A 107891-nucleotide genomic window follows, 5' to 3' on the forward strand; every position below is an offset into this window, starting at 1 on the left:
AATATTTGATATATTGCATTGGACCTCATGGGCTGATTATATAGGGTACATAGGACTAACACCTTATGTGGGTACACAATATGGTACTATTTCTATTTACTCTAACATCCTCCCGCAGTCATCACGGGAGCGCTGCAGACGGTAAGACTGGAGAAGAAGTTGATAAGTAACATCCCCCGTAGTCATAACAGTCGATGCGCCGCATAAGCTGTGACTGGAGAAGAAGCCGATGAGTCCTCATGAAAGGCGGTAGCCCTTTGTGCCGATGTCGAGGTAGCCGAGCATAAGGGCACAATAGCCGTGGTCGAAGAAGTCGTGCTGAAGATTGCCGAGGTCGACTTAGTTGTGGTGGGGTTGCGTGTCGATGGAGCTGCAGGCACACAAGGGGCGCCATGGTAATGACGGAGACGCGTCGAGGCAGTCGTCGTGGGAGGGGGCGATGCCGAAGTCGACGCAGTCAGGACCGTCGTAGAAGAAAGGCGACGACACAATCAAGGCAGACGGGGAGGAACGGGAGGGTCGATGCCGAAGTCGATGCAGTCAAGCCGCCTGAGCGCCGAGGCGCAGCTGGATTTGCCAGATCCAACAACGCGTCGAGGACGAAAGCACGCATCGGTGTTGCCAATACCAAGCATACAAGGGAAAGAGCCCCAATCGTGTGGTTGTGTTGGACGAAGAAGCAATGCAGGAGAAGACGCATTGGCGAGCAGGTCTCAGCGACGATGCGGGTAGTGGCAGCTAGATGACGAAGACCCAATCAGCAGGACGAAGACCTTGTGCAGACGGATGGCGCAACAAGGATTGCGCAACACAATTATCGATGCACATATGACGGCGATGGAGATGCAACGGCGAAGCGTACACACGGAGAGCGGTGCTGCGGCCCGATGAGGCAACATAACAGCAGCCCTGTTGCTCGGAGAAGATGTGCGTAGTACTCAGAGATGGTGTCGATGAAGTCGATGCCGATGTCGGAGTAGAACGCACAAGGTCGACGGGCGGTAGGCGACTCAATCTCGATCAGTGATCAGGCAAACCAAAAAGATACAGCAGCAGGAGATCGGGTGTACCCAGCAAGGCGACATGATGGCGGCGGTGCGTCCCGATCGGGCGGCGCAAGGCGCACGGCGGGGTCGAAGGCGCCAATGCGGATTGACGAGGTGGAGATGGGCAGATCCTCCCGGCAACAGCAACACGCCAGATCTAGCTGCCTCCATGGCAGCGCAGGGTTGAGGTGTGTGGCCGGCCCTGGCCGCCACCACGACGGCACGAGACAGGGCGAGATCCATCTGCCTCCATGCAATGAAGATCAAGTGTTGATGGCGACAGCCGGCAGCGAGCCCGGGACGAGGCGGCGGCGGCAACCTGGCGATGACGTAGGGGAGATCCCGATCTACTGTGCGACGACGACGATGGTAGCCGGATCAATAGGATCGGGCGCCTAAAGAGGGGCGCTGCCCCCGGCGGAGATCGACCTCTCCCCGGGGGCGCACAGTCGGGAAGCGGCGGCGGCTAGGGTTAGAATCTAAACCTAGGCGAATGATACCATGAAGGAGAATATAATGGGTGGAATATTTGATATATTGCATCGGGCCTCATGGGCTGATTATATAGGGTACATAAGACTAACACCTTATGTGGGTACACAATATGGTACTATTCCTATTTACTCTAACACTTCCATCTCCCTCCGAGAATCTCTTACTGTTTCTTAAAATATGGGCAAGGTGTGTTCATGTTTTGTTGCATTTATATGATTATTACTGAAATAGAAATTAACCATATGAATATGATCTAGGCATGTTTGAAATATTGACAGGAGAAAAGAAGATACTATCATGGAAGTATATGATTACTGAACCAAAACAATGAACATACATGGAAAACTCCATGGCAGAACAAAAGTTCCAGGTCAATGTTGTATGACATGGCATAAGGGGCACTTCAATAGGGATAGACAAATAGAAAAAGGTTCATGAATCCATTTCTACAGCTTTGCAGCCTGACTTGACTTCTGCACACGCCTCTATCAATTTACTGGCTTGATAGGAAGCAAAAACTGGCTAATAAAACAAGTCACTCCTCTCTTTCACCCTCCAAGAATCTCTCTTAGACTCTTACTACTTATAAAAGTTAAAAATATGACCAGGACATGTTCATACTTTGCTTTAGCGTTGGTAATCTGAAATCTGAACTAATATTGAAGTAGAGTAGGAAAGATATACAGGAAATCAAAATGATTAAGAAAAGATAATTCAATTAGCAAACAGAAAGTTGAATAAATTTGAGCACTAGTATTTACAATAGTATCGTATTTTCTTTTTGCTGTGTATATGAAAACGCTAGGTACACCGTACACCAAGCACAAGAAAAAACTAGTTTTTGTTTACATCATTAATAATGTCCTAAACTAGCATAAATATTCACTAGCCACCTCAGAGTAGGCCTTGCCATCCTTTCTCCTCAATTCTTGAAGAACTTTTTTTATGATTGGTGGTGCAGAGCTAGCTAGACTGTGAGTGGCCCCACCGAATAAGGTTTAAATTCCCTAATCATTTTAGGTGCATGGACTCTCTGGAAACACAGGAATGACTAGTTTTTAATGAAGTTACACCAAGGCTCTCCAGAGCACTATACCTTGCTGGTGAGGAGTACCAGCTCTGGAGTATGGTAGGCGCTATGGGGCTGTTTTATCACAGCCCTAGCCTAGATAACTAGGTTCTACGTCTGATCGCCCCTTTTTCAATTTTTAGAGGCATGTATGTAATCCCTTTATTTCCCTCTTAGTGAAATATGGTCGTGAAAAAATATGTAATCCTTTTATCTGAGGGTCTGTGTGTTGTAACTCTGTTCTTCTAGTAATACAATGATGCACAGCCTCTCCTGGGTGTTCAAGAAAAAAAAGCACCTTACAAGCTGATATTGATCATACAAAAAATTGGAGGACACACTTCGATTCGACATATAGATCACCTGCTAACTTACTACAGAAGGTCTGTACCCATAATTAAGAAAATCATAGTGCCTAGTGCCATTTTGTGAAGGACAACAAATGGGCTAAGATTACCTTGTTGTAGACTCATATAAATGACTCTTGACTCATCAAGCATGGATCTGTAGACTCATAAGGCATGGGATCCAACGAACACCCACGGTTTCTTTTTTGGAAAAAGTTTGATATCCAGCAGGGGCGGACCCAGTAAGGCTGCGTTTGATTACCTCGATTGGAACCAGGAACTATTCCAGCTTTCCAAAACTATACAGATCAGTGAACAAATTCCAACTGGAATCATTCCAGTGACTCAATCCAGAGCAACCGAACAAGCCTTACAGGACATGGGTGTACACATAACACATGTACCCCCAATAATTTTGCAAAGAAACTGAAGCTAGTAGGCATAACACATGAATACACTTGGAATTAGATCAGATCCAAATAGGTTTCGGGAACCCTGTTTCGCACAGAAGGAAGGGAACGAGGGAAGAGAAGGGGCGCGCATACTTAGTGGTTGCTCGTCGCCGGCGAAGGGCTGTTGAAGGGACCGACGAAAGCCTGGGCACCTGGCCTAGGGCGGCGGCGACGGTCGCCAAGTTGTCCCCACGAGAGAGAGGACGCGCTGGCGGGGTGTTGAACGGGAGAAGAGAAAGCAGGGGTCAAGGCTGGAGCAAAGTTGGGATTTTTCAAACCGAATTTTCCTGTCCAGACAGATCTCTGTTTTGAAGCACGCCTGAGTCTTGACAGTTTTTTAGTTATACTCCTCAGTTCCCTCCATTCCAAAATTGTGAGTTGTTGCGAAGGGGCCTGAGTTTTTTTTCTAGATTTATTTATTTATAGGCTTTATATTATGTATATATCTATATATAGTCCATGCTTGGTTAAACATGCTCCACAAAGGAATTGGAGAGAACAATGTGGATTTTGACTTGCAAGTGATTTATTCCACTTGGTGTTTGTTCGGTTTTGTGAGGATTGCAGGGGATTTAAAGGGATTGATGGTTAATCCTTTACAAGATAAAATCCTCCATATCACCTCCAATACCCTTGAAGAGAAGATTAACCGTACAAACCCCCAAACACTTCCATTACTTCTCCAATCATCACCAAACCAAATAAGCTCTAAGTGTCAAACCAGCCAATTTTGAGTTCATGACATGACATCTTATGCCAAGCTTTTATTTTGCCCATCGCATTCACTTGGTCACACCGAGTCAATCCAACGACAACTAGAGCTGGATATAGAGCCAACTTGACTCATTACGACTCATTAGCATAATAAGTCGGCACGGCTTGCCTTGTTAAGCTCGCAAGACAACTCTTAAGAACTATAACCAATGCATAAATTTGTAGCTAATAATTAGTTCTATACAACCATCGAGCCAAAAGAAATTAATACAGGCACCAACATTGTACAGATTATTGCAGTAAAATCAACATGTAGATCCCACATACTTTGTACTACCAGATCCACCCATTTGTACAAATAAATGATTAATTGAGTTAAAGGCTTACCCATGGATAATTCACTCCCATACCCTCCTCCTCATTTCTATTGGATAAAAAGAAAAATTACCCATACCCTACCCAAATGAGGTGTGAATACCCACCAACAGGTATAATTACCACCATAATTCAAAAAAAGGCATAATTACCACCATTATCTGAAATGCTTATATTTCTAAAATGGGAAACAAGGTTGTACGATTGATCTCACGGTAGCAGTTTAATTCACAAACTGTGAGGTTTCAAAAGATAGCTTACACAACGTGACATTATGACTTATGAGCATACAACATACAAGTATACAACCAAAAACACCTTTGCACGTGAAGACTGAGTTTCTGTAATGCTGTTCAAGTATATGGATCTATTTTAATGACTGCAGTGACCATATACTTCACTTCCTCTAATGTTTAAACCACTCAGGAAAAGTTGGCCCATTGCGTCAGAAAACTTTTTCATGATCGGCCATGTAAAAACAAGGCAGCAACCCAGCAGTTGACAATCCATTTTATTCGTTCACATTGGACATGAGGAAATTCTGCACACCTGATTTCAAATAAGAGAAGATACACGTGAATTGAATGCTGAATACATTTGAACACCGGATTCCAAATCAATTCAATATCTTAAACAGCAGTAAAAATCCATGAGATGTTTAAACTGAGGAGTAATCTCATGAAATGGTTTGCATAATTTTGTTTCTCATTAGAAGTTAGAACATAAAAGGGACTGAAAACTTTCCTGCCAAAGTTTGAGAACCACCAAATTGGTCGTGCAACAAGGCAACTAGAGAAGGTGCAATGTAATAAATTATCTCAAATATCAATCTTGTCGTGTCCGTGAACAACCTATTACATAGTAATTGTAGTAAAAATGTACACATGTTGATTAGAGGATACCTCAGCCACCTATATGTATCATGGGTCTATTTGCTGTCTTGGCAATATCAAACATCCCAGCATGTTTAGCTTTCTTCCTTTTAACCTGAACACAGGGAGGTCAAGCCATTAAACACGATATATATTTGGTTAGTACCCACATAGTAACAGTGACCTCCAATCATTAGTCAAGCTCGTATGAAGTGTCCCAGGAATGGTAAAACATACTGCCAAAAAGACAATTTCAACATCCAATACAAGACAAATACTGTAACTTTAAAACAAGTTGATACGCAAGTAAGAAGGGAATAGTACAAATTCAATACTAAAATAATTAAAAAGAACAGCAGTTTTAACATCCAATACAAGACAAATATTGTAACTTTCAAATAAGTTGGCATCTATGACAATGCACATATTTCTCCTCAAGAAAGCGGGCAGCGCTTTCTAGTCATTCGGAGGGTCCACGATATTAAAAACATTTACATCATTGGATTTCACTTCTACTGCTCCAGTTTATGCCTACAGATCATTCAGAGTTCCTAGCTAGCATTTCGTCCTCCAGTTGGATGGAACCATCGAAATCCTCGTGCAGTGATGAGAAATTCTCTGGGAAAAAATATCTCCATCTCTGAAACCATCCATTCCCTTGGACCCCCTCACCTCCGAGAACGATGCTGTCTCGCCCGCCCGCACATCCACTCCCACTCCCACTCCTCTATCTCGCCATCGCCTGAGTGAGACAGAGAACCTGAGCTTCTTGCTTCAGTTCTATGCACGCTCAGCCATAGTGTCTGGCAACGGTGTCGTCGTCAGCGGGCGCACGTCGATTCCAACTGGAACCGATATCTACGCTGATGGATAAGTTACTCGCCCCGCCGGATCTGTGCAGGGCGCTGGTAGCAGTGTAGCACGAAATTCTAAAGCGTGCCTGGGCACGTTGGAGGTGGCCAGGCGCAGCGTCCTGATGGAGGCCTGGAGGGGGCAAGCACACGGGCCCAGATAGTGGCTTCCTTGTCCAGGCCAGGAGGGCAAGCACATGGGCCCAGATAGTGGCTTCCTTGTCCAGGCCACTATGGATATTCCATCATCGGCAACCAACTCCACTTGTGACTTGCCATGGGTCCTCAAGTGTTCACCAAAATGCTTCTGTGCTGTTGAACGTGTGGTTGAGTGATTGCTTCTACAATGCAAGTGAGAGAAAGTGGTCCTCGAGATACAAGTTGAGTTCAGTGATTGTTTCTACAATGCAAGTGAGAGGAAATGGTCCTCAAGATACAAGTTGAGTTTATTACGAGAGGTATTAGTGTCTTTTGTTTCCATTATCTACTGTTTGATCAATTTGTTGTTGTCCTCGCATCAGCTGGGATTGTTTGATCATTTTCATTCTTTTTTTTTGTGCAATGGAGCATCAAGAAATCCCCCAAAACTGGATACTTGGTGAGCTTCAAGTTACAGAGAGCAAGGTAAGTTTGATTCAAATTTTATTTTTCACTGATGTTCCTTTTTTGTGTGTGTTTTTGGAGGCTGAACTCCTTTTTTTCATTTCCTCTGTAAATATGTCTGGCAAACGTATGAGTTAGCTTTGCTGTTTTAGTTCCTTAATACTATACATTCATGAATGAAAAAATAGAAGTGAACAGGGAAAATTTTCAAATTCTCAATCAAATTGATATTAGGACCTCAGCCTCAATGCTCACCATTTATGTATGCTGTTCCAAAGGAAAACAGGGTAGAGGACAAATGAGTGTTGTTTGAATCCAAACTACATTTTGAGCACTGGATCAGAACAGTAAAGCACATTTACACTTTCTTCCTTTTACTCCAATGTCTGATTAGGAAAAGGGTGTTCATCAGCCATGCAATTTGGATATCATTTTTTTTCTATAAACTAATAATCCACTACCTCAAATTACAATGTCCTAGAAGCTGAAGCAACAAGAAAATGGTTCAGCTAATGAAAGACACTCACCTTTATGTTACAAGTTTTTTTACATAACTTTTACGAGGCTTTGTATCTATATGACTTTTAATTACAGGCTGTTGATGGATAGGAGTGTAGAACTCTTAACAGAGATGTGGGCATCAACAAATATCACAGGTGCTATATCTTACAAATTTTCGTGGCACAAATTTCTACTTGCTCTTACCACTCCTAAAGTTTGACTGTCCATAACAATCTTATTACTCTTTAACAATTCTGTTTCATCTTAGTAAAGAACCAGACATGCTGAGTTAAGGTATCTTTCAGTATCATGAAATCTGCACCCATAATTGAGCATATCATTTGTATTTGAAACTCGAGTCGTAATTCTTAACTCAGAAATAATTAAAATAGTAATCAGTCTGCATACCTGCCACTCATCCAGTCTTCTATCTTTATTATTAGGTAAATAAGGCTGCATATGCATTTGGATAAGTTTTGGTGGGTCAAGTAGTTCTTCCCACATCGTTGAGATCTATGCGTGAGTCAAATGGATTTTTTCCTTTTCTTAGTGGAGAAGATTTGTATTTAGAAATGGAGCTCATTTATATTTTCAGGTGCTCAACAGATATTTCCAGCTGGGTGGCTGGGTGTGGTCCCTGCAGAGGCTAAGGAATTCAATGTTTTCAAAAATGGCTGGTGGACAAATTTGTTGATGTTCGGAAGAGAATGATTCCGATGTTGAAAGGCTGGGCCTTGTTCTGTCTGACCAATAAGCATTTGGAGGCTTACAATACAACCAGTTGGTCTCAAAAGCTGGAAGACCGGCAAATATGTAGGAGCTGGTGGGAGCTAGCAACAACCGGAAGGAACAACATGTACTGGAAGGAGACTGCTGGGGTGGATGGACATGGGAGACTTTTCTGTGCTCTGAGCTGCACAGTGGTGACATAACACACTGTTCAAGAGATGAGTTGTAGCGATATTTTGTGTGGTGTTGTCTTCATTGAAGCATGTGAGCACCGTTAAATTTGAACCCAGGATTGTAATAACTGTAACCCCAAAGAAAAATTATACAATCGTGCACAAGTCCCTAGTAAGCAATTGAAAAGGGAATAGTGCAAATTCAATAATAAAACAATTAAAAAAAACTCCACCAAGTTACCTTTCTATTCCCTCTGTCCAGAAAGGATGCAATTCTAGAATAGTGCTAAGTCAATCGATATGAAATTTGATCAAGTTAATATAAAAAATGCTAATATTTATCATACTAAATAGGTATCATTAGATTTGTCATGAAATATATTTTCATAGTTTACCTATTTGGAGTTGTATATATTAATATCATTTTTCTATAAACTTAGTCAAAATTATGATAAATTGTCTTTGAGCGGACCTAGAATTGCACCCTTTTTGGGACGGAGGTAGTAATTAAGAAAAAAGAACCAAATTCGCCTCAATGAGGACTTCAGCTTCGGTAGCCCGGGCATATCTGCACCCTTAACCAACTGAGCTAGGTTCAATAATCCTCAAAATGGAAGCAGACAAAAAAAAAGGCAAACAAGTTCAAATCTTCAAAAAAATCAAGCAAAAGCATGTCATACTTCCTACATAGTAACCTAGTAAGTTTGTTTACGTACTGCAGCACCGATTATCTCCTTCAGTCCAGCATCGTCAACACCAGTACGGATGGGTTCTCTCAAACTCACCTGTAAAAATCAGGACAATCGTACTAAGATATTTGTATAGTAAGGAGCATCCATTTCTCCTTCTATGCAATCTTGTCCCGTATAGCCAATGAAATTGAAATAAGCTGGAGAGTGAGATTTATTCTCTTAAAACAAAGAAGATTGACTTCAAACAGGAACTCAAACATCAAGGATGCTACACCTAACAAACTTTTGGTTTACCTCCTTGAAACCTGATTTTGAGACTGAAAAATAAAATAAGTAACAAAGCAGTTGATGCATTTTAGACTTGAACAAATTTAAATCACACAATATTTGTCCACAAAAGAAGTATCATGTTTGGAATTGCTTAAACATAATAAAGTTCTGAAATAAATTATCTAACAAAATACCTCAATTACAGCTAGGTGGCTAGGTAGATCAAACAAAAGCTGCGAAAAGAATTATCATGGCCTAAAATTGCATACTTGTAACACCGTGCCCAATATGTTGTACTGATTCTAACTCCTTAACCAACACTCATAATGACTCAATGAGTACAAAAATAATTTTGATGGAATACGAAGTTGAAAAAGTAACTTCAGCCTTTAATTCAGTAGTTCATTTTCCAAATTACACAAGGACCAGAAACATTACAAAGGTATATTATCATCACATCAGGTGACCATAAACCACTACTGTCATGGGCAGCCAACAGGCTGCCAGGGCCGATGGGCTAAAAGTTCGGCCTAGTTATCTTTATAAGTTTAGTTATCTTTATATTTGCAATTTATATTAGTCCCAGATAGGTTATTTAGCAAAAGAGGTGAAGTAGAAGGGATATAAATATCTATAGACTCTATTGATATAAGCAAGCAATGAATTATGAAGAAACAATTCTAGTCTCCCTCAATCTCTCAAGCTCTTGGCAAAGCATAAGGCCTAGTTATCTATCCAAAATATCCATCACCATAACAACTACTGCCACAGGGAAAACAACATGACCATGAACTAGCCAACCATAGCAAACTCAAACATTGGCTAGATCTGTTTACTGATACTTTTATATTAATGAACCCAGTTAGCACATTAGCAAATTACATGAGGAAGAAAATCAGAAACATGAATCAATGCCATAGCAGTAAAAGCAGTACAGCATACCTCTGAGGGGCCAAATAAGCACACCTTGAAGTTCCCATCAGCCAATAACCGTAATCTATTGCAGCCAGCACAAAAATGTTCTGTCATTGATGTAATAAAAGAAATTGTCCCAACATGTCCATCAATCCTGAAATTCTTTGCAGTGTCTGTGGGGTGATCCTGAAGTCTCTCTACTCCTTTATAACTTTGCCGCTGATCAAAATGGATGCCAATGAAATCAGTTATTATTCCATTAGAAGGTAGGTAGTAGCTTACATGATTAAATATATTAAGAAAAGATTCAGTATATGATGCCATAGTCCATAGATAGACACTGGCAGAAGAATATAGTAGTGCACTTTTCAAAAGTGTACCTTACCACTTTGTCCAGCATCTCTGCATAAGGAACTAGCTTCTTCACATTCCAAACATTACCATCAAATGGCATAAACTCAATAAATCTAACATTGATGGGCTTGTGTCTCGTCAATTCAACAAAATTGCAGATCTCATCATCATTTATACCACGCATGATGACACAGTTGACCTGGGTAAAGAAGAAGTGTAGAAAAATAATTGAGTGAAACTAAATACTATATGTTCATTCTGAGAATATGTTACCATGGTAGAGAAAACACATGACTCGATAGGATTGCACGAATCGTAGCATGCAAAAAGGAAAAAGCTAAATACCTTAACAGGGCTATACCCAAGTTCTACAGCAGCATCTATTGATTCCAAGACCTTTGAGTGTCCTTTACGCCTTGTCATGAACTCAAACTTTGCAGGTACTAGTGTATCTAAACTTATATTTAAAGCATTGAGTCCACATTCTTTCAACTTTGGGAGTTTCTTCGAAAGAACAATTCCATTTGTGGTCATTGCAAGAGTTTTCAGTCCCTTCAAACCAGAAAGATGCAAACAAATATCTTCAATATCTTTTCGTATGGTAGGTTCTCCACCAGTTAATCGGATCTTATTCACACCCGAAGTAACAAAAAGGTCAGCGATTCGAATTATCTCATCATGTGATAGAAGCTCCGACTTTGGTGTTAGTTCAACTCCTTCAGCAGGCATACAGTACTGGCACCTCAGATTACAGCGCTCGGTCAAGGAGATCCTCAAGTAATTGTGGAACCTCCCAAATGAATCAACAAGCATTTCTGATGATGATGATGTTTCTCTCGATAAAACATCTGGATCCGTAGCACAGGAAGTAGCACACGTACTTGAGCACCTTTGGCTGTCGGTGGCTCTTATTGAAGAGGAAACATTGACCAAACATTGGAATCCTGCCTTCATAGTATCAACCTGCAAAATATTGTGAATTATTTAGAAGTGGCCAAGAACAAGAATCGGACAAAATAACATATTGGCAAAATGATTTGCTACAACAAAAAGGTAAATGCAATGCATGTTTGGAGCAAAGAAACAAGGTCTCGAGAAGTCGAGTGTGTTCCAAAGTGCTTAAGAAACAATCTTAGCTCCTTTTCAGTAATAACCAACAAGTTTAACAAGCTTTTGAGCCCTTAACTATCCCAACCTTAATTAAAACGTAAATATGATGGAATAAAAATAATACACTACATTTCGTTACTCCATCCATACATTCAGATAAACTTTATTGCAGCAATAACTACCCCCCCCCCCCCCCACACACACACACACACAACTGAATAGTACTGAAATATACTTAACCAATATGATGCACGAACTGAACCCACAAATCAGTTGGAAAAAGTTGTAGCCTCAAGCAGCCTAACAGAGATATACAGAAGTACAGACTAATCACCAAATTCTTACAGAAGTATGCTGAAAGCATTTCAACCAACAACTAGGAAGTGTGGCAGGAATCCTACTGATTTTCCCCCAAAAGAATCCAGCGACAGATGAATAGAAGATTGTACTCATTGAACCAGCAAAGAACAGTTTACAAATTTAACGCCAGTAATTAAGTTTTCTGGTACGACTTCATGCCGAAACAATTTCACAAAACTGAGTTCCAAAGGAATAGCTTTACTATCACTTCATTCAATTAGGATCTGGCTGATTTACCTAAAGCAGGGGAAGGAAGCAGAACTTGAACTACTATCTTATCTATAGCACCAATCGAGCCAAAGGAAACACACGGTAATAATGTGTAAGAAGCTTAAAAGGACTAGTAGCAACAAGAACAAACCCAGCAGCAGGACCGAATCAAGAAACCCATCCGCCTAAGGAGTAAGGAAACAATACTCACCGTGCGATCCGGCCGGCGGCGGCGGGCCAACTCCGAGACGCAGCGCCGCATCATCTCGTCGCCTCCGAATCCGAAGTCCTGGAAGTCTGGAACGGATAGCCGGACAAGAAGAACAGCCGGCCGCTGATGCCGCCAGAAAAGAAAGAGTCAAACCGTCCCAGAGACGCTCTATCCAGCAGTAGTCTCAGCCGCTCAGGCGAATGACGAACCCGGCTAGGCGGCCACGCGCCTATAATCAGCGGGCAGGGCAAGAGCTCGAAAAAAAAATCACTTTCCTGGCGGCTGATGAAGAGAAGATAGAGAGAATCACTCCCCACGTGCTGCTGCTGCGAGGCGGGCGGAGAATTTGGCGGTTGCAGCGCGGAAAGGGCGAAAGGGAAAAAGGGGAGGAAAAGCCCGACCTTCCCTTCTTGGCCTTATTGTTTTGTTGTGTCCAAAATAACCCTGATGGTGGTGCGCTCTCTATTCCGGTGATAATCCATACAAAACCAAACTTGTAGATACCCAAAACCCAAATGATATTCAAAACCCGCTTTTATGGCAACATAATACTCCTCTGTTTATGAAAGAGTTAATTTTTAGAGTTGCCCTAAGTCAAACTTTTTAAACTTTGACTAAATTTCTAAAAACAAATGATAAGATTGATGGTATCAAATTAGTATCATTAAATTTATCATAGAATATATTTTTATAGGATGCACATTTTATGTCATAGATGTGGTTAGTCTTTTTCTGTAAAGTTAGTCAGACTTAAAAAAATTTGTCTAGCACGGATTCTAGGAATTGATTCTTTTATGGACAGGGAGAGTAATAGTTATTTAGCAATGTTTTTCTCTCATAATAAATCAGTTAGTAATACTTTATACCATGACGTCTTATCTCTGTGCTCCAGCACCCACATCGTGGCCTTGTTTAGTTCCAAAAATTTTTTGGTTTTCGGTACTATAGCACTTTCGTTTTTATTTGATAACTATTGTCTAATCATGGATTAACTAGACTCAATAGATTTATCTCATGATTTACAGGTAAAATGTGTAATTAGTTTTTATTTTCATCTATATTTAGTGTTTTATGCATGTGCCACAAGATTTAATATGATGAAGAATCTTGAAAAAGTTTTTGATTTTTAGATGAAGCCCATGGTAGATTCCTCAAAATCGCTGTTCACACACCATCCAGCGAGGGCAACTCCTGGTTTCTTCTCTCTGTTTTTGGGATCCATCAATTTTTGGATAAAGTCTTTGACAATCGAGGTAACAAACTCTGACTCTCTAACAAACTCTATCCAATCTTATTGACCTCAAACTCTAACAAACTATCCAATGTTCCCGAAACTAAGGAAAGAGTTCCCTGAGCTACCCTCCTGGGTGCGCCTGCGCCTGGTGTTTGCGACGGGGCTTAGCCCCCTTGCCGATTCCGGCACTGATAGCTTTTGCCCACCATAATATAAACACTCATAACACATGCACACTTATTCCTATGAACACACGTGCGCAAATCCTACCCTTACCTCCGAAAGACTAAGACGGCAGATCACAAGATTCACGAAATCACCATAGGCGTCTCACTGTCGACGGTGACGTCGTTTACCACTGAAAACATAATGTGTTAAATCCCGGAATAATCCAGGAAAATACGAGCACACATCAAGTCGAGAACTTGAACCAGATGGATTTATAGATTCACCGTAAAGAATCGAACCAGTTAATCTATAATCAATGCGCTCACTTCGCATATATTATGGTGTGGGTTGAAAACTACTAAGAACCGTGGGCTAAGAAATATTTGAGACCATTCCAAGGCCTTGTTTAGTTCAACCTGAAAACCAAAAAGTTTTCAAGATTCCCCGTCACATCGAATCATGTGGCACATGCATGAAACATTAAATATAGACGAAAACAAAAACTAATTACACAGTTTAGCTGTAAATCACGAGACGAATCTTTTGATCCTAGTTAATCTATGATTGGATAATATTTGTCACAAACAAACAAAAATGCTACAGTACCGAAAACTTTTCACTTTTCCGAACTAAACAAGGCCCAAATGAATCCAAACTATTTCTAAAAAAGATGACTGAAACCAAACCATTCTATTAGGACAACTCATGTCCCCTACCCAAAAGACCTCAAGACGTTGTCCCCCAGCCCACGAGACCTCAAGACAAAACCAATCCAATAAAACCGTGCTTAGAAGTTAGAACATGTATTTTATTTATAAAAATAACTATGTCGCCCACTATCCTGATTGTTGAGATTTCTTCCCATCGACCATAATTGAAGTTCTCAATATGAGTCAATAATTTTACCTACTCTGGAAAATCTCGATAAAAATATTGAATGAAATAATATTTACCTATGTCACACAAGTTAGACAGTAGGAGAATAATATTCACCAATGTTGAATGGAAGGCTCGAAATGATCCATGGTGGCTCGTTAGGTACTTGAGCCAATTGTGTATATATACCTTGACCAGGTAACCAAATTCATCGTAGAGGGTGCAGATTTTAGGAATTGCTTCACCTCCCGTACATGTTGTGGTTGAATATATGGTCATCTAGGTTCATGGGCGTTTGGATGACTTCGATTGAATCGACAATGCTAGGGTGGTGATCCATCTCTTTAATTTTCTCCATGGAATCCTCTATGTGTTGCTAGTTCTGAATCATAGACTTAATCTACCAAGTGCCAGCAAGGTAACAACGTTGGTCAAACCTAATTGATATCCATTGCATGAAATCAGACTCATTTGGTGGACGGTCTTCACTCAGCGCTCTTGCAGTCCTCTAGTCAGGTGCAACATCATTGTTCTTCTCCTAGACGTAGTTGTGGTAATTGGCGTCTGGCAACAGTAGCTTGCATTACTCTAGTTTGGTTCCAGTCTTCCCGGTAATTGGCGTCTATTACTTTTACTCACGGCCAAATTGTGGGTACACGGCGAAGCTTTGCCGTGACTCAATCTTGACACACGGCAAAAAAAAAGTGACAAACGGCAGGGGACGGCTTGACGGCGGGGTTTGCCGTGTGCCAGGGTTGAACATACGGCAAAGTCTCAATGTTTGCCGTGTGCCAGGGTTAGACACACGGCAAACCCCTTTCCTAGGTTTGACACAGATAAAAACAAAAGAAAATCCAAAAAAATCTTAAAAAAAGGGAATTTTTTTCATGAGGCCAGCGCCATCCTCTACCTGTTGGCCAAGTTCTGAATTTTTTGCGTCTTTGCGTCCCATAACCATTACACCACACTATAACAAACTTGTGTTTATATTGTATTTCGGTTCCTCAAATATTATACTAAATTATGTGTAAATTGATTATTTGAGATCCTAAATGATTTCAAATCAAAAAGTTGTCAACTACAAAGTTTTATAAATTTTGGGATCTACAATTTTCATTTAGGGAGTTTCTCCATCCGAGGTTGTTTACAAAATTTGAATTTCAAATTTAAGAAATTCAAATGTAGTTTTTGCATGACAAGGTGATTCACAAAACAAAAAGTTGTCAACTACAAAGTTTCATAACTTTTTGAGATCTACAAAGTTTATTTAGAGCGTTTTTTCAATGCTGAAAATAATTAATAAATAACAAACGATTCCGAAAAATTCTTAAATTTGGACACGACATAACCTATGTGGTGTAGTGCCTATAGAAAAAGTTTTGAAATCAAACTCAAATATGAAAGTTGAATCTACTCCAACTCATACTCCTTCACTCATAACTCTGTGAAACTTCTCCGGAGATTGTTCGGTTTCTACACATCATACGTGACAACTTGTTCGAAATCTTTCCAAGCTTTTTCTATGGCCTCTATGTATGATAACATGACATATGAGTTTCAGGATTTATGAAATAAAATAGCATTTATTAGAAGTTTTGAAAAGTACCGACGCACGTTCGGCGTCGTGTCTTCTAACCACGGCATTCGAAAGTCATTTCCGTTTTGAATGTGTGTTCTCAGACAGGGTTGGGTAACATGAATATCATTTTTCCGATATTTTTTTCCAACTATTTCAATGACTCGTAGTTCAAATTTGACCACACCCGAAAAAATGAAAATAAATGCTGTTAATTGCAAAAATATAGCAAACATGTTTCAAATTTTATGAAATTTGAGTATGGAGTTACAAATGGTGATTGTGTAGAGAAGAAAAAATTTAGAGGGCAAAATCTAAAAAAATAAATTGTTTGTCGTGTGTTACACCCCGGGCACATGGCAAAGTTTGTGTTTGCCGTATGCCAGCCTCAAGCACACGGCAAACCTAGGCTTTGCCGTGTGCCTAACGGCCGCACACGGCAAAAGTGACGACTGGAGGTGGGCGTTAGCGTGGGATTAGCTTTTGCCGTATGTCCTATTTTTACCGTGTGTTGCTCACGATAAAGGTTTGTTCGCTATGTGTCTGGTGTTTGCCGTATGCAACACACGGCAAAGGCCAGATATACCGTGTGCCAGGCGTTTACCGTGTGCGTGGGCTGAGCACATGGCAAACCCGATCTTTGCTGTGTGTTGCTCACGGCAAACAGACGAGCACACAGCAAAGGCCGGCTCTCCGGTAGTGTGTGATATTGTGCCTTCGGCATAAACTTGTGCTACTCCTTTAGCTGGAACTACATAATTTTAGGCATGAATTAGGGTAGGCAGGTTAGATGGCTCCATAACCACATTTCACACTAATCTTGCTTGTAGCTCTTAAATCTATAGTGTTCTGAGGACTTTATCGGTTCGAGTGTTGATAGCTTCAAGAAGCATCCCCATAATGAAATAATAGAGGTGCTTTGTTGCGTCTCTCTGTAATGCAAGGTAGAAGGTTTTGATGATCACTTCAAGGGGCATTGCCCAAATTGGATCTTGATCAAATAAATTCTAGAACCTCTTCTATGCATCAATGAGGTTTTTTGTCGTCCTTTTTCGTAAAGTTAGTTGTCTCGCTATGAAGCCTTTGGATTCTAGGTAGGAGAAAGAACCTTGTGTAGAATTTCTTCACTAGCCCGTCCCTTCTTCCTCCTACGCTTCGCCTTAGCTGATTCAATGAGATGCCATTTACACGGTCGGCGCAAACTAAAATCACTATGTCTTTCTCTCTCCTCTCTGCCTATAGACTCTTGAGATAATAGTATTAGTGTTAGATCTACTCCCTTTGTCCTAGATGTCTGTTATTTTAGTTTTATTTGGTGTTAAATTTCTCTAGCTAATCTTATACTCCTATAAAGCTAAATTTTACTATCTGTTTCTCTTAACATGCAAACTAACCATCTAAGCAATCCACTATCACACAGAATTAAAAATCTACTAGCCTATACAATTATAGTGTCTACGTCAGCAAGTCACTATATTTCTCTCAAACAGGCAAGCTATCCAACTAAGAAATGCACTATCACACATAACTAAATTTTACTAGCCATACAATTGTAATGACCACATCAACAAGACACATAAATATTTTTTGTCTACATCATCATCTCATGTGATTCACCGTATTTCAACAGCAACGCGCTATATATTCACCTAGTTTTATAATAACTAAACTTATATACAAGCTCATCGCCACCAACGATATATAATATCAATGTAGTTTTAGATCTACAAAACATATCATTGTATATTTATTTGATAGTGCGTACTCCCTCTATCCATTTTTAATTGTTATCGTTGGTGTACGTGCTATAAGTTTAACTCGATTTATATAAAATACGTGTAACATTTGTATCTCCAAATAAATTTATTAAAAACTAGATTTAAAGATCTTTCTAATGATACTAATTATGTATTATAAATATTAATATTTTTTAATATATAATTATCGGCAATTATTTTTCGGGAAGTGCAAGCGTCAATTAAAAAGGGACGGAGGAAGTAGATGCTAGTAATACATTTTTCTGACCTAGATGAAGTCAATATGCATGTTTAACTAAGAGTAAAAGTAAAATACGATCTATGATTGTAGCTGTGGCAGAACCACCCTAATTATATGGCCCACATGTACTTGACATTGTCCTTAAGACCTTTGACTACTGTACATGAGAGTCATATAACTTGGATAGTCTGTCGGGTGCCCTCGGAGGACCCCGAATCATCCACATTTTAACTCATACAGGATCAACATGGAGTTACCACAACATTACAACATTTGTTACAAAAATAACTTACATCAGAGTGCGGAAGATTTATAACTTAATTTACAACATATGATGAAGTAGAAACTTAACTAAATTTTTAAAAGGTGTGTAGAGTAGCGGAAGCATCCTAGGTGAAGCTTCTAAGGTAGAAGAGGTGGATAAATCATGTCGCGCCCACCGACATGACCTCCATTAGCAGTCTAAGTCAGCACCTGCAACAGGGGTTATAAAACCCTGAGTACAAAAGTACTCAACAAGACTTAACCGACTAGAAAAGAGGTGAAGCCTCAGGTATGCAGGCTATAGGGATTCAAGGTAAAGCTTTAGCAAGATCAAAGCATTTCTTTTGCATAAAAGCTTACTAAGAGTAAAACCTACTTTCAAGTTTTAACTCAAGGTTATCATTTATGACTAACCAATTATTATCAAGCTTCCAAACCATATCTTTCTTATACCAAAGATTCACTTATTACTACGATGATGGTACGAGGATTGAGGCTCCATATCCGAGGAAACACGGCGATTCGAATCGATTAAACCCAGCTGGGGATTCAGTACCACACGACATATGTAGAACTTAATCTTGCATATGTCAACCTTTTCTATAGATCCTCCCATACAAGAATGGGTCCGCGTCACCCGAGAGTACAGTACACCACCATCCTACAGCCAATCTAGATGTTTCCCGGTCATCTCAGATCCGTAAGGTGGGTACACGCTACTCTCGCCATCTCTCCACTCCCACTACGCGGTTAGCCGTTCTCAAGTATCGGAATAGCTATAGGTAAGGCTTACCACCGCATGTGGGCTGTACTCAAAGTTCTCAATCACAACAGGCCAATCAACGGTACGGTCCTTAATCGACACAGTTGGAGACACTACTTTAAGACTCTATTCTTAAAGCAAGTCCACCGACCGGTCTCAAGTTGAAACATTATTGACCATAAAAGTATGCCACAACAACCCTTCAAACTTTCTCATTTGAAAACCTATCTAATAAGCAGGGCTAAGCATACTAAGCATTTTCATAAAGCAAGTACCAAGGTTAATATTGAAATCATCAAGGTAGATAATGCAGCAAATAGGATTCACTCAACTCCTATTCACCTAATGCATCATATTAACTCAAGTGATATAAATAACTTTATGAAAATACAAGGATAGGGTTTAATGTCCGGGGCTTGCCTTGGCTGGAAGGGAAGTCCGACAACTCAGCAAAACCAGATGGATCCACAAACTCGGAAGCAACCCACTGAGGATTAGATTCCTCCAGAGCGTAGTCTACACGTAGAGTTGCATATGCATGATCAATGAGATGTTCATGACATGATAAAGACAGGTTACAAGTTCTTGGATGATAACAACAATCATAACTACCTCGAGTACAACTTACCTTCACGGTATAGAAACAAACTAACTTAGCTATCAAAACATAAATTACTACTAAGCAAATTTTATCATCTTCATTAAGCAAGGTTGTGAAGCTATCATACAACAAAGATCATTTATATGAAATAAACCATAGCATATCATGCCAAGTAACCACTGGTTGTCAATCAATCCCAAAGATCAATCAAAACCTAAAATGATTAGGTTTTCTATTTATCTTAATCAATTCTTAATTAAATATTAATGACAGTAATTAAGTATTAACATCAAACAACAATTAAATGCCAAAGGTCATTAAGGTTAATGACCTCAGGTCATCACACAATCCCAAAAGCACTCAAATTCTAATTTGGAAATTAAGTTACTCATTATTTAAGTAAAGGCTAGCTAAAAACAATAAACTCTATTTGCACACATAACCAGGACAGCAGCACATACACAACTTCGTTCAACCATAATTAGAGATCCAAACATCCAATAAAGGTGATATTAGACTTTCTGGAAAGCTTAGATAATTTTCTACAACTTTGTTATTATCTTCGAGAACTGATTTAAAAGATAAAATAGCCAAACAGCATGAATAAACAATTCTGTCCAGACTTTGGACAGAATCAGACATTAAGCTTTATACCTCTATGACCAGAGTTCTAGATCACCAAACGTCATGATCCATAACATTTTAGAAAGCTTATAAAAATTACTACAATTCATCTTTTATCATAAAAGCATGATTCATAAGTTTAGTAGGTTGAAATTGCACAACTACAGAAACTGATCCAGGATTTGACAGAAAGAAACCATTTCTGAAACTTAAATTTAAACAGACATCACTCAGAAACTATAGGGCCAAATGCCACCAAAATTTAACACCAGCTAGATACATGAATTCTATACAACTTTGTTATAGACAAGTTTCATATCCAACATTATTTACCTAGAGAAATTCATAATACTCCAGAAACTGTCGAGAAACCACTAATATTTGAATTATAAAGAAATAACATTTTGTTTATGTTCCAAACTTGAACCTGGGCAAAACCCAGCTCACCAAAAGTTGAAATACATCAAAGAGATACTAGAAAACATCATGATCATCCCTAAATAAATTCCTTTCATGCCTTTATTAATTTATTTAGGTAAATAGACAAAGTAATAACCATATATCAAAAGTGCACAGTAAAATCTGAGAAAACTACAGAAGCACATATATGCTCTCCAAAGTCTACTGTATAAATTTCATACCATTTGTATAAGTATAGCAATTTCCATGAAAAAGATAAATTTCCATCACAAGAAAGCATGTAGCAACAAGATAAATAAGAAACTCGACATTTTCTACAAACACATAGCTAAATTATGTATCTGTATGATATAAAGACCTCATATAAAGGCAGAGGAACCATATTTTACATTTATTTATTTTTAGTTTAATTTGAAACTATTTAATAAGCACTAAACAAGATAAATTAATAACTTAACCATATATCATCTACTGAACATGAAATTTTTACTGTAACACTCACATAACATCACGAGAACACCATAAAAATTTCAGGGCAATAGGATCTACACAGAATAAGATATGAATTTCTCCTTTTTAAACATAATTAAAAGGCATAAATCATAACCAATTATTTTACTACAAAACATGGTCAGTTTCATATTTTTAATAAAAACTAGACATCTCAAGGAGCACAACAAAATTTGGTTCACCAAAATTGGAGTTACCAAACTCCAGATATGAATTTTCAAAGATTCAACAAAACATCTACAAACAAGTCCTTATAGCACTATTCACCTGAGTCACAGCCTGTGCAATTAGACCCCTGGAGAACTTCCAATTGTTGCGCGTGGTCCCTGGTCGCGATTCCAGAGCAGAGGATGTCGGAGAAAACCTGATTTCCGGCCCGTGGACGCTTGTTGGAAGCGAGGGAAAGCATTGGGGAGCATCCTGTGGCTCGCGCGCTCGCGCTGGTGTCAGCGGCTTGGCCGGAGAAGGTCTGTGGCCTCCTGGCCACGTGTGCAGGCGGCCATGGCGGAGCTCTGTGAGCGGAAACTGGCTCACGGTTGATCCCGACGAGGGGAGAGAGCACTAGCTGGCCTACCCGATGCGCAAGGATGCTGCGGAGCTGAAGAAGAGATCAACTAGGCTTAGGTGTGAGGAGCGAGATAAATTCCGTCGGTGACCCAAGGTCACGGCGGCGGACAGAAAGAGGAGGAGCGAGGGTAAAGCTCTGGCTCCCTTTGGATGAGGATGCCTTCGACTCGTCCATCTCATGGTGACAGCAACCACGCAAGCAGCTGCGTGCCAGCCATGCCCATGGCAACGTGGGGAAGCAGGGGTGCCGGACAGAGTCGCGGTGCTCTGTTCCCAAAGGAGAAGTACTGTAGCATGTCCTTATCTCCCTCTTCCTTATTTACCAAATTACTTTTTATTTTGTGTAAAAACTCAGAAATCTACCAAAACAAGAAATGTGCAGCACAAAATTTACTACAACATTCCTTTAAGGCTCAAATTCAGATTTTGAAAGGAAGGTGATGAATTTAATCAAAACAGTTTGAATTTCACATTCCAATTTGGGGAAAAATTCCAATTTGAATTGGGGCAGAATAGAAATTCCAAAATTACTTTTGATTTTTCTCAATAACTTGAAAAATTCCCAACATAAAAGTTGTTTAACTTTTTGAGATCTACAACTTTTATGTTGGCCACTTTTCAAGATTCCAAATAGATTTTGAATTGGGGATTCAAATTGGAAAAGGGGACAATTTCTGGAAATCTGTATTTTCAAAATTACTTTGAATTTTGTACTGAAATTTCAAAAACTCAAAACACCAAAGTTGTACATCTTGACAAGATCTACAACTTTGCTTTTGAACTCAACCTCAAATTTTACTTAGTTTTCAAATTGCACCAAAGGGGGCAAAAACTGGGGTTGAAATTAGGGGTTTTTCTTAGCTATTCCCTTACCACCTCCTTAGCTAGGGATTAAACAACCATCACAAGCATCACTTCACAAGATAAACACACTTTAATTCCCTAAGCACAATCAACCAAAATAAACTTATTTTAAGTTGATGCATAATGATGTGCTTAACAAATATGCTTTGCAATGCTTATGATGACATGATCCAGTTTTAGTGTTCGTAACATCAAGGATGTTACAGTAACGGAGGAAGTAACATTTAGGTCCGAAATCCAAACTTGTCGCAAACGACGCGAGTGCTAAATGCCGCCCTAAAATCTAAATTTGCGGATATTCTGTTTTCATTTCTTGAAACTTTAGGCCTTGTTTAGTTCATGATTTTTTAGGTTTAACTACTGTAGTACTTTTATTTATATTTGATAATTACTATTTAACCATAGACTAACTAGACTCAAAAGATTTGTCTCGTAAATTACAATTAAATTATATACTTCGTCTCAAAAGATTTATGTATAACTCTAAAGATTTAATACGATGAAGAATCTTGAAATTTTTTAAAAATTAAACAAGGCCTTAGATTCGGGACCGCCTGAATTAGGATGAAAAGATTTAGGCCTTGTTTACTTTCTAAAAATTTACAAATTTTTTCAAGATTCCCTGTCATACTAAATCTTGCAGCACATACATAGAACATTAAATATAGATGAAAATAACTAATTACACAATTTACCTATAATTTATAGGACAAATCTTTTAAACCTAATTAGTCCATGATTGGATAATATTTATCAAATACAAACGAAAATACTATCATATCTACTTTACAATTTTTTTTACAATAAACAAGACGTTAAGGGAGCGAGCTCCCATCCACAAAAAGGGCGCGCAAAAAAACCTAGAAAGAAGATTTCCTCCAGGGTCTGATTTAGATCTAAAAAGTTTTTAGATTTTATTTGTATGTAATTATTATCTAACCATAGACTAACTGGGCTTAAAAATTTGTCTCAAAAATTATAAACAAACTGTGTAAGAGAACTGCTCCGGTACTCCTCTTTTTTATAATTTGCACGAATCTCAAAGCACATGATTAAAATATTTAATTATTTTATTATTTTGCATCTGGGTCCTGCCTGGGCTCAGCCCGTCCAAGCCAAAGCCCCGGTCCAGCCCGTCCAAGCCCATCCGGATCACAGGGCAAACACAGGGACGGCCACTAACGGGAGATGCAAGCGTGCACTGCAGAGCCGCCGCCGAACTCGTTTTTGACGCCATGCCAGGCGCCGGCCCTCAACGCGTTGTGCCACCGGTGGCAGGAGGCGGCCGGCCGCGGCCTGCTGCGACACCGGCGACTGGAGGACGTTCGCCGTGCCCCGCCACGACAACAGCCGGGGGAGGCGCCGCCCCTCACCCCGTCGCGCCCCGTCGTGACTCCTGCGGCAGGACGCGTCGGTCCTCAGCCCGCCGCGTCATTGGCCAGGGGAGGCGCTGTCCCTGACCCCATCGTGCCATCGGCGGCAGGACGCGGGCGTCCGCGCCCCGCAGCGATGCCGGCCCCGGGAGGCGCCTGTCCGCGCTCCGCCGCGCCACCGATGAACGGCGCCATGCCGCTGGACGGAGGAGGCGTCGGCCCTCGCCCCGTCGCGCCAGCATCTGCACCGCACGACGTGCCACAGGCTAAGGGAGTTGCCCGCTCGCGCTCGGCCGGGCCACCGGACGGGATACGCCTATCCACGACCCGCTCGCGCCAACGAGCCGCTGGTGTCGCTGTGATCTGGGAGCCTCCAGGTTTGACGGCTGATCCCCATTCTCCCCCAATGCCAATTCGTTGTGGCGGCAACGGCATGGAAGTTCGTCGCCAACTATTGTCTGATTTTGAGGAATGCGAGGATGGTCAGCGCGACGGGTGTGCCATGGACGGTGCTGCTAGCCCCTTTGATGAGGCCGAGGCCATCCACGGCGGTCGAGAGGGCATGGAAAACAGGTGTGCATCATGCTTTATGTCCAATTTGTTGTGGTAGCATACATGGTTTTAAATTGTAAGGCCGAAGCTGAAATAACCTCTTATTAGGGATATTGGTGATACTGGATGTGAGGAGAATTTATTCTTTGATCTTGGGGCCGGTGATGATAGTAAATCTGAGGATGGTGATGATAGTAGGTTAGATGATGCGGACACCTCTATGAATACAAGTTGTCCATTGAAAGGCAACCATTCTGGTGGTGGCGAGGCCAACTATGGAAAGGTATAATTAATAACAATATCAGTTTTGTGCAACTGATTTTAATTTAGTAATGTATGATGTCAAGTATTGAGCAAAATATTTGACATTTTCATTTGCAGCAAGGTGACACGTACAAGAAAATGGATGAGTTCTGGAGCATAGCAAATTAGACTTTTTCAAGTGAAGATGAGGCATTCATATTATATAATAATTATGCAAGGGACAAGGGTTTCAGTGTTAGAAAGGAGAAAGTGAGACGTAGCGAGAAGTCAGGGGCAATTGTGTTCAGGCGGTTTGTGTGTTGTAGAGAAGGCGAGCGAGATGAAAAATGGCTGGACAAGAAGGAGTACAGCCGTAGACCACGAGCCCTAACTCGAATACTCGATGTGATTGCAGAGCATTACTTGATATTAGACTACACAGATCTCATGGAGTATGGTACGTGAATAATTTTGTGGATGAGCATAACCATCACCTAGCTATGCTTGATCTGTGTCCATGTAGGGAGCACTTCTGCATTGATTCACCCTGTTATATCCTCTGATCAGTGGTTTTGTCAACCCTGGAAGAAGAACGTGAAACGTTAGTCCACGTTTAGAATACCCAATCAGAAACTATGAGATGAGAACACAAACCTTGAAGATACCCAATCAGTCAATGCTCACATTCAGGGGTGCACGAATACAAACCACGGAGATCTCTATCGAAACCAATCTTAGCGGTTGATAGCAGGTGAACTGAAGACATGCTATAGGCTTTGGTCAGGCATTGGTGCTCAGTTCATACTAAATCCATATCTGTTTCCAGAAAAAAGTCTGAACCCATACTATTCGTCTAAAGTATAGATATTAAACAGGACTGCTACAGCTAGTCTAAAAGTAGTTTATTCTTCAGTTTAGCCAGTGCAAATGAAGGACCAAAACAATGTAACTGTTATGCAAAATATATTGACTAGGAAAATGAAGATTCATTATAATCACCGCATCATCAGGTATAAGAACAAGACACGAGATACTGCAGAAAGACAATACTATGTGCATATTAGAACTTCTACAAATCAAATCTTCATAATTCAAAGATAACATGCAGAGAACATTTGGAATGTTATTTTAGCATGTAGGTTAAAAATGTACTACTTCAAACCACTGACTCGGTATCAGCAGAATAGACAGCTAAGCTGACTAAGAAGTGCCCAGCACTTCAGCAGTACACATGGTGCGTGGAGGATGCTGTGGTCGAGAACCGGCGGGGTCAACAGTGCGAGGCCGCGCGCCGTCTAGCCCCACCAGTTGACGAACACCATGGCGCCGAAGCGGATGCCGAAGTAGCCCCGCCGGAGCTCCCCCTGACGAATACCGACCTGCGGGTCTCGCGCGTGGAGGATGCTGCGTCGAGGCACGGCCGGGGCCGCCTCCTGCCGCCGGTGGCGCCGGGGGTGCGCGGACAGGCGCCTCCCCCGGCCGGTGTCGCAGCGGGGTGCGGCGGACCTCCAGCCGCGGGTGTCGCGGCGGCTCACGGCCAGCCGCCTCCTGTCGCCGGGGGTGCGCGCAGGGTGAGGGTCGGCACCTCCCACGGCCGAGGCGGGGCGCAGACCTCCTCCAACCGCCGGTGTCGCCGCCGGCCGCCTCCTGTCGCCGGTGCCGCGGCGGGGTGAGGTCGGACGGCGTGGGAGAAGAGATGGATGGCGTGGGAGGAGGGATGCACGGGACTACGGGAGGTCGGGAGAAGTAGAGACTCCTTTTTTCCTAGCAACGCCGTCTCAAACGCTCCAGCCAAGCGGATGGGCTGGACCCGGGTCTATGCTTGGACGGGCTGAGCCCATACGAGACCCAGATGCAAAATAATAAAATAATTAATTTACTTAACCAGCTGCTTTGCGATTCGTGCAGAATTTGAAAAAGGGGAGTACCAGAGCAGTTGCCACTGTGTAATTGGTTATTTTTATCTATATTTAATGCTTTATGCATGTGTCACGAGATTCGATGTTACGGAAAATCTTGAAAAGTTTTTGTATTTTGGGTTTCGGCCTTGTTTAGTTAACCTCAACACCAAAAAAAAACTTTTCAAGATTTCCCGTCACATCGAATTTTGTGGCATATACATGGAACATTAAATATAGATAAAAAATAACTAATTCTACAGTTTGCCTGTAATTTACGAGACGAATCTTTTGTGGCTAGTTAGTCCATGGTTGGACAATAATTATTAAACAAAAACAAAACTTTTCACCCAGGTTTAGTTCTATTTTTTTTTGCAAAATGGACACTGTAGCACTTTCTCTTATATTTGATAAATATTATTCAATCGTAGACTGACTAGGCTCAAAAGATTCGTCTCTAAATTACAGACAAACTATAAAATTAGTTATTTTAATATATATTTAATGCTCCATGCATGTGCCGTAAGATTTAGGAGGTGTTCGGTTGAGGTGATAAAATTTAACAAGTACTGTAGCATTTTCGTTTTATTTGATAAGTAGTATCCAATTATAAAGTAATTAGGCTCAACAAATTCGTCTAATTATCCTCTAGTTGGTGTTTTAGTTTTACAAATAATATATATTTAGTACTTCATTTATGTGTTCAAATATTCGATGTGATAGGTGATAAAAAAATAACATAGAAAAAAGTTTTGCAATTTTTTTAAGAACTAAGACCTTGTTTAAATGTAAAATCTTTTTGAATTTTGACACTATAGCACTTTCATTTGTATTTGACAACATTATCCAATCATTGACTAACTAGACTTAAAAGATTTTTTATCTATATTTAATACTCCATGCATGTATCGCAAGATTCGATATGATGAAGAATCTTATAAACTTTTAGATTTTTTGAGTGCATCTAAACAGGCCCTAAGAGTAACTCCAACAGTTTTGCAAAATTTATTTGGCAAATGTTGTTATTTGTCAACTCCCAAAATAATATGGGAAGGGAACAAAAAGAACGTCTCCAAGTGTTTGGCAATTTTGACTTGGCAAAAACAAAATTTTATTGGTTCTGAAGATCAACGAAAAAGCATTAGGTTGTCAGGTTGTCTGCTTGCTATAAAAACGTGCGCATGCAGAATGCCAAGCCTATTCTAGGTGTACATAAATGCCAAGAAAGGAGGAGAATTTATCAACTTGCTATAAATGCCAAGCCCAATTGCCAAACTATTGGATAAGAGATTTTGAGACTTTTGGTAAAAAACAAGAATGCCAAACCTATTTGCAAAACTGTTGGAGTTGCTCCTGTTTGGTTTCTCTTGCTAAATTTTAGCTAGCTAAAATTATTTTAGCTACTCTTAGATGACTAAGGCCTTGTTTAGTTCCAAAAAATTTTATAAAATCGACACTGTAGCACTTTCGTTTGTATTTGACAAAAAACTAGGCTCAAAAGATTCGTCTCGTCAATTTCGACCAAACTGTGCAATTAGTTTTTATTTTCATCTATATTTAGTACTTCATGCATGCGTCTAAAGATTCTATGTGATGGGAAATCTGAAAAATTTTGCAAAATTTTTTGGAACTAAACAAGGCCTAATGAAACTAAACTATTTTAGCTTCTTTTAGTCAATGTGTACTAAAATGACTAAAATTTAGCTAGCTAAAATTTAACAAGAATAATAGGACCTAAACAAGGCCTAAACAAAGCCTAAACAAGGCCTAAAAGCGAAACGAAGAGAGTGCTACACGAATCGCGAGGCAGTGGATTGGCATTTGGCCGCAGCAGCCTCCCTTATCCGATCCCGAGATTCCAGTGACCGCCGCGCAAAAATTCGACGAGCACGCAGCAGCAGACGGGAAAACAACGGAACCCCCAGAATTCGCTACCCACACCCCAGCAAAAATCCCAACGCAGAGATCACTCTCTCTCTCTCTCTCTCTCTCCTCTCCGCCTCTAGACTCCCAAGTCCCCATCCATCCGCACCCACGCCCAGGCCACCACCATGTCGGGCCTCCTCCGGTGGCGTCGCCTCGCCGGCGCCGCCACGCGCGCCGCCTCCACCCTCACCGCCGCCGAGTGCTCCCCGGCCGCCCCGCTGCCGCCGCCGCCGCCGCACCGGCGGCTCCAGGAGCGGCGCAAGTGGGAGTCCTCCTCCTCGGGCTCCGGCTCCGGGGGCAGCTCCTCCTCCTCCTCCACCGACGAGCCCGAGCCGCGCCGCATCCGCGCGGAGGCCCACTGCCCGCGCTGCTCCAAGCACATGGACATCCTCTTCTCCCACCGGGGCCCGCCTCCGACGACCGCGGGCGCCGGCGCCGCCGGCGGATACCAGGCGCTCAACCTCTGCCCCAACTGCCGCAGCGCCTACTTCTTCCGCCCCCACGTCCTCGCGCCGCTCCAGGGCACCTTCGTCGAGATCGGCCGCGTCCGGGCCGACCTCCTCGACCACCCCGCCGCCAGGGCCAGGGACCCCATCTTCTGGGAGGCTATCAGGGCCAGCTCCTCGTCGCGCGACGACGGGGATGGCGGCGGGGTCGCCGTGCACGTCCCGCCTGGCCCGCCGTTCCACCCCAACCTTAACGTCGTCCGCGTCGCTGGCAGCGGCGGCGGCGGCGGCGGGGGAGGTGGCGCTGGCGAGGAAGGTGCGGGGAAGGAGGGCTGGGGTGGTTCCAATCTCGGCAGGGATTTGCCCACGCCTAAGGAGATTTGCAAGGGGCTCGACAAGTATGTCATTGGGCAGGACAGAGCCAAGAAGGTGAAACAAATACTCTATTCGTGTTGGGGCATCCTGACGCGGTCAGCTCATGCAAAATGTGCTTAAACCTCTGATGACTCCAATTCTTCACTGGAGGGGCTTTTACAGTTTTTTTTAAAAGAAAACTAGGTCTCCCCGCCTCACTTCTTCACTTGATCGAGGGACTTTAACACAGCTGAGTTTGATTGTTTACTGTTTCAACAAAATGAGAGTTTTCTTCAACTCAATTCTTGTTTAGAGTTGGGATTATAGACTATTTAAAGGCTAGTGGATATAATTGCAATGAAAAATGTTTTCTAAACTAGAGAAAAAAAGAAATATATATAGAATGCTGGTTTTAGTTGAAATGGTTATTTGGGAACGACCATGCTATAAAGTTTGTAACAGAATCAAAGAAATGCACTTGCCCCACTGTGGTTCCACTTTGTTAGGCCCTTCAACTCTGACTGCTGTGATATGGTTTCTATTACTCGTTCTGTTTATTGTAAAAATGTGAGCCCCTTGACACTGAAACAATGATGAATAATCTGATTTTCTGTCTGGTCTGAATTGTCATCTGATCGAGATCCTAAGTAGAGGACTTTTCTACTTTAGTGTGTGTTGGTGTATGTTCTGTCCGTGTGTGTTTTGTGCCTGATCTTTGCCTCTGAGTTCAGTGTGAGACTGTTTTTATCCGCCCCCCCCCCCCCCCCCCCCCTATCCCTAATACAATGACGCACAACTCATCTATGTGTTCAAGTAACAGAATAAGTTTCTTCGTAACTGTTAATTGGGATATATTAGCCATGAATTGTGAAAGTTTTACCATAGATATTTTTTATTCCAGTTCTCATGATACTCTATGCTGCTTTGTCTCAGTACTGATGTATCCTTGTAAACCTGCAGGTGCTATCTGTTGCAGTTTACAACCACTATAAACGGATATACCATCAATCTTTACAAAAGGGGTCAGTTTCACTTTGCTGTGTCAATTGTCTTTTCTGCAAATAATGAATGATATTCATTCGTGCACCCATAGAAACTAGAATTCATAAATATCTTTCAGTGACTAATTATGTGGTATATAAGCTAAACAAGTAGGTCTGGAGCAGATTTGGGTGGTTTTGATGGGGAAGCTGATGATGACGACAATGTGGAACTAGAGAAAAGCAATGTGCTGTTAATGGGACCTACTGGCTCTGGTAAGGCATTTGCAACCATTTAAAGTTGGATTTATGTCAGCTCTGACTACTATATTGGATCAACTAAAAGGTCTGTAAAAAGGAAGGGCACTCAGCAGTATTTTATTTTGATGGTTCATTTCTTTCACAGGTAAAACTTTACTTGCAAAGACATTAGCTCGTTTTGTGAATGTACCATTTGTAATTGCTGATGCAACGACATTGACCCAGGCAAGTATTTACTAACATTGCCCTGTAGAGATAAGTGCATATTGGTTAAGCACACAACAAGCATCGTTCTATAGAGAGTATTGCAGGCATTCATCAATGATACCATCTAAACTATGTTAGCAAGAAGTATGCATTAACGAAATCTGCATAAATGTAGGTACTGATTTTGCAGTACCTATCACATTATTGATTATTCTATATCAACGTTGGGTGTTTGCATTCATAGTCCTAGTTCGGACATCTAGTAGTTCTTACCAAGCCATTTAATTAAATAATAAAAAAAGGATCATATCTTGTGTTTTGCTGTTGCACATATGGTCTCTGTTAGATTCCTTTCCCCAATTCTATCCATTTGGTTTCAGCACTAAGGATTAAATTTTCCACTTATTGCAGGCAGGGTATGTAGGAGAGGATGTAGAATCTATATTATACAAGTTACTCACGGTATGCCTTTTGACTTGTACACATGCAGTGAAACAAGTTGAACTGTGAACTGTTGTAATATCTTGCCTTTGAGAGTGAGCTTTGGCTGTTCTATGTTGTCATTAACTAGGTGGCAGATTTTAATGTGCAAGCAGCACAGCAAGGGATGGTGTACATAGATGAAGTTGATAAGATCACAAAAAAGGTATGACATATCAATCTTTGGCTTGGATTTTCCCTCCTGGTGTCGGCATTCATTAGTTTGTGATCTGGCATGCAGGCTGAAAGTCTTAACATCAGCCGAGACGTATCTGGTGAAGGTGTTCAGCAGGCATTGCTGAAAATGCTGGAAGGCACGGTAAGGCACAGTATTGACCTCCCAATGCCTGGTTCGCTCATGTTTCTTTTGGCTGTTGACATATTGAGTTGCAATCAAATCGAATTTAGATGTCTGTGTAATTCGAGATTATTGTATTTATGTATAGTAGTATGCAATTCGATTGCTTGTTATAGAGTTTTGCACAGTGATTACGAAAATGAATCAAATGACCTTGTTACCCTTCATTTATGCTACATTGGAAATAGATGTATAATGTATTTGTGAGCATGATAGCATTTAGTTATCAAGGGTAAGAAAGGAAGTAACGAGCAAAAAGTACCTAGAATTTTTAGGATGACATGTATTTTGTTTTTAATGAAATTAAGGGGGGGGGGGGGGGGGGGCTAAAACAACTATTTCGAATCAGAGGGTGTAGATTACTTCCTTGGTCAAATGAAACATAGAGCGACAAATAGTATCTGCATTTGAATTGAAATTGGTAGTAGTAGTTGAATTGCTGTTACCTAGTGCTAGTATGTCCTGTGCTATATATTGCCAAAAAATTCTGCAGTTTCTCTTGTTATATCAACTTTTATGGGTTGGCAACATGTCTGATGTGATGTACCAGGTATAATGTAGTTACAATGTTACATTGGGTATGCAGTTACATACGAAAGGAACTCAGTTCACTTTGTATTCAATTGGTTGACCTTTGCATATCTTTGATTCATGATGCGGTGCAATTGTTAATTATAATCATGATGCAAGATCAAATCCTGGAAAAACCTCAAATAAGCCTGCCTGTAATGTAGTTTCTAGTTTGTGTGATCCTTACTGTGATTTAGCCAAAAAGATATGGGTGACTCAATATCTTGGTTATCTACCAGTTTGTCTTCATTGGGGCATAACAAAAATTATAACTTGTTCCATATCTCTATATAAATGTATTATTTATCTTTCCTTTTGAAATTCTGGCATGCTTAGATAGTCAACGTTCCTGAGAAAGGAGCAAGGAAGCATCCTCGTGGTGATAATATACAGGTAAAGTTTGCAAGCTTATTTATGATGTTCTACATTTCTACTCCACAAGAAATCTTAAATGGAAAAGGTGATCAAAAATAGATTTTGTCCAGTGATTTCTCTTCCATCGCACTGTCAATTGCTAGAAAATCAACATAATCTTTGCTGTAGTATGACAATTAACCTGTTGAAGTGTTGATGCAACTGACATGCATATAATTTAATTAATTGTTTGTCAAAACTTGTCAAGTTTGACTTTCCAGAACAAAATATGACTTGCATTGATCGACATTGGGAGTATATATTGGTGCATCTTTTGTTTGTACACTAATAAATACACATAATTTGACTAGTTGTTTTTCAAAACTTACAAAATTTTGACTTTCCCTGCCAAAGTTTGCCTTACATTGATGGGCACAGGAGTATGTTAACTCCGTCATCCCACTGAGAAGATCAAGAATTTAGTTAATCAAATAAATCTTGGAACCTCCGTGTTAATGCTGCACTAAATTGTAAAAGTTGCCAACTAGTTGTAGTACACCACTTGACAGGGGCATGCACGATCCAATCCCATTGATCAGGTTCTTTAGGATTTTTTTTGACACAATACTTTTCTTAGATTTGATGCTTCATATGTCTGCATATGTGTGGACATAGACTTTTATAAGGAACAGCGGGAGTAGTCATTTTTTGTTGTTGTAAAAGCATAAAAAACTAAATATGTTTTTAGTCAGTAAGCTGCTTATTCAGAAACATGCCAAACAGCTCTGTGGTGCAAATGCCAGCCCTAACGTATGCTCCCTGTCCCCCCCCCCCCCCCCCAACCCCCCCAATGCACACACACACACACACCCAAAAAAAGGAAGAGAATTTTCCACGCTGCCTATTAAGTACTGGCCTGTGTTTTGGCCTTCTGTCACAAACATTGGTTAGTTAACTAATTCCAATGGTATAATGGCATTTATGCACATGCAGATAGATACCAAAGATATTCTGTTTATATGTGGTGGTGCTTTCGTGGATTTGGAGAAAACTATATCAGAGAGGTACTGTTCATTAACTCACTCATTATAATCTGCTGTCTGGTGTCTCCTCTCAGTCTTCATCTAATGTTTTTTGGCTTTTCTTTTATACAAAAAATAGACGGCAGGATTCTTCTATTGGTTTTGGCGCGCCAGTTCGTGCAAACATGAGGGCCGGTGGCATTTCAAGTGCTCAAGTGACATCATCCTTGTTGGAATCGGTCAGTAGTATTCTACTATTGATTAGATAACTTTCTGTACTAGAGGTGTTACAATGTCCCTCCTTTTTCAGGTTGAGAGTGGTGATCTAATAGCTTATGGACTTATCCCAGAATTTATTGGGCGCTTCCCTATCCTTGTGAGCCTGGCCGCTCTAAATGAGGACCAGCTTGTTCAGGTATCACATGTATCTACTGTATTTTGTCCTTCCTAACATCCTGGTCTGTCTAGTAATGCATGCTTATGCTGCTATCGTGTTTAGAGAAGCATGCACTTATATTTCAATCGATTATTACTTATTAGAGAACTTCTCACACAGTACTGATACAATTTTGTTCTGCTAGGTTCTCACTGAGCCAAAGAATGCCCTGGGTAAACAATTCAAGAAATTGTTTAGCATGAATAATGTGAGTATGCTTACCATGAAAACATGCAGAAATTAGTATCTCCCTAGTGTCTCAACTTGGCTCAACATTGGGTTTCAGGTTAAGCTTCACTTTACAGATGGTGCACTTAGAATAATTGCCAAAAAGGCAATGTCAAAAAATACTGGTGCACGGGGTTTAAGAACTATCCTTGAGACTATTCTCATGGATTCTATGTATGAGGTTTGTTGCATGATGATTTTGTATTCTCTTTCTATTCACCTAACCTGTAAAGTCTATGGAGTTGGCATACGAATTGTTGTTACAGCTTACAATTGATTTGCTTCCTTACAGATTCCAGATGCAAGATCTGGGGAGAAGAGAATTGATGCAGTGGTTGTAGATGAAGATGCAGTAGGATCAGTGGACCAACCTGGCTGCGGAGCTAAGATTCTTTATGGTGATGGTGCTTTGGATCAATATCTATCCCAGATAAAGGTAAGGCTTACTAAATCCTGCAACTTGTTTGCTAGTTGGATCCCATTATCTTTAGATCTATACCATTTGCTGCCAAAACAACAGTAATATGATAATTGTGACAGGTGTCGGGAGATGGAGTGGCAAGCGAAATGGATGGAGAAACTGAGCGAGCCATTGGCATGTGATTCCTGATTCTGACCGCACTAGTGTAACCTGTAAAATCTAATCCCACTTGTATCCATGTAAGTAGTAGCCTTGTAAATGAAACAATATGTGCAGCGTCCATTGTTCTTTTGATCCCTGGCACACGTTGCCCTGCCGCGCTCACACCTTGCATGATTTGCAGCAAGATTTGGAAGAGTGTAGTCGAGCAGGTTCGTGTAGATACCATGACTTATAAAAGATGTAATGCCATGGATTGTAATAGCTGCTGGATCTATGTTAAAACTTGAAACAATGAAACGGAAGAGATGGAGGGCATGGAGTTGCAAAATTGTGGTCTGAAATCTGTTGAACAGAGGATTTCGGTTACTTAAAGATATCTAAATGTAGATTTTTTTTTTAAAAAAAAATATATTAACTTTGCACTGTTGTCTTAAAAGAAACTACTATTTGCACTGAGGGTTTAGAAATGAATTGTTAGTAATGAAAATATATGTAAACTGAACAAAGGATTGAAAGAACTAAACTTCCTCATTGATCTCTTGTCTTGGACAGGCAGCTATTCGCAAGACACCCTCTCCGAATAGGTGGCAACCGTTGACAACTGCATGCTCAAAGGGCATGCCATTTCGTGACAAATATTCGTCTAATCCTAATCACAATCTTTGAATCAATGGATCTCAAGCAAAATCATGTGGTATAAAACTCATTTGAATCTTATAGGAAAATAAAAAGAAACTAATCATGACATATAAAAGGTGTGATATCAAAATCACTTTGGACCTCTGCAAGATGTAGTATGATCGGGTGGACTAACAATTCCCTGAAAAGGTTTTATCATCTACTATGGGTGCATCCTTCATTTCCCCCATCTGCGTTCTACTGCACTCTCCAACAAGTTGACAGATAATGATGGACCGATTTCCGTCCATCAAAAAGGGCTTTGGAAAAAGAATGGAAGAATACACCTACAGTACCTACTGACGTCTAGCAACCACCTTGAATCCAGGAATTAACAAATCAGACCAAATCAAATAATAAATATCACAATAACTTGCAAGTAACAAAGACACCATATGATTTTAAACTGAGTTCCAACAATCCATTCAGATGCATGCACATGTACATATTTTTTCCTCGAATACGCAAAAGATTTGACGCACATATACATATGAACATTAAGAAATAGTACAAAACTGAGATCCATTAACGATCCATTGCCTTCATTACATACTGCAAAAAGATCACAACACTCCTACAGTAGCTGATAGTGCTACCCAGCCAGCAGGGTCTAGCCGATCGAATAACGTTTGTACCATCTATTAGCAGCAGCAGCAGCGTGTTTGTACATGTCAGTCACTGCATGGCAATCAGCCAATCAGCATGGCCAGGGGAGGCAAGAAATAGCGGAACTGAGCAGTGATCTCCCAGTGTTGCATCATCTGGGCGCACCCTGGCCAAACCTCCAGGTTCTCATGCATGTCGTATATCGCCTGTATGCATCCGCTGAGCTCCTCGAGCGTATAGCCTGCCACCACCGGCGTCGCCGTCCTCCAGTAGCACAGGACCATCCTCGCCAGCAAGATCGCCGACGCGGCCACGGCGGACGGCAGGAACGCCACGCACCTGTAGTCCAGCAGCGCCATGTCGGCCAGGTGGTGCGCTAGGGCCCTGACCGCCGCCGCGCCTTCCTCCTCCTCGCTGTGCCTCATGAAGTGATCGACGAACGTGTAGGCCGTGGGTCCGCTCAGGCGGTAGCCGAGCACGGCGACGAGCTCGCGCTCCTGGCCGACGGCCTCGCCTCTGGTGCACCCGGCGTACATGGCGACGTGGTCGGAGCTGATATTCAGCACGGTCTTCCTGTCCTCGTACTTGGCCGCCGCGAAGACGGCTGCGGCGCCGAGGAGGCACATGTCGCGCTCGTCGCCGCCGCTGATCTTCTTGGCCGACAGGAACCGGTCGACGAAGGAGACTGCGCGGTGGAACGCTCCCGGGGCCAGGTCGTAGTATCTAGAGAAGCGATGCATCTTCTCGACGAGGTCGGCGCGGTCCACCATCATCATCTCCCCTTGCTGTCGATCGCTGAGGTAGTTCGGCGAGGGCCGCTCCATGGCCTCTGTCTCCATGGTCCGGAACGTGGCGTCGATGTCGGCGTCGTAGTCGTACTGCGGCGGATGCTGCTTCGTCTTGGGCGACGTCTTGATGGTGACCGCGTCGTCGTTGCGCTCGCCGGCATCGTCGCCGTAGCTGAGCGGCGCTGGAAGCACCACGGCTGCTGGTGGCGTCCTTGGGCTGGCGTCAGAAGCGTCCACGGGGTTTGGCACCGAAGCAAAGCCGCCGCCGGCCGGGATGCGAACGCTCGGAATACCGCGGAGGACGGCCTCGAGCTCGAAGTCGCTGTCGTAGTAGTCATAGCGATAATTGTGTCGTCGTCGAGACCGCGCAAGAAACTCCGGGGGCGGCATCGGCAGGTCTGCGGCGGCGGCGGGGGTGCGTGGGCGCACGACGGCGTGTATGTCCCGAAGCAACGCGTCGATGTCGTTGGCGTCATCGTCCACGCGATAGTCGCACCAGCACAGCGCGGCAGGAGGAGCAGGAGCGACCTCCGCGTGCGGCGTGGCCACTGTCGTACTCTCCATCATCGTGTCTGCGCCGGCGAGGTTGGGACGAAGGACGAAAGGAGCTACGGTGCACATGGTGGGGAGATCGCCGCCCAGGCCAGCACAGGAAGCTAGCAAAGCTCGCTGCTCTTGGCAGAGAACCGGGGAACTAAAAACCCTAGAGATGGAGATCAGAGATGTGGAGAACAAGAGCAAGACGAGGCCGACGACGGGAGCTAAGCTAGGGAAGGTCGGTGGCCTGCCCCCACTATTTATCGTATCGAGATGCAGATCATGGCTCGGGGGCTACTTTCATCCCAATATCCCATGCATGCAATGTCCGAACTCGGAATGGTAACAGCAACCATACGTACGTACGTACGATGCACGCGAATTTGCGGTGTGGGTCGTTAACGATACGACTCTAGCTAACCGAGATGGTTACCGACCTCCGATGCAGATTCCGAGTAGGCCGCGTTCTTTGTTTCTGATGACGATGATTCAGTTGAACTAGAAGCACGGACGCCGCGGGGCAGAGGGAAAGGAGCTAGGGGGGCGTTCCCGTCTGGTCTGGAGCAGCGGCGCGGCGAGGAAGGGGCCGGAACGCCGACGGCCGGCACCCCGACGTCCGAAGCAAGGGAGAGGACAGCCTCTCGATAAGGCAACAGACGAAATGGTGGAGGTGTGTAAGAGCATAGATAAATACTCCACCATTGATGCGAGGAGAGATCTAGCTCCGGCCGTCGACGATCGCTGGATTTCGGTCTTTTCATCCACGTCCACCCAAAAGTAGGAGAGATTGCTCGCGTCGCGCTCCCTGCTAGCTGATCGGAGACAAGGCATGTCAAGCGCTGACCGGCGGGCGACAAGAAGGCACAAGCATGCAGCTTTGGGCAACGCAGAGGAAGACGAAGGAGAGGCGAAAAGTCAGTCAGCCGTTGCTACTGTTTTCTGTTCTGATTTGTTACGAGAAAAAATACTATATAATGGCTGATAGCCATGCTGATAAGTTCAAATGAACAGAACACTGCACGGACGAGGAGGACGACGAGTTTTGGAACATTTGGAGCGAGAGTTGCAGACTTGCAGTGCGCCAGTGCCTCGACGGCCCGACCAAATAAATGGGATCACCACGGGAAGCCTGCCCAAAGACTGACTCAATGGGATCTAGAACAGATGAAGAAGCAATAAGCTGAAGAGTTAAGGAGAACAAACTCTATTCAGTTTTGCGAAGCCTGAAGTGGTTCAGGATCATGAGCTTGAAGAGGCAGCCATGGCGTTGGACGAAGTCTTGAGAGCCGTATCCCGAGAGAGGTGGAATTGGGGAAGAAGATGGTGCCCCACGGCACAGGGTGTGGCAACAGAAATGGAGCAGCCCAGCCAGCGTAGAGACCGGACCTGAACTTTGGGACAGATATCCATGAACTCTTCAACCATTTCATTTTGTTTCTGATTCCCCGTGCAAAACCATTTCCTGTCCCCGTGCACATTTTGCTAACTAAAACCACTAGTACACGCTGACCCCGGACGATCTAACGCCTATAAAATATTGGCAAATTAACATTTGCAGCAAGATTTTGAGGAGGTATAGTATAGCCGAGCAGGTTCAGAATCTATTATGCATGTGTTTGCTGTTCATAGACTATGTGTAGTCAGTATTAAACATAGGGATGAATGTGTTTGTTGGATTGCGCAAATCCAATGTAGAAGTCAGAATGAACGACAGATGACTCCTCTTCTTTTTCACGTGTGTGGGGCTCATGATCTCTCTGTTTCTATGGTCATAAACTTTTTGTTCCGAGACTTTGATTTTTTTTTTGTTTTGAACCTCCATTATATTAGTCACCGATGCTCATACATCATTGTAAACATTTTCAGGTGTCCAGAAATTCTATGTTTTATTTGTTCAAAACGCATTGTACTTTATCCAAGTAGTAATAATCGGTATTTTTTCCAAATAGGTTTTTTTCCATATTTCCAATCTATCCCAACTTTGTCCCATATCTCCAACTTGCTAGCCTTTAACAAAGGATAATTTAACCAACGAAATTGGAAGGGTAGCCAAAAGTGTTGTTTATGTAATTTCAACGAAACAAGTAAGCTGTATTTGTTTTTTGATTGTCAACATGCTAAGACAATCTGGAACATAGTTCATATAGCTACCGGTTATACCCACCTAGATCCATATCTCATATGCTAGGGAATTGGCTAATGGGCATAGCAAGGGAGGAGAGAAAAATTATTTTCATGGGGGCGCAGCTCTTATTTGGATATTTCGGTGTTCACGTATTCTTTTTTTGTAGGCTGCCTTCAGGGAAACGTATTGGTTGCGGTTTTGGGTGTTGCTGCAACGTGAGGACGCTAGGGAGATGATCAGGTTGGCGAGCAAATCTTTAGAGATGTCCCCTCTGGATATCTACGCTAAAAATGGATGAAAAAGCAATAATGGAGTTTGCTTATAATTTTCATTCTAAAGTGTGATCCTTCTCTTTATTTGTTAATCAGCATTTATGCTGAAAATCTTGTAGTGGCCGGAATTATTCCGTTTTCTACAAAAAATTCCCAAATTAGCCTAGATATTGTTTATATACCTTTTTCTAACTTTATCTCCAACTTAGCTTATCATTCTTTTTTGCCATTGTCATGCATGGACAGATCAAGTAGAACCTTGTGACAAAATATCTTTGTGACGGTAATCTTCCTAAGTATGCCAATCATCCACATCAGGAAGATTCTATTGGGATCTACATAGAATGTGGAGAAGAATTGTTTGATCGTCTCTTCGTGGCAATCCTATCGTTTAGACATTATTGTACGAAGACCAATCTAAAGATATTTTTTCAACATCTTTTAACTCCCATCTGTTGAAGACTTTAATTAATTTCTTTTGACTAAATTATCCTCTGTTAAAGGCTAAGTTGGAGATATGGGGACAAAGTTGGTTCAAAGAAATGTCATTCATACCATCTGCAAAGAATGCCCGGAAGTCCTTGAATGAAAGACCAAATTTCTATGAAAAGACCAGGACTTCAAGAGATGGGCGGTTTTCGTCCGATCAATTTCTTTTGACCAACTTCAAGGCATTAATTAATCCATTTGTTGGCCGCAAAACTAGTCTCTTTATAAACACAGAGGTCCTCTTGCTCCTAGAGCCAAGCTACATATGTACCTGTGGTTGCATATGCCCCCATCTCAATAAATATATAGATCTAGTGATAAACTCTAGAATTTTACTATATATGCACCTTGGGCGAAGTCCATGCAACTCTTTGAGGGCCTCAATTTTAACGTCTTCATCCTCAATTATGTTTTTTTTTTCAAATATGTTTTTTTTTCATATTTCCAAATTAGCCCAACTATGTTGTTTATATACCTTCCTTCTAATGTTATCCTAAATGATGACTGATAAATAATTAGTCACCTGTCGCTTAGCCATTATTTAGGCTAAACAACCACCTAAACATGCAAAATGACCATTTAAGTAGGATAAATGACCGATTAAACATAAATGACTACCACTTTATGTCGTTTAAATAGTGTGTAAATAGGCTGGTTAACAACCACTTTAGACAAATAACTTGTCTTTCCTTTCTTTTTTTTATAGTATCCTACCTATTTTTTCTTCTATAGTAGTTTGCCCTGATTAAATTATGTAAAAATCATGTTGAATAAGTTATTTATTAATATTTTCTAAGGACATTGAACAACAAAAACTTATAGGTATAAGTTGCGCTATTCATAAATTTATTATATAGAAGTTGTGTGAGAAATGCTGAAATTGTTATGAAAAAATTACCCATTGATAATTATGAACAAAAGTTGGATTTCAAATGGCATATAGAAAAGTTGTCATGATAAGTTGTATGTAAACAAATGTCAAAAAAATACATTGAAAAAGTATGGTTAGAAGTTGTGGTATAGTTGTGTCCTACAAAATATTACATACAAAAGTTGTGAGTATAACTTTGTAACTTTTTAAAATAGCAAGTTGCAGAAATATTTTTTCTAGAAAAGAAAGTCATGGGGTTGTTTCATTGTTCGCTGGATTAGAATTCAGTGACCAAAACATAAAAAAAGTGTAATTACCCTAGTCATAAAACATTGTGTATGCAGGTTTTATTGGAAATAGACTGAATCTTCATAAAATTTACTTACTGACTGTACATAATTAAGATTTTTTAATAATATACGGTCCATTCAACTCTGTACAATAGAGTGTGCAGTTGTCAAACAGACAAAATGAAACAAAAGAATTATTGATGCCGCTATGTTGTTCTTTGAAATAGATAACCCCTTCTACATTGAGAAATATAGGGTGACATGTTGTCTTCATTTTTCATCGGTGGCAGGACAGCTCCTAGTTCTATATCATTACAAAAGAGGGAGATATATGATGATGTGAATATTTATTTGTTCAACTATAGAAATGTTTGATAATGCCGTGACAGTGAGTATTTGAGGAGGTATTCCCTTCGTTGCTGGTGGTGAGCTACGTGGTCTCGGTTGCTTAGGTATGCATAGGGTGTGTTACAAATTTACTCCCTCCGTTCCAAAACAACTGTCATTTTAGATTTCGTGTCGCAAATTTATACAAAATACGTATAACATTTCTATCTTCAAATAAATTTGTTAAAAAACTAGATTCAAAGATCTTTTCGATGATACTAATTATATACATATTTTTAATATATATTTAGTTAAAGTTATTTTCTAAAAAAGAAGAACGACAATAACTAATTACATAGTTTATCTGTAATTTGCGAGACGAATCTTTTGAGCCTAGTTAGTCCATAATTGGATAATATTTGTCAAATACAAACGAAAGTGGTACACTGTCCATTTTGCAAAAAAATTTGTAACTAAACAAGGCCCAAAGACTGAATCATGAGGCAAGGTATTCTGCAGATCAAGCATATCATACTACCGGTGTAGTACCATGGAATTTACAGCAATATTCAGCAAACGACAGAAATGTTGTTCTATGCATGCTCACAGGTGGGATGCCAAAGAGAACAGGCAATATCAACACAATCTTAGCATAAAATGCACAGCTCGATTCACAATGATTACAGGAGCCTGTTGTAGGGGTAAGGTCACATCCTCTTCATCTGTCACTAGATTACCAATATCTACTCGCCCCGCAACAAAAAGACATAGGCAGTGATGGTTGATTCTAGAAATCAGTGTCGAAGCACGATGTCATCACCTTTGACACAATTGACCTTGCGAAAGGTATGTAGCTAAGACTGTACCTGCAGGAACCAACAAATTGAAATTTTAGATTTGTCAATCAGTCCCGCACCAACACTTGGACATGTTAGGGCCCTCCGTGACATGAAGGGATGGAAATGCTTGCAAATCGTTGAAAAAGGACTAAATCATTTTCAGTTTCATATTTTCCTCAAAAAAACATGTATTGTCTGAAAATAATACGACATTGGTAATACAGGAAAATAAAAAATGGAATTATATGATTGAAAACAAATCGATATTGGTTGGGAATCAATAATTCTTAGCGAAAACACAAAACCATAGCACAACACAATACATAATGACTAAAGGAATGGATGAATGATTGGTATTCACAAGTCATCGTATATACATATTACAGCAACGAAAGGGAGTACCTGAGGAAGTGAAGGAGATTTCAGTTGAGGGCTTGTTGGGTTCGGCTGGGCTACACCTTTTTACCCTCTTAGACTTGGGGAGGGGAGGGGGGGGGGGGGGGGATGGGATTTACCATTGGTAATTATTGGTGGAATATGGAAAACTCGGAAAAGATTGGAAAGACTAAAAATTGTTTTCTTTTCCATATTTTCGTTAAATACCATTTCCATATTACCATAAGATGCAGAAACCCACAAAAAACCTGGTAAATGGGATATCCCATTTTTTTTTCACTTTTATCCCTACTCCCTACAGACATGTCAAAGAATTCTTTCAAATTTCATTTGCTGAGTATATCATGAATGGGATGGTGTCTGGCTACGGATGTTGGTCAACTATTCTTAAGGTGTCAAGAAAAATTGAATCACCGAGAAAAAATACAGCTGGCAGGGAATATGCTTAAATTCACTCATTCAAGGATAACTAAACTTACCAAACAAGGGCACCAAATTCCAAAATGATGGCCAGTAGAGTCAACAACTTGCTGTGAACCTATTTGGTGCCAAAAAACATTGAATGTACAATTTGTGTTGACATATAATTCATAAAATACACCTTTTGCGCTAGAGATTAGATTATTTTACTTACATAGAGAGCACAGAATAGAGCAACTATGATGCTTGCAATGTATATAGCAGTTGCATATATTCGCACGGAATCAAGCATCATATCAAACTGTCTTTTGGGCCCTATGAGAAATGCTGTACTGCCAAACAAATGATCCCGGTATTAGTTGACATGACAAGCATTTGAGAGATGAATAAATAATAGAGAAAGTTACCCTGCCCCCATCACACAGGATATACACGTGCTTATAAGATAATGTACACTGCTGTACTGTGCTGAAGTTACACAAGCATCTAGCATAGTAGCATGGCAACTTTTTGTTACAAGATAGTTCAAGAAGTTTCAAGTCCACCAGAAAAAAAGATTGGGACCTTCTTGATACAGATATTAAGGATGGATGTACTAATTTAGCATCCAGGTGTAATAGTGAACAGTTCAACATTAGTTCTTCAACTGACATGCTGATATTTCCAGTGCCCAATACAACAAATATGATTTGGTAGAGGAAAACCTAATGATACATGAGCAGGTTCTTTGATATAAAATTGGGTCACTGATAATCCCAAATTTCTTAAGAGTAATTTAGTTTCAAATTTTAGAAATTAAACTAAACTAAGGATTCTCACTAATATCATGAAAGTAATGACTAATCAGTGCAAAAACTAGATTACCTAAATTCGGAGATACCATCCCCTTCTAGTCAGTGTAGACTATAGAGGCTTGATCACAGTCTGTGGAAGTCCCTGGTGGCATGAATCATCCTTCAGACCAACAGGGCGCTCTCCAGATTGGTTTGGAGGTTTTTGAGGAACAGTTATCACCACGATCCCTAATGACAGTGATTATATAGATGGACTGCCCCCTTCATAATGTGGTGCAGCGAAACCTAGCCATTATGTGTTTAACCTCCCAATTGAAGGCACTATTGTCACTAAGATTTAATTTTGATTAGCGGAGCTAAATGCAAAAATGGTTAGACCCCAGGTCTGTTACCTCTATATTGAGTGTTTGCGGGTTGGGTTGCATTTGGGGGTGAGGGGAGGGGGGAGGGGCTCTATGGATCAATTCGCACAATTATTAATCATGGTCAGCTGCTACCCAAAAGAAACTAAATGCTGCATTCATGTCAGGTTCGTGAAGAACATACTGCTCATTCATTTTATGATTTTAGTCCTAACAGTTCGTGCATCTATTCAATTTTATTGCAAAACCAAAATCTAAAGCAGAAAAAAATAGATTCTAACGAAAGGTGAAGATATATAATTATATAAATTAAACAGATCTTTGGCAGCTAGTAAAACAGACCTTCCAAGGGCCATCAAATTGCCAAGGGTGAATGTTACCCCAAATTTCACTGGATTGAAGAAGACAATCATTGACTGCAATAATAAACATGAAAATATCATTAGTGTTTGAAATTGCAAAAATAAAAGGGAATTGCAAAAGATTATGCAGGTATAAATAAAGGGCACAAGTGCAACCTCGGAAAGAACAGAAATTGCATTTTATTTTTCATGTGTTCTTCATACTATGCTAGATTATTACAATGAATATATCCTGTGATAAAGAATGAGGGCTTTCTAGTTGCAGGGTGCTGCCTCAAAATTAAACTACTTCAACAATCGACTTAATGCATCCACAGATTGTTATAAGTTATAACTTATAAAGGCAAAACATTGTCATATGAGAAGACTTGAAAAGTTGTTTTTCTAAAAGAAAAGGCACTTAGGGACAGCAATACTGCTTCAATTCTGGATTTAACATATGCAAAGATTATTTTAATGATCTACTTTTCCAATCCAAAGAAAAAACATCAAGGGGTGGACAGTGGTACCACTTGAATTAGTTGCCTAACCTATTAACAATCCTCAGAATGCTTCTTGTGATGTTAGTTAAGAGTAATCACAGACAATGTTGTTGTCCCAACAGAGACTAGCAGCTGGGCAGGTGAACTCACCAAGAAGGTGCACGTAAGTCCGGCAGCCAAGCATATCGCGAAACCATAGAGCCTCTGCACACAAGAGGACAGCAAGACATGGTTAGACAGCAGGACCGCATTGCTCGAGCCGAGCGATTCTACCGCGACTTGCTCCGAGGTTCCGCGCCGATACCGGAGCAGGAAAAGAGCCGCAAAGCGAGATCCGCCGCCAGATCTGCGCGGAGACACGGGGTTGGGCTGAGGGATCCGTGCTGCTTGCCTGGGTGGTGTTGAGGGTGCAGTGGCGGTTGATGTCGTCGAAGAAGGACTGCTCCTCGGGCGGCGGCAGCGCGGACTCCTCGTCGACCTCCATGCCCACCAGCATCTTGGCCCGCTCCAGCGCGCCCCGCATCGAGTCCATGGCGTTCTGCTCCGTTCGTGTCCCCTTTACCCCTGCTGCAGCGAAGGGAAGAGACCGCGCTGCGCCGGCGAGCGATGAATAGTCGAGGGATCCCGGCGATAGGAGAGGAAAGATCAACAAAAATTCCCTTCCAGCAGCAGCAGGAGCAGCACGACAGCACGACCTCGCTCGAACATTAGTGCCGGGCCCTAATTTATTTTTGTTAGGCTTTATGGGCTTTTCTCTCCTGGCGCTATGGCTTAACCGCTATTTAAATGGTAGTTTCTCCGTGTTCAAGTTATAGGATATTTTATCTTTTCCATATTTAAATGTATTGAAAAAGTTATTGTAGGTAAAAATATAAAAATATCTTATAATTTAGAACGGAGGGAGTAGTTTCAAATGAATTTCATTCTTATTTCATACTATAAAGTACCATCAAATTTGCTCAGGCCGTGTTTAGTTGCTGAAGGGAAAAAATTCGTAACACTGTAGCACTTTCGTTTGTTTGTGGTAATTATTGTCCAACTATGGACTAACTAGGCTCAAAATATTCATCTCGCAAATTTCGACCAAACTGTGTAATTAGTTTTTATTTTTGTCTATATTTAATATTCCATGCATGCGTCTAAAGATTCGATGGGACGGGGAATTTTGAAAATTTTTAGATTTTGAGGTGAAAGTAAACAAGACCTCAGTTGACAAATTCATTATATAAAGAGAGTTTCATAGAGTCTAATTTATATGAAACTAGGTGTCAGACAAAAAAATTGACGTGACAATCTTAGTAATTATGCCGTGAAATTATTCATAGAGGCCTAATGAAAAAAAATCCATCGTACCTCTTTTAACGTTTTCCTTCTCTAACTTTAGAATCAGATCTCCCCAATTATCAAAACCGTTTGAATTATCTTATTTTACAATTTGAAGTGGGTTTTAAAGTGGTTTCATCCTTTGTAGTTGGAAAAACCTAATAAATATGATTAACTAATTAAACTAAACTAAATTAAGTTTAAGCATGATCCTCACCGTCAGAAATAGGATCATTCTTGCTCCACCACTTGGCTGGAGGCTCTCGTCCTCGTCGTCATTGCCTTCCTCCTCATCTTGTTGTTGTCCTCCTCCTCCTCCCCCTTCTCGTTGTTGTCGCCATCATCGTCCTTTGTGGCGTCATAGCCATGTCAAAACCTTTGTGGCGTCATAGCCATGTCAAAAATCGCTCCTCCTCGGAGTCACCGATCAGGCAAGCTATCAGCGCTAGAGCCCTCATTGCTAGAGGGCCACCAATGCTAGACTTTGTCCTCATCAATGGAGGAGTTGTTCTCTTGTAGCTTGAAGTACCATCTGACATGGTTGAAGTTGGAAGAAGGGGGTCAAAGAAAGGACATAGGTGGTCTCAGAGGGCATATGGTGTGAAGAATATATAGAGCAATGTGTAAGCCTCTTCTGCTTCTTTGGGACAGAAGTAATGCCGATGAAAGGGTGTTGGTAGTTGGGACACTAAATAGTCACAAAGACTATTGAAGGTTGATCCACCATGGGTTGTTTAGGTCTCGGCTATATATAACACCTATCACAGCCTCAAGATCACTGCCGGATCCAACAATCACAAAGCAGTGATAACACGTATTAACAATTCAAGAGAACATGGGGACAGTCCATGGGCTCAATTGCTGATATAACTTGCCACACACCCACGTACTATTCCTATAATCTCTTGAATTGTGTGCTGCACCCACAAACTATCCAAAGGAACATAAAGATCCAAAGCCCAAAAATTCCCCTCTTCGGGAATAATTCCCTAGACTGTCCAACGGCACATCCGGACAGTCCACGAGCACACTTTAAATATTTTGTACTACAACCCTTAGACTTACCAAACCAACACCCTACCCCATGTCCAAACATCTATGGGGACAACCCCAATCCAGTTAGTTTATCAACAAAACTCTCCATTTTGGATCATGAGATTTATATCTCTTTATCGCGCAATTTCATCAAGATCCACGAGCAATCTCCATTCCATCTACTCTATCACTCTCTTGCATGTATAATAGGAAGTGAGGTACGCATATGAGTTTCCATGACCTTCCACAATCACCCGGACATCATGACAGGCGGGCACCACTACTACTTTGGATACTCACTATTCAAGTACGTTATATGATTGCACTTCATGCTAATGTTGTTTAATCCACTAACATGACCTCACTGAAGTTAGATCAAGTCACATAAAGTAAAGGATAGCTTAGTCAGTTACATTACTCAATTAAGCTCAGGATGATTAATCATGCTTAAATGCCTAGAACTGGTAGAGGTTGACTGTGAGCAGGAACTCACATTCGTGTGTGTAGCATGGTTCACCGAGATCTAATCAACCTAAAACTTCTAAATGGATATAATTTGCTTTAGTTTATAACTTTCCTAATGTGAACACTTAAGTTGACTTAAACATGAACTTGATGTGAGACTTGGACTCAACGAGGGGTAAGGTCACTATAAATGTAGGATCTTGACTAGCGTAGCTTGTGGAGTACATAAGGACCGTCCTCTAGGATATTAAGTTAGAGTAACCCTCATACAGACCACATGTTGGCATATTGCGTATGGGAGTGACAGGTATAGTACTTAGTGTATGGGAATGACAAGGTAGAGTATTTAGCGCTCAAGGTGTAGCACAGGTCAGCTAAAGAGAAAGTACATTGGCTCATCGTCGTGCCATGGGTTAGACAGACACGCTAAATAAAGGTTGGAACCTCAAGGTAACCTATATCCAAGCACATATACTGAGGTGGATCATTGGTCTCCGTGTGGGTATAGTTGTATGCCTCTGCAGAGATATTTTTGAAAGCATGAACATCCTCAAACAAAAAAAAACAGGTTGTTCTCACTTAGTTTCAAAGTAGTGATAGCAAGGTGTAACTTATACTTGTGTTCACTCAAGTAAAGCTTGAGTGAAGTCAATGGACTAGCAGACGATGACATGGGCGTCCCCACATATGTCGTTACTATAATAGCAAGTGACTTCTCGAGAGAGCAAACTAGAATTTGGGATAACTAGCTTTAGCCAGGTTAATGTAAATGTGAACTTGTATCTTGCTTATTAGTATCCTCTCATTATAAATGTAATGCCTTTTCTAATTAATCATGGTGTATAATTTCTGAGTTATATATTTTTTGATGGTTGGTTCATAGCTTGTCTTACTACGACTTGATCCTGTGGTCTAGTGAAGAACGTGGATGGTGATTCCAGGGATCTCGTTGTGACCCTCGAGTTAGTGCGTGTGGCCTTGTTTAGATCCAAATTTTTTTTTGGATTTTGACATTTGTAGCACTTTCATTTTTATTTGACAAACATTGTCTAATTATGAAGTAACTAGGCTTAAAAGATTCGTCTCGTGATTTAATTTATAAGCAAACTATGCAATTAGTTTTTATTTTCACCTATACTTAATGCTCCGTGTATGTGCCGCAAGATTCGATGTGATGGAGAATAGTTTTTGGTTTTTGGGGTAAACTAAACAACGCCACAGTGGTTGAGTAGAGGACGCATGCATTACTACACAAAACTTCTTCATAGCATCTCCAAAAGCTTTTCTAAATTTAACTCTCTAAATTGTCATTTAAAGAGTCATTTGTATAAAAATCGCTTGCTATATCTTTTCACTCTGCAACAGTGTTCCTATATCTTGTATATACTCTAGAGAATCATTCTCATATTCTATATTTGGCTAGTGAAAAATCCGGAATAGAAGATGACTATATTTGGATAACCATTTAGAAAGGTTGTTGGAGTGTAGTTTTTTTTACCAAAATTTCTATTTCTAGCATTTAGGAAGGATATAGAGAGTCTCTTGGAGTTGCTCTTAGAGGCGGGTAAAATAGGTTTTGAAAGATGGTTAGCACAACCGCTACAGTGCCACCGTCCTGAAGATAAGTGATTTTTAGAAAGGGTTGTCTTAAGTCAACCACTACTAAAAATCGATTTTTAGAGACAGTTGACTCACTAAAAGTAATTCAATTTTTTTTAAAAAAATTTAGAGGCTAATAAAAATTAAAAAATATATTTTTAATGTAGCTGGAATAGATGAGAACCGGCCACAACTTACACGTTTCATTTTTTCACTTGTTTTTGAATAAGTGACGATACTAAGGTTCAAACCCACAATCTCTTTCTCACGTGATCCCTGCCTTACCACCACATCATACAGTCACTTAAGTTTGACTCTACGACACTATCTATTTATACTAATATATATGAATCTTGTAATAAATATTTTAGCTCATAAATAATCTTAAATGAGAAAACTTTTAACTATAAAGTTTTAAATCTTGTCAAACACTGCAATTTTGATATAGAACATTTTTTCATCTAAGGTCATTTAAAAGAGTGAACGCATCTAAAGATATTTTGTGTAGTAGTGGTGGTACTGGCTTAGGAGGGGGTGAAGTCCTCACCGTGGCTACAGCCTCTCCAAGTAGGCAAAATGCGGCAGTTGATGCTCAGCCAAGGTGCAAGGGCGTGGCTAATGGTTGGAAATCTATACAGAAATTTTCAAGATTTCATATCTCATCAAATTTTTTGACACACGCATAGCACATTAAATATAGATACAAAGAATAATTAATTATACAGTTTATATATGATTTGTGAAACAAATCTCTTAAGTTTAGTTACTCTATGATTAGACAATAATTACCAAATAAAAACGAAAAAACTACAATAGTCTAAAAAAAATCACAAACTAAACAAGACCTGAGTTAAACAAGAAACAAAAAAGACAATGGCCCCGTCACAACAAAAACACGGCCACGCGACAGACATAAATGCGGAAGCACAAATAGAAAGGCCAAATATACATATTTTCTCTCTCTTTAATTATAAGATATTTGTTTTTTTATTTTAAATTTGACCACTCGTCTTTATTTAAAATGTTTGTGTAAATATAGTCAAATTTAAGTTCTTCTTGAAGAATTTTTATTAATAAATTAAGCCAGGACAAAAAGAAGTGATATTTACGAATGATCAAACTTAGTATTAAAAAAGTCAAACTTCTTATAATTTAAGATAAATTGAGTATTAAGTAAGTATACAAGTATATAGATATAGAAGCAATAGAGCTATGGATATATTTAGATATAATTATAGATATAGATAGTACATATACATATACATATACATATACATATACATATACATATACATATACATATACATATACATATACATATACATATACATATACATATACATATACATATACATATTTTAATTAAATAAAATCAATGCCTGCTTCTCAAACTTCTCTGGATTAAGACATTTGGTCACTGTAGCATTTTTATTTATATTTAACAATTGTTGTCCAAACATAGATTAACTAGACTCAAAAGATTCGTCTCATAAACTGTTCAATTAGTTATTTTTTATCTATATTTAATATTCTATGCATGTGCCGTAACATTCAATGTAACGAAAAATCTTGAAAAGTTTTTGGTTTTGGGTGGAACTAAACCAGGCCTAATCTCTCTAGTTGTGGCTTAATTGGGAGCTCAAGTTTTGGCGTTAATTCGATGATGGCGTTCAAATGGCACATCGCGCTTCGTGTGAACTGGTCTCCCCTACGATCGCAGACTTCGCGGTCGCGCGCGGGAGTAGCAAACGGCTAGCCCGCACCGGGCGAGCGAGGCGGCACGCATGACGCGCCTTTTGATGCGCCCGACCTGAGCTGCTCCATTCGCCACGAGATCCAGCCCAGTTGTCGTCAGGTGCGCGGCGCACCGCAGTGGCAGCGCCGCGCGGGTGGCGGCGGCGGCTCAACACCCCCGACCAAAAACCCTAGCGCCGTCCTCGCGCCTCCTCCTATATAAACACAGACACTTCCGCGGCCCGGCACCGCGCCGGAGACAGAGCAGAGCACGCCGTCGCGACTCCGGAGACAGAGCAGAGCACGCCGTCGCGACTCCCTCGGCCCCCTCTCACACGCTCCCCTGTGATTCCGAGAGGACAGAGCGACGATGCCGCGCGCCGCCGTCACCACGCTGCTCTCGCTCAGGTGGCCCAGCATTCCTTCCGGCGTCCCCTGTCCGTAGTCGCTTCTCTTTGCTAACTCTCCTTCCTGCTCTGTTGTTTGTCGCAGCCGGAGGAGGGGCTACGCGGCCGCAGCGGAGGTGCGTGTGCGCGCGCCGGCGGCGGCAATGGCGGCGAGAGCCCCGGGCGCGGGCGGTGCCGCTGACGGCGCGTCGTCGTCCAAGGAGGTGTTCTGGATGAGGGACCCCCAGACGGGGTGCTGGGCCCCCGAGGACCGCTTTGCCGACGTCGACGCGGCCGAGCTCCGTGCGCGCCTGCTCGCCAGGAAGGACTAGAGGAGGCTTGGCGTCGCATCTAATCCATTGATGAACACCTTGATTGGACGCAAAAATTCAAACTGACTAGTATCCTACATTCGCTAGAAATCGACGTAGCGAGTCTCAAAACTAAACCAGTTCAAACCAGGGAAATGTCAAGCAAATTACTCTGTTATTAGGAAGAAAAAAGAAAACTGCTTTTGTTACTCTCCGAGGTTCCAGTTTCTCTTCCAGTGAAAAAGATATTGTTGGTCGTCTTCTTCAGTTCGTCTTCTCCCTATAATAAGACGCGTGTGCTGTTCCAACTCCAAACCTGTAGGTGGCGATTAGTTGTGTTGCTTGCGCTCGAGAGGATTCCATTAGGAGGAGAAATAATCATATACGTTCTTGCGATGGAACACATGTAAGCTAGGTCCAGGTTTCATTTCATGGCTACAAGTTGCCAAAGGATCATGCAAAAACAAGGCGCAAGCTGTTAGGAACTTAGGACTTGGGGAATCTAAACTCGAGATGGCTTTGATGCCGGGGACTGCACTGCACCGATGAGCCGCCCCCCAAGGGCTCCATTTCATCTCCCTTGGATCGGGCTTCCCAGGGGCTTCACGGCGCGCAGCATTTCCTTGGCGCCGCCATTTTCCGGCTGGACCGCGGCGGAGGAGGACCCCTTCTGATCCGAGATCGCCGACGCCAGCGCGATGGGCATGAGGCACAGGCCCTTGCTCTGCAGGTACTGCATCGCCGTCGTCATGTTGTTCTCCATCAGCTGCGCCACCTCCTGCTCGAACGCCGCGCCGTCCCGGGCCTCAGACGACGGCAGGCTGCCTCCGCCTGCCCGCTGCCTGCCTGATGAGCCTGACCTCGGGGACAGGAGAAGACCGCCGGAGCTCTGCATCGCCAGCCAGCAGCCCAGTCACAAGAACCTTCAATCAGAATGGACTCTGACTCTCTAAGTTCATTCAGACTCTCGTGATGTGATTTACCTCGGTCTGAGACTCCGTCAGGAGCGGGACGACGGCTTCCGTCGCGCCCAGCCTGCTCATGCTAAGAACCTTCAATCACAGGCAGGCAACATGCATGGATCAGCAGAAATTTTACAGGATGGTAAGCCAGACGGCATGGAACAGAGGAGTGGTGGTGATGGTGAGGGAACCTTGACTTGCAACTGGAGAAATTTGACGTATTCGATGATCTCCTCAAGCATGGATGCCTTGTCAGTCTGCACAGCAAAAATGCCGGTTTCAGAAAATGATGCGCAATCGACAGTTATTTTGACAAGAAATAGTCGAAGAGCATGCAATCGAGTAGTACCCTGTTGGAGTTTGGAACGAGCTCCTGCAAATTCTTCATCCTGTCAGAGATCTTCTCCCTTCGGAGCTGCGAGATACAAGACACAGTAAGTAGTACAAGTTTCTGGATGGATTGGTTGAAATTCAGAGTTTCAGACCAAAAAAAAAAGGCAATGAATGGTCATTTGCTCACCCTCTCTGCAATGCTGTGCGGATCAGTTGCCTGGCCACGGCGAGCTCTGACGCGCGGCTTAGGAGCTCCACTCCCAGCAGCCCCATTGCCATTTGCCACCTCTTGTCGATTCATGAACGGCGGCGCATTCAGTCCAATTTTGCCACTGCTGACTTCGCTAGACTGTACATGTGGAGAAGAAGCAGAGCAGGATCGATTCAAACAAACAAACTTTGGCACCAAAAGTATATGTACTAAACAGCAATCATCAACCGAGACGAGAACGACAGTAGAAAACCTGTTCAGGATTATGCGTCGCTCCTGTTGCATTAAACGACGGGAGCTGCTGCCCAGAGAGGTTCAGGTGATGCAGACCGCTGAATTCCTGCAGGGTCGCCATCAGGTTAGGCGAACAAGCGCGTCATGGTACACTCTCAGACTGTGCCAACATCGTCAGCTTACTGTGCACCTTTATTTGATGCCTCTACCTCTAGATGGTGGCACTACAATTAACCAATGACTAGGAGTACACCATGCTTCTATCTGTCATTACAGATGGAAGATGGTCCAGAAAAAAGACAAACAGAAGAAAGCAGGCATCTCATTCTGACCTTTTGACTGAGCTGCAGATCGCCAAAGTTTGTACTAGCATTCAGTTGCTGTCCAAGACCCGGAGTGAAAGACAGCATCTTCCCAGTGTCGAACTCGACATCATCCTGCAATCATAAGTTCATACAAAATCACGGGCATATCATACGAGAACACGTTGAGGTTTACTGTATGCTTCTGGTAATCTGGTCACTTACATGTAGCTGCAGCGGTGCAGAGGGCAGATCGCCTAGCTGTGGATACTTCTTGGCATCAGCGGCACAGGAGGCCTCACGCAGGAGATGGTTGCTGAAACCGAAGCAGCTCTGCGAGGTTTCTTCCCCAACCAAGGACGAAATCCGCGGGAACGTGGAAGGCGCCCACGCCGGCTGCTGCTCCCCGACCCCGAGGAGGAGGAACGGCGGCAGGCCGGACTGCTCGCTCCCGCTGCTGTCGTTGGAGCTGCAGCACACCACAGGTGCGCTGTCGGCGAGCGATATTGCGCAGGGCGTGCTCAGAACCACCGAGTCCACTTCAAAGTTGAGGCCCTGCGGCGCCACGTCGTCCGCCGGCAGCGGCAGGTGCGCGCTCAGGAACTGCTCGTGCAGCTCCTCCACCGGCGACAGCGACACGATCTCCTTGGCGCTGCCGTTCAAGAGCGCTCCTGTGGAGGAGGAGGAGACGTTCTGGAGGTGAAGCTGATCTGGTGCAGCAGCTCCTGCTCCTCCCAGGTACGTCCCTGCAGGGCCTGCTGCTGGCCAGGATGAGCCGATGAACATGGTGTCCTGTGGCCAAGCAGATTCCGGGACGAAGGGATCCACGAAACCGCCCATCTTGCTTTGCTTGGTTGTGGGATGCCTGGAAAAGAAAAGATTATGGTCGTGGAACAGAGTTTGAAGGTTCAGAAATTCAGATGGAACAGAGTTTAAGATAACAGAGGCCGGCCCTTGTCAGTGAGGAGAGGAAGGCAGAAGGGGCAACCAAGCAGGTAGCAGGCACTTCATCACGACGTGATTCTCTACAACGGATAAAGCAGGACTGACTATGTTTCAACTTGAAACTTGAGAGATCCAGAACATGATGCTATCCCTTAAGAAAAACACACAAATGTTTGAAATGGAAGTGGTACGGAACATGTGGCCTAATATGGTCAACCAGCACATCGGGACTAAAGAAAATCTGAAAACTCTGCCGTTTTTCTCTAGTTGTATTATATATATCCGACTGACAACCGCATTTAGAAAGGGTAATGGATGGTCTCTCTTCCCCTCCCTGAGAAGAATCTCTGAGATCCCCCACTATTAATCTTTGTAAGAACTCAAGCCGTTTGCGTGCTGAACAAACTGCTGTATAAATAAAGAAAATGACGGAATTCAGGAGTCTGTCCACGAGACAAGAAGCCAGACCTAGTGGCACAAGTTCCTTCCTTTCCCCCAAGTCTGCCCCAAATTTGAGTATATTCAGAACAAAACATTGTGATGGCTAGGAATATGGGAGCTATCACTCGGGGAGCACGGCTCCATCTCATCAAAGTGACATCTCATTTTAATTATGAAAAACATGGCAGTATTACGAAAAACAATAACACAATGATGAAGCATTTTCACTAGACTAGAGGGTCTGAACCAAATTAGAACGATGATCCTGCCCAAAAAATACATCATCACGACAGGAAGAGAGGAACGGAATCACTCACCGACTCATTCACTCAATCAGTGCAAAGAGAAACAGAGTCGAGAAAGCAGGGCACCCAGCTGCCCTCGATCCACAGCACAGAACACACACATCGCAATTCGGAAAGAAACCGGCGGCGGCGGCGGCGGCGGCGGCTGACTGCGGGGACGAACGAAGGCCGCAGTCGCTGGAACTGATGGCCGGCCGGAGAGAGAGAGAGAAGAGAGGGGGAGATCGAAGAGAAGGGAGAGGAGATGGAGGAGGAGGAGGAGGAGGGAGGGAGCTCACCAGTTGACGGAGACGAGGGATAACCGCTTCAGCTCCCGGTGCTCCGCTTTTCCGCTGCCTGGGGATCGATCGGAAGAGGAGGGAGGATCAGGCGCGGTTTGGTTTCTTGTGTGCCTGCTGCGTGTGTGTATCTTTGTGTGCGTCAGTACTCAGTACGTGCCTTCACTTTGCGTGACAAGTGTGGGCGTCACAAGCGGGCGGCAGCAGGTGGTGGTGGTTAGATATATATATACTCGGCCCAGGATGTTCATTCCCAGCTTGTTTTTTTTTTCGGAAAATACAGAACCAGATGATGGAGCCATGATGAGCTAGCTAGGCACCAACGGTTATCACATTTAGTTTTATATATATATACTAACAAATTTCGCTCATGCAAGGGTAATGTCCATGGAGTATCTCAACGGGTACCCTGCTCTGATGTAAAAAAAAAAAGGGTGCACTGCTCGTTATCGACGGCCGAGCACCAAGTGCTTACACGCCCGCCTTGAGTCCTAAACGGTGTTGACTGAAGCATAACAAACATTTTGACCAAGTCAAGGCTTGCGTGTGCGCGTGTGTGCGTGGGGAGGGGGGATTAACCCTTTCTCTTATTCTTTTTTTTAGTTAAATCATTAGCTAGCTTTATGTCTAAGGCGTCCCCAGACATTTTAGTTTTGGGTCCACTTCTGTTGCCTCCCTCTCTCCCTCCTTCTGACCACTATACTTTACGGTTCTAGCTCTCAAGGCAACCAAACTATTGTTCTTCCTTCAACATCACATTGCTTTCTCAACACTATTCTATTCCTAATCTCAGCAGCTCATGTTCACCCTTGGTAGCTCAAAACCCTAAATACTACTCCCTCAATCCCAAATTGTAAGTCATTCAAGAATCTTGGAGAGTCAAAGCATTTTCACGTTTGACCAAAATTATAGAGAAAAATACTAAAATTTGTAACGTAAAGTGAGTATTTTTAAAATTAAGAAAAAATCTAATGATACTTAGTTAGTACCATAATAATAATTATTTTATAATATAAATTTGGTCAAACTTAGAAAAGTTTGACTTTCCAAGATTCTTGGAATGACTTACAATTTGGGATGGAGGGAGTAATAACCTCTCTCAACCGTTGCGATTTTCTTCTGTTTGTGCTTAAATTCTTCTAAGATTTTATACATAAAGGACAACAGATGTATATGTATCCTATATACAAAAGTGGACGAGGCTGGCAAAGTGCCAAGTGGCTTTACATCTATACATTTTCTCTTGATATATCAAAAGAACCACCATCTGATACCTTGGTGTGTGTTGGGGGGGTGGTATGATGATGAAAATATGCAAAAAAGTATGTATTTATTTGTAAACTATACAACCTTTTCATGTGAGGTATAAAAATGAATACTCTCTCCATCCACAAATAAAACAAATACACGTCCCGTTTTCTGAGGAGTCAAACTTTTTTAAGTTTGACCAAATATATAAAAAAATATACTAATATTTATCATATGTAATCGTTAAATTGAGCATGAAGTATACTTTTATAATATCCTTATTTGCAGATACAAATATTGATATTACTTGGTTTATTTCTGATCAAAATTTAAAAAATTGAACTCATTATGAAGGACGACGTACATTTATTTGTGAACGGAGAAAGTACCTAATTATGTTTTTACTATTAAACAGTAAATGCAACAGTGTCCGTTGTTAACGATTTTGAGCACGATATTTCCGCCTGGATTTTTTTGTTTGGTACAAATGCTCCTTTTTCCAGCCAATGGGTAACGCACACGTCCCTTTTCCACGAGGCTTTTAGGAGATTTTTTTTTCCCCCTGGAGCACGGCTGTCGCTAAAAGAAGATAAGATTCTATATACGGACGATTTGATAAGCTGGTGATTCTCTCACATCGTGACAGGAAAAAGTACAGAATCATACACAGGACAGGAAGGGAGATAGGAATCGTACCGTGGCTTCACAGTCAGAGAAAGGCACGCATGCAGTGACTCATCCAGTGACGGCAATCAGCGCCACAGTAACATTGGCTGCCTGGAATCAGATTATTATTAGGCGAAAGTTTTTGTCCAGGAGCAATGGAGTTAGCCGCAAAGCTGTTCTTTACTTTTGTTTTCTCGCGCTAGGCAGTAGTAGATTCGAGCTAGAATTAAGGATGCGATGATACGCAATAAATTACTAGTAGTAATAAAGAGGGAATGTGTCGTCAGCAGTAATTTAATTAGGTTTAAAAAAAAGGGGCTTTGCAGCAGGAGCGTGATGCAGGGATGGAAGATGATACTTGTTCGGTGTCAGCGCAGCAGAGCAATCTCTTCTCGGGATCGAAAAAGAAGATATGGGGCAACGGTTTGCGCCATGTTTTCCTTTTTTTTATTTTTTATTTTTACTCCTGGGCGAGGGCGAGTCGTCGTTGTCGCCGGCGGTGGGCTTTTGCGTGGCACACGGGGACCTCACTAGGTAGCCGCGCTGCGCGCCTTTTTTTGTTCCGGTTCCGCTTCCGCAGCTCCACAGCTTTGACCGAGCGAGGACGTGGGGGCAGGCAGGAGACCGGCAGAGTCGGAGACCAAGTTGGCTTCAGCGGACGCCGGGCCGGAACCAAAGGCATCGGTCGGTTTTTTTTACGGCGGGAACTATAGTTTGGTGGGCAGTGTGAGTGGGCACTCGTGGACCGAACACAACGAGGGCAAAAGGTTCGTCTAAATTATAGACTAACTAGTCTCAAAAGATTCATCTCGTCAATTCCGACCAAATTAGTTTTTATTTGTATCTATATTTAATACTACATACATACGTCTAAATATTTGATGTGACGGAGAATCTGAAAAAATTTTGCAAAATTTTTGGAAACTAAACAAGGCCTGTGTATACGTACTACCTGACGTGACGCTGCAAGTTTGGGAAAAGCATTTGGCTCTATTTACAGAGCACCTACTACGTATTCTCAATTCGATCATGGAGAAGACCGCCATTCGTGGCACGCCTACAGCTCCTCTGTTCTCCACAGAGAAGCACATCGCAGAGGAGGTGCCTGCTCAAGTGTAGCCACTCGTTAAATTTCAATGTTACAGACGGTGAGAACGAAATGGGGACGTAGCTCATATGGTAGAGCGCTCGCTTCGCATGCGAGAGGCACGGGGTTCGATTCCCCGCGTCTCCAAAAAAATACACTTATTTTATTACTTTTTTGGCCAACTATGTTCGCCCAATTGTATTTGTAAAATTTGATTTAATGTTATATAAAATACACTTATCATTTTGAGACAAATGAGTGTAGTCTTTTTTTTTTCTTGTTTCATACACGTGATAGTCATCTCAACTCCAATTATGCCAAACTACTATTGTGATTTGATGCGCTCACATGTGCTCTGCTTTTCAATTGCTGGCATTTGCTGCCATTGCAAAAGTAGCAAACACTCAGCCCGCTCGTTTTAGCTCACAACCACTGATATTGAGGATGAGAACTTTTTTTATCAAGGGGTCTACGTGTTGGAATTTTTGATGGGGTCAATCGAAGTTTCCGAGACCTAGGTGTTATTTGAGCTAACCGTGGTTGTGAGTTTATACCATACTAGTTCTGTATGAGCTAGGTCAATCCAACAACTTTTAATAGCTAGTTTTTTAGTGAAGAGGTTTTTATACCCCTAATCAATCTCTTTTGAGGGTCGTTGTGTTATCCATATACTTTCTAGAAACTTAATTGTGAGACACTCTCCCACACAGTTTGCATGATTAGTAAAGATCAAAGTAGTGGGTTGAGTGGAATTCAAAATTGTGAGCAATAGAGAGCAAGCCAACTCTTGAGCACTTGTAGCTCAAAGATCACGCAAAGCATTTGTTATTTTTGGAGATCAAGTATCCTAAATGGCTAGGAGTCCCTGGTGAGCAACCAAGATTATGGTGTACCGTGACAAGTTTGTGAAGGCTCCGATGTCGCCTTCACAAGGGAAGTGATCAAGCTAGTGGATCAAGGAAACTGGTCTAAAGAAACCAGACTCGAGTGCACTGGTCATTCATGACTTCCTCAATGAAGACATAGGACTAAAGTTGGAGCCTGAACTTCAGTGATCAAAAACTTCTCTTCATTGTCTTTTTGAATTGTGATATGTGTATTTGTCTCGCTCTACTGTGTGGTTGTGATCTTTGGTGTGGAGAATCTTCTTATGACATATTATAGAAAGCACCACAGCAAAGGATTAAAACTTGAGCCAAAAAAGAAGAGTTTTAAGTTTTGGTAGTGTTGGCCAGTACATACCGGAATAGTTTAGTTTGACACCCATAGAAATTGAAATTTGTATTATTCTTATGTCTAATCCTCTGTGTTTGCGGATGTTTAGCTCCTAGGCTTATCTAGTAACTATTATATACTTAGTGTATTGTCTCTGGAGGTCTTTATATCTCTGATTTGTGATTGCAAGAAATTGGAAATCTCTATTCTGCTGTGTTCAATATTTTAATTTGTAAATTTTCAGATTCACATATGCACCCCTCTCTAGGTAATATTCTCGATCCTTTCAATGATAACTTTTCTATTTGACCTTAAAAACTCAACTTTGAGTTCACAATTATCAACGAATAAACTTAATAATTTCTCAATGTAGCATTCTAGCATAATTTTGTTATAATAAATCTATGAACAACGTAACTTATATATAAAATGTTTTGTTATTCAATTGTCTTTTGAAATTATTTTTACATAACCTATTCAGCATAACTTTTTACATGATTTGATCTAGGCAAACTCCTGTAGAAGTAGGTTAATATAAAAAAGAAAAAAAGAAAAGGAAAAATAGATTGTTCATCTAAACGGCCTTTTGTCCTATTTACACACTATTTAAATGTCATCTAGTGGTATGCCTTTTTTTAATTGGTTGTTTATCACATTTAAACAACATTTTGCCCATTTAAATTGTCATTCAACCCAAATAATGGCTGTACTGCAGGTGATCAGTTAGTTTTAGGAAAATACTAAAAAGAAGCATATTAACAACACCCAGTCTAAGTTGAGGAGATACTGGACCAAGTTGGTCTAAGTTGGAAATATGAAAAAGAATCATTTGAAAAATATACTAATACTATTAATATACTTGGATAATAAAATATAATGCATCAACAAAATAAAACATAGAATTTCTGGTCACTCGAAAACTTTTACGATGTTGTATTAAAGTAAGAGCCTTTGAAACTTTTGGAATAAAGAATTCAAAAGTCTCCAAACAAAAAGCCTATGACCATAGAAACAGAGAGATCATGAGCCCTGCATTCGTGAAAAAAAAAGATCAGCCATCTCATGTTCGCTCGGAGCGAACAACCACCGTATTGGATTTGCACAATCCACAAAAAATGCAACCCTATGTTTTATAACTACCGACTATATGCATAGTTTGTGGTTGGCAAACATGCACATTACATAATGGATTGCATCTCTCCAAGAGCTTTCAATACCCACTTCCAATCTTAATTTTATGGAGATTGAAAAAAAACACTCTTGAACAACTCTGTATCTTAACTCTTGATCTTTCCACACTGGAAAAGTCCATCCATTCTCGATTTTATAAATGTGCGCAAATAGATCAATCAGCCAATCTAGAGGTGGAAGGACGTGGGAAGAATAAGAGCAATGACAAGATTTCCAATGAAATGTACAAGAGAGAAAGAAAAAAAATATAAAAGTGGCTAGGGTGATTTAGAGAAACTCCAATATTTCTTATGCAAAATGGTCTAGACCTCTTAAAAGCGAGATTTTAGAAATGGTTGGAGGAAGCTAACAATTGTGCTCCCAACTTTTTTAGCCACTTAGGGAACTCATTGATTTACCAAGTGATTTCCTAGAAATTGTTGAAGATGCTCTAAACCTGCTCGCCTATACTCCCCCAAAATCTTGCTGCAAATATATTATTCAAGGCATTAGAGCAATTGCAAGTTACTCTTTATATTCTTCCTAATTTATAGAAATATAATTTTTAGTAAGAAAAAATACCCTCCAACAATCTCTTTAATTGATCTACAATATAAATATCATTTATTCTAGATTTCTCACTAGTTAAGATGAAGAACGAAGATGCAAAAATGCGAACAAGATATACAAAATATGTTGGAAAGAATAAGTATATAGAAAACAATTTTACTCAAATGACTTTTCAAATAATAATTTAGAGAGAAAGATTTTTTAAGATGCTCAGGTCTACGTGTCCTAGAGCTTTTAGGTAGCAATTTGTTCCACGTGGAGTCGTGGACACAGGAAATGAGTTCAGCTGAATCGGACACGAAATGAACAAACCTACTCTGCGTCTGAATTAATCTCGGTTAGAGGCTTATTAATTAGAGCTGTAACGACATCATTGCAAATTAGTCGCGTGCATTGTATACGTTTGGTTGCTGACTCTGTTACGACTTCCATTTCGGAACTGCCACCGCGTGTGCATCTCGTTACACGATAAATAGTGGGAGCACCTTCCCGTCGCCTCATCATCGTCCTGTCCATGTCCTGCCCTTTTCCACCTCTCTGATCTCCATCTTCTAGGGTTTAGGCGCCCAGTGTTCTCTACCAAGACCATTAGACCAAGCTTGCTAGCTTCTTGTGCGGCCATCTCCACCATGTGCACTGCCGTAGCTCCTTTCGTCCTTCCCACTCTCGCCGGCGCAGACATGATGAAGAAGACGACGACGACGATGGCCACGCACGCAGAGGTCGCTCCTGCCGCGCTGCCCTGGTGCGACTATGGCGTGGACGATGACGCCGACATCGACGCGTTGCTTCGTGACATACACGCCGTCGTGCGCCCACGCACCCCCGCCGCCGCCGCAGACCTGCCGATGCCGCCCCCGGAGTTTCTTGCGCGGTCTCGACGACGACACAATTATCGCTATGACTACTACGACAGCGACTTCGAGCTCGAGGCCGTCCTCCGCGGTATTCCGAGCGTTCGCATCCCGGCCGGCGGCGGCTTTGCTTCGGTGCCAAACCCCGTGGACGCTTCTGACGCCAGCCCAAGGACGCCACCAGCAGCCGTGGTGCTTCCAGCGCCGCTCAGCTACGGCGACGATGCCGGCGAGCGCAACGACGACGCGGTCACCATCAAGACGTCGCCCAAGACGAAGCAGCATCCGCCGCAGTACGACTACGACGCCGACATCGACGCCACGTTCCGGACCATGGAGACAGAGGCCATGGAGCGGCCCTCGCCGAACTACCTCAGCGATCGACAGCAAGGGGAGATGATGATGGTGGACCGCGCCGACCTCGTCGAGAAGATGCATCGCTTCTCTAGATACTACGACCTGGCCCCGGGAGCGTTCCACCGCGCAGTCTCCTTCGTCGACCGGTTCCTGTCGGCCAAGAAGATCAGCGGCGGCGACGAGCGCGACATGTGCCTCCTCGGCGCCGCAGCCGTCTTCGCGGCGGCCAAGTACGAGGACAGGAAGACCGTGCTGAATATCAGCTCCGACCACGTCGCCATGTACGCTGGGTGCACCAGAGGCGAGGCCGTCGGCCAGGAGCGCGAGCTCGTCGCCGTGCTCGGCTACCGCCTGAGCGGACCCACGGCCTACACGTTCGTCGATCACTTCATGAGGCACAGCGAGGAGGAGGACGCGGCGGCGGTCAGGGCCCTAGCGCACCACCTGGCCGACATGGCGCTGCTGGACTACAGGTGCGTGGCGTTCCTGCCGTCCGCCGTGGCCGCGTCGGCGATCTTCCTGGCGAGGATGGTCCTGTGCTACTGGAGGACGGCGACGCCGGTGGTGGCAGGCTATAGGCTCGAGGAGCTCAGCGGATGCATACAGGCGATATACGACATGCATGAGAACCTGGAGGTGTGGCCAGGGTGCGCCCAGATGATGCAACACTGGGAGATCACTGCTCAGTTCCGCTATTTCTTGCCTCCCCTGTCAATGCTGATTGGCTGATTGCCATGCAGATGCAGTGACTGACATGTACAAACACGCTGCTGCTGCTAATGATAATAGATGGTACAAACGTTATTCGATCGGCTAGACCCTGCTGGCTGGGTAGCACTATCAGCTACTGTAGGAGTGTTCTGATCTTTTTGCAGTATGTAATGAAGGCAATGGATCGTTAATGGATCTCAGTTTTGTATTATTTCTTAATGTTCATATGTATATGTGCGTCAAATCTTTTGCGTATTCGAGGAAAAAATATGTACATGTGCATGCATCTGAATGGATTGTTGAAACTCAGTTTTAAATCATATGGTGTCTTTGTTACTTGCAAGTTATTGTGATATTTATTGTTTGATTTGGTCTGATTTGTTTAATTCCTGGATTCAAGGTGATTGCTAGACGTCAGTAGGTACTGTAGGTGTATTCTTCCATTCTTTTTCCAAAGCCCTTTTTGATGGACGGAAATCGGTCCATCATTATCTGTCAACTTGTTGGAGAGTGCAGTAGAACGCAGATGGGGGAAATGAAGGGAAAAGAAGGATGCACCCATAGTAGGTGATAAAACCTTTTCAGGGAATTGTTAATCCACCCGATCGTACTACATCTTGCAAAGGTCCAAAATGATTTTGATATCACACCTTTTTATATGTCATGATTAGTTTCTTTTTATTTTCTTATAAGATTCAAATGAGTTTTATACCACATGATTTTGCTAGCTACATTGATCTCATAGAAAAATTGATCAAGGTTACATGTTATGAAACGATGCCTCTCTAATTCATGTCTTTTCCTTGAGATCCATTGATTCAAAGATTGTGATTAGGATTAGACGAATATTTGTCACCAAAGGGCATGCCCTTTGAGCATGCAGTTGTCAACGGTTGCCACCTATTCCTGCATCCCATCGTTATCAGTGGCAATCCTCCTGCTTCTGTAAAATAGACCAGGACCTAGCCCAATAAATTTCCTTGAAGATAACGTGTAAATAAGATGGTAATATGGTCTTGTCAAAAAATATATTATTCCGAGTTAACCAAATTGCCCAGCAAATTCCACCTCCACCCACAATCATCTTAGATTTCATTTTCCTATTAATCCCGTCTAACCATCCTGCAAAAAGATTATGAACGCTAGTTGGCGGTATCAAATTACAGGAAACATGAACTACTCTTCATACAAATTTAGCAAAATGACATTCAAAGAATAGATGTTGAATAGACTCACAGAAACAACATTTTCTATCTCCTTGCCACGTCGCGTTGCTAAATTGTCCTCCGTTAAAATTACTCCTTTATATAAGTATAATTGCATTCTTTCAATTATTTTTCCAAAAGCGTTTCTTGATGGCCATTCGGACTTCGTTATCATAAATGGTAGGTACTGTTACTAGGAGAGAGGACGGCTGACTCAGGATAATTTTGAAATAGAAGAAGTAAGTGACATTGTCGTCAGCCAAGTGCAACTCGGGTTGCTAGTGGCCTTGCTCTTCCGGGATCGCCGACCATGCCACACACTTCGTGGCAGCACTGATGGGGCAATGATCTCTTCGATAGTTGGATGCATGCATGAAAGGAGCTACCAGCGTGTCCGCTCCAGTCCAGGTTGCTGGTGGCGGACTAGCATGGGAGGCTAAGCGAAGGCAGCTGAAATGGCTCGGGGTCAACAGCTGAAATCATCTGTGTTAGTTTCCAAGTAATCGATCCATTTAGACGGTACATAATCAGCTGGTGGAGTAATTCCTGAGCTCAAGTTGTTTCCCACTGCTTTGATTTTCTGAAGCAGATGGAAACATTCATTCTTTGGTTCGGGCTGTTTTTTTTTTAAACACCTATTCTATCGAATGTTTGGACAGACTATTTATAAAACTAAAAACACAGCTAAAAGGTAATTTGCGAAACAACTTTTTTAAGCCCAATTGATCCATGATTGGATAGTAATTATTATAATTGCTAAAAGGACTTCACTTCTGTTTTGGATATAAAAACAGAAATTTTTGGCTCGAGATTGAATCCAGTCACAGCAGAGCCAAGCTGCTTGTTTGCAGCAATTGCTTTCGAGTGCCTAGCAGCAACGCTTTCGTTCATAGCCAACAATTGGTCCCCCACAAAGCAAAAAAATGTCAATACAATTCGTCTCTTGCCGTCAGCAGGGTCTGCGTAAAGTATCAAGTAAATCAACAGTGTTTGATTAGCCACTGGGCCTCTTTTTAAGTCTCAAAAGATGCTGCCGATTTCAACCTCAAAGCCCATATGTACAACAACAATAAACTAGCAGAGCGTATTGCGCTTCATCACCATTGATCTGTCACATGGCCTGATGCACAACAATATTCTGTTTGTCATCACCAGAAAAGGAGTACATCCCATCCTGCCGTTACAGGAATCCCAGACTCCTGCCCTTTTGCTTGATGAATGATCAGTCTGGGAAATCCTCAATCAGATGGCAGAGAAGACTCGGATTCGGACTTATTTTTCCAGACAGGCCTTGTGGTATGGAGAATCATGCCTCACAAATCACAACAATCCATCTTCATGGCAAAGTGAGCACTGAACAGATACCCATACTCATTCCAAGAATTAACACAAATACAGCTCAAGCAAGGCAAAGTGAGCACTGAACAGATACCCATACTCATTCCAAGAATTAACACAAATACAGCTAACAATTTCCACAAAGTTAAGCATGTTACATAGGACAGTATGATGACAAACTCTCTCTATGACAATTCCCTGACAACAGAGCAGCACAATCACGGGCACAAACAGGGCAGGTACAGCAAGTTACACAGTCACCCCCCACACTATTCAGCTACTAGTACTTACCATAATTCAATCAATGCTAATCCTTTGCTTCTCGTTGTTGCTAACACCACCACTACCACCCCACCCCACCTAGTTGATCTCACTCCACAGTCTGGGAGCACCAAATTTCTTCTGCTAGCACAAAACACCGATTACTAACAGAAGATGCAAGTTTCTATTGAGTTACCATTCCATTGCTGGAGAAGAACCGGCGAGAGCAATCAATCATCACTGGCTCTCTTCCTCCTCCTCGTCTTCCGCATCCTCTTCCTGTGCGGCTTCCTTGTTGTCCGAGTCGCTGCCGTTACCATCGCCGTCGCCACCGGTGGGGCTCGTGCTGTTCTGGTAATGTGCCTGCTGCGGCGGGGCAGGGTGGTGGTGCCTGCTGCTGCCGGCCTTGATGCGGTACCGGACGCGGTGATTGCTGCTGGTGGCGACCTCGGCGGTCACGCCAGCTCTCCGCGTGCCATTGCCGTCGGCAGGGATGGGGACGGCCATGGCCATGGGCGCGGTGGTGGCTGCCGCATCGCCGCCGCCCATGGCGGCCTTGGAGAGTTCCATCTGCATCTTGAGGAAGAACTGCACGCGCTGCTCCTCCATCTGCCGCGCGGACTCCAGGCGATCCCGCTCCATCCGGAGCTCCTGCTCCCTCCTGGCGTTCTCCACGCGCTCGTACACCTCCCCTAGCCGCCGGATCGCCTGCGCCAGGTCGCGCAGGCCCTGCGCGCGGCTCACGCTGCTGCTCTCCGCGCCACCGTTGGCCGCCGCCACCGCCAAGGGCTCCTCCACGCGCTGCAGCCTCTTCCCGTTCGCCACCCCGGAAGACGGCGGGAACCCGTCGGAGGAGTCGGACGACGCCGACGGCTGCGGCGGCGGCGACGGCGGCATCCTCCGCTTGCCCCCCGCCGAGGAATGGAGCGGCGTGCGGGTGCGCTGCGGGAAGTTGATGCGCGGCGGCACCATGGGCCCCGCGCTCCGGGCTGCGGCGGCGGCCGCCGCCGCCGCAGCAGCAGCAGCCGAGGAGGAGGAGGAGGAATTGAGCTTGAGCACGGGGGCGAGCAGGTCGTCGAGGCGGTCGAAGTAGCGCCAGTCGGAGTCGTGCTTGGCCTTCTCGATCTTGTACTTCTTCTTGAGCGTGTCGATGCGGTTCTTGCACTGCACGTCCGACTTGGGCGCCTTGGAGTAGCCGTCGCGGGAGGAGACCACCTCGGCGACCTCCTGCCACTGCGGGTGCCGGAGGCTGCCTCGGCCCAGCGCCACGAACCTCTCCCCCCAGGCGTCGATGAGCGTGGAGGTGGCGCCGTCGCTCCACGCGTCCTCACGGCCGCCGCCCGAGGAAGGGGAAGGCTTGCGGAGCGGGATAGCGACGGCGACGTGGCCGGGCGGCGCGGCGGCGACCGTGACGGGGTCGGCGACGGGGAGCGGGGACGGGGAGCGCGATGGCGACCGGGACGGCGAGCGCGACGGCGACCGGGAGGCCGCGCCGTCGTCGTCCATGGCCGGAGATCTGGCGGCCGGCGGCGGGGGAGGAGCGGGGGGCGAGGGTTTCCCTCCCCTTGGGGATATTTCCGGGATCGGATGGGGAACGCGGAATTATTCCGATTATTTCCCGGTTCCGGTGTGTTGTGGCCGTCGCGTCCGGCGGCGAGGGGAGCGTGCCAGTCGTCCGTCGCCTGGACGGAGCGGGACGGCTGCCTCTGGCTGACTGCCGCCTTCCTTGATGGGCCGAAATGGGCCAGGCCGGACAACACAGAGAGAGACGGGCCTCCACCGCCGGAGAAAACGGGACATCGTCTGCTTGCTGGTCCTGTGTCGGCTGGCTGAGCAAGGCTTCAAGACCGGGGAAGCGCACCGCCGGCTCCCTGCCTCCTCCCTTCCCCGCGCCGCCGCGGATGGCCGGAGCCACTACGTCGGCACCTGGCGCCCTCGTCAGGGTCTGCCTGCCTCCACTACTACTCCTCTTCCTCTTCTACGGGTAAGCCGCGCTTGTTTGCTCCTTGAACTTTGGACTGGACTCCTGCGCAGCTGGTCTGTTGGGACTTTGGGGCTCCTTGGTCCTTGGTACTTGCTATTGTTCCAAGTACGGTACAGCCTGCAGAAACTAGGATGCTTCTCGACCTTTCTTTGCCCAAGAAATGTTAGATTTGCTAGACTAGGATGCTTGCTTCGGAACATCTGAGCAAGGTTTCAGGCCTGCCATCCTTAATTTGGGCCCTTTGGTCATAATCAACAACAAACATGCCTACTTGCCCGTGGACCTAACTATGCACAGTGATTCTTCAATCGAGTCGACCTACATATTTCAAAATCAAAGTAGATCTTAGTTTAGGTCCGCGTTTTGGGGTGCGTTGTATGCTGTAGCTGTACAAGCCTACAAGGCTGCTTGTGTAAGCTGAGAGCCTGAGACTCTGATGCATAGGCTTGCGAGTGATGTTGGATTTTGGAATGTTACCAATTCAGGTGCTGCAGATGTGGGGCTGTCGAGGCGGAGAGAACCCTTGCAATGATCAAGCCGGATGGTTTGTCTGGTAAGTATACAGAAAAAATCAAGGCGGCCATCTTGGATTCTGGATTTCATATCGTCAAGGAGACCAAGGTCCAACTTGATGCTGAGAGGGCATCTCTCTTCTATGCGGAGCATTCCCAGAGAAGCTTCTTTGACAGCCTAGTCAAGTATATAACAAGGTATTATTGTTGTTTGAAAGGCTCATGTCTCTTGTGTCTCTTGCATAATGCTTCATTTAGTCTATCCTGCAGCCTCCAGTCGTCTAGAACTTCTTGACACCAAACCTGGAGCTAAAATGGTCTTTGGTAGCTATCGCTTTAAAAACCAATAGCAATTTCTGAGATATGAGCACGTCAAGCTAATTGTTATTCTATTTGTATGTGCCATTATTCCATTAATACTTATGTGGCGAAGATGCAATCTTTAGGTTAACACGGAATTAGGCCTTGTTTAGTTCCGAAAAGTGAAAAGATTTCGGTACTGTAGCACTTTCGTTTGTTTGTGACAAATATTATCTAATTATGGACTAACTAGGATCAAAAGATTCGTCTCGTGATTTACAACTAAACTGTGTAATTAGTTTTTGTTTTCGTTTATATTTAATGTTTCATGCATGTGCCACAAGATTCGATGTGACGGGAAATCTTGAAAACTTTTTGGTTTTCAGGGTGAACTAAACAAGGCCTTACTAAAACTATTGAAGTGAGGTGTTTTAAACCTTGCCACAGTTGACTAGTCAGCATGCTATATCTGAATCTTCATTCAGGGGCGAAGCCAGCTGCCATAGCTACTAGGGTCTTCCCTAGTACACAATGTGGTCAAAGCAGTGGTGAACAGTAATTCTCTAGGTTTTCTAGAAATTTATCGATGTCGCTTGACCCCAATGGCAAAAGCTAGCTCCGCTCCTGTCTTCATTGACCCTTTTATTCCCAGATTGCAAATTCTGTTCAGTTTAACTTGTACATTTGCATTAGGCACTTCGAGGCTAACATTGACACTAACAGTTTGTAACATGACTTTTTATGTTCGTGTTCATCTGTAGTGGTCCAGTTCTCGCTATGGTTCTGGAAAGGCCTGATGCCATTGCGCAATGGAGAGCTTTGATTGGACCAACTGATGCAAGAAAGGCCAAAACCTCTCACCCAAACAGGTTAAAAACTATAGTTTTTTTTTTCTTCAACCAGTTATGGGCTTGAATACATTTTTTTATTGCATTACTGTATTCATTTTTCTTTTTTGTGGTCACCAATAGTATTCTTTGTCATTTCAGCATTAGAGCAATGTGTGGGCTGGACTCAGAGAAAAATTGTGTGCATGGTTCAGATTCACCGGAATCTGCAGCCAGAGAGATCTCATTTTTCTTTGGAGAAGAAGCTGATTCTGGTTGGTTCCTTCACTACTTGTGTTTCATATGGAAGTGTAAAAGATCATGCCATAACATTTTTTGACCTTAATTTTTAATAATGCAGTAACTGTGGAACATGATGAGCTTTAGACGCTACACTGGTATGAGTCAAGTCAGCAAACTGAATTTTGGTTTGTCTTTAAACTCTTAAGAGTCTTGGTTGATGAATACTTTAGGTTCATCAGTTGAGGGCTTGACACCACATGATGACTAGCTAGTGTGGCTTCATACACAGAGTTCTCAGAGACTGATCTGGAGATTGTGATTGCTAAGACTAGGATGGCTGAGGCCTAGCCGCCTAGTGGTCTACCGTTCCTAAGCTTCTACTACTTAAGCGTTATTCTCGAAGTAATTCTGTGTAAGGAAACTTATATTTGATTGCACTGGAACTGCACACAAATAGATCTTTGCAATTGATGCTGGACAGTCTTGTTTACCTGAAACTGTCACTTGGCAGTCCTTCAAGAATGCAAGTTGAGATACAGTAGAATCCATGAAATGGGGAGAAGAGAACTACCAATTTGTCCAAGAGCCGGATGCTTAGGATCAGGAATTTGTTCTGATGTACAGTTTGTGCTTAGGATCAACTTAACTAAAGTTTGTGCGTCATGGACGCCAACGTTGTAATTGTAAACTTCCAATATCCAAGAATGCTTAGCGAGTGCAGGCTGACAAATTTGCTTATCTTTTTTTTTTAAAAAAAATTGCAAGGAGATAAATTTGCTTGTGGTCTGTTTAATTCATCATGCAGTTTCATTTGCTTTGGTGTGCAGTGGCCAGTGGCAATATTGTTTGAGCTTATCTGCTGAATTTGCCAACTATTTAGTAGTGTTTTTCTTTTACAACAAAACAGCCTTTTCAGATAAGTGAACAGGCTCATTGGACAACGTCGAAGAGTATCAACTCTGTTTTCTAGTGTTTGTCAATGCTTCTTTTAATCTTCCTGCGACACGAGGGCACTGCAAATTAAGGAGGAGAGGATATGTCACAACTCACAAGGGAGAAAGTCGTTTTTATTTTCATAAATTATGGCCGGAGTCCAGGTTTCCTCCCTGAGCATCAAAATAGTTTTGAAATGGAAGATGCAAACATGTGATTTTTTTTTTTGGGTTAGAAATGGTATTCGGCACCAAGAAAGGAGTGGAGCTAGATGAAAGAAGTCAGGCTTCTACAACTCCGTTTTTTTTTCTAGCTGTCACCGTTTGGTAGAGCTTCAATAAGAGTAAGAGCCAAATATGCTCTAAGAGCCCTGCCAAACGAGATCTTAGTTGTAGCTTGAGTATACTGTAGCTTTTATGCAGAGCAACCTTGCATATTAGTTCCACCGAACCCTGTGATCTTCCTTTGGGTGCTTCTCTATGAACCTTTTTTTTTGTGTGTGTTAGGAATATGGTAAATGGTAGAGATATATAGACGGGGTTCTTTCCTTGGTCCTTACAAATCCACTTTAAACAGTCGAGGTTCTCAGTATCCATTCCTAGAGCTGGACGGCTAGTTATATGTGTGTACCAGATGTGCTATATGTTAATTCTGAAACTTTTGATTCTCTTGATGTGTGCAATGTGCTGCTGTCTTGCTCTCTTTGAACACCAGATTCCATATGCTGAAACTTTTGCTTCTTCTTCCACTGTTCAGCTGAGAGAGCAGAAAGGGACACAAGAGCTCACGGACTAGCAGCAAGCTTCAGCCAACAAATTCTTGTGCGCTAATTTAATTACCGGGTGTTGTAGCACAGAGCCGCCGGAGCCACGGAGCACGCCGCCAAACATGGCCGATATGTCCCCATTTTGCCGAGCTGAGGTTGCGAGGACGAGTGCTTTCTGCCGCTTTTCTGACTACGAATTGTCGCAGAATCACGCAAGCAGAAGCAAGCCCAATTTATAAATGAGGAATTAGCAAATGCTTGTCACAAAATCACGCAAGCAGCACATGCATATGAATGCGTGCTTTGGTGAAACGGCGCTGTCAGGTGGTGTGGCGGCATTCAGGCATTAAAATGCCACACATGCTGCCTGCAAGACCGAAAGGGAAGGTTCGATAGCGCGGCTTTGCTCCATCCTCCATGATTGGAGTCGGAGCAGGTAGCACCTAGTACGTACTACAGGCTACAGAGAGAGACCCAACAGTCTTCGAGGCAGATGCAGAATCGAGGGAGATGGGACGCCGCCGCGCCGGCGGCCGGAATCGTCACTTTCGAGGCCCCATGTTGCCGCCGCTACCTCCCTGCTGCGTCGTAGAGATGCAGACCAAAGTTGGAACGCAGAATGCTGGGCACAATAATGCAAATAGGCTAGATCAGATGAGCATGATAGACACGTGGAATCGTATACAGGTCAGGCATGCATAGCCATATGAAAGTCAATCTTGCTCTCTGAAAAATCAACTTTTTTTTATTCTTAACCAATTATATATATATATATATATTAATATTCATCTATGCAGGTGCGCTTTGGTCCTTTTGGAAGGCCCGAAGTGGGGTTATGTTCGATAAGGACAAGAAAGTCCTAGCTTTCCAAATGGCCCTCGTCTACAAAACTTTGACGCTGTTCAAGACTTGGCGCTCCTCATGAAGCCGAAGCTGGAACCTCTGGCGAAAGACATGATTAACCTGATTTCAACTAGAGCCGCTATGTCGTTTTAGATCTTGTTTAGATTCAAAAAGTTTTTTATTTTGATACTGTAGCACTTTCGTTTTTATTTGACAAACATTGTCCAATCATAGAGTAACTAGGCTTAAAAGATTTGTTTTGCGATTTACAGGTAAACTGTGTAATTAGTTATTCTTTTTATTTATATTTAATGCTCCATGCATGTGCCACAAGATTCGATGTGATGGAGAATCTTCTAAAGTTTTGGATTTTTGGGTACATCTAAACAAGGCCTTAGTCTGAATAGCTTACACTTGCTTTTGTGCTATTTGCTTTTACATCTATATAACTTTTGTGTCCTGGAGAGGTAGTCTTGGAGTTGTTATGTTGAATTTCTTTGAGATACCGTTGATTGCGATGCCTAAGGCCCCGTTTGGTAGAGCTTCTACTGGCCCCAGCTTCTATCACGTATTCATTATTCATGTACTATTTATAGAAGCTCTTTTTCTCTCTTGAGGAGATAGAGAGAGAAAAAGAGCTCATGTAAACAGTACATGAATAGTAAATACAGTACGTCAGAGAAACTGGAGCCGGTAGAAGCTCTACCAAACGGGGCCTAAATACTTTGGTGTGGCATTATAAGCCGGTAACTCCAGCATCGGATTAGGATGTTCGATACACTTTCTAATAAAGTTGAGTGAATGCATTTGGAAACTAAAACGATTGTTGATTATACTTTTATAATCAACTTATTTGAAGATGTAAGAGCCGTTTATTTGATTAAATCGGAGGGCTATAATTATTTATTAATTTTTAGGAGGTAATAGATGAAATAAATAGAATTTTAGATATAGAGATCTTTTTTAGATCTAATTGATGCATGCATAATCTATTCTATTAGATATGATGAATCTTTTTTTTTTGCAACTTTAGATATAACATAATTCAATTAGAATAAACTAATTATTTTTGATGCACTTGTTACATATAGGAATGCAACATAACGTGAGTATATATATGCTAACTTACATGAATGTATATGATTCACCTACGTATGTGAAACTTTATATAGCACACTTTTTTTTTGAGATTTAGGTTTTGTTTAGTTCCAAAAAAATTTGCAAAAATTTTCAGATTCCCCGTCACATCAAATCTTTAGACACATGCATGGAATATTAAATATAGACGAAAATAAAAACTAATTGCACAATTTAGTCGAAATTGACGAGATGAATCTTTTGAGCCTAGTTAGTTCATGATTAAACAATATTTGTCAAATACAAACGAAAGTGCTACTATTTCTATTTTGCAAAAATTTTTGGAACTAAACAAGGCCTTAGGAAGTATAGAGTTAATAGGTGTTATTGTTTGCTTTTGACGTATATGTGCCTTAATTGTGTTTGAGAGTCTGAGGTGAAGGATGAATGATTTCTTATTACTTTTGACGTCACGATGTCTTTCGATTTGACGCACGTCGCTTCAGGACAGTTTTGCTCGCTCTGGCTGTCCTGTTTCTTGCTTGCTCGCTTCTTACGTTACTGTACGTAGTATTCATCGGCTGATTTGTTTCTCATTTTGACTGATGAACGCGCCATAATTTCAGCAATCAATTTTGTTTGGTTATAAGCTACTGTAGTATTCAAATTCATTCAATCCGTCCCACAGATTATAGATCGAGATTACTACTACTTGTTTGCTTAATTAACAATAAAACAAGAACAAGAACAGGAACAGGAGACGGGAAGAAGAACAAGAAGAAAATGATAGTCCAATTCGATCTATGCATGCATGCATCTGGATTCTGTTTCTGTAGTCATGGGCAGCTTCATGGCTGGGTTTTTGTTGTTGTTGCTGCTGCACCACCAAAGCTTCATGTCTGCTGGTGTCTCCTCTGTAGAACACGGTTACCTTGCCGTGGATGGATGGTCACCTCTCACCTGCTGCAGGCCGGCGCGGCCTGAAAACCATCCACGCGGCGCGCGGCGCCTCACCAGCACGGCCTGGTGCTGATCACGAACGGCGTGGCGAAGCATGGCTCCACGCCGATCCACGGCGGGCAGGTCGACGACGACGACGACGACGCGCCGGTCGGCGGGCCCGCGAGCGCCGCTAGGTAGATCGCCGCCAGCCTGCGGGCCGCGCGCCGCAGCCACCGCGCCGTAAGCCAGCGCATCCGGAGCCTACGCAGGACTCCCCGCCCCCCGCCGCGCCCGGCCCTGTCGCCGCCGAGCCGGGCGACAGGGAGCCTCCGGCGGCTGAGCCCGCGCCAGCGCAACCGGCGGCCCGCCGCCGGCTCGACGTTGCATGGCGCGCCCGGCATCCCCTTCTGGTCTGGCTGCTGTCTCACTCTGCTCGATCGCTTCCCTTCCTCCGCGTCTTCGCCTCGTCAGGCTCGGGCTGTGGCGTTGCGACTTGCCGACTTGGGAGAGAGTGATAATATGGGGCCGCCGGTCGCCTCCGGCCGGCTGGACGGTGGAAACCTCCAAACGCACTTATGCCTGCGGGCTGTGGCGCCATAGCATGGTGACGGGTTTTATGGCAACGATTAATTCCCTTCTTACAAAGGCATTGTATAATTGATATCTATACAAACTCCTCTATCTATCTTTATCTACAGTACTGCAGAAAATTTTTATGGATATCTAATTTTTAATATTAATTAACGGTCAACGTGAGATTAGCATGACATGATTTATTCTAAAAATATTCCTAGTGTATAGCTTTATTTTAAGATGATGGTTTTTCTAATCACAGTACAGACACATGTTGACTGGTACGTCGCCTATATTTATATGTAGATTGTGGATATCTAATGTTTTTTTTTTCTAATGTATAACTTTATCCATAATAGCTTGTATTCATAAGTAGATTCAAGGGGTATTTAAGCATATCTTTTTTTTATAAAAGTAGATTTGGGTAATTTGGATATAAATTAAAGTGATTATTTTATATTATTTTTTATAATGGTAGATGTGGATTTTTTTTTGTTGAGAATTGCATAATACAACATATACGCTCACAACACGCACACACACTCATATCTATGAATACTCGTACGCAAATCCTACTCATATGAGCACCTCCAATGGACTGAATCAGCAGATCTTAAGATCCACGAAGTTGCCACTATGGCTCCTTCTTACACTATATTGAGGAGTCATTTTTTATTTTTCTCTAAAAATAAAAGGAGTAGATGAACCTTAACATTGACGCACCACTAGTAAAGCTGTCGACACTAGCGACTGAAAGCTGAGTTTACCCTACTTAGCATTGGCGCATGCAGTACTGCGTGCATAAAAAGGAACACGTTTTACTCGAACTGAGATGTGAGGCTCACGCACATCCGGATCCGGCTGCCCCCCACCCCGATCGAGTCAACTGATCAGAAAGCAGCCAAAGTTTCTTGCATTGGGTTTTAATGGTGGCAGTGGCTTTCGCGCGTCATGCTCATGCGTGCAGGCAAGCGTTTCGGCTTCTGTTTGCAGTGCCGCGATGACTGATGAATGATGACTGCTGATGAGGAAGGCACCCACCCAGCGGCCAGTACTAGATGAGCACGACTGCACGAGCAATGCCTAGTACGCTGTCAATATCGTCGGACAGTATAGATAGATAGACATTACAGATGGATATCACATAGCAGGCCTCTACGGCGCAGTAGATCGACGCCGTTGCGTGCATCCGAGCAGCTGAACACTGGAATCCACCGGGATCGGAGGTCCAAACAGAGCAGAACATATGAGGATGAGCAGGCATGCACACCAACATACTATGAAATTCAGACACTGCATCGCGGTTGGGCATGAGTGTGCTTGGTTGGTGAAAGATGGACGGAAATGGGGAACAAACCTGCATGCCTCTTGTTGACTTAATCGCTTATTAGTTATTACAAACGCGCAGCAGCTAGAGCAAAGTGGCCCTAGGCCTTGTTTAGTTCACACCAAAAACAAAAAAACTTTTCAAGATTTCTTGTCACATCGATTCTTGTGGCATATGCATGGAGCATTAGATATAGATGAAAATAAAAACTAATCGTACAGTTTATCTGTAATTTGCGAGACGAATCTTATGAGCCTAGTTACTCCATGATTGAACAATGTTTGTCAAATACAAATGAAAATGCTACAATAGCTTTCCCAAAAAATTTTGGCAACTAAATAAGGCCCTAGAGAAAGGAAGGAAGTACTACTGCGGCTTTTTACCCTCTTCAAAGTCCAAATTGTTCATAGTGGGAACAAGTCAGGAATTAGGCCTTGTTTAGTTGGCAAAAAATTTTAAGATTCTCCGTCACATCTAATCTTTGTTCGCATGCATGGAACATAAAATATAGACAAAAATAAAAACTAATTGTACAGTTTATCTGTAATTTATGAGATGAATCTTTTGAGTCTACTTACTCCGTGATTGGACAATGTTTGTCAAATAAAAACGAAAGTACTACCGTAGCCAAAAACCAAAATTTTTACGAACTAAACAATGCCTTAATAAGAGGCAACAAATACTGGAGCGGAGCCGTCAGTGGTAGCAAATATTCGCCAAACGTTGATGCGGACACTAGCAAGTCCTGAATTCTCATTCCATTTCATTTTCAGCGGTCATGCTCATGCCTGCTGCCTGCATCCACAGATAGCTGAAACTAGCAGGCAGCCAATTACAGTCCAACAACATGCGTCCAAACTGCAAAAGAGACGATATGCAAGGGCCGGCCGGGAGCAGGCATCATCCTGGCCGCCGGTTTGTCAACGGAAAGCAGCAACAGCGACACGGCCACGGGCTCGACGCCACCACCCACACCCGCATCAAAGATAGCTCAGGTTTGTTGGTTCATTTGCATTGGTCATTTGGTCCCATACTCCTTTCCATGACACTTGACAGGCATAGCAAGCATGGACGACAGGAGGGCCGGTCACTTCAAGTTTTGTCCATGGCGGCCGCCAATTTTCTCCTCTGATGGTAGTAATAATCTGCCTTTTGCCTGTGTGGTCAGGTTAGGCTGTTTGCATTGGGTCTGCTTTTCTGGTGCTCAAAATTTTCAGGCTAAGGTCTTGTTTAGTTCGCAAAAATTTTTAAGATTCTCTGTCACATCGAATCTTTGGTCGCATGTATGGAGCATTAAATATAGATGAAAATAAAAACTAATTGCACAGTTTAACTGTAATTTGTGAGATGAATCTTTTGAGTCTAGTTACTCCGTGATTGGACAATGTTTGTCAAATAAAAACGAAAGTGCTACAGTAGCCAAAACCTAAAAATTTTGCAAACTAAACAAGACCTAAGCTACTCAGCAGCTTGTTGCGATATTCTCTTTCTAAAGTCGCGTCATCGACCGGTCACTTGTGTGACTGACTCCTTGTTCTGATTATTGGTCCAGTGCAGCACTGCTACGTGCTACCTCAATTTCAGAGATTCTAGCTAGTTTGGATCCCTATTCGGTACTGCCATTCCGAGTGCTGTAGCCATGTCTCTGTCGTTGGGTTAATCTATTTTGTTTCTAGTCTCCAAACAACGATGTTTGTGTACATCTATGTGCAGTTTAACTATCCTTGGTTTTGGTTGTATATGTGCTTCCTGATTTTTGCTGATCAAAGCTACAATCTTCAGTGTAACCGTAGAGATTGAGATCTCCAAAGAGACTTTAATAGGAAAAAGTGAAAGATGAAAGGAATGTAGCCAAATAAATCATGTTGCTTTGATTTCAGTTCAAAGAGGGACTTGATATTCTTTTTACCAACACTGTATGATCTTTATGTTCTTACAGACTCTGCTACTTTAGTTAGATATTCATAGCTTAGATACAGGATCAAAACTTGAGAATATATATAAGTTCTTTTTTTTTCAGGGAATCAGAGTACACAAGTTCAGAGAAAAGGACTTCTGAAAATAGGATATTGTAGTTATCTGCATTGAGGTCGTAGTAAGCTGATATTCAACTCCATACTTTTATATTAGTATTATGATACTTACCTACTATGCTCTTCGGGTGTTCTTTGCAAATAATCAGCATGGGCCGTGCGTACGTGGCCAGCGTTTCAAAAGTTTAGAGAGTCTGGCTAGTATGGATTTTCGTACTTATCCCTGCTATGTAAAGCATTTTTAGAGGCCTGGACGCTTCTACTTATCCATCTCTATAAACCAGGATAGGATAGCAGTCCAACCAAACACACTCATATTAATTTGCTGAGGCAAGGTCTAACCTAGCCAGGCTTCAATTCTAGCCAGGTTTCAGCTAAGCCAGGAAACCAAACACACACTACAAGCAGCCAAACTTATACGTGAGCAGCAACCTCTAACTAACCTCATCCATGCTATCTGAGGTCCTATCTTGTATACTGAAGCTCACAGCAACCAAAAGCTGCCGAAATGCCATGTGAAACTTCCAGCTTGCATTAGAAAACTTGCTTGCACTGCCATAGCCCAATACTATGCATAGCGCGCGGCCCACCATCCTGGTATGTAAGACACTAAGCAAAGCACTTTTCCTGGGCATGTCCTCTCGTGCTAGCCTCAATGCCAATTTCTCGCGCACACCCACAGGAGCATGACCCTGCCAAACCTTCGCCCAACAACCACCACACAAAAATCCATGCCCATCAAAACATTGTGCTTACACCTTCGACCTAACCACGTTCCACCACTGCTAATATACCCACAAATCAACTCCACGGCATGTCCTCGACCTAGCTTGACATAGAACCAAAGAGACTATCGAGATCACCATCGCTCCTTCACCACCACTTTGGCTCCTCTGATGTTTTGCCATGCCATGCTGCGCAGCCAACAGAACAATGTCTCCTCGCATGACCACTAACGCAATACAACACTAGTCCGTTATGGTTCCACGCAGTGTTGCCCCGCAACCCCCCAAGACTACCTGAGTGGTAGTCGGTATTGCCCTATAACCACCAAATATGGATGAAGCGCCACCCCTGGGAGCCATGAGGCCCACTAGGGCCTTGTTTAGATGCGAAAAGATTTTAGATTTCGCTACTGTAGCACTTTCGTTTGTTTGTGTCAAATATATTGTTCAATCATAGACTAACTAGGATCAAAAGATTCGTCTCGCGATTTACAGTTGAACTGTGTAATTAGTTTTTATTTTCGTCTATATTTAATGCTTCATGCATGTGCCGAAAGATTCGAAGTGACAGAAATCTTGAAAACTTTTTGGTTTTTGGTGTGAAGTAAACAAGGCCTAGATAGACTCTTATCGTGCACGGTGGCAAATCAGCCGCCTCTTTCATGGATGGAGTGTTGTTGACGTTGCCATAGCCATCTTCGCCCATCCAGTTATAGAAAAGAGTCGAAGAGCCTTGTCGCTAGGTTCATCGTGATTGCACATGGGCATCCGACGAAGGGTTGTAGCGGCGACGAGGTCAAGGGACACAGGGTTCCATCTTTTTTTCTACCAAAAGAATCTAGAAATAAAGGTTTATGAAGAGGGGGATTTGGGAGATGAGTGCTAGGCTTCAAGCCATGATTATATTTGATCAAGTTCCAAAGATCCCTAATAAAACACTGAAAAATCAAATCAAATACAGATCCAAGAAGTGACTCCAAAAATATAGGAATAGATAAAATTCAGATCATGATGAGAAGGAAGCAACTATATTTGGGTTTGGAATCAAAATTAGTAAATCATGGTGGAGCTTCGTATTGGAAGCCATATATGTTGCGTTCCATTGTATTATCGAGTTGATATCTGATCCAGGTGAAGCTTGACGCGTGAGTTTTGATTTTGTGGCGACCGTGAGTGTGATGGAGACCCTCGACTGGGGACCACGGACGCGTTTGCTGCGGTGGGAGCTGGCCGGCAGGGTGACGGCCCGGCCCCGATAGGTGATGACTAAGCAGCGTCGCCACACAGCAATCATGCGACTATTTGCTTAACTGTGACACTACAGACAATAATGCACTAAACGTACCGTCATCTCTCAGGGCAGCGCAACTCATGGTGTCATTTATTTGAAACCAAATTTGTTTAAAGTTGTTTAGATCGGTCCTATCTCTATCTAAGTCTAAATATTTAACATATCATATCGTATCAGTATCTAAATATTTAAATTGTATATTTATAATTTTGACATTCAATTATATCTTATTTGATTTGATTAATATTATTCATATTAAAATTTAAATCTGATCAAATATATGAAATGAAATATGATATCCGTCCTGGTATCAGTATCACGCAACGCATTGTCGCACAATTGACGGCGTCTCGCCGTCCTGCTGCCAGGGAAAAGTCGACTGAAAGTGAACGGTTCCGTTATTAAAAGCTACTGCAAGGTGGAGCGAGCAGCGAGGCTTGAAAAAAAAAAAGAAATCAATTCACTGCATTAACCTTTTCGTACACCTCAGCACGTAGTAGGGTTGGAAAGAAAAAAAAAAAGGGAATAAAAGCTATTTTTGTATGCAGAATTAGCAGCAGGCGGGACGCTGTACAGTGCCAGGAGCAAGCACAAGTGATCGATGATGTTGCCCCGTCAGCTCACCCAACAACCGAGCTGTCGGTCACGCTGGCGCGGGCCGCGACGCAGCAGCAGCAGCCGCCGCCGGAGCCGCCGCCGCCGCCTCCTCCTCGGCCTCGGCCTCGGCCTTCCCCCGCGCGGCCGCCGCTGGGCGCCGCTGCCGCGCGCGCAGGACCAGCAGGAGCGCGACGAGCGCCGCCTGCATTGCGACGGCCACGCCTGCGAGCGCGACCCCGAACCGCTCGCCGAAGTTGAGCCGGCGCCACCACGGCGACGGCCTCGACGTCGGCGGAGCCAGAGGACGAGGACGGCGCGCGCCCCCGCCTCGCTGATGCCCCGGCGGCTGGGTTTCGTCGTTGTTCCCGGGCGACGACGGGACGTGACGCGGCGGCCTCCTCGGCGTGGGACGGTGGTGCGGCGCCGGCGCGGGAGCCGGGGACGGGGACGGGGAGCCCGCAGCGGCCGCGGCGCTGGGCAGGGGAGGAAGCAGCTGGGAGGAGAGGAGCAGCGGGGCGAGGAGGGCGGTGGCGGTCAGCAGGGCCCGGACGACGCGCGGCGCCATGGTGATTGGGGAGGCATTCGGGCTGGGGTGGAGCTGCAGCTGCAGGCTACTGGACTGGACGGGGGGATGCGGCGGACATGCGCAGTTATGAGCGGAGCGCGACGCGGTTCTGGTTTCCAGCTTGTGGTGCCGATTGCCGTGTGGGGACCGGGACTGGGACCGGGACCGGGATGCGCCGCGCTGTCCGTACTGGTACTGGTACTGCCGCGCTGTGCGGGTCCGCTCCGGGTGTCCTGATAGCGATCTGCGACCTGTCTCGTACCTTCTTCCAACGCCCGGCCTTAGTTTCAAAATTTATTAAGACTAGCAAATATGCGCGTGCGTTGCAACAGGAGAAAAATATTAAATGATCATAGAAAGTGATGACATAATGTTACATATCTATTTATATTTATTCTTTTTATAAAATTTAAAGTCTACTATTTTATTAAATGGTAATAGTGTTCATATGACATAATGCTTACTATTTCTATGGTATTAGATAGTTAATATTTACAATAATATATAGCGCGAAGACATATTTATTTAATAATAAAAATAGAAATTAGTCAAACCTTATCTTACTCTAATATTATCTACAATAATATGTAGCTTGAAGACATATTTATTTAATAATAAAAATAGAAATTAGTAAAACCTTATCTTAGTCTAATATTATCTCTTAATATAGCTTAGTATTATAAAACATGAGAAGTTTGTTGCTAACTTTTTTTTTATTTAGATTAGATTTCTATGAAATATGATATATCAGTTAAATGTATGTAGATTATGAATACATGCGCTTATGAAGTGTTCATATGACATAACAACACATCGTGCAAAGGTAGTGTAAGCATCCTCAAGCATAAATTTAGGTAAATTAGTAAATTAGTGAGATATGTAGAAATAGTGCTAAAACTTTTACCACAAATCAAGCATCACATTAAATAGACTACCATAAAATTTTCAAAATAATTTGAGCAAGATAACTATAATTTCAATTTTACACTAAAAACATAGGCAAGCATCTTCAACAAAAAAAATATATTAAAATTTTTGATATTTTTTGTTTACTGCATTGTTCTACATATGTGGAGCTGAACAAAATTTGTTTTGTAATTTTTAGATTTTTCTATGAATTACTACGCATTTATCAATTTCAGTCGATCAATTTTACACTAAAAAACATAGGCAAGCATCTCCAGCAAAAAAAGATAAAATAAAAATTATGATATTTTTTGTTTACTGCATGGATCTACATATGTAGAGTTGAACAAATTTTATTTTGTAATTTTTAAATTTTTCTATGAATTACTATATATTTATCAATTTTCAGCCGATTGAAATAATAAAAGAAAAGTAAATTAATAGGATAAATATTTTGTATTTAGGCCCCTATAATTTCTTTAATCTTAATGTGTTGTAATATATAAAGGAGATTTCATATTGGGAATCTAAAAAAACTTTTATTCTTTTTTCCTCTCTGCTATCGGAAGCCACGATTCCATCATCCAGACGGACGGAAGCCCAGGCAGGCCGAGTCGGTACCGAGGCAGAAAAAATTTTGGCAAACTAAAATTTTCACAATTTAGTAGTAGGGATAGATTTCTGGTTATATCAATTTTTGGACATATGCACGAAGGATTAAATATAGATAAAAAATAACTAATTGTATAATTTATCTATAATTTACGAGACAAATCTTTTAAATTATAGTAATTGTCAAAATAAATACAAATGAAAGTGCTATAGTAACCAAACCTAAAAATTTTCGTAAACTAAATAAGTCCTAAGCCAACACAAATCGACAACAGACATGTTTATAGTTTAATCCGAATAACAACTGCTGGCATCTTTTAGTCTAGATACTGTTTTGTATATATACAGGCCTTGTTTAGTTTTGATTTTTTTTAGATTTTGGCTACTATAGCATTTTTTGTTTTATTAGACAATTAGTGTCTAATTATGAACTAATTAGACTTAGAAGATTCATCTTACGTTTTATAGGCAAATTATGCAATTAGTTTTTGTTTTCGTCTATATTTAATGCTTCATGTATGTGCTAAAAAATTCGATGTGATGGGTGAAACATTTTTAGGTGGGGAACTAAACAAGGCCATAGAACTAGAGAAAGGGTGAAAGGTCCTTTCTTAAACTTAATTGCTAGGGTTAAAAGAAACAAGTAGTATAAAATCTTGAGTTCATCAATCACTGTTACAAGAGGCCATGCCAACCTTATATACTGGAGGGCGATAGGAGTACATGTTAAGAAGGTTTCCTAGGGTTTTGAGTCATCCTACTTCAGTCTAGCAGTGTCGAGCCCCCTCTTTGTCTTGTAATGGGGGTCCAACGATGCCCCAACTACCTCTGTCACAGCCTAGAGCTGATTTTGTCTTGTCTGTTGTTGTTCTGCCTTCCCTGGATTCACCTTCTTTGTGATGTCCTGCTCTCATGGATTGGGATGCTGCCATGCGGGCTCGGATCCATTTGTGTAGCAGGCGCACGATGGCCTTTGTACGTCGCGTCACACTATAGGCATGACCCTACATTAGGAGTGGTAGACATAACCTCACTAGAGCGAGGAAACAAAGCTCCGATAGGGTCTCATGCTTTAATGCTTTGTGTTGCATGTCACCTTCTAGATACCTAACATATTCTAAGGTATATTCTCAGTGTCAGTCGAGAATGGAAGTCTTGCTTGAGCAAGATAAAGCTCATATTGCAGGGCTTGCTCAAGCAAGACGTCCCCAAGGGCCAAGAGACACTTAAGTGCTCGAGCCCCTAAGAGTGGATGACCTGAACGAGGACTTAGCCTCTTTGGTCATTTTCATGCGCCAAGATTGCATGAAGTGGTGGGCCCATGAAGCTATTCGCTAATGGACCGAAGTGTACATACGAACACAATTGTAGAAATTGTCCCCTAGAGTCCCTGGCTAATTAGGAGAATAAGTTAATGGGTTAATCAAACTGCCATGCTTCTTAATTCAGAGACTTAGGGGATGTTTGGTTGCTAGCCATAATCTACCACAACTAATTTTAGGCAAGTGTGGCAAGCCACAAAAAGTGTGGCTCGCTAGCCACAGTTTGCCACACTTTACCTTAGGCAAGTTTGACCAAGTTGGCAAGTGTTTGGTTGACAACTAAGTTTAGGCATGATTCTTTTGGGCTCGACATGTCATAGAGTTAAAAAGTATGGCAAGATTCCTTTAGGCATGGCAAAGTGTGGCAACCAATTTGCTAGCCACACTTGCCTAAAGTTAGTTGTGGTAGATTATGGCTAGCAACCAAACATCCCCTGGTTGCCACACTTTGTCATGCCTAAAGGAATCTTGCCACACTTTTTAACTCTATGACATGTGGAGCCCAAAAGAATCATGCCTAAACTTAGTTGTCAACCAAACACTTGCCAACTTGGTCAAACTTGCCTAAGGTAAAATGTGGCAAACTGTGACCAGCAACCAAACAGCCCGTTAATCTACCCTTATGCTTTGATATTCAATAGAAATCTTATCCCTCTCAATATATGACATAGCTTCTCGACCTCCACAATAATGTAACTTCTTACCATCATTGAAAATTCACCATTGAATGAAATCTAAGAGCCAAGAAATCCAGTGGTCCCCTTACTCTATAATTGTACTTACCCTACAGTGACCCAAAAAGGATGCAAGCTAAGCTATAGAACATGGTTCAATTTAAGACCTAAGTCAATTAACCTAACTGCATATCGTATTTGTACTTCAACAAATCAGAGGAACAAGAATCCTAACTTGGCAATCCATTCTCAGCACATAATGGTTCCTCCCACGGTCCTCTTATAGGCCGTACTCCTTTCTTTTGACATTTGTGGCCTCTTTCGTTGTGGCGACAATGATGGCAACATAAATGGTGAGTTAGAGTAGCTTGAGTTAGGAATGGGAAGGAGAGGAAGAGATGGTGCATCGAGTGAGGGGGGTTAACACCCTCTGCCTATGTGTTGTTCTAACAAATATACACATGCCACATTGTACAGTTGAGGTGGCCAAGTTTGGACCTAGGGAAGGGAGGGCACGTGTCTATTTCCAATACCATAATGAGCACGACTGCCTTGTTTCCGAGTCTTTTGTTAAGGCTTTGTTTAGTTCTATTTTTCTTTTTGCAAAATGGATACTATACTATTTTTGTTTGTATTTGACAAATATTGTCAGATCATGAACTATCTAGGTTTAAAAGATTCATCTTGTAAATTACAACACAATTAGTTATTTTTTATCTATATTTAATGTTTTATGTATTTTGCAAAAAATTTTGGAAGTAAACAAGACCTGAAACGTTGGACTGTGGCGATAGTTCAGAAAGTTTTTTTTTCCTTTTCTTTTGGGAAACCGATAGTTCAGAAAGTTAAATCGGACTTTTTCCCTTCCTTTTCTCCACTGACCTTATCGTCGCCGCTGCGCTGCGTCGTGGCCCGACATCGATGGCCGCCGCGCCTTCGCCCGCTGCGCCGCCGTCGCACATGTCCGCCGCTCTCATCACCTTCCCCTCCTCTCACCCCTACCCTTCCCTTCCCGCGCCGCCCAAGCCCCCAACACCCAGGCCCCCTCAACTCCACCTCGTCCCCCGCGTCGCCGCATCCGCGGCCACCGCGCGCCGCAGCGCCTCCTCCACCTCCGCCACCGAACGCCTCCACGCTCTCGTACGCCGCGGAGAACTCGATGACGCCCTCCGCCTCGTCGAGTCCCTCGCGGGGCTCAACCCGCCCTCGCCCGCCGCGGCGGGGCCCTGCGCCGCGCTCATCAAGAAGCTCTGCGCGTCGGGCCGCACCGCGGACGCGCGCCGCGTGCTGGGCGCGTGCGGGCGCGACGTCGTGGCCTACAACGCCATGGTGGCGGGCTACTGCGGGGCCGGGCAGCTCGACGCCGCGCGCAGGCTCGTGGCGGACATGCCCGTGGAGCCCGACGCGTATACCTACAACACGCTCATCCGAGGCCTTTGTGGCCGCGGCCGGACCAGCAACGCCCTCGCGGTGCTCGACGATATGCTCCGCCGCGGCTGCTTGCCCGACGTCGTCACCTACACCATTCTGCTCGAGGCCACCTGCAAGAGGAACGGGTACAAGCAGGCCATGAAGCTTCTCGATGAGATGCGGGACAAGGGGTGCGCCCCGGACATCATCACCTATAATGTCGTCCTCAATGGTATCTGCCAGGAAGGCCGGGTTGACGACGCAATGGAGTTCTTGGAGAACTTACCGTCCTATGGGGGCGAGCCGAACACTGTTAGCTACAATATTGTGCTGAAGGGCTTGTTCACTGCAGAACGGTGGGAAGACGCGGAGAAGCTCATGGAAGAGATGGCCCACAAGGGTTGCCCTCCGAATGTGGTAACATTTAATATGCTCATCAGTTTTTTGTGTCGTAGAGGATTGGTTGAGCCCGCAATGGAAGTTCTTGAGCAGATCCCCAAGTATGGATGCACGCCTAATTCATTGAGTTATAACCCACTTCTTCATGCCTTCTGCAAACAAAAGAAGATGGATAAAGCAATGGCATTTGTAGAACTAATGGTGTCCAGGGGTTGTTACCCAGACATCGTTTCATACAACACTCTGCTTACTGCACTCTGCCGCAATGGGGAAGTTGATGTTGCTATTGATTTGCTTCATCAACTCAAGGGCAAAGGCTGTAGCCCGGTCTTGATTAGTTATAACACGGTCATTGATGGCCTTACTAAGGCTGGCAAAACAAAGGAAGCATTAGAACTGTTGGATGAGATGATCAGCAAAGGGCTCCAACCAGATATCATTACTTATACAACAATAGCTTCTGGTCTTTGTAGAGAAGACAAAATTGAGGAGGCGATTAGAACATTTTGTAAAGTGCAAGATATGGGTATAAGGCCCACTGTGGTGCTGTACAATGCTATTCTTCTTGGGCTCTGCAAAAGGCGTGAAACACATAATGCTATCGACCTGTTCTCTTACATGATATCGAATGGCTGCATGCCGAATGAATCGACTTACACTATACTTGTTGAAGGCTTGGCTTATGAAGGCTTGGTAAAGGAGGCAAGAGACTTACTTGGTCAATTGTGCTCTAGAGGAGTTGTAAATAAGAAATTTATGAAGAAAGGAGCCGTTAAGATGCTAGATGGACCTACACAAACTTAGGATGATCAGTTAGTGTATGCTATATGAACTTCTTCGGCAGGGGACTTTCTTGACAGTACGATTGCAATTGCTTAACTGATGCTACTTTCTTATTAACCTGTGGAGTGCCTTTTGTCAAATTTTTAGCATAAAGCCTACTCCATTTTTCAAATGACTAGAAATTTGCTTGCATTATTTTTGTTTATTTCTTGTGCACATAATCATCTTTGGCATGGTAGTACCTGTGCAAAACTAGAAAGTTGGTTTATTCATGTTGAAATGCAAATTGAATGAAAGATGTTTCACAACTAGCTACTGCTTGGAACCGGAGGCCCAAATCTGGATTGCTTTATATTACATAAAAATCTCAATTGAACGGAAATTAGTCATCCAGATTTCCCCATGTCACATGGTGTTACAAAACTACAGAGGATTAGCCAGTAACCAGAAGTGTGATTCAAAACCTCACTTCTCAGTGGCTGATGTTCCTGCTTGGAATGGAAGGCATATTGAAATTGTTAGATCCAGCTTTTCTACTGAAACGTAAATGCACTGTGTATGTGTATCATAGTATCTCAACTGGCATAGAGTAAAATACTCCTTGAGGTCTACTATGTACTGTGATAGTTCCTAGGAGTTAACCTGAACCTTTTAGTTATTTATTGATTTATTGCTAGTATTGAGAGAAGGGCATGATTATGCTCACATCTGCCATTATGATCCAAGTGGTTGGAGACATCTCTTTAGTTTTGGGGTGATCAGTAAAAGATCAAGTAACAAATCACTACCTGAATGCTGTTATGTTTTGCACGATCAATCTTCGCTTAGCATGTTATACTTTAAAATTTTCCTTAACTATTTCTTTAGGGAAAGGCTTCTGTGTGTTTTTATCCTTTTCAGCTTCTGCTGACCTGGTTTTAGCTACCTCTTATTCTATTACAGTGCACAAATGCTAGTGGGAGGCAACTGTCTTGGATTGCCATCAGAAAGTGCTCACACATTGTTCCTCTTACCTTTTTGTTTTGAAGTGTATAAACATGAGCCTTATTCATCAGTCAGGAGGTGTAATCTGGTCACATGTCCAACGCTCTAGTGGTAATAATGCAAATAATTGGTGAAAGTTTCTCATGTTCATTGTATGTAGAATTTTTTTCCCATTTACTTACCAAAGTTTTGGTTTAAGCATAAGCAAGATTTGAAGTTATCAGAGTGTGCTCCTTCGGACTATTTCTACTTTGTAATAGGTCCCAGCAATTACATGGTGAAAAAGAGTCTATGATCTCTTGGTGAAAAAGAGTCAATAATCTCTTGGTGAAAAAGAGCCAATAATCTCTTGATCTGATTCAGTTTCATTCCTGTAGCGCTGGCTGTGACTTTATGTTATTTGGAAAAGCTGGGAACTCGCAGTCATCTCCATGACCACACTTAGAATCAAGGTGTGTGTCATGCAATGCTTGTCAAGCCTTATTTAGGAGGAAAAAACAGCAAACATATCAAGTTGTAAGCGTGACAAAAGGAAATTTGCATATATATATTATTCGCAACACCAATCGTTAGCACATAATTAGCAAGCTTTTGTTCAGCATCACTTTATGTGAATTATTAAAAAGAATTTTGAGGTTATGTCTACCTTTCTAGCTGGAAACAACATGTGTACTTTCTAAAACTGCACATGTTATATCACAAGACAAACAAAAAAGCACACGAATTCAGAGTACTGGATTAACATTTTACAAAATTCCCCTATATGTGTCCTGCAGTACCAGCAGATTAGTGGTTTTTACAAAAGCATAGGCGCTGGATCGATGGAGCAAGGATGCGTGGTTCCTTAACATACTTCTACGATCGTGTTCAGGAGTCAGATATGAGCAGGCTAATTCTGTCATCTGGTTGATCAGGATTGTGGTGCTGCTGCTGGAGCGGCTGGTTTGGGTGCATTTAGAAGAGGCGTGATCGCCTTCACCACGATGGTCATGTTTGGTCGGAAATCGGATTCGTACTGAACGCACAACGCTGCAACTGCTGCCAGCTGAAAATTCAGAAAATGCCAGTAAGTCCCTGTAGCATATCCGGCAAACTGCTGAAAAGTTCCTGGAAACATGCATAGCGCAAGAACTTTTTCTTGCTTTGTTTACCTTTGCAACAGCCTTTGGAGGGTAGTCACTGTTGAGCTTCGGATCAACACACTGCTTCACTTTATCTTCACTCAACCTTGGAGTGGCCTACTCACACGATTGCATACGACATTGTCAGTCAGGAGATTATTGGCATTTGCATATCATGATGAGTTTCAGAAAGGAAACGAAATTGAACAAATCGCATTACCCAAGTAACAAGACTTTGTTGGCCTTTCGGCATGGTGTGATCGACCGGCTTCCTTCCGGTCAGCAACTCTAGAAGGATCACGCCGAAGCTGTAGACATCGCTCTTTTGGTTGATCTGGCCTGTCATAGCGTATCTGAGAAAATGGTTCAGATTACCAACAGTAAGAAGGCTAATGCTACAAAAGCAAAACAATGCAGTAGTTGCACAGTTTGTGATGCCACATTGTTCTTCATGGATCATTCTTACTCTGGGGCATGGTATCCAAAAGTCCCTAGCACACGAGTGGAGTGCAACCGTGCGGCGGTGTCGGTCCCCTGGTTGGTGAGGTTGAAATCAGCGATCTTGGAGCTGAAATCGTCGAATATGAGGACGTTGCTGGACCGGATGTCTCGGTGAACGATCGACGGCTGGACCTTCTCGTGGAGGTACTCTAGCCCTCTTGCTGCTCCGTAAGCTATCTTCACTCGCTGAGCCCAGTTGAGCACGGGGCCTGGCTCCGCACCCTGAACTCCTTTCTTCCCTGCACACAAACAAAGCAATGCCAGAATCAATCGATCGTTCCATGATGCTTGCAATGTCGCCGCCGGCCGGCCGTAGAAGAGATGCATGGATCGTCACCGTGTAGTATGTTATGCAAAGAACCCATTGTGGCAAACTGGTAGGCTAGCATGCGGGTGCCGTCCTCCAAGCAGTACCCCAAGAGCTCCAGGAAATACTCGTTCTTGAGCTTGGAGACCATCGCTATCTGTAGGATGGGAGTCATGGAGATGGGAGACGATCGAGCAGGCAACGTTAAGAAACGAGAGGAAGAGGGAGATGATGATGACGTGAGGAGGCAGGCATGGCAATGGCATGCGTCCGCACCTGCGCGGCGAAGTCGGTGTCGGAGTCTTGCGAGGCGTTGGTGTCGAGCTTCTTGATGACGGCGGCGCGGCCGTCGCTGAGGGTGGCGTTGTAGACGCGGCCGTAGGAGCCCTCGCCGATGAGGGCGCGGTCGCTGAAGTTGTTGGTGATCTTCTTGAGCTCGTCGAAGGGGATGGCGGGCACGTCGATGCTCACGGGCTTGGCGGGGCCGCCGACCCTGGGCGCGCCCGGTCCCCTCGGCCCACCTCGGTTGCCTGCATGCGCCATGCGTGGATTGAGATGACAAGGCACGCAGCACAGCAGTGGTGGTCAGACGACATCGACGGTGATCTGATGATGCCCTGCATGCAGCTGTACCGTACCGGGGGCATTGGCATTGGGTGGCGGAACCGCCTGGTTGGCCGGCGGGCCGTAGCTGTCCTCCTCGGCGCCACCGCAGCAAGACATCTTTAATTGTCGGTTCCTCTCCTCCTCCTCCTTCTCCTCCTCCTCGCCGGACTGGATGGCGGCGACGGTCGATGCGCGGCCGGGGTTGATTTGGGGTCGGTCAGCAGATCATGCCGCACGACCTGGCGATGGTCACATTCTCTTATCAAGCAATTAAAGATCAGCAATGGAATATTCATTGACAGATGGTCCTCGGAGCTAGAGAAGACATTGCATAATGCAAGAAATCGATCGGCGACAAGGCGGCGGATGCAGAAAATATGCTGACACGAATGATGATGTGTGAGAAGAAATTAAGGCTGAGCTCCGTTACCTACCTCCCCAAAAGCAAGCTCCGACGGCACCTACGAGAGAAGAGGGCGAGAACAGCAGCAACGGCGTGGGTGGCCGGCCGCGGGGGAGGGAGGGAGGGAGGAGGACGATAGATTAGCGGTGGGAGCTCCTTTTTCCGCGGGAAAGGAGGCGTCCCACCCGTTTTAACTGCTGGATGGATCGATCGATCGCGCCACCCTGGGCAGGCGCTTGCTTGATTCAACTCGTTTTCTTGTGCGCCCCGCCCCTACCCGCGCGAGTCTATTCTTAGCAAGGGAAGGAGGATGCACGCTTCTTCCCATCCGCCTGCACTTTGCCCTTTGTGATGGAATTTGTCTACCGTACGGCTCTAGTCCCTCTAGAGGAGCCCTATCAAACATTTTTTTAGAGAAACTGTTTTTGTCTGAACCATTTTAGCGAAACCACAATTTGTGGCTTCACCAAAACGGTTCCGGCTCCTCCAGAAGAGCCCCTCGTAAGGCCCAAGTGTTTTGAACTTCTCTTGCACTTGATTTCTTTTCTACCCCAGCCTGACGTGCCGCCGCCACTCACCGCCCATTGCTCCACCATGAGCTCTAATGAGACTCTACTGTGTCCGCAGCAGCCTCCTGCTCCTTCTTTCGTGCCGCTATCATGGACAACGTGATCGTCCCCATCCCAACATAGTCCAACCCCCTCCTCCTCCACTTGTACCAGCAGTGTCACTGTCACCGCCGTCTCTCGCATCCCCACTGCTAGGCCCGCTTGCCTCCCCTGACCACCTTTCTAAGCCTGCCGATGATGGAGAAGAAGAGAGGGAGACAAAAGGAAGAGAAAGAGAAATCTAGTGTTGGAACACTCGAGTGGGGTATAGTTGTTTTGTTGTGATTTACCGCGTCCATCCTTCTTTTTCTCCTTTTGCATGATATATCCATCCAATCATTGATTTTCTACTTTCATTTACATGCCCATAACATGAATTTCGATTCATAATCAATGACTGAGATCGAGCTTATTACTCTCTATCAACTTTTTTTTGTGACAGTTACTCTCTATCAACTTGGACACATCAGCTGTAGAGAGTTTAATAGAACAATCCTCCAACAGTCCATCTACAACACATACTTCTAAAGTTTATGGCTAAACATATAAGAATTTTTTAATCAGCCTCCTCTCCCTATTTCATCCCAAACCTTCTAGGTTCTGCTGCACGAGCGGAGACCGGACACTCCTCCCCACCAAAGCCATTGGAGCTCGACCTCTCCTCCCTGTCCTGACCGCTAGGAGCTGCGGCCCTCGTCCTCCTTCATGCATTGCTGTTGATGGTCGGCGTCCTCTCCTATGCTGGCAATTGCGACATATAATACTCCCCTAGTCCTCTTGCCCCTGCCCCTGTTGGTGGCAGCACTCCGCCCTGCACCGCAACTGCTGCCAGCTATACGATTGGGATGATTTATAATAGAAACTAACGGCAATAAAATTGGAATGATTTTCACTGCTTGTTCAAGATATAAAGCAGTGGTAGAAATTGGGATGATTTCCACTACCTTAGCTAAAGGACGGGGTGCACCATCATTTTCACTACCTGAAGACCCAACTAGTCTCGGTTGGTATGACCAACTAGGACTAAATACGGTATTTTGGTGCTTAATCTCCATTTTTTGGTCTCATTGGTCGCCAAAATGGATCTAAGCCCACATGTTAGCTCCATCTATCCTCTTTCACCTCTCTCATGGCCATGGCTAGCCACGCATCGCCCCTGCCATCGTTCTGCGCGCGCCACTCGATTGTAGTCTCGCACTCAGTGCCGTCACACAAGTTTGGGGTCAAAGCAATTTTAAAATTCATTTTGAATCCTAGCTAGTACTTGCTTAGTTTCAGCTCTCTTTATGCTAATTCAATTTCGTTTGTAGAAATCTTCAAAGTCTTAAATATTTTTCAGTGATTTGTATTTACCCTTGCGTTAGCGCTTGTTATATAGGAGTATATATGTTGTACAGTCCCTCCAAGTAAAAAAGAAAGTCATTTTATTCAAGACTTGAATTAAACATTGAGAATATAAATCATGAATAACTTTTGAGTTATTGAGTGTAGAAATGTAAAAACCATATAAATAGATTTGTCTTAAAAAAAATTCATAAAAAATACATATATCATTTTTTGGTAAGGTACTTTTGTAAATATAAAAAATTAAAATTATACTTTGGAGACTGTATCTCTAAAATGACTTTCTTTTAGAGGGAGTATGTACCCAGCCGGTATATAGATAACTTTGACGAGGAGCGACGTCAGCAGCGACGCCACTGATCACCTCAGCAAGCCACGGATCGGAGCCGCGCGCCGGCTACCGGCTTTTGACCTCCCAAATGAGATGGTGCCCAAATCACCGTGGCTGCTCCGATCCGTCGTGCTCAGCTTTAATTGCAGCTGACTCCTATATAAACGCGCTCTCGGTGTGGATCGATGGAGTCACGAAGCAGCACACTGCACACAGCAAAAACTGAGACGGCGGGGAGGAAGAACGCAGACGACGACGATCGACAAAGCTTGTGCGATCGATCAATGGCGGTGACAAAGATCTACGTCGTGTGCGTGCGTGGGCAACCTCTAGCTAATTGCGATGCTGTACTCAATACGTACACGAGTAGTCATTCATCATGCTCTCGCTGCTGCTGACTTTAATGTGATCAGGTACTACTCGACGTACGGCCACGTGGCGAGGCTGGCGGAGGAGATCAAGAAGGGCGCCGACTCCGTCGACGGCGTCGAGGCAACCATCTGGCAGGTGGCGGAGACGACGCTGCCGGAGGAGTCGTCGTCGCTGGCGAAGATGCGCGCGCCAGTCAAGACCAAGAGCGACAACAAGCACCCAGTGATCTCGGGCAAGCAGCTGGCCGACGCCGACGGCGTCCTGTTCGGCTTCCCGTCGCGGCTCGGCATGATGGCGGCGCAGATGAAGGCGCTGTTCGACTCCACCACGGGCGGGCTCTGGCGGACGCAGGCGCTCGCGGGCAAGCCCGCGGGGTTCCTCTTCTCGCTGCGCACCCAGGGCGGCGGGCAGGAGGAGGCGGCGCTCACGGCCGTGTCGCAGCTCGCGCACCACGCCATGGTGTTCGTGCCCGTCGGGTCCACGTTCGGCGACGGCATGTTCGACATGGACGAGGTCAGGTGCTGCAGCCCCTACGGGGCCGGCACGTTCGCCGGCGCCGACGGCAGGAGCAGGCTGCCCAGCGACGCCGAGCTCCAGATGGCCGTGCACCAGGGCACCTACTTTGCCGCATTCGCCAAGAAGCTCAAGGCCGGAGCGGCCGTCGTCGCCTGAGCCTGCTGGAGTAGCGCGCTCTCTCTCTCTCTCTCTCTGTGTTTTCTGTCCTCTGCCGTGACCATCCGTCGTCGGGGCAACTGGAGTAGTACGTGCTCTACTCTACTATGGCATGCCATGCACTGCTGCTGCTAGCTGCTCCTGTTTGCGGAAATAAAATAAATATACTCCAGCTTTTATGCGGTGTATCGATCAGTCATCAGTGTCAGTGATGGATGTGAGATCAGGAACGTGTAGCTTTCACTTGGATAAATTTTGAATTCCCAGCGAATTTCTCGGAACGTTGCTCTCAAAAAGGTCAAATTATAAGTTATTCAAACTTTTTTGGAGAGAGCATCTCAAATTTGACGAACTTTATACATAAAACAATAACATTTAAGATACCAACTAATTATCATTAGATTTTCATTAATTATATTTTTATAGTATACTTATTTGACGTTATAAATCTTTGTAATTTTTTTATAGTTTTAATCAAACTTGAAATACTTTGACTCTGTAAAATAGTTAAAATGATTTATAAATCGAAATAGAGAGAGTAATTAATTTATATCAAGTATCTAAGAGCATCTCCAAGAGACTTAGATAAAATTATATTCTAAACTACAAGATTTAGCTATTGTGTAAAATAAAAATTTTACCCAAAGCATAGAGTTCTACAATAGCATTTGTATAGGATAGCTAGTAATGACGACATGTTATATATGACAAGCGAAAGTTTAGGAATAGCAAACTTGTTATTTTAGCAAACCAGATAGTACACATGTTGGACTTTAATTTTTACTTTGAAAATGTAAAAATAGCCTAGATAACATAGATAACATATCTGTTGGAGTTACTCTAACGCTGCAATACTTTATTGTTGGCAAGTGAAAGGTCCTAATATGGCTAGAGGGGGGTGAATAGCCTATTTAAAAATTCTACAAACTCACTAGAGCAAGAGGTTAGTAAATAACAAAGCGAAACTTTTTGCTCTAGCTCTAATGGGGTGTTTGCAAGCCACCTATCCAACAATTCTAGTTGATATAATCACTAGGCACACAAGAGCTATGTCACTACTTACACTAGAAAGCTATCTAAAGTTTCTATACAAGTAAGTAAGCTACTCTAGTTTGCGGGAATGTAAGGAGATGGTTTGAACTTTATACCGCCGCGTAGAGGGGATGAACCAATCAATAATATGAAGTCCAATCACCGGGAGAAATCCAATGAACAATCACAATGGAGACACAATTTTTCTCCCGAGGTTCACGTGCTTGCCGGCACGCTACGTCCCCGTTGTGTCGACCAACACTTGGTGGTTCGGTGGCTAAGAGGTGTAGCACGAACCTCGTCCTCACTAGGACACCACAAGAACCTACCCACAAGTGAGGTAACTCAATGACACAAGCAATTCACTAGAGTTACCTTTCGGCTCTCCGCCGGGGAAGGTACAAGACCCCTCACAATCACCGGGAGATGGCCACAAACAATCACCAACTCGTGCCAATCCTCCTCCGCTGCTCCAAGACGTCTAGGTGGCGGCAACCACCAAGAGTAACAAGAAAACCGCAGCTAGAACGATCCCCAAGTGCCACTAGATGCAATCACTCAAGCAAATGCACTTGGAATCACTCCCAATCTCACAAAGATATATAATCTATGAAGGAGATGAGTGGGAGGTGTATGCTTAGGCTCACAAGGATGTCAAGTATGTTAGAATGCCAAGAGAGTGAGCCCCAAGCCGGCCAAACACGTATTTATAGACCCCTCAAACAAATAGAGCCGTTGGCTCTTTCACTGGGCGAAATACGGGGTCACCGGACGCTCTTAAAGGGGCACCGGACGCTCAACACCTGCGTCCGGTGCTCCAACGTCAGTCACGTGTCACCTTTCGAAACGTTCGTGTCAGAGTCTAACGGTCACCTGCAGTGCACCGGACGCTGAGCAGGTTGGCACCGGACGCGTCCGGTGCACACCGGACTCATGCGCAGAGAGCTCCGCAAACTTGCAGGGTCACCGGACGTAAGCCACCGGACGCACCCTGAGCGTCCGGTGCTCACCGGACTCACACCCAGAGAGGTCTGCAAAACAGACCTCACACTGGACACGGACCACCGGACGCACAGGCCAGCGTCCGGTGCCTATCGTCCGGTGCCTTACCCTAGCTGGGCCAGGCAGCCTGCACACCGGACGCTCAGACACAGCGTCCGGTGCCTCTGAGCCAGCGTCCGGTGAGTGTTTCTCGGCGAGAAACACTCCCGCGACTTCTTCAAAATTTCCACCGGCGCAATAAAAAAAATGCACTTCATTTTCTCGAAAAGCGCCGAATCCCGCCGAGCAAGCTCGGCGGGAGGGAGAGAGGAACCCATCCTCTCTCTACCTTTCAAACTCCACCTCCTTCTCAAAGTGTGCCAACACCACAATGTGTAAACCAACATGTGCACGTGTGTTAGCATTTTCACAAACATTTTCTTCGAAGGAGTTAAGTTAGCTTACTAGGTTCTAAAAGCATGCACATGAACAATGACACCTAGTGGCACTCGATAACCGCTTAGCCAAAGAATTCCCCTCTTTATAGTATGGCTATCTATCCTAAATGTGATCACACCCTCTATGGTGTCTTGATCACTAAAACCAAAACCCTAAGCAATACCTTTGCCTTGATCTCCATAGGGTTTTGTTTTTCTCTTTCTTCTTTTCCAAGTTGAGCACTTGATCATCTTGTGGTCATTACCATCATCACCATGATCATCACTTGCTCCATCACTTGGCATGTACCAACCTCATTAAGTCTACACACACTTTAGTATAGAGGTTAGTACTAGGGTTTCATCAATTATCCAAAACCAAACTAGGGCTTTCAGCAAGGAGCCCCTCACAAATAGTGGGGATATCTACATCTTTATTTATAGAGCTTGTTTGGTTTGGTGTAGTTCTTACCCTATTACTGTATCGCAAGTGTACCCTAGCACAGGCCAAAACGATTCCGCCCATAGGCGGAGCTCCCCATTTAGGCATGGTGGGGTAGCTGCCCCACCTACCATCAGAGTAGCATCATTAGAGCAACTCTAAGTGTTTGGCTAAAATTAATAGCTAAATTTTTTTGTTTAGCTATTTTATAAAATAGAAAATTTCTTTAAAAAAAGAGGTCTACTTGGTATTCTATAAAATTAGAAAGCTAGTGTCAGTGGTTGGTTAAACTTTCTATTTTTCAAAGCCAGATAGCACATCTATTGCAGTCTACTTTTTGCTATATAAATTCTAAAATAGCCTCATAATAAGAATAGTCAAGCTGTTGGAGTTGCTCTTAGTAACTCCTTTGCCATCCTCCCCTCTGGCCAAGCGACCAGCAATAGAGCGGCAACGTTCAGCATCCGTGGCGATGTGAGCAGCAGCCAGACACAAAAAAAAATAAGTAGGGAAGAAAAATAGGCCCAATAACCCTAGCCAGCCCAAGTAAAAGTAGCCCCAAACACCTAATCCTGTTCGCGACTCCTCTCGTTCGTAGTCCATTGACAGTCCCTCCACTGCCGCAGCACGCTAGCGCACTCGGAGTCAGAGGACAGAGCTCCGCACGCTCACCCCACGCTGCGCCGCTCGTTACAACCGCCCCGCCCGACTAGCTCTGAGCTGTGTGTGTGTGGTACCTGCTCGCTGCTCTAGCACTCCTGTAATATGCAGGTTGCTTTGAATCTATGATATATGTGAATTCGGTGGGGAGGTGGGCGCTAGCCATGGGCGTGGGTGTGGCCGAGGAGAAGCCAAAGGAGAGCGAGAGGGAGGAGTAGGCCGAGACCAAGGTCTTTAAATTTACAGGTTTCTTAGCTCTTGAAATGTTGGATTTTGGTCTTTAATTTGAACATTTTTTCTTGTTCGATAGATCTTTGTTGAATTAATGGACAATGAGAAGTAGCATCATCAATTTATGTTTAAATTTATCATAGATTAGTTATTTATGTGTGTCCTTGTAATGTCATTAGAAAGTTGTGTTTGTAATGCGCTCCACCTAAATTTTTGTTTGAGCTCCGCCACTGATTCCGCCTACGGCTAAAACGCACCGAGAAAACGAAAGAGCTAGACTCTGACAGCTCCTTCACATTACTGCGAAAACAAAGCTTTTATAGAAATAAGTTTGTACGTGTGATTTTACTTTTTTAATTATAGTTGCATGTGCATGCATTTGTTTTCCGGCCAGAATTAGATTTTAGGCGCATCCAAACAGAGGCGGAGCCCAGTGGAGGTGAAACTGGGCTCCCGCCCCGCTTGGCCCAAGTAAATTTCATAAAGCCTAGTAGTATTTTCTTTGGCCCAAGTAAATTTTCTAGCTTTTGTTGTCTACTGCACAAGCCAGGCAAGCCCATTTAGGCACTCAGATATGCAGGATAGGAAGCTGGGGCTGGGGCACGACCTTTTTTCTTTTTCTTCTAAAAAAAGGAACAAAGGCACGGAGTTGCGTCACCGTGTATTGCATCTTCGGCTCTTCGCCTCCGACAGTCCGGCCCTTCCGCTGCACTGTATCAAGTGGCGTACTCTGTATTCCTACAACAGTTCACTTGTTCTTGTTTTTAAAATCCCCCCCCCCCCCCCCCCTATAATTGGGTTCACCCTCCGCCACTGCATCCAAACATAGTGATTTTATAGAAATGAGTATGACGACGATTCTAGATATATATTCAATCTTGTGATATCACAACTGAACCTAAGAATCTATTCCAACAACATAGAGATTATGTTTAAACTCTTCTACTTAATCTAATGATACGTAAATATTCGAGAAAAAAAACAGAGATAAAAGTCCACTAGTCCATATATGTTTGTCGTCTTGTCGACTGACCTATATAAAAGATATATAGGAGAGAAAAAAGGTTGCTCCTTTATACATTGATCAAAGCACATGATTGCAAAGTTTCATTTTTGCCACATTGAAGAATCATTTGTAGATATGTAAAGTTTCATCATTTTAGGTTTCATGTAGAAATTTTTGAGTGGATTACACCCGTTTCAATATTAATTTGTTGCATGTTTTATTTGCTTCAGATACGCATCGGCAATGTATGTTGCCAAGGTCAGAGGCGGAGCCAGGGGGCTAGCAGGGGCCATGGCGCACCCCCCGCACAGTAGATTTATAAATTTATAGCAAAAAATGTATCAATTTCACATATTATTTATTAAAATATTATGATTTTAATTATAAATAGTGTAATTTTTTTGAAAAGTTATTGAAACATACAATTATGTATATTTTATCATACTAAAAATACGATCTTGCCCCCTCTCCCCCGCTAATCAAAATCGCTGGCTCCGCCTCTGGCCAAGGCGTAATCCAAATTACGCATTTAACCCAACTCGCTCGATATTACGATGGGTAGCCCCTCTGTCATTTTAATCATGTAGTTTGATGATAGGAGATAAAACTAAATGGATGGTGTAGACGTTTGTTGTGTATTCTTTTTGAAAATAGTTAAAATTAGAGAAATTTAGGGGGTGTTTATGACTACTCTGCTTCATGTTTTTAGCTCCGCTCCACGTTTTTTTGGCTGCTCTATGTTTTTTTAGCTCCGCTCCACGTTTTTTAGCCAAACGGTTTCAGTTCCATACACTCAGTTCGAGAAAAAATGTGGAGTTGTGAGAGCACCTAAAGAGTTACTTTATAAACTTCAGTTTTTTATGGAGCTGCTCCATAACGGAGTGTTTATGAAGCACCCTCTTAACTTATGATAAAACCAAAGTGAACTATATGCTAAAAACCAAAGTGGAGCGGAGGAACCGAGAACCGAGGAGGTATACTGCTTTACATGTATGAACACTTTGCAGCAACGATCAACACTACTTCATTGTTCTCTCATTAGTGACGTTTGATTCGATTGGTATATATGGTGTGTATACACCTGGATATCGATAGATTATGCAAGGGCCCACGCCCAGAGATATAGAGTTCTGGGACCGGATGAGCGATCCATCATCCACAATGGCTTGTCTGTCACGAGCGAGTTTGATGGACGCTAGCTTGTGTGCTTGCATGCATGCATATCCAACAAGCAGTGGCGGATCCAGAAATGGACTGAGAGGGGGGCTAAATGACATAGGCTAAATTTTTTTTTTGCTCGTTAGACCTAGTACACTAATAGATATAGCTAAAATTGATAATTTTTAAAGTGCTCAAAGTAAAAATACACAATAAGCATAGAAAAATATCAAATACAAAAAGTTTTTTATCTTCAGGAATTCACTAAACGAATTTTTAGAACTAAAAATGTATTTTTGTTGAAAAATATGAATTTTTAGAACTAAAAATGTATTTTTGTTAACAAAAATATGAATTTTTAGTATAAAAAATATTTTTGTTAACAAAATTTCTTGCCCAAGGGGGGGGGGGGGCTGCAGCCCCCCAGCCCCCCCTTGAATCCGCCAATGCCAACAAGGACACATTCTATTGGATCGATATATATATATGATGATATAAAGATTTAATTCCTAGAGTTGTCTTAAGTTATTTTTTTTATTTTTAACTGAATTTCTAAGAAAATGTTAAATTTTATTATATTAAATTTAGATTTATTATAGAATATATTTTCATAGAGTACTTATTTTATGTCATATATATTGATATTCTTATTTATAAAGTTAGTTAAACTTAAAAAATTGACTAATACGAATTCTAAAAATTAAAGCTTTCAGAGACCGGCAGCATCGCACGTCAACCCAATCATACATGCGCTGATCCATCATCAGCTGCTTAATTTTGAGATTTGGGATTGTGATCCATGCATGCATCCATCGTCTATCTACTCAATTAATTCCCTTCTTACTAGAACCCAAGCGGTCGTGATCAATTAATCAACCAAACCAATCGTGATGCATGATCAAACTCGTGATTGCGTCCAGGAGTACGTTCCATCACTTGCGGCTGTGAGCGTGCGCACGTGTCGCCGTCCTCGTCCACGTGCGCCCTCCAATCAAGTTCCGAGTGCGAATATATGCTAATCTAGGTGGTCATCTGTCAACACGTGTAGAGACGGCCATTGTCAACCTCTCCTCTTTTGTCCTGCTCGCTGGCTTAACCCTTGTCGATCTCTTTTGTAGTACTACGTAACTGTGAAGCTTAAACCCATATTCTGGCACTATAATTCCACTTCGAGGTGTATTACGTTCAAAAAGAAATTCTACTTAGAGGTGTGCAGGTTTTGCAAGGAATTCATCACATTGTCCCTCAATCATACAGTAAAAAAAATGTACACACATGCCTCCCATATATAGAAAGCACTATATCTATATTATTAGTAACAAATGCATGCACAAAGTCTCCTGTGCATGACCATTGCTTTTAGCTATATTGTCTCTATATATATATGGGAACGTATCTAGTGCAAACTCATCTTCTGTGCAAACTGTGCAAACTCTAATCTGGACCATAGGATGTTGAACCAACTAGTCACAAAGCATAACGGTGTAGGTATGCATGCGCGCGCGCACACACACACACACATCAATTTAAGATACTTCAAATCTTCGAACGTGATTTTTTTTCAAAAGAGACCATACTTTTTAATATCTTACGAAAATGCCACTGCAGTACTATATAAAATAAGTATAACAATATACTTCAAGTATACTTGCATACTTGATATACATACTACCATAGATGATTTAGTATGATCATATACTACGTCTACATATACTTCGTTGGACCATATATGTCGTAAATCTAGAGATACACATATGGAGTAACTACTCCTAGGGAGTAGGAAAAATTTATATATATATATATATATATATATATATATATATATATATATATATATATAGACACACACACACACGCATACACAGTCATCGGTGTCATTCTTCTTAGGTGACAAATGTCGATAGTTTGATGTGTATAAATAGCGGTTAGTCGTACAATTATTTATTAATAAGCCCGATCGCCTCCACACATACATTGTATATTCTATTATTACTCGAGCTGAGATCAGGCTCAGATTTCAAAACGAAGACAGTTTCTTCTAATCTTCTTTTTCTTCTTTACAATAAGCGAACCAGATCGAGCTAGAAAACTTCGCGTTCCAAACGTGTCGTGTTTTTCAAGGCATTGCGATATTAATCATCTTTCTTCAGTTTTCATCCATTCTTTTTCGTCGACTCAATTCGCTGCAAATTAAATGATCTTTCGAGACGCTGGCTTGCCACCTGATTAGTTCAGCAGCACGAGTAATCAACACTTGACAGCTTCTTCTGGCCGGTGACACCCAAAAAAAAATGTTTCGTTGCATGACACACACGAACTAGCCAGCTCAATTAATGCTTTACGTCGCCATTTACGTTTCTTCTCCCAACAAGATTGTTAGATTGCCTATAGCAGGTCAATGTCACAGCTCATGATGGATGTCTCAACAACAAAATTAGTATACGCCACTGGCACACAATTGGCAAAGCTAGATTTACCATGCCCGGCCGGATGAAATACTTTTCTGCAAACCTTATCATAAGGTACAGCGACAAGCTCCGCAGAGTCAATTACGCAACCACAGAAAATCTAGGGATCTGCTGGCCTAGATGGAACACACATGTCCATTTACATCATCGTGACATCGATTTGTCGGGTCTACTTTTCTTCATCTACATTTTACAACGTGTATATGCCTATCTTTTTAATTATACAAGCTTACACTACTACATATGCATCCATCTCTAAGAGCAAGTTTAATAATACAGCCCACCCATACAACAGTTACCTATTCACTATTAATACATAGCCCACTTATCTCTCTCACAAAGTTTCTTGGTTCTTGTGTCTAAGTTGACTGTAAGCTTACAGTCTGCTTCTCCTCTCTCTTCTCCCTTCTCTCCTCCACATCAGCATTTAGCCAGCTTACAGCCCACCATAATACTTGCTTTATAATCATTTTGATCATGGTTGAACAGAAGTAACTACTACTCCGTACTATGTATTTACAGTACAAGCAGTCTACATTTACGCACACCGAGATATATAGATCAGAGCTTTATTTTGGGCATCATATCAGGAGGTCGCCGACGGCTGGCGGCGGAGCAGTGGGTGGATGGTGAAGGGTCCGAAGTGAGGCCTGGCGAACAAGGTGGTGGACACCGCCGATGGTGGTGTCACTACTGCTGATGGTGCGCTGATAGCAGTGTAGTGAGCTGTGCCCTTGTTTTTATCACATGAGGGACACACTCGGGCTGTGCTGAACCCTGATGCAGGCAGATGATGGCCGTAAAACGTGTAGGCAGCGGTGTTGGAAATACGCTGGGCACGCAGCTCTGCTACCTCCCTCTGGAGCCTTCGGTTCTCCTGTGCTAGGTTCTCGCAGCAACGCTTCAAGTACTCACAGTCCACCTCCGTTTGCTTTAGCTTAGTTCTGCAATGTTAGATTCGATGATATGATGGCATGTTAATAAGTTAGATAAGAGCCCAGGGGTGCAGCGCAGTCGTAGCAGACTACCAGCAGCTTAATTTTAGGAATGATGACTGATTTTGATGCCATCTGAGAGATAAAAGGTGGGTGACATAATATTACCTCGCTCTTCTGTTCTGAAACCAGACCTCCACCTGGCGCGGTCGAAGGCTAAGCCGGTTCGCCAAATCACTCTTCTGTTTCTGTGACAAAATAACAGTAAACAAATATTTGATCAGAACTCAGTGAAAAAACGAAGCTTATTATTTAGGCCTTGTTTAGTTCACCCCAAAAACCAAAAAGTTTTCAAGATTCTCTGTCACATCGAATCTTTCATCACATGCATGAAGCACTAAATGTAGATAAAAACAAAAACTAATTGCACAGTTTAACTGTAAATCGCGAGACAAATCTTTTGATCCTAGTTAATCCATAATTGGACAATATTTTCCACAAACAAACGAAAGTGCTACCGTAGCGAAATCCAAAATCTTTTCACATCTAAACAAGGCCTTACTTACAGTGTAACAGAGTGCTAGTGCTAAAAGCCGTAGAAGTAACCAACCATCCCAGTCGCATATAGTGTGAAGCAATAATCTTTCTAGCCGATAATGGTTTTACAAGTTGATCCCCGAAAATGAAATTAAATTGAGAAAATGTTCCATTTTGTTAGAATGATAAACCATTTTCCCAATAAACAAACCCACTCAGATTGTTTCATGCATACATTCTTTGCCTGGCTGCCTCCATATTATATATATAATAAGCTCATACCACATGCAAGAGTGCATGCAGCATGCCCTTGATTCTTAGAAAACTTCCCATCAAGGACTATTGTATATTAACTGAGTTTTCCGAGGGCAATATCTCTACTCTGCAAAAAGAATTGATTACTGTTTCTTGGTGATCATAAGACAGTCATCCAGCAATCACAAAACAATCTGTACCACACAGGCAAATCTACCAATCTTTCTAGTCTAGAAAATAACAAAAACAAACAAATCATCCTGTTGTATGTATTATATTAATTACTTTCTCATTATGCTGCATCACCTTAAGTCCTTTTTAGTTTGTCGCTTTAGATTACACATCATCGTTTACAACTTTTTGTAGAAATCTTAACCTGTCAAGGACATCTTACAAGCATAGGGCACGTAATATGTTCCACAGATACAGGGAAATATAGTAAACGCAACAGGATAGACACATACTGGGGAAAGTGTGCTGTGTGCCTTAAAGATATCCTCCAGGAACGCAGACTGCTCCATGGACAGCCTCAGCTTCTTCCTCGTTCCCCCGCCAACCCCACTAATCTCCGCATCCTCTGCAGCTTCCTGATCAGCTGTCTGCCGAACAGGAACCTCCAAAGCCAAGGACGAAGTTGACAAAGATCTTCCTTGTGCTGTGTCTCCATCCACCAGAACAGTGTTCACATCAGATCCTCGTCCGCACACCTCTGAATACACGGTCCCTATACAGAGGACTTGTTACCATCCAAGAACTTGCAAGCCGTGAAGCCCATATGTGCTTGACCACAACATATCTTATAGCCTTATAGGTATCTAACTACTTGGAAGTTAGAACCAATGAAACTAACATCCAGTTTGCACATATAATTTGTTCTGTACCTATTTCTGTCGAGGCAGGCAGCAAAGGGCAGACGAGGCTCAGCTCGACAGGTGACTCGTTGTATGAGCATGTTTCTTCTTCTTCCTCCTGCACAGCTTCTGCTTGCACGACCGTCTTTTGATTGTCCTGTTCAGCTCTTTTGGCAGTCCCTACTCCTAGCTCTAGCACAAGCTCATGGCCTTCTCCTTCACCTGCGTGTATAGGAGTCAGTGCAGGCATGAAAGTGCTCTTTGCTGGAGCTCGAGAATCCCCCAGACTAAGCTCAAGCTCCATGTCAAGAATAGAGGAAGGATAAGAGTAATGGGCTAAAGAGAAAGAATCAGGCAATATATATAGTACTGTATGGTAATCAACTAATCATAGAGTTGACCAAAGGACACAGTACCAAGCAGGTAAAGAATAAAATAAAAGATTTGATTACTGCAATGCTTTGTAAGGGTGCAATCTGGCTAATCATTATCAACACTAAACTTTTATGACCACCTTGTCATTTGTTTAAGGTTCTATAAGGTTGTTTGAACAGAGGATTTCCACGTGTACTTTCTATATACAAGTTGTTGAATAGAAATTCTCCCTCAGAGGTCAACTAAGTTGAGCATGCTAATGATATAGAGCCAGAAATAATATAGATGTAAAAGCATCAACATTAACTCTCAAGGTTTTCTTACTACTATTTGCATCTCTTGCCGACATAGCAGGACATTT

At 43.0% G+C, this 107891-nt stretch overlaps 16 protein-coding genes and 1 non-coding gene across 24 annotated transcripts; 8 read left to right on the forward strand and 9 right to left on the reverse strand.

Annotated features, from left to right (window-relative positions):
* LOC110434604 (GTP 3',8-cyclase, mitochondrial) lies at window positions 4656-12727 on the reverse strand. Its single transcript, XM_021458957.1, has 7 exons — window positions 12350-12727; window positions 10804-11421; window positions 10490-10657; window positions 10132-10323; window positions 8944-9012; window positions 5401-5485; window positions 4656-5047 (listed from the first exon to the last, which is right to left on the reverse strand). Exons 1-6 carry the CDS (start codon window positions 12401-12403, stop codon window positions 5402-5404), a joined length of 1185 nt encoding a protein of 394 aa, XP_021314632.1. The 5' UTR covers window positions 12404-12727; the 3' UTR covers window positions 4656-5047; window position 5401.
* On the forward strand, window positions 23695-25511 carry LOC110434567 (wiskott-Aldrich syndrome protein-like). 2 transcript variants are annotated; one of them, XM_021458838.1, is made up of 3 exons: window positions 23695-24760; window positions 24848-25022; window positions 25125-25511. In XM_021458838.1, the coding sequence occupies exons 1-3, from the start codon at window positions 24003-24005 to the stop codon at window positions 25161-25163; spliced, it is 972 nt and encodes a 323-aa protein (XP_021314513.1). In that variant the 5' UTR covers window positions 23695-24002; the 3' UTR covers window positions 25164-25511. The 2 variants fall into 2 exon arrangements, with proteins under 2 accessions (XP_021314513.1, XP_021314512.1); XM_021458837.1 differs by having other exon boundaries at window positions 23716-24760; window positions 25121-25511.
* On the forward strand, window positions 28662-35442 carry LOC8072595 (CLP protease regulatory subunit CLPX1, mitochondrial). Its single transcript, XM_002452255.2, has 15 exons — window positions 28662-29681; window positions 30567-30628; window positions 30762-30862; window positions 30993-31072; window positions 31466-31516; window positions 31626-31700; window positions 31776-31853; window positions 32799-32855; window positions 33810-33880; window positions 33978-34077; window positions 34149-34253; window positions 34420-34482; window positions 34561-34683; window positions 34795-34938; window positions 35043-35442. Exons 1-15 carry the CDS (start codon window positions 28932-28934, stop codon window positions 35103-35105), a joined length of 1923 nt encoding a protein of 640 aa, XP_002452300.1. The 5' UTR covers window positions 28662-28931; the 3' UTR covers window positions 35106-35442.
* Window positions 36453-37724, reverse strand: LOC8068914 (putative cyclin-F2-1). Its single transcript, XM_002453979.2, has one exon. The coding sequence runs from the start codon at window positions 37722-37724 to the stop codon at window positions 36453-36455; it is 1272 nt and encodes a 423-aa protein (XP_002454024.2).
* On the reverse strand, window positions 42568-46477 carry LOC8072596 (vesicle transport protein SFT2B). Its single transcript, XM_002453980.2, has 6 exons — window positions 46115-46477; window positions 45874-45927; window positions 45222-45295; window positions 43938-44055; window positions 43783-43841; window positions 42568-42934 (listed from the first exon to the last, which is right to left on the reverse strand). The coding sequence occupies exons 1-6, from the start codon at window positions 46253-46255 to the stop codon at window positions 42856-42858; spliced, it is 525 nt and encodes a 174-aa protein (XP_002454025.1). The 5' UTR covers window positions 46256-46477; the 3' UTR covers window positions 42568-42855.
* Window positions 51999-52843, forward strand: LOC8072597 (protein SENESCENCE-ASSOCIATED GENE 21, mitochondrial). Its single transcript, XM_002452256.2, has 2 exons — window positions 51999-52287; window positions 52372-52843. Exons 1-2 carry the CDS (start codon window positions 52250-52252, stop codon window positions 52595-52597), a joined length of 264 nt encoding a protein of 87 aa, XP_002452301.1. The 5' UTR covers window positions 51999-52249; the 3' UTR covers window positions 52598-52843.
* Window positions 52939-56788, reverse strand: LOC110434329. Of its 5 annotated transcripts, XM_021458186.1 has the most exons (10): window positions 56588-56788; window positions 55571-55643; window positions 54844-55483; window positions 54649-54753; window positions 54336-54422; window positions 54059-54220; window positions 53888-53953; window positions 53730-53795; window positions 53560-53628; window positions 52939-53465 (listed from the first exon to the last, which is right to left on the reverse strand). In XM_021458186.1, the coding sequence occupies exons 3-10, from the start codon at window positions 55456-55458 to the stop codon at window positions 53148-53150; spliced, it is 1488 nt and encodes a 495-aa protein (XP_021313861.1). In that variant the 5' UTR covers window positions 55459-55483; window positions 55571-55643; window positions 56588-56788; the 3' UTR covers window positions 52939-53147. The 5 variants fall into 5 exon arrangements, with proteins under 5 accessions (XP_021313861.1, XP_021313858.1, XP_021313859.1 ...); XM_021458183.1 differs by lacking the exon at window positions 55571-55643; XM_021458184.1 differs by having other exon boundaries at window positions 54844-55643.
* TRNAA-CGC lies at window positions 59663-59735 on the forward strand. The gene has a single exon. It is a non-coding gene; the product is annotated as a tRNA-Ala (tRNA).
* LOC8068915 (putative cyclin-F2-1) lies at window positions 63224-64483 on the forward strand. Its single transcript, XM_002452257.2, has one exon. It carries the CDS (start codon window positions 63224-63226, stop codon window positions 64481-64483), a length of 1260 nt encoding a protein of 419 aa, XP_002452302.2.
* Window positions 67085-68930, reverse strand: LOC8068916 (trihelix transcription factor ASIL1). Its single transcript, XM_021460001.1, has one exon. The coding sequence runs from the start codon at window positions 68773-68775 to the stop codon at window positions 67507-67509; it is 1269 nt and encodes a 422-aa protein (XP_021315676.1). The 5' UTR covers window positions 68776-68930; the 3' UTR covers window positions 67085-67506.
* On the forward strand, window positions 68974-71945 carry LOC8072598 (probable nucleoside diphosphate kinase 5). The gene is made up of 6 exons (XM_002452258.2): window positions 68974-69253; window positions 69739-69963; window positions 70827-70934; window positions 71055-71167; window positions 71254-71290; window positions 71366-71945. The coding sequence occupies exons 1-5, from the start codon at window positions 69009-69011 to the stop codon at window positions 71277-71279; spliced, it is 717 nt and encodes a 238-aa protein (XP_002452303.2). The 5' UTR covers window positions 68974-69008; the 3' UTR covers window positions 71280-71290; window positions 71366-71945.
* Window positions 75444-76321, reverse strand: LOC8068917. The gene has a single exon (XM_002453982.2). It carries the CDS (start codon window positions 76095-76097, stop codon window positions 75765-75767), a length of 333 nt encoding a protein of 110 aa, XP_002454027.1. The 5' UTR covers window positions 76098-76321; the 3' UTR covers window positions 75444-75764.
* LOC8072599 (dihydrolipoyllysine-residue acetyltransferase component of pyruvate dehydrogenase complex) lies at window positions 82026-82907 on the reverse strand. The gene has a single exon (XM_002453983.2). It carries the CDS (start codon window positions 82805-82807, stop codon window positions 82289-82291), a length of 519 nt encoding a protein of 172 aa, XP_002454028.1. The 5' UTR covers window positions 82808-82907; the 3' UTR covers window positions 82026-82288.
* On the forward strand, window positions 87179-90056 carry LOC8068918 (pentatricopeptide repeat-containing protein At1g09900). The gene is made up of 2 exons (XM_002452260.2): window positions 87179-88989; window positions 89856-90056. Exon 1 carries the CDS (start codon window positions 87243-87245, stop codon window positions 88932-88934), a length of 1692 nt encoding a protein of 563 aa, XP_002452305.2. The 5' UTR covers window positions 87179-87242; the 3' UTR covers window positions 88935-88989; window positions 89856-90056.
* On the reverse strand, window positions 90622-92961 carry LOC8068919 (probable protein kinase At2g41970). The gene is made up of 8 exons (XM_002453984.2): window positions 92867-92961; window positions 92465-92671; window positions 92103-92356; window positions 91857-91983; window positions 91485-91758; window positions 91239-91371; window positions 91049-91135; window positions 90622-90942 (listed from the first exon to the last, which is right to left on the reverse strand). The coding sequence occupies exons 2-8, from the start codon at window positions 92547-92549 to the stop codon at window positions 90808-90810; spliced, it is 1095 nt and encodes a 364-aa protein (XP_002454029.1). The 5' UTR covers window positions 92550-92671; window positions 92867-92961; the 3' UTR covers window positions 90622-90807.
* LOC8072601 (NAD(P)H dehydrogenase (quinone) FQR1) lies at window positions 95236-96357 on the forward strand. 2 transcript variants are annotated; one of them, XM_002452261.2, is made up of 2 exons: window positions 95236-95428; window positions 95532-96357. In XM_002452261.2, the coding sequence occupies exons 1-2, from the start codon at window positions 95304-95306 to the stop codon at window positions 96160-96162; spliced, it is 756 nt and encodes a 251-aa protein (XP_002452306.2). In that variant the 5' UTR covers window positions 95236-95303; the 3' UTR covers window positions 96163-96357. The 2 variants fall into 2 exon arrangements, with proteins under 2 accessions (XP_002452306.2, XP_021315936.1); XM_021460261.1 differs by having other exon boundaries at window positions 95299-95432.
* On the reverse strand, window positions 104578-107482 carry LOC8068920 (homeobox-leucine zipper protein HOX7). Of its 2 annotated transcripts, none has more exons than XM_002453985.2 (4): window positions 107186-107482; window positions 106769-107013; window positions 105681-105760; window positions 104578-105521 (listed from the first exon to the last, which is right to left on the reverse strand). In XM_002453985.2, the coding sequence occupies exons 1-4, from the start codon at window positions 107457-107459 to the stop codon at window positions 105164-105166; spliced, it is 957 nt and encodes a 318-aa protein (XP_002454030.1). In that variant the 5' UTR covers window positions 107460-107482; the 3' UTR covers window positions 104578-105163. The 2 variants fall into 2 exon arrangements, with proteins under 2 accessions (XP_002454030.1, XP_021314037.1); XM_021458362.1 differs by having other exon boundaries at window positions 106769-107028.

The sequence above is a fragment of the Sorghum bicolor genome, chromosome 4 (assembly GCF_000003195.3).
Source record: "Sorghum bicolor cultivar BTx623 chromosome 4, Sorghum_bicolor_NCBIv3, whole genome shotgun sequence".
NCBI lineage: Eukaryota > Viridiplantae > Streptophyta > Magnoliopsida > Poales > Poaceae > Sorghum > Sorghum bicolor.

What these genes read in the sequence shown, in the direction of transcription:
- LOC8072596 (XM_002453980.2), bottom strand. Translation starts at nt 46,255, where the DNA reads ATGGACTCGATGCGGGGCGCGCTGGAGCGGGCCAAGATGCTGGTGGGC. An exon ending in GACTTACGTGCACCTTCTTG is followed by an intron (nt 45,296 to 45,873) that starts GTGAGTTCACCT and finishes TTATTATTGCAG; the next exon opens with TCAATGATTGTCTTCTTCAA. An exon ending in CTCTATTCTGTGCTCTCTAT is followed by an intron (nt 43,842 to 43,937) that starts GTAAGTAAAATA and finishes GGCACCAAATAG; the next exon opens with GTTCACAGCAAGTTGTTGAC.
- LOC8068920 (XM_021458362.1), bottom strand. Translation starts at nt 107,459, where the DNA reads ATGGAGCTTGAGCTTAGTCTGGGGGATTCTCGAGCTCCAGCAAAGAGC. An exon ending in GCCTGCCTCGACAGAAATAG is followed by an intron (nt 107,029 to 107,185) that starts GTACAGAACAAA and finishes TCCTCTGTATAG; the next exon opens with GGACCGTGTATTCAGAGGTG. An exon ending in CACACAGCACACTTTCCCCA is followed by an intron (nt 105,761 to 106,768) that starts GTATGTGTCTAT and finishes ATTTTGTCACAG; the next exon opens with AAACAGAAGAGTGATTTGGC.
- LOC8072601 (XM_002452261.2), top strand. Translation starts at nt 95,304, where the DNA reads ATGGAGTCACGAAGCAGCACACTGCACACAGCAAAAACTGAGACGGCG. An exon ending in GTGACAAAGATCTACGTCGT is followed by an intron (nt 95,429 to 95,531) that starts GTGCGTGCGTGG and finishes TAATGTGATCAG; the next exon opens with GTACTACTCGACGTACGGCC.
- LOC8068916 (XM_021460001.1), bottom strand. Translation starts at nt 68,775, where the DNA reads ATGGACGACGACGGCGCGGCCTCCCGGTCGCCGTCGCGCTCGCCGTCC.
- LOC8072598 (XM_002452258.2), top strand. Translation starts at nt 69,009, where the DNA reads ATGGGCCAGGCCGGACAACACAGAGAGAGACGGGCCTCCACCGCCGGA. An exon ending in CTAGTCAAGTATATAACAAG is followed by an intron (nt 69,964 to 70,826) that starts GTATTATTGTTG and finishes GTTCATCTGTAG; the next exon opens with TGGTCCAGTTCTCGCTATGG. An exon ending in AAAACCTCTCACCCAAACAG is followed by an intron (nt 70,935 to 71,054) that starts GTTAAAAACTAT and finishes TTGTCATTTCAG; the next exon opens with CATTAGAGCAATGTGTGGGC.
- LOC8068918 (XM_002452260.2), top strand. Translation starts at nt 87,243, where the DNA reads ATGGCCGCCGCGCCTTCGCCCGCTGCGCCGCCGTCGCACATGTCCGCC.
- LOC110434329 (XM_021458182.1), bottom strand. An exon ending in TTCTCCAGTTGCAAGTCAAG is followed by an intron (nt 53,629 to 53,729) that starts GTTCCCTCACCA and finishes CTGTGATTGAAG; the next exon opens with GTTCTTAGCATGAGCAGGCT. An exon ending in TGACGGAGTCTCAGACCGAG is followed by an intron (nt 53,466 to 53,559) that starts GTAAATCACATC and finishes CTGGCGATGCAG; the next exon opens with AGCTCCGGCGGTCTTCTCCT.
- LOC110434567 (XM_021458837.1), top strand. Translation starts at nt 24,003, where the DNA reads ATGCAAGCGTGCACTGCAGAGCCGCCGCCGAACTCGTTTTTGACGCCA. An exon ending in CGAGAGGGCATGGAAAACAG is followed by an intron (nt 24,761 to 24,847) that starts GTGTGCATCATG and finishes ACCTCTTATTAG; the next exon opens with GGATATTGGTGATACTGGAT. An exon ending in GCGAGGCCAACTATGGAAAG is followed by an intron (nt 25,023 to 25,120) that starts GTATAATTAATA and finishes TTTCATTTGCAG; the next exon opens with CAAGGTGACACGTACAAGAA.
- LOC110434604 (XM_021458957.1), bottom strand. Translation starts at nt 12,403, where the DNA reads ATGATGCGGCGCTGCGTCTCGGAGTTGGCCCGCCGCCGCCGGCCGGAT. An exon ending in GCCGCCGGCCGGATCGCACG is followed by an intron (nt 11,422 to 12,349) that starts GTGAGTATTGTT and finishes AATATTTTGCAG; the next exon opens with GTTGATACTATGAAGGCAGG. An exon ending in CAGAGATGCTGGACAAAGTG is followed by an intron (nt 10,324 to 10,489) that starts GTAAGGTACACT and finishes CATTTTGATCAG; the next exon opens with CGGCAAAGTTATAAAGGAGT.
- LOC8072597 (XM_002452256.2), top strand. Translation starts at nt 52,250, where the DNA reads ATGCCGCGCGCCGCCGTCACCACGCTGCTCTCGCTCAG. An exon ending in ACCACGCTGCTCTCGCTCAG is followed by an intron (nt 52,288 to 52,371) that starts GTGGCCCAGCAT and finishes TGTTTGTCGCAG; the next exon opens with CCGGAGGAGGGGCTACGCGG.
- LOC8068915 (XM_002452257.2), top strand. Translation starts at nt 63,224, where the DNA reads ATGATGAAGAAGACGACGACGACGATGGCCACGCACGCAGAGGTCGCT.
- LOC8068919 (XM_002453984.2), bottom strand. Translation starts at nt 92,549, where the DNA reads ATGTCTTGCTGCGGTGGCGCCGAGGAGGACAGCTACGGCCCGCCGGCC. An exon ending in TTTGCATAACATACTACACG is followed by an intron (nt 91,759 to 91,856) that starts GTGACGATCCAT and finishes GTTTGTGTGCAG; the next exon opens with GGAAGAAAGGAGTTCAGGGT. An exon ending in AACAAAGTCTTGTTACTTGG is followed by an intron (nt 91,136 to 91,238) that starts GTAATGCGATTT and finishes TCGTGTGAGTAG; the next exon opens with GCCACTCCAAGGTTGAGTGA.
- LOC8072595 (XM_002452255.2), top strand. Translation starts at nt 28,932, where the DNA reads ATGTCGGGCCTCCTCCGGTGGCGTCGCCTCGCCGGCGCCGCCACGCGC. An exon ending in AATGGGACCTACTGGCTCTG is followed by an intron (nt 30,863 to 30,992) that starts GTAAGGCATTTG and finishes TTTCTTTCACAG; the next exon opens with GTAAAACTTTACTTGCAAAG. An exon ending in CTCGTGGTGATAATATACAG is followed by an intron (nt 32,856 to 33,809) that starts GTAAAGTTTGCA and finishes ATGCACATGCAG; the next exon opens with ATAGATACCAAAGATATTCT.
- LOC8072599 (XM_002453983.2), bottom strand. Translation starts at nt 82,807, where the DNA reads ATGGCGCCGCGCGTCGTCCGGGCCCTGCTGACCGCCACCGCCCTCCTC.
- LOC8068917 (XM_002453982.2), bottom strand. Translation starts at nt 76,097, where the DNA reads ATGCCGGGCGCGCCATGCAACGTCGAGCCGGCGGCGGGCCGCCGGTTG.
- LOC8068914 (XM_002453979.2), bottom strand. Translation starts at nt 37,724, where the DNA reads ATGATGGAGAGTACGACAGTGGCCACGCCGCACGCGGAGGTCGCTCCT.